Source organism: Sander lucioperca, chromosome 16 (assembly GCF_008315115.2).
Source record: "Sander lucioperca isolate FBNREF2018 chromosome 16, SLUC_FBN_1.2, whole genome shotgun sequence".
Lineage (NCBI taxonomy): Eukaryota > Metazoa > Chordata > Actinopteri > Perciformes > Percidae > Sander > Sander lucioperca.
The window spans coordinates 26,708,132-26,852,310 of record NC_050188.1 but is presented as its reverse complement, the minus strand read 5'-3'; the positions used below and the strand labels follow the sequence as shown (position 1 = coordinate 26,852,310).

General features: G+C 40.7%; 1 protein-coding gene across 1 annotated transcript; it reads right to left on the bottom strand.

Annotated features, from left to right (window-relative positions):
- Positions 1 to 55,723: 55,723 nt before the first annotated feature.
- nxph1 (neurexophilin 1) lies at positions 55,724 to 119,411 on the bottom strand. Its single transcript, XM_031278526.2, has 2 exons — positions 118,777 to 119,411; positions 55,724 to 57,724 (listed from the first exon to the last, which is right to left on the bottom strand). The coding sequence occupies exons 1-2, from the start codon at positions 118,828 to 118,830 to the stop codon at positions 56,969 to 56,971; spliced, it is 810 nt and encodes a 269-aa protein (XP_031134386.1). The 5' UTR covers positions 118,831 to 119,411; the 3' UTR covers positions 55,724 to 56,968.
- Positions 119,412 to 144,179: the final 24,768 nt, after the last annotated feature.

Sequence of the window (144,179 nt, the reverse complement as noted above, 5' to 3'; positions counted from 1 at the left end):
CCCGTACCGTCATAACCCCAACCGTCAGACACCGCCCACCAAGAGTCTGGGTCTGCCGAGGTTTCTTCCTAAAAGGGAGTTTTTCCTCGCCACTGTCGCAATAGCCACTGCTAATGCTTGCTCTTGGGGGAACTATTGGAATTGTTGGGGCTTTATAGAGTGTGGTCTAGACCTACTCTATCTGTAAAGTGTCTCGAGATAACTCTTGTTATGATTTGATACTATAAATAAAATTGAATTGAATTGAATTGAATTGAATTTAACATTAGGCTGTTAGCTAGCTAGCTGTGTTGCTGTCTTTTATGCCATTTGTGTTCGTAAAGTTTAATGTCCGGTGGCATTTTCATCTCTTTTTGTAAGCCGTTACTGTATATGCGTAATGTTAGCAGAGATTTAGAAATTGGTTTGTTTATCAGTTGTAGCTGCAGGATTGGAGGTAAAGCTGCACCTTGTTATCTTCACTAGCAACGTTAAATGAAAGCTAAAATGTATGAGTAGTTTCCCATGTAACAAGTATAACATTCCGTTATAGCATTTATAATGGTAAAGATCTTTTTCTTGTGTTTGCTGTCTTTTAACAGGGACTAAGGAACAAATGGAGGCTGCACTACAACGCTGAAGTTGGCATCCGATTCGCATCTTCCGATTCGGCAGTTAAGGGGAAATTTAAGGGGAACTTAAAACTGTCCGATTCAGCAGGGAAACATAATTTACATTGCTAAGTGACTGATCCTCCGTTTTTTGAACCTCTTACTGTATTGAATGAGTGTTAGTCATTAAGGTAAATTATTAATTATGTCTAAAACACACTTTTAGATTTGTGAAAGCTTTATTGTCTTTATGAGAACACAATAAAGGGAGATTTCACCGTTTTTCTAAACTTGTCAAATCAGGACTAAATTATCCCAGAGAGTCTAAGGAGTCTTAAAAACACAGTTTGAGATTTGTGAAAGCTTTATTCTATTTGTGAAAATGCAATCAGGTCCAGATCCAAAACCACAATACTTAAGACTTGTCAAATCAGGACTAAATTATCCCAGAGAGGCTAAATAAACTGTTTTATTTTATTGCCACAGCATGGCCTTTGCTAATTGACATTCAACGTACAAGTCCACGTCTCTCCATGTCATTTCTTATATCCACGAGCAGGTCTCCCTTCTCACTTCAAAAGAAAAGTAGAGAAAGTTATTTTTACCTTTTGGAAATCAATCCAAATATCGTCATAGATTTGCCAGTGGTTTAATTTACTCTTCAAATCCTTCTCCTTCAACATAAGTGTTGTTTTCTCACCTTTCCTCAGAAAAAGAGGCAAGACTGAGTATTTATTAAGATTTTTTTTAATTCATACTTCATAGGCCATTGTCTCAGGTGAGGAGCAACCCCACTTCTGGGGAACGCTGGGTCCCGATCTTCTTTGATGATGAAACCCAGCTGGACAGGATTGTGAAATACCTGTCAAACTTCCTCGACAGCTGTGACACACTCTCTGATAAAGTGTGCACCATGGTGTCTTCTGACAGGATCAAATACATCCTAAATGTGTTGCTGTCAGAGATAGGTCCACAGCAGTTCCACATTATATTCATGAAGACATTTTTTTCTATGACTTAAAGTGGCTATATGTAACTTTCAGTTTGTGTTAATTCTAGCGGCCACTTTGGACAAAAGTGGTAGTATTTTCACCACACCTGCTGTCGTAAAGGTCTTTACGGTGCTGTATTGCCCACTGTAGATTACCAAGTTTGCGTTACCGTGTTTACACAAGTACAGGGGAAGACCTGCTCATGGATATAATAAATGACATGGAGAGAGTGAGTTAATTCTTGTCCAGTTTTGACAAGTTTAGGTATTGTGGTTTTGGATGTGGACTTGGTCCAATGTGGTCTACATATGCAAAAAACAGTAAAATCTCCCTTTATGGCATTTTCACAAATAGAATAAAGCTTTCACAAATCCCAAACTGTGTTTTTAAGACTCCTTAGCCTCTCTGGGATAATGTAGTCCAGATTTGACAAGTCTAGGTGGATCTAGACCTAGTCTAATGTGGTTTATATGTGAAAAAAAACTTATTGTGTTCTCATAAAGACAATAAAGCTTTCACAAATCTAAAAGTGTGTTTTAGACATAATTATAAATTTACCTTAATGACTAACACTCATTCAATACAGTAAGAGGTTAAAAAAAACGTTTTAAGTTCCCCTTAACTGCCAAATCAGAAGCTGCGAATCGGATGCCAACTTCAGCGTCGTGGCTGCACTAGCGTCACCAGAAGGGAGAGATGAGGAGGAGAGGGAAAGCAAAAGACAAGCAGGGAGACAGAGGCCAAAAAGAGATGTTGAATAGATTATTTGCTATATTAGAGATTGCCATTCAAAAAATAAATGCATTAAATTAACTAGTTTGTCTGTGTCTTTTAAGTTTTTGGGTGTGTATATAATATAAACTGTTTTTCAATGTTTATTTTTCCATCAAATTATGACCTGGACACAGGAAACTTCTAACTGAGTAATTATATTCAGATGCTACCTGTTTTAATAACTAGTTAGGTATACAAGCTCTAAAAAGACATTAATGAAACGTGTATCTTTATTATAACATTTATTCAAACATTACTATATACTGTACACAAGTATATTCAACATGAAGCGGCGATCAGACTCAGCTCCCGATGATGGTGTTGCTTCCGGACTGCAAACAGAAGGAGAAAGATTAGGTTAGTCCAGTAGTTATCCAACCTGTCCTGGTAAGATTAGGTTAGTCTAGTAGTTATCCAACCTTTCCTGGTAAGATTAGGTTAGTCCAGTAGTTATCCAACCTGTCCTGGTAAGATTAGGTTAGTCCAGTAGTTATCCAACCTGTCCTGGTAAGATTAGATTAGTCCAGTAGTTATCCAACCTTTCCTGGTAAGATTAGGTTAGTCCAGTAGTTATCCAACCTGTCCTGGTAAGATTAGGTTAGTCCAGTAGTTATCCAACCTGTCCTGGTAAGATTAGGTTAGTCCAGTAGTTATCCAACCTGTCCTGGTAAGATTAGGTTAGTCTAGTAGTTATCCAACCTGTCCTGGTAAGATTAGGTTAGTCTAGTAGTTATCCAACCTGTCCTGGTAAGATTAGGTTAGTCCAGTAGTTATCCAACCTGTCCTGGTAAGATTAGGTTAGTCTAGTAGTTATCCAACCTGTCCTGGTAAGATTAGATTAGTCCAGTAGTTATCCAACCTGTCCTGGTAAGATTAGGTTAGTCCAGTAGTTATCCAACCTGTCCTGGTAAGATTAGATTAGTCCAGTAGTTATCCAACCTGTCCTGGTAAGATTAGATTAGTCCAGTAGTTATCCAACCTGTCCTGGTAAGATTAGATTAGTCCAGTAGTTATCCAACCTGTCCTGGTAAGATTAGATTAGTCCAGTAGTTATCCAACCTGTCCTGGTAAGATTAGAATTGTATCACAAGTATAATTAAGCATACTGAAACATGAAGGTACTTCATGTAACTGTGTAGTGGTGTAGTTTCTTCATCATGGTCTTAACTGACAACTGTTGACCATTTAACACACTTACACCTACCTTTACTGTGTTAGTGGGTGTTTATCAATGGAGGTATTATGACTTTTCATATGTTGGTTGTAGCCTTGTAGCTTGTGTGTTTACAGTACTATTTACCCTTTCTCACTTGCAGTTTAATGCATATCATACTGCCTGTGGTAGCTCATTAGCTGGTAGCGTTTACCTTGTAGTTGCTGATCATATTTTGCACCGCATTTGTCTGAAAGCTAGAAGCTACTGGACAATGAGCTAATGTTGCATACATGCAGTAAACTACAAGCTAATGTAAACGGTTAGCTACTGCAATTCTCCTTACCGGTAAGTGTTATGACAACTACAAACATAAACTCCCACGAGTTTTTAATTTATTGACATGGGATAAATAAGACAAAACGACTATTGCTTACATTAAAGCCTATCGGTGTCGGTAACGTTACCTACCTTTGCACGTTGCGAGCAAAGTTCCTGACAGAATATTCTCCTCCTGCAAGCAGACTGACGCCGATTCACCAACAGCACAGTTCATAGTTCCACATCCATTTCGTCCAGTGTTTTGAAATGAGAAACAGCTAGTCCGTCTGTTAAAAGCATAGACAGTGAGGCACTTTTATTTTTTCACCTCTCCTTCCTGTCAAAAGACAGACAGTGCGTCTGTCCAATCAGGAGGGTCCGTCCTCTACTAGATAGGCCCTACCTTTTCCAGTAGAAGTTAATGCCGTTGTGTTTTGTGATTTGTTGAAGTGTTTTCATATTTGCTGTCGTGTTTTCCTATTTGCTTTCGTGTTTTCATATTTGCTGTCGTGTTTTCATATTTGCCATTGTGTTTTCCTATTTGCCGTCGTGTTTTCATATTTGCCGTCGTGTTTTCATATTTGCCTTCGTGTTTTCATATTTGCCGTCGTGTTTTCCTATTTGCTGTCGTGTTTTCATATTTGCTGTCGTGTTTTCCTATTTGCTGTCGTGTTTTCATATTTGCTGTCGTGTTTTCATATTTGCTGTCGTGTTTTCCTATTTGCTGTCGTGTTTTCATATTTGCTGTCGTGTTTTCCTATTTGCTGTCGTGTTTTCTTATTTGCCGTTTTGTTTTCATATTTGCTGTCGTGTTTTCATTTTTTCTGTTGTGTTTTCCTATTTGCCGTTGTGTTTTATGACTTGTTGTTGCGTTTCTCTAATTACTGTGGTGATTTGCACTTCAGGGCCACCGTAGAAAGCCCCTCATGACTCCTACACCCCATTCATATAGCGCTGTGTGAACGCGTTCATGTGATTGGCTTATAAGTAAACAATCCCCACGTGGGGTGCGTTCTTGTGATTGGCTAAAACAAGGGAGATATCTGATTGGTTGCAGATCATTCCCTGTTTAAAAAAAGGCATTTGTGTGTCGAGCCAAGTCAGGGCAGTCTCAAAATTTCATTTTGTTTTTGTTTTCAAAGTTCATAGACCGCAAGCAGTTTGTAAATCAAGATATATTTGTGTGTGCATCATAAATACATTTCTGAATCTTGTCCTGTGCATTTCTGAATCTTGTGTGCATTTGTAAATGTTGTTTGCATTTCTGAATTTTGTGTGCATTTCTGAATTTTGTATGCATTTGTGAATCTTCTGTCCTTTTTAAATTTTGTGTGTGTATTTGTGAATTTTGTGCGCATTTGTGTATCCTGTGTGTGTATTTATGAATCCTGTGTGTGCATATGTGAATGTAGTGTGTGCATTTATCTTTATTAAGACTCTTTTAGCTCCATAGCTGAACGGTTGAAATAATTAGCTCAAAGTATTGCATAAGCGACTGAAATGGTTAGCTAAAATAAGGTCTACTGACTAAACAGTTTAAAGTGATCATATGATGCTCATTTTCAGGTTCATAATTGTATTTAGAGGTTATATCAGAATAGGTTTACATGGTTTAATTTTCAAAAAACACCATATTGTTGTTGTACTACACATTGCTGCAGCTCCTCTTTTCACCCTGTGTTGAGCTCTCTGTTTTAGCTACAGAGTGAGACATCTCACTTCTCTTCCATTTTTGTTGGGAGTCGCACATGCTCAGTAGTTAGGTATGTTGTTGTTTTCCTGCCTCGGGACTACAGGTGAAAATTAGCATTTATGCTATAACCTGGCTCATTTACAGTCTGTACAAAAATGTTAGATTGTTCATTAATGTGCACTGTCCCGAATAAATAAATAAAAAATCAATAAATAAAAGGACTACTAGCCAGTCAGAAGCAGAGTATGAGGGCGTGCCCTAACAGTACCTAGGTAAGGACTACTAGCCAGTCAGAAGCAGAGTATGAGGGCGTGCCCTGACAGTACCTAGGTAAGGACTACTAGCCAGTCAGAAGCAGAGTATGAGGGCGTGCCCTGACAGTACCTAGGTAAGGACTACTAGCCAGTCAGAAGCAGAGTATGAGGGCGTGCTACGCTAGCAGCTAGGCGAGCATTATAACGTGTGTTACAAAGTAAAGGCTGGACTACAATAGAGCTGTTTGGAGCAGTTTGTGAACAGTTTTTTCTGTTGGAGATGGTAAGTCCCTTTAGGGTGGACTTTGGGCTTTTTCATTTTGTTGACAGAGGACAGCCAATTACTTCATGTTGTATGGTCCTGTGATAAGATCCAGGAATTTTGGACCGGGATACTTGATAACCTATGTCAGATGGCAGGGACCCTGGTTCTACTCAACCCAAGATTATTTGTTCTCAGACAAGGGTCAATCCTAAATGGGTAATAAGCACATAAGAAGCTGGATCCAGACTGGTTTAATGATAGCCAGATTCTTTTAAGAGGATGGAAGAATGAAGGGGTGCCGTCAATCCAGGAGTGGGCTTGTGAGATGGCTAGGGTGGCAGCGTTTGAAAAAATGTCATACAAACGGTTTGCTAATAATAATAATAATAAGATTGGATGTCTACACTAGAAGTAACTTTCTGCAAGCTTGTGCTGGGGAGAGAAGTATGTGATGGACTAATGGTGTTGTCATTATACATATGTTTATTTAGTTCATGGTTTGACTATTTTGTTACTATTTTGTTGAATGATCTGGAATATTGTAATTACTGTCATATTTTCTTGATTTTTGTCTGGGTGGGTGGTGATGATGCAAGGGGGAGGGGGGATTTCTTCATGTTGCCAGTTGTTTTGTAGTTTGTTAAAAAATGAAAAATTGTTAATCACAAATAAGTAGCTAAAGGTAATGGATAAAGGGTTAAAAAATATAGCACTCTAAACATTGACAATCGAACAAGTATGAAAAAAATACCAATATCCACTATTATATAATGAACAGTGTTATACATTTGGAACAAACATTGGGAAATGAAGGGGTATGTGAGTTCATCTGACAGGGCTGTAGGGGTTGGGAACCACTGCCCTAAGCATCATCTTACCCAACCCAAATCCCCACTTATGGCTTCTAATACCCCTGAATGAAAATGAGTGACTATTATCAATAAAGCACAATATGGAAACAATAAATACCTATATTTAGAAGAACATTTTAAGAAAGTTAAATTGCACAATTATTAGCAGAGAACAAAGATTTGAAATGGTCCTCTGGATACAATTCCCATCCTGTCAGCATCTGTGTTATCATGCGAAGAAAGAAGTTTTCAGATATTTTACTTAGGTAAAAGTAATAATACCACAGTGTAAAAATACTCAAGTAAAAGTCCTGCATTGAAAATGTTACTTAAGTAAATGTATGTAAGTGTTATGTCCCTATCGTGTCAAAGGCAACACACTGGGCAATATCAAACATTAAGACTCATTGTATCAGACAATGAAAAATGCAGTCACAATTTTTTAAAGAGCTCATATGCTCATTTTCAGGATCATAATTGTAAAGCAGGTTCGTTTTGGATCACACTAGCTTGCTTGTCAGGCCCTGCCCTACTCTGCTTCTGATTGGCTAGTAAGGCAAGGCAAGGCAAGGCAAGGCAAGGCAAGGCAACTTTATTTATATAGCACATTTCAGCACAGAGCAACTCAAAGTGCTTTACATAAAACATTAAACATTAAAAAGCAAAGAGCAAGATAGGAAATAAAAAATATAGTGAAATATTGACGAATACAAATATAATACAAGATAAAATACAAGAATACAATTCACAGTTCAATATAAAAATTATGAATAGGCAACATCAAAAAGAAAGGTCTTCAGCCTTAAAAGAGTCGCCTGCATTTTCAAGCTTTTTGGTCTAAACGTCATACCCAAATTAAAAGTGGTACAGCTCCCATATACTTTGACACTCTGGGATGTGCCTGGTATCATTGGAAAGGAAACACTCTCAAGTTTTTGGTACAAGTGTCAGGGTGATTCTAGGCCTTACTGACACAGAGTTACAGAGGATAGAATGGAGGGTTTTTATTTCCGTCCAAGTCATACATCTGTAATATGATTAAAATACACTGCTGTGAACACATATTCCAGCTGACAGACAATCCAGGACATTAGCCACATGTCTCAGCTTACTACAGAAAAAATCCAGAAGCCAAAAGACTCAAAAATTGATTTTATATGAATTCTTTTCTACATATATGTCTGTGCGTTTTTCTGATTTCCATTTGAAAAGTGCAAAGAAAAAAGCCAATAAAGTACAAAGTAAAACACTTCTCAAATACACAAACACACCCACATCAATCATACACATACTTGAAATAACTATATACATAAATATATAGAAATAAGTCATTATAAACTGCACAGGGTGTGATATGCTTATAGGAGGCCCTGTTTTTGCTTTGACACAGCTCCAGCCATTACAGGGTTAAAATTTCACTGGCACATTTGGTATCTATCGACTTGTCTGCTCATTGGCTACAAATGTAGGCGGGTCTTATAGCATTTAAATCTAACTGGTCCGAGCAAATGTCGCTCGAGTACACGTGGGCCAAAACGCGTCAGAGGAGACTTCAGCTTTCTTATTGGTGTATCACAGGCACACCTGCACCGATTGGCTTATACCAGGTATCCATGGAAACCTTAGAAGTCAGAGAATAGAGTGACACCCACATCAAGTTGCTAGGACCCTCAGGAGAGACAAGCAGCGTTAGAAGTGCGGAAATGAAAAACAGTGTAGAGATTTCCCGTTGTGATTCGGCCAGAAACGTCAAGATTGTGAGGCGAACAGCTCGTTTTGGATATAATGGCTTGGATATTCCATTTCCTTGGACTCTTGGGGATTTAAGAAAAAGCTTTGGGCAAAAAATCCTCGCAGTGGCTAAAGGGACAAGGAAACAGGTAAGGATGCACTACACACGGGCTGCGCTGTTTACGCTGTATTGTTTTATTTATTATAACTTTGTAGCAGTTGTGTAATTGCTGTAAATCATCTTATGCTTTGTGTGTGGGCTTAATGGAATCATGAGAGTCTAAGCTTTCAATTGGTGTGTCGCATGGCTGTATATTTTGAAGATTTAATGCTTTAAAGTTATAAAAACGTTTATAAATGGAGATTACAGCGACACCACAGCCACAAGCTGTGCCGTAGACGGTACAGTGAACCTTAAGAGGTTGCTAATTGCAAATTTTGTCTGACTGTGTGTCACAGTTCAGCAGGAGCTCAGCAGGCTATGTGACAGCGGCCGGTGCTGCCTCGCCGCCGAGTACAAGTATGAAGTAGCAGCAGGGGCGATTCTAGGATCAGTCCTTTAGGGGGGCTCAGCCCCATGCAAAAGTGTTAATCTGCACAACCACGTCATACAGAATCTAAGCGGATTTTGTCTCAGAAATCTGGTCACCTTACCTAAAGTCCGACACATCTTACCAAATTTGCAATTAGCCATCAATTTTCGTAAAACGGCCCATATTTGAGCTTTATATAGTAGATTTCTCGCATAAAAACGTATCAGAAGTGAATTTAATAACGAAATAGCCCAACAAACAACGTATAACTTTGCAGTGTCTGAAATATGAGACCTGCTGTCTCGTCTCCAATGTGTTTCTATGGGGTTCGCTCAAACCAATCAACGCGCAGCTCATCTAAATATTCATGAGCATACCATATTTGCAAGAAAAGCTCTTGTTCCAAATAGAGCCATATTCACAGGGTAGGTAAGGACCCATAAAATAGCATTTGAGCAATATTCAGCCCAACCAATGTTACATACCCTATTAGGAAACCTTAAGGAACAGTGTGAAATACCTTATATAATCATTCTCCTTTAATTTAAAAGAGCTGAGTGTTGCGGCTGACCTGCAGCTTTCTGGAAGTTTGTTCCAAATATATGGAGCGTAAAAACTAAACGCTGCTTCCCCTGTTTAGTTCTGACTCTGGGGACAACAAGCAGACCTGTCCCAGACCACCTGAGAGGTCTAGGTGGTTCATATTGCAATAACAGGTAGTAGTCCTTACCTAGGTACTGAGCATTTGTGACTCCCAACAAAGATGGAACAGAAGTGCGATGCCTCACTCTGTAGCTAAAACAGAGAGCTCAACACACAGGGTGAAAAGAGGAGCTGCAGCAATGTGCAGCAACAAAAAAACTACTTTCCCTTGCTATGGTCAAATTGCATCCACATAAGATAAAAGTTGTACTGACCTTGGTGACTTTTATTTTTGCTATGTGTTATTTAATAATATGACAGATGATGTGTAGTCTTACGAATTGTATTTGATGTACGTGAAGCTGTTGTCACGAATCCGCTAGTGGGGAAGTGACAAGCTGGACTTCCCTGGAGTTTTTTCTCTCTCTTTTCCTCTCCCTCTCCTCTGCTTGCTCTTTCTCCTCTCTCAGTGCAGTAGGTGTGACTGGCCACTCCCGGGATGACTCGCAGCTGCAGGCAATCGATAATCAACCACCTGTTTTCCGTGGCTCATCAGCGCAGCTTCTTAAGCTGTGGCTGCTCTCTGCTCAGCGCCGGATAGTTAAGTCTAGTCACGTAGGTGAACGTCCAGTTTTGTATCGGTCGCGGTACTTTTTGTTACCTGTAGTTTTGCCTGTAACCTGTATGCTGTTCTTTGTGTTTCGAAGGAGAACCACTCTGCTCTTCAGTCTCTCAACCTGCCTGCTGACGCCACTCTCCACCTGCCGTCACCAGTCCTGCATGCTTCGTCTCCCTGCCCGAGTCCACTTACTGCTCTGTCGCCTGAGAGGTTTATTCCACCAGTCCATTCTGTTACTTTGCCTAAATCATCAATAAACTGTGTAAAACTTCAAACTGTCTGCAGTCTGCATCTGGGTTCTATCACATAGTGTGACAGCTGTAGAAATATCCCTTATTCTCCAAGATCCTTATCTGCCCATATTGACCCTCACCTTGGACATAACAAATGATTCAGATAGCTCACAGTGATGGCACCGACACAGCTGATGCCATGTGAAGCCTGTCACAGGTCACTTCCTGAAGGATCTTTCTTATTTTCTTTTCCATATGAGGAGCACATGGATCTGTAGCTGAAGAACAGTGGAAGAAACCAAATGAAGCATGAAATGCATGCTTTTGTTCCCTGGCAATGGCTTTATACTGTAAACATGAGTGATCATCCACAGCTATTGCTAAATAAACGGTAGCCATAGCTTTATATGGTAGAGAATTATGTATTACATTTCACAATTTACATTTTTACTCAATAACATGGCAGGATATACTTCTATATATTTGCTATTCATTCAAATAGGCAAATCATGTTGCGACAAATACAATGAAAAAAACATGCGTTATTAGCAATTTATATATATATATATATATATATATATATATATATATATATATATTATTTTTTTTAAGATAATATTTTGGCCATTTTAGGCCTTTATTTGATAGGACAGCTGAAGACATGAAAGGGGGGAGAGAGAGAGGGGATGACATGCAGCAAAGGGCTGCAGGTCGGAGTCAAACCTGCGGCCGCTGCATCAAGGAGTGAAAACCTCTATATATGGACGTGCCCTCTACCAGGTGAGCTACCCAGGTGCCCCAGCAATTATTATTAACACATTTTGATCTGATGATGGCATCAAATGTGTAATGATGTTTAGGCAGTGATGCAGTTTTAGTAGTTTTTTTTAAGTTTTCAAGGTTAAAGCTATAGTTCGTTGTTTCCGTCTCCCCCATGAGGAATTCTAATTAATGACAACAAAACTGTCGGTGCGTCCACATGATACAAGCCTTCTGTGACCACGCAACACCCCCTCCCCCCCTCCACACAGTTGCTAGTAACCAAGGAGGACACGGAGGATTAAAAAAACATGATGGACTCTTCAGAAGAGGACATTACCTTCACTCGAGCCTCTGCGCGCGTAAGTCTACACTACACGACTACACCATTTTGTAAACATAGCCATACTGAGAAATACAGAGTTTTGTGGAGCTGATAGTCTTAATTAGCTTTGTATCAACTCATTTGGCAATGGCTTGACTGTAACGTACATTCATTATTATAAAAAGGTACGCACTAAAGCTTTAAAGAAGCTGTATTTGGTTTGTACAGGTAGGTGTTAATCCTGCTCGGCTCTAGACTTGCTCCACCTCTGCTGGTCCTGTTCTGTTAGCTGCAGGGCAATCAGGCGGGGACCACTGCTATCAGATGTTTTACCCCTTATCCCAGGAACTTCTCCTGGTGAAAAGGGCAGTGAACAGCGAAGTCTCACTGACAACCCCTGCAGCGTACCTACCTTAGGAGTTGGTAGCTGCCCATGTCTTATCCCAGCTTCTCAGCCAGAGCCAAAAGCTTGCCTTCTTAGCCTCTTCGGGTACCTGCCTTGTGGCTTTCTGCAGTCCTCTTCCCCGTAGCCCCAGGTCTTTGAGTAGGCATGTTGTTGAGCCTCCCATGAAGCCTCTGGCGCCAACCTCTTTTGATTTGTAAAACACAGTGGAAACACAAGGAAGACCATAGAACCAAGACTTTACGGGATCTTACAAGTTTAGGTTATGGAAAGCTCTAGGTTCAGGTTTGAGTGGAAAAAACCTAATAGTTACCAATAGTAACTGAAAAACTCCTGTCAGAGAGAGAAATGGGGATATAATTATTTGTTTAATGCAACACAGTAATAAAGGAAGAAAAAAATCTGGACAACCTGGAAGTGTGCAGGAACAACAATAATACCAAAAGCTTACTACTGCAGGAATATGTAACTTAAGTCTGTTAGGCCTATTGCCAGACCTATACTACTACTACTATTTCCACAGCTCTGTGGAGTAAAGTCTGGCTACACGACAAATACATTCTGGGATAGGAGAAAAATGCTCTGGGTTGTTTGCATTTCTTTAAACCAATCACAGTGGTCTTGGGCGGCGCTAAGCTTCGGGCGCAGCGACGGTGGCTCTGCTAAATAGTCTCAGGAAGGAATATATTGGTTATTTAAAGTCATGATATTACACACTCTGGTACAGTAGGTGGCAGCATGCACCTTAACGTTGGTTTGTAGCCCGCCAATACACTAAAGAAGAAGAAGAAGAAGAAGAAGAAGAAGAAGAAGAAGAAGAAGAAGAAGTCAGAGGCCAAGGCGGACAGTAAAGAGACTTTAAAGGACTTCAAGGATTTAAGAACCTCTTTTCTGGACAAGCAGCCAACGAGGTATTTTATCTTACATTTAAAGCTTTGTTTATATTCACGTTAAGCGCAATTTGTATTTGTATTTGCTTCGGTACTGTATTATTTATTTGACATGCTTACTATGTTCATTCACATATAGTTATCACGGCGTGACGTGGATGCATCAAAGAGAGACGTTCAAAGCAATAAACAGGACCACAGTGTCAGTCATCACACAACTCACCTTATGACTCAAAATACTGTGTGAGAGCACTTTCTAACCCCCAGTCAGAAGACATCTAATTGCTAATCTATAATCCTTTTAATACGCTTTTGCCTTTTTCTGATTGATCCTTTTCCAACCGGAACAGCAGCACCGGGGGCTACATTAATCCTGTTATTGAAAGCCTGGAGTGTGGCTCTAGAAATCCGAATAGCTCTTTTACCCTAGTCACCCAGGCTCCCCACCCATCGGGTCCCCTGTTATTGTTTGTAATTGATTACCACATCAAAATGAAACAAAAGGACCATAAGACAACAAGGGCTATGTTTAGAAGAGAGGATTTTTTCTCTGCATTGTATCTGTTGCCAAATCTTTCCTCTTCAAAGAGCAATATGTATTGCAGTATATACTCTAAGTCAAAAGACACCACCATTCATGTCATTTAAGCACATGTAAGGTGACTCTTAAATGTGGTAAAGGACTGTACAAAAATGATTTAAGTGATAATGGGGGGGTACAAAACTCCTGCAAATATTTAAAAAAATAGATAACATGCTACAACGGTTTCAACTTGTGTTACCGTCAATAACTAAAATAGAAAAAGCATCAAGTATTTGAGATGGTAGGTGGTGTACAAATATATATATATATATACACATACATATTTGTATATATACAAAGAATATGTTTACAGCGGCTGGGTAGCTCACCTGGTAGAGCGCGCGGGGTTGGACTCCGACCTGCGGCCCTTTGCTGCATGTCATTCCCCCTCTCTCTCCCCTTCATGTCTTCAGCTGTCCTATACAAATAAAGGCCTAAAATGCCCCCCCAAAAAAAGGAATGTGTTTACAGCATTTCCTCTCTAACTGGGAGGTTTTGGGACCGATTGGTGGGATTGCTGTGGACGACGTACACACAGCGATACACTGGTAAGAGCCAATGAGGTTTAACCATGTATCCAGCTAATCTAAAAAGCTCACGTTACTGTATTGTGTCAACAGTTAACTTCATTTAATACTGGATGTGGCGTTTTCTTTTGCAGGGTTCAAATGTTCCACCAAAACAAGTTCCTTCCCGAGACTACTCTGCAGAGCCACCGTCGCTGCGTCTGGAGCTTAGCGCCGCCCAAGACCACTGTGATTGGTTTAAAGAAATGCAAACAACCCAGAGCATTTGTTTCTCCTACTCCCGAGAATGTATGTGTCGTGTAGCCAGACTTTACTCTACAGTGGTGTGGAGATGGGTCTGGCAATGCGAGACTAATAGGGCCTACATGAGGCAGGTAGATGGTATGTAGTTGTATAGTGTACAGTGATAATTATATTCATATTGATAGTGATGATATTAACATGTTAAAGAACGATGAGTATTTAAACTATGAAATAAATAATTTAATGGTAAAGTTATTGCTTGGTGTTACAGGGGTATTGGACTAATTAAATGTCCATCATAGTAATGTCCTGAGGGAAGAAACTTTTTGTCTGGTGGTTTCGGCGAACAGTGTTCTGTCGACCAGAGGGGAGAAGCTGAAAAAGAGTTGTGTCCAGGGTGTGAGAATCTATAGTGAATTTATTAATTCATTCATTTTTTTTTCTATGTCATGCCATACATTTGGCCCATCCCCCACAATGGTCACCTAGTTTTCTTTCTTTTTTTCCCAAACCTTTATTGTGCATTCGCTGAGTTTTATATATTGTGTTTTTAAATTGCACCAAATTCGATACTGCACATTATTGGGTACCCTGCAATACACATACTAAAGTAGACTGGATGAACTCTGTTGACGATTTAGCTTCTGGGGTTATATTAAACTGGGCCTAAAATAACATGTAGGGGCGGCCTAAAGCCTTTATACATACCTTTTTAGTGCATAGAATACTAACCTATTAAAAAATTAATTGTTGGCATGATTTTATAAATCATGTTTTGTGCAAAACATTCATGTGGCACAGTGAATCCTTAGGATTACCTGTATCTGTTTATCTCAGTGATCTATGGGCCAGTCAGTCTATCATCAGTGAGAGGGTTTCTCAAATTGTGAAGCTGATTTATATTTGCTAATAATGTTGCAAATAATAAGTTGGATTCATATTAAGATATTTAAATTTTCTGGGAGTAACTCTGAAAATGTTCTGCAGTAACTCTGAGGACCCCCTACTCAAGCATTTCCATTTCAAGTTAGTGTTGTATTTCCTTATTTAAATTTCACTTTTGCTTCTGTTATGTCTGCAGGCAGAGTATGTTGTAGTGAGTGAGTGCAGCATCATTTATCTTTGTATGGGCTTAGCGGATAATAAACTTAGTTTTAACTTAATGTTATTTCACTCAAAGTATGGAAAAATTGCTTTTTTTCCTAAGTATCTCCATAGCACATGCATATAATCCCCCTATTACCGAACACTTAAGCCTGACCCCTGAGGTCATATTGATGTGTGGAGAGTAACCTGCCCTGCATTCGACTCTATTAACCCCCTGTCAATAGAGCTCAAAGCTTCTGCTAGTGCTGAGTTGATCAGCCAGAAAGTTTATAAAGAGGAGCAGTTTACAGTAGTTATGGCAGGAAGTGTGCTTAAATAAAGGAGAAGAGGGAGAGAAAGGAAAAGGTCAAAAAGATAAGGGCTGGAAGGGATGTGGCAAAGATGGGTGTGTACTTCAGCAGGTAATTAATTCTTCTAGATTAAAATGCTACATGTTTCATTAGACATTTTCCAAGGCCCTGAGGCAGTGCTCTTTCAGACACAATCAGTATAAATTAAATTGTTTTCCATAGTGGTATTGAACTTTTAATAAGGATAACAAACACCCATTGAGAGGCCCTTATAGCTGTCTTGAAAGCTCTCTTGTGTCCCTTGGGAAATGTATATCATTGAATATGAGGATAACCTTTTCTCTGTGTCATTTTAGACTCACTCATGTAGGTCTAATGGAATTTGGGAATGGGAGTGGGAAGGGGTATAAGTTTGATAAAGTTTGTCAAGATGCATAAATTCAAGTCATTCATACTGATGTGTCTATATTATATGGCCATCATATGGTATGTTAAATAGTGGTTATGACAAAACATAATAGGTACTTTAAGGTGTTCAACACTCGGGATGTAAGTGATAATTCTCTTTTCTCTTGCATAATGGTATTCCACTGTACAAAGATCCCAAAATTTCAGGCTGAGATTTGGAGAAAAGTGTATAACATGTTACACAACGGTAGTAATAAAAGAATTTTTGATTAACTACCATGTATACCTAAGTATATGTTATGGGTTTTGACAGTTTTCCAGAGGTTGGAACAGATGTTCATGGAATGTTGTAAACCCAAAGCATATCAAGTTTTACTTGTGCATGAAAAATAAAGCAAATAGATATGAAGTGTTGTGAAACTGTTGTGTTCCGATCAGGATTGTTTTGTGGTTGGAATCCTATCATCTACTTGCTAAAATGGATGACTTTCTTCAAATTTCTCACAAAACGGAATGCAACATTATTCACAACATAAAGCCATTTTGATACGTGAAAGGTTTCATGTTTAGCTAATACATTGTTGTTTAAGCCCACCAACCACCAAACTCCACTCTTATCACTGTTGTTTCCAGCAGCTTTCAGTGAAAAAGCTGATAAACTAATTTTACAGTGCACTACCACCCCAGCACCAAACAGCGGACAGACAAAGTTAAAGACTAGCTGGCAAACATAGTAGAGCATTTAGCAGCTAAAGAGCCAGATGTTTCTCAGGAGTTGTTGTGAGCTAAAACAAGGGGCTGTGGACGATCCTATGTAAGTTGAGTCTGAGACAAGTTCAAGTCAGAACAGTTTCATGACTGAGTTAAGACTGAGTTGAAATGAGGGTCAAGTCATGGACAAGACATATTGTGCAACTCTAAAGTTGTACTAATGGCTTATAACTTATCTATGAAGCATTTGCAAACGATTCATTAACATTAACACCATTTGTACCCTTTATTAGAAATTGGTACCAAACCTAATAGCTAAAAGCAAAGCTAAGCATTTGCAATTTATCACTTGCCACTAATGGTGTGTTCACACAAAAGTCAAAGCGAATATTTGTGTGCGGGAAGGGGACCTCTTTGGCAGGCACGAGTCCGCTGACTCAATCCCCCGAAGACGGTTCCCTTGCCGGCTCTCCCTCCTCCCCGTTGGGAGGACTGGAGCTCGTAACGGCGGAGGACTATGGAGCCCCGCTACGGCGACTGTCTCCGTTCCAGGAGAGGAGCACCACACCGGCGGCTTTCTCCTCTTTTTTCCCCTTTGCAGCGGGCAAGCTCCCTGCCCACCGCGAAGGTTCTTGTTCTCGACCTGTGTGAAGGCCGAGTAGCATTCCCCTAACCCGGGAGATGGACGGCGGTCCCGCCACGGCAGCAGAGCTTGGCCTCCATCCCGCTTCCGATGGCCTCTTTTTCGGCCGACGGAAGCCCACACCGCCATCTCCCGGAAACCAGGTCCATGCTCGCTTCACTGGCCGCGCGTAACCAGTGTACCACCTAGGTGGCCGCAGTGCTGAACAATACCATTTTGCTAGCATGAGCGCTGCTAGCTACACTCTTAAGAAAGATGTGTTGTTTTTGTGACACAATAAATGTGTAAATCATAAAATAACACATTTTGCGTTGGTTTCTGCAAATAATGTGTTGCAAGTGGCACCCTCTTCAACACACCAGAATGTGTTACATTATTGGCCAATCACGTTGCGTATATCTGCCCTCGTTCATTTGATTTATCTCTCCTGCTTGCTAATCCTGCTATGGCCACGCCAAGACCCACCCTACGAAGCAGCTCGATTTGTTGGGGTTAGGCATTTCACCTTGAGTATGGACGCCTGGCCAATAGTAGTGATTGAAGGGCGGGTCTTGGCGTGGCCATAGTAGTACCCGCTTGTGCTGAGACAAACTCTTTTTTTCTGGGATTAACCGAAAGGTTCAGGGGCAGCAGAACTGATGAACAGGTAAAAAGTATGTTATGTTGCTTTTAACGTGATCATTCATAGCAGTATGATGTTTGGAAGTGAATTTTCAATATTAAAATGTCGACTTGGCCCCAAAGCATAAGGTTAATGGCTGTAGTGAATGCTATGTTACCATTAACATACGAAGCTTAAGCTAACAGTTAACGTTAGCTAGCTCTGACTCATTTAGCTACATGCAGGCGGGGAGAGTTTTAGTATTTAACGTTAGGTTGATATTTCTCTTGACGGACATGCTAACTTAACACAGCTGTCTTAAGTTATTTTACGTTAGCAAAGTCAATTTGGGCCAACAGAAAGCCATATCCGCTACAGTGCTTCATATTAATGTGCTGGAAATGATACCAAAAAATGTTAGCTTTGATAGCTAACGTAGCTAATATTAGTGAATATGGCTAGCTAGTTAAGGAGGTTATGTCTGTGCTCCAGCAACTAGCAAAACCTTTGAAAAGTCGTCATGAAGATTAAATCCTTTTGATATAAAGTTGACTTGTATTTTAATCTGTTACGTTTATCCGTGTGCAGTAAACTTCACATTTTACTTTGTTGGGGCAGTTGATATTGAAATTGAAAATCGCGCCATGTCTTTCTTGTTTAGCTGGCTTGCTCGTTAGACCATTATGTACATCAGTGTTATGGCACTTTTTTTATACCGTGCTAGAATAATTTTGCTTGCTATTTGATGAGATTATTAGTGCCGTAAAAAAAAAAAAATAAATAAATAAATATATATATATATATATATATATATATATATATATATATATATATATATATATATATATAATAGGCCAGATGTAATATTTAACCTCTTGAAAATGGATTAGGGGGAAATATGCCAGACGTGCTTCTGACCATGTGCCATCATACAATAAATTTCAGCTAGTGTAGTGTGTCTTTGCCACCGCCATCTTGTAAATGTGCTATGAGTTGTCAGAATTCTAGAAAATAACAGAATAATAATGCATTGTTGCCAGACTTGTCAGTAAGTAACAAATCACTGGTTATTTTATAATATAGAACTGTCACAAACTTGTTGAATTTGATATATCACAATATTATAAGTTAAATTTGATTCAAGTCAAGTTTATTACTTATGCAAGATTAAGTAAAAAATAATCATTTTTATTCAACCAACGTTAATATAATAGTAAAATTCTAAATGATATACAAGTCATCATTCAATCATTTGATACATAAGAAAGTGAAGCTACATTTGTTTTTCATCTCATAATTCAGACCTCCTGTCTTCTAGTTTTAAAGGGACTTGTTGCTATGAAGTTCTTCCTGTAAACTATGTATTGATGCTTTTTTTCCTTTTTTTGTCTTTGCAGTGGCCCAAATGGAGTCATCTGAAAAGGACACTTGTCCACCACCAGACCCTGGACCACTGGCAAAGAATGCTTGTAGCCATTTATAAAGATGGCACTGAAACATGCAAGAAACTTTTTACTGTTGCAGATGCCTCACAGCTTTTGCAGGCCTGTCACTCAGAGTTTTCACATTCAGTGCAATTAGAAAGGTTTCTCAAGTACAACGACTTCCAAGACTATGTTGACTGTGACACAAGTACATATGTTAAGGACTACGACAAGTTCCAAGTAAGGGTCGCCACAGTGGTCCAGCTGGAGTTTATGGAGTTTGAAACTCCACATGTGGAAAACGAAAAGGTGACCATTTTCAGTGACTTCCATACTTTGTCTTTTTTTTTTACACTAGCAAACTTTAGCTGACATAATCCACTTGTTTGTTCTTGTGTTTTGTAGAATGACCTGGCTGCACAGCTAAAATCTCTTCTGGAAACAAAGGCTCCAGACGTACTGGCTGAACATCAACATACAGACTCTCCACCAACAGCAGAAAGAAGCTTGTCAAATTAAGTGTATGTGATCTTGTAGAGAAACATGGATTGTAAGTTGGAAAGACTAATATACTTTTTATTTAATTTCTAAGTCAATGTATCTACTTTGTAAGCTTTCAGGTCTGAGCACAAGTGGATAAAAAAACTATAGGATGTTCTCTATTCCCCTATTATTATACAACACTGTGTTGCATAATATGCAATATGAACAGATATACATTACAAAAAGTATAAAGCAATATATACAGTGAATATTTAGGCATTAAATCGGTCAAGGGCATGACATTTTATTTGTTTTGCTCTCCAGTTACCCCTCTACAGCAGAGAAACTACATTTGGCTAAATCGTTAACCACGCTCTTCCCATCACTGAATGTGATGGTGTCTGGAGAGGGTAAAGGATTTGTAAGTATTTATACATTATTAAATATGCTGAGTAAAAATAGTACCTATAAAGGTACTACATATTGCTTAATTAAACCAGTGAACTACATTTTTTGCTTTGTAGTTAGTAATTTTATATATTACACAAGGTTTTTAAATGCTACTAGGAGAAATTATCAAAAAGTTTTTAAATGTAGTTATTTTGTTACGCTTTTTTTTTTTTTTTGTAGGAACATTTCTATGATCCTGTATCACATAAGGGCTTCATAGAAATGAAGTTAGGAAATATCAGATGGAATCTGGAGGAGAGCCAGCGGCGCTACCAAAAGAGAAGGATGCCTTGTGGGGCAGCAACAGCAGCTCAGCCTTCAGAGGATGAAGACCCAAGCGAGTGGTTGACGGTCATTAAAAGAATGAAGCCATCACCCGAGAATATGGGCCCGATTAAGACAGCAATGGAAAAGACTTTCAGCCACCGCAGAAATTGGATCAGCACCCAGTCACCTACGGTTGCAGACATAGTCCAACAGTACCCCCGTTTCAGAGACATCCCAAGCCTGGTAAGACTGAACTTTTCCTAAGTGTTCAAAGATATGAGCTTTGAAATGGACCTTGAAAGTGGTCAACAATCTAACATTAAAGTAAAAAAAATATATACTTGTGGTTGTTGTTTCGTATGCCAGCTAGATGTGTAGTTTGGAAGATTGTTCGATGGGAAGGCAGAGATGTTCATAAGGAGGTGGGAGTCGTCCATTATCCCAAAACTGAAGCAGAGTGTCCTCCTGGTTGGATCAAACTGGAAACCAGAATGATGGTAAGTAGTACATTTTATTACTTCCTTGCTGTTCTAGTTTGTCGTACTTATATTAATTATCAACTAAATGTAATCATCCTAAATATACTAACCCTTTTCCATGTGCTGTTTTTAAAAAGATGAGCTTTGCTACAGTATGCTGCAAGTTCTCACACACCTGCTTCCACCAGCGGCTTCAGGAAGAGGTCCAGCAGCCTCAAGCCGATGTAGTGTGAAATCAGCTGTCATACCTACTGAACTTTGTGCAGGTATGTATACTTACACAAAGTTTTGGTAATCTCTCCTAAAATCATACATTACAATTAGCTTATTTTGAAAGATCATAGCTGGACTACTAGAACTGAAACAATTTGACAAATATGTAGGATATGTCTACTTTTGCAGATTTACAATCTGTCAACATCAGTAGAATTTTTTTTCTCCAACTGTCCTAGGATCGCTTAACCTTAATTAAATGCATATGTTGCATTGTTTAACACTGTCATCGTATGTTAGCTCCTTGATGTTTTTCAGTCTTGAAATGTGTTTGTTTACTTTTTTTAAACACGGGACCAGCATCCCCTCCCTTTGTGATGTTGATGATGGATCCTTGAGGCCCCCTCAGCAGAGCCATCAGCCACAGTTAATGTGCATCGGTCATCTGTCCAGCCAAGCACGTTGCCATTCCACTGCATGATGACAGCCTAACCTGTGCCCTGGATAAGCTGTTCAAGTTTTTTTGGGTATGCAATGTTGCTTATCCTACTCAGCTTACTTCAGTTTTCATCTTTCTCGAGCATATCTATGACTTGCCAGTGTCTAAGACAGCGAGACGATCCAAAGTGATGGAACTCATTGGCAAGCTTCAGTTTTTGGCCTAAATCACCACGCATGTATCGTTGCCCCGTATGTAAACAGCCAGTTTCTAGTGAGATCAGGAAACTTCGCTGGCATCTACGTGTAGTGCACTCTTTATCTGACGGTCAGGACTATACCATTATTTGCAGTCAAAATGGCTGCCAGAGGACTTACCATAATCTAAATTCCTACTCAAGGCATCTTTCAAGGGAGCATTTAACTGGCGACACAGTTTGTCTAACCAGACTTTAGACAATACAACCATCCATGAAACAGATGTGACACCAGACACTGCAATATCAGATGAGGACATTGATGTAGAGACAGACTTGTCTTCATCTAAATCCAAAGGTCCAGAACTAAGTAGCTATGCAGCTACTTTTGTCGCACAAATGTACTCTGCTTCAAATGCAACTTTAAGTGATGTCCAAAGGAGTGTTACTTGCACCAAAGAACTATTGGACAGGACAGTAGATAGCCTTCAAGCATCTACCACTTCATTGCTAAGGACTTACTCAATACCACAAGACAATGAGGATGTTGTTTTATTAATGAAAGACTTTGAAAGTGCCTGAAATGTATTTAACAATTTGGACAACCCCTATAAAATGACAAAATATTTTGAAGATAAGTATTCTCTTGTGAAGCCAACAGAAATCTTCCTAGGCCATAGAGCTGACACCACACAAACACATGGATTAGTCAAACAATCACTAACAGCTAATACCTTTCAGTATATTTCCATACTTAAGACACTTAAATTTCTATTTTGCAATGAGAAAATGCAGACCTTGTATTTGCAATCTCACAAGAGTACAGATGGAAAGATGCGTGATTACTGTGACGGTGCTCACTTTGCCAGTCATGACTTGTACAAAAGACATCCAAATGCACTACAGATTCAACTTTACTTTGATGATGTGGAAACCACAAATCCTCTGGGGTCAAAAACAAAGATTCATAAAATGGGGGCTGTGTATTTCTCCTTAAGAAACCTGCCACCTCAGTACAACTCAAGCTTAGCAAATATCCATCTCTGCCTTCTGTTCAATTCCATTGACCGAGAAACATATGGTTTTGGAAAGATACTTGAACCACTCCTGGATGACATTAGATTTCTGGATGTCATGGTACACTGAAAAAAGTCTAACATTGCTGTTGTTCGTTTAATGTGTATTTTCTTGTTGAAATAGCTGAAAATTATTAGTTTTTTCATTTAAAGTAAACATTCTAGTTTATGTTTATGGTTGAATCCATTTTCTTTATATGGATACAATATAAATTGGCAGCGGGACATTAAACTTAATTTATTCATTTGATCTTAGCATTTTTATTAGATCTGTTGAAATTCTCGAGAAGCCAAACCCACGACATGCGTTCGTCCAATCAGCTGTCAGTCAGGGGCGTGGCGCATCAACCATGGATGTATGACGTCGCAACACCACGCTTCAGTCGTGTCGGACATAGGGATCTCTACCGTAAGGCTCACACCTGAATTATAAAATGTATGTCCCGGTAAATTCACCATGGGTACTGCATGATGTCTCAGGAGTTGTGCTACTATTCACAGCTCCATGATTTGTGTTCTGATGACATCAGTAGTCTCGTTTCGGGTGTTCAGCTGAAGCAGACTCTCTTCATACTTTGGAAACAGACATTCAATTTTATCAATTTATTAAACAATAAATATAAATGTGTTCTAAAGGAAAGTGTTCTGAGTAGTCATTGATCAAAATTGTATTAAAATCAGTTTTTTCGAATTTGATTTACTATACGTTTGAAATAATGACAACTGTTAGTTTTTTATTTGAGACAACCTAAAATAATTAATTTACTCGGATGTATAAATAATTAGTTTGACCCAACCTTTAAAAAGTGGTTGCTGGGAGTTAAACTTTTCAGGTTAAACTAAATTAAATTATTTACTTTGAGTCAATGTCAACTATTTCGTGTGATTGATTACTTCAATTTTTTTAAGTTGATCCAAGTTTTTTTTTTTTTTCAGTGTATAGAGATTGAGATAAAAGGAGAATTGCACTTATTGTTTGGAACAGTATGTCTGTTAACAGGTGACAATTTAGCAATTCATTCATTATGTGGTTATTTGGAAAGCTTTTCTGCCAACAAGTTCTGCCATATTTGCATTGTTAATAAGAATATCACTCAAATGGTATTTGATGAAAACAACTTTGAAAGACGAAACAGAGACAATTACCAGCACCATGTTGCTTTAAATGATGGAACTGTGAAAGGAATCAAAGAAGATTCATGCTTGAATACTCTACAGTACTTCATGTAACAGAAAATGTGGGTGTTGACATAATGCACGATGTCCTCGAAGGAGTTGCACCTTTAGAGGTCAAACTACTACTTCGATAATACATTTATGAGGAAAAACCTTTGAGCCTGGAACTCAAAATGAAATAGTCAGCTTTGATTATGGGTATTCAAATGAAAAAAACAAACCCATTGTCATCCTCAATTTGAGGACATCTGAGACTGCAATTAGACAGATCGCAAATGTGGTGTCTCATACAAGTCTTACCTTTCCTACTTGGAGACTTGGTGAATCCAGAGAGCCTACACTGGCAATTATTTGTATTGCTTCGTGAAATATGCAGCATAATTTTTACACCTATTGTAACAACTGGACTTGCTGTGTATTTAAAGCAGCTTATTATAGACCATCATAAAATGTTCAAAGAAATCTATCCAGACAGAAAACTGATCCCTAAACACCATTTTATGACACATTATCCTAGCATGATGGTTTTATTTGGACCACTATCCAAACTATGGTGTATGCGGTTTGAAGCGAAGCACAACCCTCTGAAAAGACAAGCATATGTTGTCTGCAATTTTAAGAATATATCAAAGACACTGGCCTACAAAAACCAGGTTCAGCACATGCATTGCTGGTGATTCGGACAACCACTGGGTAACAAAATGTGCGTCACAAATGCTTTTCCAGTTATTCTCAGATCCCTAGACAATGGTGAACAGTTGATTGATCATCTCAGGTCAACACTTAATGAGGACTTTTCAGAAATGATGTGCGTTTCTCATATGGTGACATTGTATGGACAGACATACAGAACAGGGACAGTTGTTGTAATGTCAGCAGACACTGATGAACCAGCCTTAGGAGAAATAGTTCTCCCGCAGGTAGACAAAAGCACTGCTCTAGCTTTTGTACGGGTTGTAAATGTGAACTTTTTTGATGACCACATGTATGCTTATGCTGTTGAAAGAGTTGATGAGTTCAAACTTGTAAGGATTCCTTGTGATTTGTCTGATTTTAGACCGCTTGATTTATATACAGGTTTTAGGGGAAATGAGATTTATATCAACCCAAGATATGTACTTTTGTGCTGATGTTTTGTGTTTTATGAAATGTTGACTAAATGTCAATGCTTGTTTTGTAGGGAATGACATTTCTGATTACTGTAACTTTTCACAATACATGAATGTGCTAATAATTGCACAATATTTCACGTTAACACATAACTGTGTTAGTATTTACACGTCTATACACATCTATGTGTTAATCTATCTTGCACAGAAAGTGTGTTAATATCCTTGACACACTTAATGTGTCAAAATTAACATAACAAGTGTTGTCCCAAATACAACTCATTGATGTGTAGGAAATTAACACAGCTTGTGTTAATTCTGACACATCCTTTTTAAGAGTGTACCGATGCGGTAACACACCTCCTAGAGAGCGTCACTTCGGCCACAACGGCGGCACCGAGGTGTCAGCTCAAGGAGAAGGCGCACCGTGGGCTGCGGTCTGCGCCTCTCCAAGTCCCGGCTCCAGCTCCACCTACGGTGCTGCGGCCATGAGGCCCGGCAGGCAGCACCCACCTGGCCCATCCCACTCGTCAAGCCGCGGCAGTGACAGTGACGGGGCACCGGGAATGCGTGTCTCACTCCAGCTAGTTTGAAACATAACAGCGTTTTTAAGGGCCACACAGTTCCCTTAAAAAGCAGTTTTTCCCGCAGTTTTTCTCTCAGTCAGTCAGTCCGCCTTGTCCCTCCTGAGCATCTTGCGGCCGCTGGACCTCATGTTTCACCTCACACACACGCAGACAGGCTCGCCACCACGCCCACGTGCAGTATGCGGTCGGAGCCAGACACACTGTGTCAGAATTGACAGGCTCACTCACTCACTCACTCAGAGTGCGTGTTTATAGCCTACTCAGTTTTTTCTCCACCTCCCAGCTGATTACGCGGAACTCGTTTGAAAGCCTTGTTCTCAATCTTCAACATCCAACATGGAAATCATTACAACCAATTATATTCGTTGTTATTTACCGAATTCTGAATTTTTATCTGAATTCTCAGAGTTTTTATCGTGTATTACTTAAATCAGACAAAGTACTTATTGTAGGTGATTTTAATATCCATGTGGACGTTGACAGCCATAGCCTTAGTACTGCTTTCAACTCACTACTAGATTCAATTGGTTTCAGTCAGAGTGTGCATGAGGCCACGCACTGTTTTAACCACACCCTCGACCTTGTGCTGGCATATGGCATTGATATTGAGGATTTAATAATATATCCGCAGAATCCTGTATTATAAGATCATTTCTTAATAACTTTCGAATTCTTACTACCCGACTATACAAAATTAGATAAAAGCTTTTACACTAGATGCCTATCTGACAGTGTGATAGCTAAATTTAAGGAAGATATTCCAACAGCATTTAACTCAATGTCGCGCTTTAATATAACTGAGGACCTTTGTGTTAATTTTAGTCCCCCCCAAATTGATAAATTTGTAGACGGTGTTACGGCCTGCCTACTGACTACTTTAGACTCTGTTGCTCCCCTTAAAAAGAAGACGATGAAGCAAAGGAAACTAGCACCTTGGTATAACTCCCAAACTCGCAAATTAAAACAAATCTTACGAAAACTTGAAAGTAAATGACGTTCCACCAAACTGCAAGAATCTCGTTTAGACTGGCAAGACAGTCTGAAAACCTATAGGAAGGCCCTCAGAAATGCCAGATCAGACTATTACTCATCATTAATAGAATAAAATTATAACAATTAGGGATGGAATTCATCACCTTTTGCCCTCAACTCCTAATGTTTCACCTTTGAATGCAGGAGTACTAGAAAGAACGACAGGACCTGACATATACTTAGACTGTTTTTTTCCTATAGACCTTCAACAATTAATTCAATTCAATTTCAATTCAATTCAATTCAATTCAATTTTATTTATAGTATCAAATCATAACAAGAGTTATCTCGAGACACTTTACAGATAGAGTAGGTCTAGACCACACTCTATAAAGCCCCAACAATTCCAATAGTTCCCCCAAGAGCAAGCATTAGCAGTGGCTATTGCGACAGTGGCGAGGAAAAACTCCCTTTTAGGAAGAAACCTCGGCAGACCCAGACTCTTGGTGGGCGGTGTCTGACGGTTGGGGTTATGACGGTACAGGATGTAGCGTGGCACAGCAGAGCATGGGTGGACGCGGTGGACGCAGCAGGACGTAGTCGGGCATTGCAGGGAATCGCAGAGCGTAGCAGGGTGTAGCAGGTCCATAGCCACAGCTGCACCCAAGACCCAGGTCTTGGTGTCGCCCTAATCCGAGGCGATGTTCTGGGTGAAGAAGAAACATAAGGACTCTGGGGAGTAAACTCCCCAGAGCTAGGTGAGTAACAAGCACTTCTGAGACATGATGTGCATAAAAGGAAACAAAAGAAAAGAGCGTGTCATAAGAAGGAACTTCCTCGGCAGTCTAGAATTATAACAGCATAACTAGGAGAGGCACTATATTATTGATTATACGATAGGTAAATCTGATGACTGTAAAGAGAAGCAGAGAAAAGCAGGGGTGCTGTGTCTGCAGCTATATACCCTGCCCCGCCGGTCTAGGCGTTCACTGCAACTCCTCACTCCCTAACTATAAGCTTTATCAAAGAGGAGAGTTTTCAATTTAGTCTTAAATGTAGCGACGGTGTCTGCCCCCCGAACCCAGATTGGGAGCTGGTTCCACAGGAGAGGAGCCTGATAGCTGAAGGCTCTGCCTCCCATTCTACTTTTAGAGACTCTAGGAACCACAAGTAACTCTGCATTCTGGGAGCATAGTGCTCTAGTGGGACAATAAGGTACTAAGAGGTCCTCAAGATATGAAGGAGCTTGACCATTTAGAGCTTTATAGGTCAGAAGAAGGATTTTAAATTCAATCCTGGATTTTACAGGAAGCCAATGGAGAGAAGCTAATACAGGAGAAATATGATCTCTTTTCTTAGTTCTTGTCAGAACACGCGCTGCAGCATTCTGGATCAGCTGGAGAGTCCTAACGGACTTATTTGAGCATCCTGATAATAAGGAATTACAGTAGTCCAGCCTGGAAGTAACGAATGCATGGACTAGTTTTTCTGCATCGTTTTGAGACAGGATGTTCCTAATTTTAGCAATGTTACGAAGGTGAAAAAAGGCTGTTCTAGAGGTGTGTTTTAGATGGGCGTTAAAGGATAGATCCTGATCAAAAATAACTCCTAGATTTCTGACAGTAGTACTTGAGGCCAGGGCAATGCCATCCAGAGTAATTATATCTTCGGCTAATGAGGTTCGTAGGGGTTTGGAGCCCATGACAATAACTTTGGTTTTGTTTGAGTTTAACATCAGGAAATTGTAGGCCATCCATGATTTTATATCTTTAATGCAAGCTTGAAGTTTAGCTAGCTGGCTGGTTTCGTCTGGCTTGATTGACAGATATAATTGGGTGTCATCCGCATAACAGTGAAAGTTAATTGAGTGTTTCCTAATAATATTGCCTAGAGGAAGCATATATAAGGAGAATAGAATTGGTCCAAGCACTGAGCCTTGAGGAACGCCATGGTTAATTTTAGCGTAATTGGAGGGTTTATTGTTAACATTAACAAATTGCGATCGATCAGAGAAGTAGGACTTAAACCAGTTTAGTGCGATTCCTTTAATGCCAACTAAATGTTCCAATCTCTGTAAGAGGATGGTATGGTCAATAGTATCGAATGTAGCACTAAGATCTAATAAGACAAGTACGGAGACAAGTCCTTTGTCTGATGCAGTTAGAAGATCGTTAGTGATTTTCACCAGTGCCGTCTCTGTGCTATGATGCTTTCTAAATCCTGACTGAAAGTCCTCAAATAAGCTATTGCTATGTAGAAAATCACATAACTGGTTAGCGACTACTTTCTCAAGGATCTTGGAGAGAAAGGGAAGGTTAGATATAGGTCTATAGTTGGCTAAGACCTCAGGATCGAGGGTGGGTTTTTTCAGTAGAGGTTTTATCACAGCTACTTTAAATGACTGCGGTACATAACCTGTCAATAAAGACATTTATCATATCTAGCAATGAAGTGTTAACCACGGGTAACGCTTCTTTAAGTAGCTTCGTTGGGATGGGGTCCAAGAGACAGGTAGATGGCTTAGCTGAAGAGACCTTTAGCATTAATTGTTGAGGGTTTATAGGATAAAAGCAATCTAAGTATATGTCAGGTCTAGTCGTTCTTTCTAGCAGTCTGTCAGTTAAAGGTGACCCATTAGAGGTTGGGGGAAAGAGGTGATGAATAGTATCTCTAATTGTTATAATTTTATCGTTAAAGAAACTCATGAAGTCATCACTACTCAGAGCTATAGGAATAGATGGCTCAGTAGAGCTGTGGCTATCTGTCAGCCTGGCTACAGTGCTGAAAAGAAACCTTGGGTTGTTCTTATTTTCTTCTATTAGTGATGAATAGTAGTCTGATCTGGCCTTTCTTAGGGTCTTCCTATAGGTTTTCAGACTGTCTTGCCAGTCTAAACGAGATTCTTCCAGTTTGGTGGAACGCCATTTACTTTCAAGTTTGCGCGAGATTTGCTTTAATTTACGAGTTTGGGAGTTATACCAAGGTGCTAGTTTCCTTTGCTTCATCGTCTTCTTTTTAAGGGGAGCAACAGAGTCTAAAGTCGTCCGTAGGCAGGCCGTAGCACCGTCTACGAAATGATCAATTTGAGAGGGACTAAAGTTTACATAAAGATCCTCTGTTATATTACGGCACGTTAATGAGTTTAGTGCTGTTGGAATATCTTCCTTAAATTTAGCTATAGCACTGTCAGATAGGCTTCTAGTGTAGAAGCTTTTATCTAATTTCGTATAATCGGGTAGTAAGAATTCGAAAGTTATTAAGAAGTGGTCTGATAATAAAGGATTTTGCGGGAATACTATTACGTCTTCAATTTTGATGCCATATGCCAGCACAAGGTCGAGGGTGTGGTTAAAACAGTGCGTGGCCTCGTGCACACTCTGACTGAAACCAATTGAATCTAGTAGTGAGTTGAAAGCAGTACTAAGGCTATTGCTGTCAACGTCCACATGGATATTAAAATCACCTACAATAAGTACTTTGTCTGATTTTAGGACTACACATGATAAAAACTCTGAGAATTCCGATAAAAATTCACAATATGGACCTGGTGCTCGGTAGACAACAACAAATATAATTGGCTGTACTGTTTTCCATGTTGGATGCTGAAGGTTAAGAACGAGATTTTCAAAAGAGTTATAATTTAGTTTAGGTTTAGGATTAATTAACAGGTTAGAGTCAAATATGGCTGCAACTCCCCCTCCTCGGCCTGAGCCTCTGGGAATTTGAGTATTAATATGAGTGGGAGGAGTGGCTTCATTTAGACTGACATAATCTTCATGGCCCAGCCAGGTTTCAGTTAGACAGAATAGATCAATTTGATTATCGGATATCAATTCGTTTACTAGTATTGCTTTAGAAGACAGAGATCTGATATTTAGTAGACCGCATCTAATTTTCCTATCCTGTTCTATCATTGCAGTGGTAGTTGTAATTCCAATTAGGTTGTTAAGTATTGCCCCTTTTTTGGTTACCTGTGGCTGACGTGAACTGGATGCTAAATTGACTATGTTTGCAGTCAACTCCTTATTACTTAGGGGATTCAACACTTTGTATGGTCTATTGTTGATTATAACTGGAATAGTACTAGTATTACATTTTACCCTGCAGAAAACATTTTCAGATTCATTCACTTGTAAAGTGCCATTAGGATCAATACCTGGGGGGCATGAATCTGTGATATTTTCAACAGAATGTCAATACTTAACTTTCAGTGTGGTCGTTATGTTGTCAGATAGCAGCCTGGCTCCATGTCGGTTTGGGTGGAGACCATCATGTTTCAGCAGGCTGGGCCTCTCCCAGAACAAGTTGAAGTTGTCGACATAGGGAATGCCCAGGGAAGCGCAGTGGGGTTTCAGCCAGGTGTGGAGCCCGAACAGTCTGGACCATCTTTCAGCACCCTTTCTGTAGGTAGGTAGAGGCCCAGAAATGACGATCCGTTTTCCTGTGCCCATCAGGGTGGTGATGAGAGTGGTGAAGTCTTTTCGAAGTGCTGTCGACCGTCTCTCTCTGATGTCGTTTGTGCCCACATGCACGATGATGTTGTCGACCTTAGCGTGGCAGGCGAGGATGCTGGGAAGTTTGTGCTGGATGTCACGGACCTTGGCACCAGGGAAGCAGTAGACCTTGGACGGACCGCTAGGTGTAGGGGGAATGTAGAGGTCCCTGACCATGGAGCTTCCGATGACCAGCGTGGAAGTTGTTGGGTCTGAAGGGGGGCGCGCCGACTGTGTGGATGGGCCAGGATGAGCGCCGTGGGGACGTGGCAGAGAAGGGTTTCCGCAGAGCAGAGGGAACTCCTCATCGTTCATCAGAATGGTGTAGCGATTTTCTAGTCGTATAGGTTGGGCTGGGCCTGAGCGTTGTCCTGACCGCCTGCTGTGGTGCTTGCTTATACGCCATAGCTCAGGCTGGTGTGGAGTGGAGCTGGTCAGCAGAGCTGACTTGGTTCTCGGCAGAAGCCGAGGAGAGACGACAGGGACAGAAGTTGTATTAGTGCGTGGTGGGGTGAGAGTAGTGCAGGGCAGAGTGGAATCAAGACATCCGACATTAGTGTGTGTGTGAGGGGAACTTCCAATGATAATGGTGTCAAGGAACTGTTCATTCACCTTGATCTGGTGGAGAGTCGCTATTCTGGCTTCAAGTTCCACTATCTTCTGGCTGAACAGGAGGCACGAGTCGCAGCCAGGTGTACAGCTGAGGGGGGGCATCGTGTAGCTTGCTAGTTTAGCTAGTAGCAACGTTGACGGAGGCCCTCTCCAAAACCGAACCTTAATGCTAAAGGTCTCTTCAGCTAAGCCATCTACCTGTCTCTTAGATCCCATCCCAACGAGGCTACTTAAAGAAGCGTTACCCGTGGTTAACACTTCATTACTAGATATGATCAATATGTCTTCATTAACAGGTTATGTACCGTAGTCATTTAAAGTAGCTGTGATAAAACCTCTTCTGAAAAAACCCACTCTCGATCCTGAGGTCTTAGCCAACTATAGACCTATATCTAACTTTCCCTTTCTCTCGAAGATCCTTGAGAAAGTAGTCGCTAATCATCTTTGTGACTTTTTACATAGGAATAGTTTATTCGAGGACTTTCAGTCAGGATTTAGAAAACATTATAGCACAGAGACGGCACTGGTGAAAATTACTAACGACCTTCTAATTGCTGCTGACAAAGGACTTGTCTCCGTACTTGTCTTATTAGATCTTAGTGCTGCTTTCGACACTATTGACCATACCATCATGTTACAGAGCCTGGAACATTTAGTTGGCCTTAAAGGAATCGCACTAAGCTGGTTTAAGTCCTATTTCTCTGATCGATCTCAATTTGTTAATATCAACGATAAATCCTCCAAGTACGCTAAAGTTAGCCATGGCGTTCCTCAAGGCTCAGTGCTTGGACCAATTCTATTCTCCTTATATATGCTTCCTCTAGGCAATATTATTAGGAAACATTCAATTAACTTTCACTGCTATGCAGATGACACGCACTTATACTTGTCAATCAAGCCAGACGAAACCAATCAGTTAGCTAAACTTCAAGTGTGCATTAAAGATATAACAACTTGGATGTCGTACAATTTCCTGATGTTAAACTCAAACAAAACTGAAGTGATTGTGTTGGGCTCCAAACACCTCCAAACTTCATTATCTAAAGATATAGCTATTCTGGATGGTTTTGCCCTGGCCTCCAACACTACTGTTAGAAATCTAGGAGTTATTTTTGATCAGGATTTATCCTTCAACGCCCATCTAAAACAAACCTCAAGAACAGCCTTTTTTCATCTTTGTAATATTGCCAAAATTAGGAATATCCTGTCGCAAAACGATGCGGAAAAACTAGTCCATGCATTTGTTACTTCCAGGCTGGACTATTGCTAGGATCGGTGGGCATACACTGTCACCACATTTAAGAATAAACTGAAAACACTCCTCTTTGATAAAGCATATAGTTAGGGAGTGAGGAGATCCAGAAATGTTACTAACCTAGCTCTGGGGAGTTTACTAAGTCCTTATGTTCCTTTTCCCAGCGTTTTTCGTTGAATCTGGATGGCACCTAGACCTTGGTTTCAGCTGTTGCCGTGGTCCTGCTTCACTTCACCCTGCTACGCTCCACGGTGCCCTGCTGCGTCCTGCTGAACCTGCTACATAAAGCATATGTAACATAAATTACCACAGCGATTTAACCCGGTATAACAAGTGATCCACCGTCGTGATACACAAAACTCCGGTTCACTAAGTGTGGAGGGAGAGGCTACAGACGGAGGAAAATAGTATTATTATTGAGAAAAACGTTGTACTATTTGCTTAGTTTTTGTTTATTTTAACCCCCTGGTAGCCTTTAGTCTCTAGAAAAAGCCAGCACCTACGCAAATCCACGTACCTGAGCGTGGAGGACTACACCTTTTCTACGAGTAGCTAGTAAACATTAGCTTCAGGCTAACGCCAGCTCCATGGCTACATCTACACCTGGTGAGTCCCCACCTCCCCACAATATTTCCTCGTTGCTTGAAAAAGCAAACAAAGAAATTGCTGACCTTAGGGAGGAAGTTCGTCGGCTCTCCAAAGCAAAGATGCCTTGCTAACCGGCTACCTGGACGTCGCTCAAAGTCAGTCGCTCCAAATCACAACCCTCTCGGCGGCACTCCAAGATACTGTGCTTTGGGACCCATCTACCTGCCCACACCCATCTTCCAGTTCCGTGGTTCGCACCCGAAAGAGAGCCTCGGGTAGGGCTCCATCGCCTCCTGCCCTCAGCCTCTCCAGTCGCTTCGATGCCCTGTCGAAGCCGAATGTTCCCCCGGTAACGGCCGACGTGGTTACCCAGGCTTGCCCCGCTTCAAAGCCGGCTGACCTGCTGTCATCACAGAGGAGCACCGCTGCCTCGTGGCGAAAACTTCCGAGGGATGCGGTAGCCAGACGGTCCGGTGGCCCCCCCTGCCTGAACCGGCCAAACAACAACGCTCCGCAAATACAATCTCCCCCACCGAACAGTAAGCAATATTCCTCTTCTTTTCCATGTCCATCTCAAACCGACAGTGGCTGTGCTGTTCCTGCCACCGGCCATTCATGCCCGCCCACTCCTCGCCCGCTTTTCGCCCCAACCACATTGATTATTGGTGACTCCATCACCCGGGATATAAGGTTTTTTAATGCTGTCACACACTGCTTTCCTGGAGCAAAAGTTGCAGACATCCTGGCTAAAGCTGTGGACCTGATACCCTCACTCCCGACCTCTATTAAACGCATTGTGGTCCATTGTGGACATAACGACATGTCCTATCAGCAGAGCGAACGCACAAAGAAAGACTTCAGCACTCTCATTGAAGCTTTAAAAAGCACTGGGAAAAAGATTTTTACTTCGGGCCCACTTCCATCTCTACGTCGCGGAGCATGCCTTTTTAGTAGACTATTCGACCTTAATGCCTGGCTCCAGCTTACATGCAACAAGCACAAGATAGGTTTTATTAACAATTTTAATCTGTTCTAGAAACGTGGCTCCCTGTTTAGCAGAGATGGGATTCACCCCAGTAGACGCGGCAGCCAGATGCTATGCGAGAATCTGCGGCTCGCCGTGCAGACGCAAACCTTCAAATGACTGTTTGTACCCCGTAAACACATGCACAAGCGCACTTCCCAGTCAAATTCTCCCATTAGCTCGCACTCCTTTACAAATAACCCTGCTAACCCAGAGACCAGCTATATCATTCCAGTAAGAACCAACAATATCAGTAATCAGAGACACAGCGCTACATGCTCCTCTGCACTTCATTTTGAGCAACCATCCACTTATAACCCTATAGTCACGGTGTCTGTCCCCCGGCTGAGACCGATTAAATCAAACGCTAACAAAAGAGGTGCTGTACTCAACAACCTAATCGGAATTAAAACAACCACTGCAAGGATAGAACAGAATAGAAAAATCAAATGTGGACTATTAAATATTAGATCTCTCTCGTCTAAAGCAATATTGGTAAATGAATTGATATCAGATAACCAAATTGATTTACTCTGCCTCACCGAAACATGGCTGGGCCATGAAGAATATGTTAGTTTAAATGAAGCCACCCCTCCCAGTCACAATAATACTCAAATTCCGCGAGGCTCAGGCCGAGGAGGGGGAGTTGCAGCCATATTTGACTCAAGCCTGTTAATTAATCCTAAACCTAAACTAAATTATAACTCGTTCGAAAGCCTTGTTCTTAATCTTCAACATCCAACATGGAAAACAGTACAGCCAATTATATTTGTTGTTGTTTACCGAGCCCCAGGTCCGTATTCTGAGTTTTTATCATGTGTAGTCCTTAAATCAGACAAAGTACTTATTTTAGGTGATTTTAATATCCATGTGGACGTTGACAGCAATAGCCTTAGTACTGCTTTCAATTCACTGCTAGATTCAATTGGCTTTAGTCAGAGTGTGCATAAGACTTCTTATCTATGGATGGAAATACTTGTGCTGTAGCCTGAACTATTTTGCACTTCAGAATTTTAACCATGCACACACAGGTGGAATAGTTTCTTCTACATATTTTTGCATTCATGTCACTAGGAAGCATACCAGTAGAAATATATATTCATATTTGTAAGTGGGATATGTATAAGTAAGTGTGATTGTCTGGAATCTGGCAATATAATAACCATTATGATGGGATACACTGGCTAAGCAATTTACAAAAATGTCTGTGCTGCAGTCTTGTATAAAGTACTCGAAAGCAATACTTGAGTAAAAGTACAAGTATCTTACCAGAAAATGACTTTGGTAGAAGTTAAAGTCTCCTTTTAGAATATTACTTGAGTAAAAGTCTTAAAGTATCTGATATTAACAGTACTTAAGTATCCATAGCAAATTTCTGATATTAAATGTACTTAAGTATTAGAAGTAAAAGTAAAAGTTAAAAAAACTTTAATTATGAACTTTATGGCCAAAGGTGTGTAACGTTATCGTCATCACCACTGTCGTCGGGGTGGTCATCGTCTGTTACCATGGCGGCAGAGCCTGTACCAGGTGCTTCCATAACACTATCAGTTATTATGCTTCCTCCTCTTCTTCTTTAGTTTTTGCCTATGTTTTTTTTTTTTGCCGCTTGGCCACAAACAGGCATCACATCACAAACTGGAATAGAGTGAGCATTATCTTGGCAATTTAGGAGCAATGATTCGCCAAACTTCCTTTTTTTCAGTGTAATAAATTTCTTCTGATTTTATTTTGTAGTAACGAGTAACTAAGATGCTTAGGGGAAATGTAGTGGAGTAAAAGTATACATTTTATTTAGGAAATGTAGTGGAGTAAAAGTAAAAGTTTCCGGAAATATAAATAATGAAGTAAAGTACAGATACGTAAAAATTCTACTTAAGTAGAGTAGTGAAGTATTTGTACTTTGTTACATTACAACACTGCTTTGCTGACATAAATAGTTTACATGAGAATACATCATAATTTGTGCCTATAGTTGGAGACCATGTAGAAATTTTGTTGCAATTTCAAAACCGGATTACCTGGGAACCGCTTGTTGTACCGATACATGTGTTGACTGAATAGTTTGTGAGATATTTCACAGAGAGTAATGGGTGTGCAGAGATGTATGCAGAATGCAAATATGATAACATTTCATGTAAGTTCAATGTTAATTTTCTCGCAAACCATTTGTCACAGCAACTGGCGCTAATATCATTGGAAAGCTTATATTCTGTATGACGTGGTTGTGCCAGTCTGTCAGAGGGAGAGCAGGAGTGCGGTTGTGAAGAAGTTGGTAATTTCATGTTGCAGATTAACACTTTTGCATGCACTATATCCGTGTCACATTCTCATTAGGGGCTGAGCCCCCCTAAAGGTCTGATCCTAGAATCGCCCCTGCTGCTACTTCATACTTGTACTCCACTACACCTCAGAGGGAAATGTTGTCATGTTAACTGCACTACATTTATCTGACAGCTTTTGCTTTATTGCTTCAGGCTGGGCTTGTTTCTGCAACAGCTCATTGAGTATCGGATACAATTAAAACTATTGAGGAAATATTTTCCTTTGACATTGGTCCAGTATTAAACGAGATTGCTGCAACAATGTAAGTTAATAGGACAATTGTCCAGCTTGTATTTACGTTCATAAAAGTGCTCGTTTTGCCACTGATAGGCTCAAATTAATATTTTTGTGTCCGACTACATTATGGAAAGGATTTCTAAGGAGGTCAACCTTTCTGTTAAAGAGTAAGATCCTTTTTTTTTAAACATAAAAAGTTCACGAAATTGCGTTCGCTAAACCCAGCAGACTCCATGTAAATAAACAGTAATTTTAGCATCATAAAATATGGGCACATGTACGTTTAGGGTGCGCGTTTGGTCAATGTTTTCTTTCTTTTATTCCAATTTCGGGTCTGTCAGTCACAGTGAAAACCGGGGACATTTCCAGGGACAGCTCCAGCTGGGGACAGGTCACCGAAACCGGGGACTGTCCCCGGAAACCGGGGACGTCTGGTCACCCTAGTGTTGAACGATGTTGTAACCCTATGATATATCCACCAAGCATTAGCTAGCATTAATGTTAGCTACTTGTCAACCAGCATATACATTGTAGTAACATTAAGCTGGATTAATATTGATATGTATCAATAAATAAGGTTTCTGCTGTATTACTGTGTTGCAAAGTGGCATGTAATTAATCACAAAATGATGCATTTTGGCAAAAAAAGCAGTGTTACCAGTAATTTTTTCTGTGACATTGTATGATTTACAATTACTCTCAAATGTACCATCTGGGTGCCCGTGTTTTGTTTTTAGACATTTTAATGCAGAAAAGTTACATATTGTACCTTTTAATGCATGCATTTTGTTGGGATATCTTAAGAAATCAGAATCAGATTCAGCTTTATTTGCCAGGGGAATTTTAGTTTGGATTATACATTGCTCACAATGTGCTTACTCATACAAAACAAACAATAAAACAAACAATATATACACACTATAAGCAGAAACAATATAGACAGGTTGAGACAGTAGTGCAATGAAGAGTGTAAAGTGTACAGGAGTTTTTTTTTTTTGATTATTATTTTAATTATGGAGCATAGTGCAAAGGATGCTGGAATAAATAAGTATTATGTTATTATATAAGTATTATATTACAATATGAACAGTATGAACAGCTCTGAAATAGAGAATGATGAATAAATAATATGTGGAACCAGTAAACAGGTGCTGATTAGAGACAGTGTTGCTGGGTTATTGCTCAGGAATTTAACCTGACACTGAGTCAAAAGTCAGCTGTTCATCAGACTGATGGCTTGTGGAAAGAAACTGTTCCTGAGTCTGTTGGTATCATAGACTGTATATAAGAATGGACCAACAGATCCCGTTGCTCTGGGCGGAGACCAGTGAAGGCCAATAGAAGCACGTTTCTGGTGATGGCTAGGGTTACTGGGCAGCCTCCAACTGAGAGAGACGACGTAAATGTGCTGTGAGCAACCTGTCTGAAAGTTGGAAGTCTTCTGGTAGCTGTGCCAAGAGAAATCTCAATCATTCCCAATCTAGCAGAGACAGAGAGTGTAGGTATATGTAAGGAGATAACATAGGCACAGGCTAATTATTGATCACTAAAATGCTAGTTAACATTAGTAATTACACTTAAACAGCTAATGTGAGACAAAACTGCCTGCGCGCTTTTCCTGTACTATACGGTAATTCCTCTACTATGAGACAGTAAGTCTCGTGGTTATGACACAATCGTTAGCCTATTTTTACAAAAACGTCTGCTACGGAGCCATAACGTGAGGTACAAGGTAATGGAGCCTTTTATACATTGTCGCGTTTCTTTAGAAATAAACAATGGACAAATAGAGTCTTTAAACGCTTCAGATGTAAAGTTATTCTCTGTCAAAGTGACGTCAAAATGAATGGCAGTCAATGGAATGCTAACGGGAGGTGATGGCTTTGTAGCATTAAAATGGCGCCATAGGAGGTTCGTGGTCCGAGGAGAGGCTTACCCCCTTGGTTGGTATTGGCGTACAGTGCTCTCAAGTGCCTACCAGAGGGGAGAAGCTGGAACAGGTTGTGTCCGGGGTGAGATGGGTCTGCAGTGATGTTTCCTGCCCGTTTCCTGACTCTGGAAGTGTATAAGTCATGAACGGAGGGCAGATTGGCACCGATGATCTTTAAAAAAATGTTATAACACCAATATGTAGGCCTAGATTACACACATTTTTTTCAACAGTTTGTAAATCCAAATACAATAAACATTTTCTAAGGGCTCTTACCGTAAAAATGTGGCTATGTGGAAACATTAATTGGTCATGTGACGAGGGAAGATCCCCTCCTGGGAAGATCCCCACCCCCTTTCCAAGATGGCAGCCTGTTCTTTGTTCTGTTTAGTGTTTGTCTGTTTTAACATGTTTTTAAGGGATTTTAACATCCTCTCTAACAAATTGTTTGCCTCTCAACAAAGTTTGGTGTAAGCCATTTGAGAAATTGTGGTTTACTCCTCAACTTATGAACTATTTTCATCTGATTTGGAGACCTACTCCATGTGCTGTGCCTAATCAGTTTGGCCCTTCTGCTACAAACCATCTGCTGCTGTGCGGTTTGTCTTTAGCCTGAAACAGCAGCACAGGTCTACTGTTTTTTGGACTGGGAATGTGGAGTTTGCCTGGATCTTTGTGTCCATCTACTTTCGGGGTAAACCTGCATCACTCTGCCTGCACCAGCTACAGCCTGGGTCTCCACCAACTACAGCCTTGCCCCCTCTTTCAGCTACAGCCTGGGTCTCTACCAGCTACAGCCTGGCTCTCCAACTACAGCCTGGCCTCCTGCTCCAGCCTGGGTTCCACTTACTGCCTGGCCTACACTCCACCAGCTACCAGCCACAGCCTGGGCCTTTATTAGCGACCAGCTATAGCCTGGGTTTCTACCAGCTACAGCCTGGGTTCCATCTACTGCCTGGCCTACACTCCACTAGCTACCAGCTATAGCCTGGGTTTCCACCAGTTACAGCCTGGGTTCCTCCACTCCACCATTAGCCATTGTGCCACTCCAGTTACCCTGCTCTGTGGTGTGCAAATTCCATCATGGCGAGTATGATTCTTGCCTTTCTGTCTTTGCTCTGTCTGCTTAAAATCTCAGAGTATGAAGTGCACCGGGAGGTCCTAGTGAGTGACTATAATGTTTCCTTAGATGCACTTTACATGTCACCACGATCAAAGGTTACTGACTGTGCACAGGACTTGGTTGGCAGTCAGGGGGGCTGGATGTATGGCATGAGCCTGGGTTCTCAACATGCACATTTTAAACATCTTTTAAGCCTGCTACTCTTAAGTGACTGTTTTATTCCATCAAAAAACTCTTGGCCCAAAATCACAATGAGTGGTAACTCTAAAAATTGTATAAAGCCCTGTCTTAATACACGCATGTTGAAATGTATAATTACACTCATGTTGCTGATGTCAGGAAATGTGCAACCTAACCCAGGTCCCCAGGTGATATCGCTGCAACTCCTACTGATTTTCTAAATAGGTCTGGTATTGGTTTTGTACACATAAATATGAGAAATCCACTGCCAAAAAATTCATATGGTCAGAATTTGGGCCAAATCGACAAATGTTAATATTATGGTGTTATCTGAGACATGGCTGGGTAGATCCACTCCTGATAGTTACATTCATATGGAGGGGTATAATATATTTCATACTGATCGCCGTGCTAAAGGTGGAGGAGTGGCGATCTATGTAAAAAATAGTTTGCAGGCAACAGTACAATTATCCAAGTCTGTGCCTAATGAATTATCGCAGAATTGTGTTTTAACAGTTGCGGGATGTTATAGACCTCCTTCTGCACGAAAGGATACATTGTCCTCATTGTCTGACTGTCTGACCAAATTGGTTACTTAAATTGGGACCGGTTAACTCCGGCATCTGATTTAATTAAAAGTTTTTGTGACCCAAATTATAGACTCGCCTACTAGGCCAAACCCTAAACATCCTGAAAAGTCTACGCTCCTTGATTTGTTTTTAACCAATATGCCGCAGAAATACAATGCTACTGCTGTTTTTGCAAATGATTTGACTGATCACTGCGTCATTGCGGGTGTGTGAAAGATACCGGGATATCTAAATGTAAACCGTGTATTATAATTAAGAGGAATCTTAAGTCGTTCTGTGAACAAGCTTTTTTAATTGATTTTAATCTTTGTGACTGGACCAGGGTAAATTTGATCCCAGAACCCAAGATAGCATTGCAATACTTTAAATCACTTTTTTTGGACATTATAAACAAGCATACTCCTCTTATGAAATATAAGATTAAAGGGCGTGATAATCTGTGGTTTTCAGAGCAATTGTCTGATCTAATTCATGAGCGTGAGCTTGCTTGAGCAGCGGTAAAGAAATCCAAAAATAGCTTAGACTGGCAACATTTTAGGCACCTGAGAAACAAATGTGTCTCTCAAATATGCAAAGCTAAATCAGATTTGTATGTAAATGAATTATGTGAAAGTTCAGCTAACTCCTCTAAATTTTGGAAAGTTATAAAATCACTGTCTTCAGACTCTAGGGATACTGTCCTGCCAAATGCATTGAAGTTGAATGATAAAATTATTACAGACAACAAAAATATGCTAGATTCCCTAATCCAGCACTTTATATCTTATGGGTTGTTGTTTGAGCATGCAACACAACAACAGATGAGACAAGAGGATTACTCTTTGTCTGGGGAAAATGTACCTTTTGATTTTGATCTTGCTCCTATTGCAATGCAGGAGGTATATTATGCTGTTATAAGGTTAAACGCTAAGAAATCCTCTGGTCCTGATGGGTTGGATCCATACTTTTAAAATATTGCTGATGAACATATTGCAGAACCTTTGACACACATTTTCAACCTGACTATTGAAACTGGATTCATACCTAGTGTATGGAAGTCAGCATATGTCACTCCTTTATTAAATGGTGGTGACCGATCAAATCCAAATAATTATAGACCAATATCTAAGCTATCTGTTTTAGCCAAGGTTTTAGAAGGGCTTATAAGTGACCAGTTGAAAGATTATTTAGCAACAAAAAACATTTTAAATAATTTGCAGTCGGGTTTTCGTAAAAAAACACAGCACTGTCACTGCCACTATTAAAGTGTTAAATGATTTAATAAGTGCTATTGATTCTAAAGAATATTGTGCTGCGCTGTCAAAGGCAAAGGCGTTTGACAGTGGAACACTCTGTCCTGTCTCAGAGATTGGTGGATATTGGAATGTCATCCAAAGCTGTCAAATGGTTTGGCAACTACTTGGTGACCGAACACAAAGTGTTCAGGTTGATGGTGTGTCCTCAAACTCATTACTTATATAAAATGGTGTCGCCCAGGGGTCCATTTTGGGTCCCATTTTATTTACTATATATAAATCACTTGTGTCAGAATATAACAATAGCAAAGTGTCATTTTTATGCAGATGACACCATTTTATATTGTTCTGCCTCATCCTTAACAGGGGCCTCAGAAGACCTGCAATCTGCTTTTAATATTATGCAGAAGAATCTCCATAAATTGAGACTTGTACTAAACTCTGACAAAACTAAAATGATATGCTTCTCTAAATCAAGGAACACAGACGATGCTTGTCAGATTGTTACACTAGATGAGAAAGTAATTGAACGCGTATCAGTCTACAAATTAGGGCTGTCAATCAATTAAAAAATGTAATCGAATTAATTACATACTCTGTGATTAATTAATCTAAATTAATTGCGTACATAATTAACGGTGCCTGAACCGATACTTTTTAATAAAGTTAAAAAAAAAGAAAGGTACTAAACAACAGTTGGCGACATTAAAGAATTTGTTTATTGCTAAGGCCATATGGTCAAAATTAAATGATTTAATAATAATGTAATAACTATAACAATAACTTATTTCACTAATAAATTGCTATATAATAATAACTTTGAATGCACCATGAGGCTGTAAATTACCAGTTTCATTGAATGCACCGTCTGTGTTTTTCCGACATCGGCAGCTGCAGATTGTTACATCCCGGTGTTGAATCCTCTACAGTGAAATACAGACCAACTTTACACCGTTTAGCGTTAGCTGTCAGCATTTTAACCGTTTTTAATCCAGCTACTAGCTAGCGGTAGGCTAACGTTAGCTGCTGTTGAGTATAGTGTTAACTAGCTAGAGGTAGGCTAACGTTAGCTGCTGTTGAGTATAGTGTTAACTAGCTAGTGGTAGGCTAACGTTAGCTGCTGTCGAGTATAGTGTCAACTAGCTAGTGGTAGGCTAACGTTAGCTGCTGTTGAGTATAGTGTTAACTAGCTAGCGGTAGGCTAACGTTAGCTGCTGTTGAGTGTAGTGTTAACTAGCTAGCGGTAGGCTAACATTAGCTGCTGTTGAGTATAGTGTTAACTAGCGTCACGTGCAGCGATGTTTGTGTTGTCTGTATCGTCTGTTTCAGAGTATCAGAGAGAAGAGCAGACATATTATATTTGTATAAGTAAATGTTCCAATCAATGAGCACATTCTCGTCTCCCTCCTTCATTTTACAGTCCAATGGTGGCTAGAACGGCTCCGGGTCAAACCTCAATATGGAATGGATTAATATGCGCTATTTAACGCGTTATTTTTTCTCCGATTAATTAATCGAAATGAACGCATTATTTTGACAGCCCTGCTACAAATATCTTGGTTTCTTCTTAGAAGAAAGTGTGTCCTTAAAGCAGCATATAGAGTGTCTAACAAAACAACTCAGAGTAAAGTTTGGTTTCTATTATAGAAACAAAGACTGTTTCTCCTTTAGTGCGAGAAAAACACTTATACAAGCAACATTTCTGTCAATGCTGGATTATGGTGATATTTTATACATGCATGCAAATCAATCTTCTCTGAAAATGCTGGACTCAGTATACCATGCAGCACTAAGATTTGTAACTAATTCTAATTTCCGTACTCATCACTGTAACTAGTATGAGAGTCTTGGTTAGCCTTCTTTGCACAATCATAGGTTGGAGCATTGGTATATTTTTCTTTTTAAGGCCATACTGTGTAAACTGCCTCCTTACTTATGTTCTCTCCTGACTCCTAAAGTCACTACTAGGAAATGTAATCTTCGATCATATGGGCAAATCATGTATGACATTCCCTGACGCGAACTGTCTTTGGTGAAAGTGCTTTTAAAGTTTTGCACCCTCATCCTGGTATAAATTGCAAAATCATCTTAAATTAGACTACGTACCAACAATGACACAGTTTAAAATTAGGATAAAGGACTATTTGAGTACCAAATGCATATGTGCTGTTACTGGGCGCTGCTGGTGATTATGTAGAGATGATGTTAAATTACCAACTGTCTTTTTCTGTTTCATGTTGTCTGTTTTTTACTGTATATTTTAAATATGGAACTATTATACTGCTGTCTTGGCCAGGACTCCCTTGAAAAAGAGATTTTGAATCTCAATGGGATTATTTCCCGGTAAAATAAAGGTTAATAAAAATAAATAAAAATAAATTTAAAAAAAATCACAGAACCGTATGAAAATAATCAAATCTTGTGAAATCAGTCTGACTAAAATGACAACAAATTTAGACGAGATTTACTAATGTACAATATAATATATTGATTTGGGGGGCCTAGGCAAACAGCATCTTGCTTTTCTTTTTACCCTTTCCCTAACTGGGAATGTGTGTATTGGCAGTGGTAGAAGAAGTACTCAAAAGGGTTTTTTCTAGAGTAAAATGCACAGTACACGCCCTGCATTCACATGTTGTGAAAGAGACCTTATCAGCGCAATGTTCTTGAATTGACTTAACTCCTGTTCAATGTGGAGCTTTCAACTCTAATACACTGAACAAAATTATAAACACAACACTTTTGCAACTGTTTTTGCCCCCATTTTACATGAGCTGAACTCAAAGATCTAATACTTTTTCTATGTACACAAAAGGCTTATTTCCCTCAAATATTGTTCACAAATCTGTCTAAATCTGTGTTAGTGAGCACTTCTCCTTTGCCAAGATAATCCATTCACCTCACAAGTGTGGCATATCAAGATGCTTGCCATCATTATTATTGCACTGGTGTGACTTAGGCTGGCCACAATAAAAGGCCACTCTAAAATGTGCAGTTTTACTTTATTGAGGGGGTGGGCCCGAAAACTAGTCAGTATCTGGTGTTAAAGGCAATAAAAGCCACAAAGAAAACACAAAAATAAATAAATGCTGAAACCAGAGATTTCACTTAAACAGGAAAAGCATGCAGTTTGGTGGTTTGATGTAACTGTACCTTTACAGTGATCACATAGTGCTCAGGGTGGACATAGGAACTAGGCCCAAGCTTAAAGAACCCATAGATGGTGCTAGTTATCACCAGTGTTTTTCTATACAGTATTTGAAAGCCCCATGAGATAATTTGTGGAAGCTGAAACAGTTTCAATTATCCCAAAATTCACCTGTCACTGCCATTTTAAAAGTTAACTGCAGCTTCCAGACTTATTTTATCAAATTATTTGTTGGTACTTAAAAGTTCCTTTTCCTTTGATTCACAAAATGCCAAATGCAGCAATAAAAAGCACACCTTCAGTTTGCTTTTGCCCTTTGAAAATGTCATGCAAATTCTCATGCGTCATGTTCCTGCATAGTCACAGGTAATAGACTAATGTGTTCGGCTAAAGAAAGAAGGTGGACAAGCTCCTGCTGAGAACAAATGTGACGTGTGCAGAGGGGAACACAGATGTACAGATAGTTTGTCTCTCTGTAGAGAGGGCCTGAGAGCTAAAAGACATCTGAATTACTATTCCAGTGGAACTTTTTCATTGTTGAAGAGACCTTCAGGGCCCCTATCAAACAACTTCCAAGAACCCTTTCACCTACCAATCCAACATGGCCAGCCAAGGATGGGAAAAGGAAATTGGAAATTTGATTATTGTATTAATATTTCTGTAATTATATTGGGTTTAGTTTAGCACTGGTGAATGTTAATGCCCCTCTTAGAGTGCCCTGGAATTAATGTTACCTTTTGGGTATTTCTGTTTCCAAATTCTCAGTAAACATCCTGTCTGACCCAGGATGAACCTTTCTTTGCAAGAATTCGTCTGAAATGCTGAAGGAATGAGGTGGCAACAAAGCTGAGAAGCAAATTGCATTAGTAAGTTGACGAGAACTGTATTAAAATGCAAATGTACAGCTGTTAATAGTTCTTCAAAAACCAATAATCCCCCACAGTCAGTCATGTGTCAAAATGGTTAATGGAAAAATATCCCAGAGGCATGCAGGGTCCTTTTTCTATTCCACTTTTGATTAAAGCAGAAATTCCGTTAGGGCAAAAGTGTGGTTTAGGTCAGGATTGGGTTAGCAAAGATGTCTTAATGTGGGCATGATTCCCAAACACATTGTTCTGATGCCCTGATTTCACAGATATGCCTTCTCATGGGAAGTACCCTTATCATGACCACCAGGACGCCAGCCTGCATATCAGATCTGCAGTTATTACAGGCATTAATCATACAGCTGAGTGGGACACAACCTGTGCAGGGAAATATGGACATGAAATTATGTTATGTGCTTCTGAATAGAGAAGAAGGGGGGATGGAATGTTCGCCGCCGCCGGATCTTCCTCCAGATGTCCCTCGCCTTGTAAAACTCAGTGGATTTTGAGAAACCTCAAAAAACTTCAAGCTAGCAAGCTATTCGCTGAAAATGGCAAGTTTTGAAGAAAGTTTGGATCATGCACCAAGTCAGGTCTGCTTGGTTCTTTCAGGGAATGACTTTAAAGATTTACAAAGAATATGTTTAGGTCATTTCCTCTCTAACTGGGAGGTTTTGGGACTGATTGGTGGGCTTGCTGTGGGCGAAGTACACATGGAGATACACTGGTAAGAGCTACACTGTTGCTGTGAACAGAGCTTAGCGCCTTCAAGACATTGTGATTGGTTTAAAGAAATGCAAACAACCCAGAGCATTTTTCCCCTATCCAGGAGTGTGTGTGGAGGGACCAGACCTTACTTACAGTGGAGATAGGTCTGGCAAGCGAGACTATAAATTCACATCTGAAGCCCCACTAGAAGCACCTAGTGGCTGCAAATGACATTACACATCTCTGGAAAAGTTGGCCGAATAGCTAGGCACGTGAAGAGAGAGGCTGCAGACGAAGTTCAGCAGTCCAAGTTAATTTTTCTTGCAGGAGCAGAGTCCCAAAATGAAGTTTAAATAAACTAACAAAAAGAAAAAGTTTTGAGAGAAAAATAACTACTTTTGCCGCTAAAAATGTGCCCGAGGCAGAAGCTGAAGTCTGTAGCTGTGTCTCTTTCTGTGTTCGTCCAATGGCCGCACTGTGCGGCCCATAGAGCAGGTGCACTAGAGACCTCCGCTGACCGAGCCGGTTACTTGTGGTTTAATGCTCTTAAACTTTTGTATAACTTAAATGGAGATTAAATCATTTAATCCTGTGGCTCTTCTAGATTTTCCAAATGTTATTGGACTGAATGGATCAAACTCTGATTGTAAAAAGAAGTCATTTAATTGGGGTTGTGACGCTTAAAAAAAGTTATCCACTAGTTTTCAGACCTTTCTTTCGCCATGTAAGTCTATGGGAAAAAGTCTCTTTGGGCCAGAGGACATAATGTAACAGTTGCAATTCCACTATGTTCAATTAGCTTCAAAGCCCGGCACATTTTTCTAGGGGCCTGGTTTGTCCAGTTATCTTCATCAGGTGCTTCAGCCCTATCCTTCATATACAGGCGACTCCACCTAGTCAAGAGAACATTAGTAATTAGCTTGCAGAAACTTTTCACACGGACATCAATATTCAAATACATTACTAGAAATCTGATCTGATCTAAACATGAATACATTTAGGTTCCATGGAAAAGATGTTTCTTTAAAAGAACACTTTAAATAACCTAATTAACCAAAACAAAATAAAACCTTCCCACTCTGCATGTTGTCTCTTCCCCTGAGAACCCCCTTCTTATTCCATTAAAAAGAAATTGGAATGGGCCCTCCTGGTTGGGTTTGGCTGTTCCAAGTCTGTGGTAGAAGAAGAGACAACTGTAGCCAAGAGGAGAGGTTACAAACAATTTAAATTCAATAAATACAATGTTTAAAACACAACCACTGTCTTGTTTTTTTTTTACCCGTGTGAAATGTTTTAACTGTGTGTTTGTACACGATTGATAAACAAAGATAAATGCTAATACAATTCTACTGTCAGATAAAATATCTAACCAAACCAGCACTGTGCCTGTGTGTGTGCACCTTACTTTAGAGGATGGGGTTTCCCTGTGACCATGGGTGCTGGAAGTAGCACTTTACGGTCCCGTCCCACTTTCTTTTTAATTCTCGAATCCCTGATTCACCCAAATGCCCCTTTATTAGCTAGCTTAGTGCTAGTTTGTAATGTGTCTGTTCAGAACATGGTTTATGTTGGTAATTGTCATTTTTGTGCTGGTTTATAGTTTAAACCATTAGTGAAGTCGCTATTACATTTCTTCAGACCAGCTGCATTTTCACAGACGGATTGCGTCTCAAGTGAATCTGGCGCCCTTGTCTGACACCCTTAATATTAACGTACTGAACAGAACAAACGCCATATTCATGATTTTGTTGATGTTTGTCATGCTGGCAGTATGTGTCTGGGGATAGCAATGTTGGTACCAGTCAATTGGTCTACCACCAGAGTGAAATACCTCCGCAGCTTTTAGATGAATTGCCCTAAAACTTTGTAGTTTTGCTAAATTAACACGGTGAACATGGTAAACATTACATGCTAAAAAATCATGCAAGTTAACGATAACATTGTGAGCATGCTGACTTCCTGGGGTCCACATTTAAAAATAGATATTTAACATTACAGTCAACATAACTCCATACATACATACATACATACATACATACATACATACATGAATACATACATGAAACATTACTCAACATCTAAAACATACAAGTCAACATCACTCAACACATTTAAAACATACATTAAATATTAAAATCAACATCACTCAACACATTTAAAGCATGCATTAGTCTATATGAAAAGATAAACAAAGATTCCCGAAATGCCTGGCAGTCTACAAATATGATGCTCCAAGATTTCATCTTTAAATATTGATCTCTTTGATAATTTAGTCAAAAACAATAGTAAAGAATTCCACGTTTTCATCGATCTGTACATCACGGTACATTATAATAAATTAGTATTTGCCCTGGGGAGTAAAAACCGGCCTTCTGTTGCCTGTCTGGTGGCATATGTATATGACTCCAAATTGTGTTTTTAATTGACTATACTGAATTACTAATATGATGAAATGTTTTTTGATTGTAAAACTTTCCATGTTGAAAATAGAAGGGCAGCGATGAATCTGTCTTCAACTTTTAGCCAGCTAAGATGAGAATGCATACCATTGATGTTAGCGCTGTACGGACACTGGAGAGCAAGGCATGCCGCTTTATTCTGTACTAGCTACAGTTTCTTTAAATCGTTTTTCAGGGCATTCACCCATATTATCTAGTAGTAATCGAGCTGGGAAAGAATAAGAGTATAAGTACAAGTTTGGTTAAATCATTTGTAAAGTATTTTCTACATCGCATTAGTAACGCTAATGCATTGCCCATTTTATTGACAATACTGTTGATATGTTTTGACCAGGACAATTTGTTGTCTAGGGTAATGCTTAGTTTCCATTACTTGCTGGATTTGTGTTTTATTTACGTAGAAAGAGTTTGAGCTCCGGCTCTCGCATTAAAGAATGATTTGAACCAAATACTTTGCTTTATGTTTTGGCTGCATTAAGCATCAATTTGTTTTCACGGATCCATTTCCCAATAATAGCTAGTTCCCTGTTCAAGATGGCAGTCAGATCTTCAGGTGTTGTTGCTGATGTATATACTGTAGTATCATCTGCATACATTGTTAATTTAGCATTTTTTACTATGAGAGGCAAATCATTGGTAAAAATGGACTACAAAAGTGGACCTAGGCAGCTCCCTTGAGGAACTCCACATTCCACACCTTGTCTGAGTAGCTTCTATTAAAGAAGACTCTTTGTGATCTATTTTACCAGATAGCTTTCCATCCACCTAACTACAGATGGTCTAAATCCTTAACACTCAAGCTTTTCAAGAAGAAGCTGATGGGCTTTAACGTCAAATGCTGCTGTAAAATCTAAAAGGACTGCTCCACAGATCATTTTGTTGTCCACATCTTTGTACCAGTCATCTGTCATTTGCACCAGAAATGTACATGTAGAGTGTTCCTTTCTGTATGCATGTTGGAAATTTGTAAGTAGATTATTTACTGAGAGGTATTCTTGCATTTGATCAAATATTGCCTTTTCAAAGACCTTACTTAGTGTTGGTAACAAGCTTATGGGACGACTATAAGGGGCACTAAAAGACTTTTTCCTATCTTTGGGCAGTGGAATAACTTGTTTCTTTCCATGCCTGAGAAAACGTTGATAGTTTAATGCTGGTATTCAGTATGTGACAAATTGGGGATGCAATATGATCTATGACCATTCGAATCAGTTTATCATCTACATTATCAGTCCCTGGTTGTTTGTTAACTTTATAGCCACTGTTACCACTTTTAATTTACTGAGTTCAAAATTACAGTATTTATCCCTCATATAATCTTTAATATTAGAAATAGATAAACCATTGTCTATCCCATATGATAATTCTTTCCTTAAGTTATGTACCTTGCTTCTGAAATAATCATTCAAGTAATTTGCTATTGTCAGGATTCAGCAGGAGGACCCAAATGCAAGACTCTTCCAGGCAGAAGTTCAGACAAACAAGTTTTATTCTGACTCTTCAACTTACAAACTTACAAACTTACAGAATCTACAAACCTACAAATGAACAGGACTGGACAAACGGAGAGACGAACTGACAAAGGACACAGCAGGAGTAGAAATACACAAACCAATTAACAGGAAGACAGGGGACTGGACAAGACTAACACAACCATAATTGGGAACAGGTGAGAGCAGAAATTGAGGGAAACTAACAAGACAGGAAGTGCAGACCATATAAGGGGATGGGCGGAGACAAAGACACATGACAGACAGGTAACCACAGAGCATTATAATATTATAATACATCCATAGGTTTACCGCTCCAGCGGAGAGAATGGCTCGTTCAGCCAGCAGTTAAACTTATAAGAATTTGTCCAAATTTCAAGATTCCCAGCAAACTAAGATAAACAGTTAGACTACAAACAGACAGCTTTTGTTTTAGCTTGTTTGTAAAAATTCTCTATTTGCAGAGTAGAGCTGTGTTCGTGTAAAACAGTGCGGTGGACAAGAGTGGACTGAGCAGACAGAGCAGATTGAAATATGGCTTTCTACATGTTTATGCCTGTCTATACAGGTGAGTGCATTGATAAGTATTGACTTTTTACTCACAAAGGTTTTATTGTAGCCTACTCACAGTAACCAGACTAGCGTGAGTTCCCAGCGGCCATTGATTATCTTCTTTGTATCGTTCCCAGTCAGGTACTGCGTGTTTTAACGCACACACATCTCGGCTCAGCTGTGTGTGTGGAGCGCAGGCATCGCTGTACAGAATCCCGGCATGTGAATAGAGATGCACATACAGGGGCCGGGTTTGTGCTCTACCTGTGTAATGTTACCTGCTGTAAATGCTTGAAATGCTAAATAACAGAACGCATTTTTTCCTCTTCACATTTTCTGAATTCATGATTATTCTGCGGGCCAGACTAAACGCTTTGGCGGGCCGGATGTGGCCCTCGGGCCGCCAGTTGACGTTTGCCGCCATAGACTCTATGGCACAGAGTCGATGACGTTGCTGTATGGTTTAAAAAAAAGAAAACAAATTGGCTTCATGTTCATTAAAATTAGAATTTAGAATTAACAGGGATTGTTTAGTTATGTGTTTGCTTCTACACTGATGGTATTTACCCATATACAATAAAATCCCTACTGGCTTGATAAAAGTGAGCATTGAGGGCAAACTTTTGGAGGCATCTCCTTAATGAGGACAGCTATAAAAGCACCCTGCGGACCGCCAATGAACACACAAACCTGGCATCCACTTTAATTACTGATAAGTTGTGAGCCAGCTAAAGGCAGCGGATTTCCCTCCCCCAGAGTCCCTAATCTGTTTAAAGCCGACTGCTGATCCTAAGTGCCGAGTCGGAGGATTCGATGGCAGGTGCCACTGTGAAGTCCCAGAACAGACGCTATCAGTCTTGCATCCCAATCTCCACATCTCCCAGGGACTGAAATACAAGTTCACCTCTATGTGTCCAACTTTCTGGCACACTCGATTATTAGGAAATCTGCTCGATCACACATGGTGCGAAATCAGAAGAAGCTCTAAGAAGTAATTATAGTCAAGCACAGAGCTTATGTGTTCTGGGTCGCTTTTACTGTGGAGGCAATGTGACACTTTCCACAGATTGTTTACATGCACTCTACACTATACACATGAGAAATATGGAGGCTGATTTATTTGTCATAACACATAAGTACTTAATTGGAAATTTCTTCAGCCTCTAGAAAAACACACTTTAATATAGTGGTGAAATAAATGATACCAGTGAATATAACCAGCTTTAACCAGTTAATTGCACAATTAATTAAAACACATTTGAAACGCATTGTCATAAAATGCATCATGAAGAAGTGCAAAGATTATCTAAATAATGTGACAGCCTATTTAACTCAACTAAATAGCCAGCCCTACATTTGAGTACTGACCAAATTGTGTCTGAATTGTCACTGAGTTATTGTGCATGCTGCAGGATGGTAGATCCAGAATGGTTTCCTTGATTTCCTTGTTGTCTTTGTCCAAACCTTTTTATCACTTAACACTTTTTGATTTGATACTGACTGATTCCAAAACTGTCATAAAGATTGGAACTGTCGGTATACGTTATTATAAAATAAAATTTTGGAATTATGTTTACAGAGCTTCAAAGGAAACTGTGGTTTAGTACAACTTGGGTTTTATTTTCGTAGCTCGGGCCATTAGTAATATCCATTATGACAACAATGTATCCTAGGGCTGTCAAAATTAACAGTATATTAACGCAAATTCCTTTTAATGGCACTAATTTCTTTGACGCAAGATCAACACACATGCGTTCTGTGATTTGGGCCTCGGGCCGCTCTGTAGTTTAGTAAGGTTGTGGATGGCTAGCAGAAACAAACCTTAAGCCGAAATGGATATAGAAAAGTGTCTTATGAATGGCAAAAGATTGAAAGCCCTTCCAGATGGTTCTCTTGACAAGACTAAAGTTGTTTGCATGAATATGAATTGAGTTACCAACGGAGTGCGTCGAGTCTCAAATAGGCCTACCACTTGCTGTCCGAGCACACGGCTGATGCAGTGAACCCTGCTCCCTCTCACCAAAGGCAGGCCACGCTGGACAGTATGTCATGTGGTCAAATATGCCCATCTGTTGTTACTTGATGGGCCTGATTATGCCATATTATGCTTTCAGTATATTTTTTGAACATACATTACCTTGATGTTATTCTGGAGAATATCCTAGACAGTATTGGTTATTGTTTTGTTGCAATATTAATAAACATTTGCATAAAGTAAGCATATTTGTCCGCTCCCATGTTGATAGAGCATTAAAAACTTGAAAGATATCCCTTTTAACAGATTAAAAAATGTGCCATTAATTTATGATAATTCATGAGTTAGCTTTGGACAATCATGCGATTAATTGAAATTAAATATTTTAATCGATTGACGGCCCTAATCATGACCAATAGAAAGGATGGTTCAAGCTACAAAATAGCATGGTAATAAGTTCTGATAAACTACAGTTTTTCTTTATCTGCAAGTGTATGGTGTTAAGGATTTTACCAACCCATTAATAGGGTTGGGTACCAAAACCCGGTGCTAATATGGGACCGGTTCCTAAACCACCGGTATCTACCCGACCGAATAACCACGCAGATTTTGATGCCTCATTTCGATGCCACTTAAATGCCTGCACTGCTTTCTGGTGGCAACAGAAGCATCACTGCCCGTGACGCTAGTTAACAGACAGAAGGTAACGTGAGCCTGTTAGCTGACAATAGGCAATATGCAAAATAAGTTTAACAGTGGTCTTGAGTGCTGGTTCTTCTAGCAAATAGTTAGGAGTCACAATGACAGTAGTCTATATCAACGATGTTTCATTTACAGGATTGTGGGAGCTGGGGTTGTGTAGGTGCCGCCGGAAATTACGCCGGATGTCCCTAATTTTCGGCCAGATGTCCGTCATCTTCTGCTTTCTTAACTGCTCCTCAGATCTCTGCAGGGTAAATCCAGACAGCTAGCTAGACTATCTGTCCAATCTGAGTTTTCTGTTGCACAACTAAAACAACCTTTGAACCTTTGCATGTTTCACTAAAACAAGCTCCTTCCCAAGGCTATTTTGCAGAGGCACTGTGTCTTCGTCCAGCACTTAGCACCGTCCAAGACGATTGTGATTGATTTAAATAAATGGCAATAAACCAGAGCACGTTTTTCTCCATTCCCAGAATGCTGTGTGGACTAGACTGTCATTGTAGTCTCACATTGCCAGACCTTCCTCCACCGTGGTGCTGCCGAGGAAGGTCTGGCAATGTGAGACTACAATGACAGTAACCTGCGGCCTTCTGTGAGTATGTAAAGCAGCATTATGTAATTATTTTTGTGACTTTTGCACTAGGTGGGGCTACGGCTTTGTAGGTTTGTGTATTTTGGCCGTCTCCGTTATGCTAACATTTGCAGCTGCGACCCAGGACGCCGCAGACAGACACTCAGATATTATTTTTTCACTGTATATGTACATGTAAATATAAACGTAGGAATTTTGAAGTACAAACATCATATGTAAGTAAATGTACATTTACATTAACTCCTGCACTCCTGCAATAAAGTCTATACACAAAAATAGACTGTATCAGCTGTACGTAAGGTTGTGCATTGGTTTGGAAAGGTGTGAGTGTGTCTGCCATCGAGTTAATCTGAGCAGGAATAAGCACAAGGGAACATGTAAATAACATTGTAACCATCCACTACATAGTACAGTAAGTTCCATTTTTGTGCTGCCTGATTCTTCTGTCAAGCCTCTTGGTAACTGGAAACAACATTGTTGTAATTCAGTGTATTACTACACATTGGAGCCTGAGGTTGTAGCAGCTTTAAACTGCTGAGAGGTGGAGTGACGTGTCACCAGACTTCCACAAATTGTAACTGACTCATTATTACAGCAAGACTCAGAAAGAACTCACGCATACCAACATTCAATTGATAAAATTGACTGTATTCTTTAATTCATATGTACATCTCCAACCCCCAATAAACCCCTCGATAAAGAAAATTGCAATTAATACTTTTAATATATTTAGTCAGTTTTACAGCCTCTGTACAGGATTGCTGATTTCAAGAAATTCACATCTAGGGCAGCAACATCATTTTCTTTGTTAGAAGAAACAAGAACGAGCATAAATGGAGTGAACAAGAGGACTTAGCAGGAAGGGGGTAAACACACAGTTCATGGGGGGGCATGTACAGAAGCAGCGCAATGAGGATAAATTATGTACAATACAAACCATTCATACAAATTAGGCTCTAAGATATAGAATTCAATACATTACATTTGATATATTAAGTGATAATGAGCAAGCCCCATCCCCCACGAACGACCCACTGATCAATCAATCAGGTAATCAGACATTCAATCAGTTGAGAATGAACCAATCACCCAACAGACTCAACATCTAGCTGTACGAGCAGGAACACTCTGACAACAGCTGAAGATTCCATTATCTGAGCTCCAAACCCAAACTCGCCTGAGAGGAAAAGCCTGCTCAGATCCAGCTCACCCTTACACAGGGTAAGGCCCCCCTCACATTGCTAAAAGCATCAAACTCACATTTGAATCTTCACTGTCCTCTTCAACTGCCTTGCAGGTTTTTACTATTTTTAAATGAGGAGTTAATTTTGTTTTCCAGTTATGCAGGATAAACTGCAGAGCGTAAATATCACAGCAGGGGCAAACAGTCCATATATTGTTGTCCAGAGAGCTAATGCATTATATGAAATATGCTAAAAGAGGAAAACAAAGTTATTAACATCTAGTTTGATAAGAACTGTGAACTAAACATGAAGCAAACAACAAAGGGCAGAGTTTAAACGCGATAACAATCCCAAAAGGACCAATAAGTCCTGCTATCTACACATGGTTCAAAAGGGACAAAACCCAATTCAAGAACAAAATTTTATCTGTTAATAATCATACTAATCGCAGAGATGTTAAGGTCATTTTTAAACACATTACAGTCCTATATACCACTTGGTAACTGCTAAGCAAAGGCTCTCTGCAACATTCAGAACATTAAATTGGGAAATCATTTGAGATGGCTGACTCTCTGGTAGGAACATGTTTAGAGATGGTAGGGCTTACATACAGATTTCTCTGGGATGGGTAGAAGCCCCAGTTTGTGCTCCACTCGTACACTTTTCTGTATGTGAGTGTAAGGGAACATCAGCCGGAAGGGAAGTAGGGAGTGTCACTGTGGTAGTTATAGTCAGGACACACTTTCTGCACCAGTTTGTAGTCGGTGCTGTAGAAGGAAATGAAGATGCAGATGACTTTGAACGGTTTGGAGCAGAGCCAGGAGACGTGACTCTGGGTCTGCTCCTGGTAGCAGGTCTTGGACGGGTCGAAGTTGCAGAGTGTGTTCTTGGCACCCTTCTCCACCTTCTCATACTCTATGCGGCAGTTAAAAGACTTTGAGTCCTTGGCGTCGATGACGGACTGTTGCGCCGCCACGTCGAACTCCACTATCTTGGTTGGAGGGACCAAGCTGACGGACACATTGCCCTGGCCTGTGGAGTTGTGGCGGAAATAGACACTGAAGGTGCCGTTGCCGTGATCCACGATCTTACCGGTGATCAGCAGGTTGAGTTTGACCGTCTTGATGTTAGAGTGGAAGTCCCCCCAGCCGAACATCTTCTTGAACTTCCCCGTCTTAACCATTGGCCGCCTTTTAGCCCGCGGTCGCGAGTCCTGCAAGTCTGTGGTGTTCCTCAGCCAGTCCCACAGGTCCTGCTCAGAGTAGGGCTCTGGAGTGTCATAGCGAAGGTCCAAGGCTGTGCTGTTTTCTTTGCCATGTAGAGTCTGTGACAGCAGCCTACTGATGGACATATCCTTACTACTTTCTGTCCATATATGCTTTAGTGTGGATTTGGGGCTTCCCGACTTGACAATGTCCGACTTTGAGGCATGGGCACTCGTAACCTAAGGAAGAGAAAAAAAAAAAAAACATCTGGTTGGCATATCTCCATGACTCGTTTGAAACTTGTTTAACCTATTTTCTGGAAATGTAATTTGGTACTAATCATAGGTGTAATAAAGATATTGTTCAGTTCCAGTTAATTAACTTCGGTACATTGCTAGTGTAACCTAGTCTTGCCACAGAACAGAACGCAGCAGAACATGAAAAATGGGAAATTTGTGAACAGTAAAACTGTTCAAAACCATTTAATAATGAATACATGTTTTCTCAGGCTTATGTTTAGCTGTTCTATTTTCCCTATAATTAGTACCAAATTACATAGTTCTTTCAAGGAAACTTCCAAGGAAATTATAAAGGAAATAATTAGGGAATTACGTCCTCATAAAAACAGCATAAAATCGCAGGAGTGTGTATTATTTGCATTCATGTGGGGGTGTTAGTAGACATACAAACAAGAAGAAGATCGGCTCATTAAAACATTTCGTCACAGTGCCACTGGCGGCCCAACATGGGTCAAAAGTGACCCAAGTGAATGATTTTGTTTCATATATTTGCATGTTATGCATTTTATTACACAATATTTACTGAATTCCTCAACTAACATCACAAACACTTATTTTAATTTTATTTTACTTTTACATTAAACACATTTTTGCATCCCTACCCTTTAAATGCACAACATGGGTCAAAAATTACCCATTTGTATTCTCAATGGAATTTCAGAAGAACCTTTGATTTTCTTTTACATATTTGCAATAAGGAACATATTTTATTGTGGACCACTCCCCTCAAAGTCACTATTTCACCTTTCTACAAGACGGCCTTATCACAACTGTGGGGACACATTGTGCGTTTTTTTTTACTTTTCACCACAGAAACATCATGTGCACATACATCATTATATAAAGATGCGGGTTTTATGGTTAATAAGATGTAAGAATAGAATAGTTATATGTAAAAAAAAGCTGTTAAGCTGTTGTAGACATATGGTGTTATGAATGAGAGTGAGCGAGTATAAGGCCACATTGAGTGGCAGGAGATTTGAGGACACCCAAGTTTTTTTGCGGTTTGATGACAAGTGGACCAGGGCTATTGGACAGAACAGAGTTTTTGTCAATATAGTTCTCTGAACAATGTTCAAAAAGTCAGCAGTTGGTGCTCTCTGTGCAACAGACCCATGTGCCAGGACCATAGCGACAAACACACCGTAGTTCATTGTTATCTAGCATTGGGGCATCAAAAAGAGCACTTCTGCAGTGTTTTTCTTTTTTGTTGTACAAACTTTGAATTTAAACAGTTTCTTCACAATGTCTGAGTTGAAAACGCATCTTCTTGTCACGTAAAGCCCCTGTTCATTTTGCACAGAAATTTTTATTGCATTTTGTGTCTGTTAAGAGGCACAAAGGCACTCTTTAGAACAGTGGTTCCCAACCTGGGGTCCGGGGACCCCTAACGGGGGCGGCAAAGATCACAGGGGGGGGCGCAAGTCTTTATCTGGTTTGAGGGTGAGGTAAAAAAAAAAATATTTGCACATGTTAAACAAATTATGATAATACACTAGAATATATAATGTATACAAAAGTCTGTATAAAAACTATATATTTTTGTTCCCGCTTAAACTTGTAGGCAGGCTACTTAGTAGGCCAAACCTCCGGGACCTCTTAACCTGGGACCCTTCCTGTCATCAGGTCAGCTGCTAGCTGCTATCTGCTAGCTGCTAGCTGCTATCATCCTCGTTTTTCCTGCCGCCACGGCATCACTATTTTATGAACGAAACATGGCGGAGAAACGTAAGTGCTGATAACTCCTCTGTATCAAAAAAGAAAGTAAGGGAAAGTTACCTCAACTTCGGTTTCGGAGGGGGGGCTCAGCTTTTCTTAGACATAAGTAGGGGGGGCGCCAAGGAAAAAAGGTTGGGAACCACTGCTTTAGAACATGCCCCCACAACTGGCATTTTAGCTAACTGGGAGCTCTGGCCATTAGCTGCAGCAACTCCAGTTTGCTAGCACCGATTTTTTTTTCCTATCGACAGTACTCTCTGACATCTAGTGATTAAGATCCAGGTAAAAATCGGCCGGATTTCTCCTTTAAGTAATTCACAGTCCCAGTGCCACTAGTTTCACTTTCAAGTATTTTTTATATAATGTTGAATAATTCTGTAACATTCAAAGTAGGTGGGTGGGAAGGAGGTCTCAGTTTAAGGCCCTAGACAGGTTTAAGCCGGCCCTGCTAAGTTCAAAAACGTACTTCTGCATTGGGTGAATTGATGCGTCATGAGATATTACTTATCTATATCATCGATATCTGTCAGGAAGTATTGACTTTCATATTCAAACATGCCGTTTTCCACAAAATTGACCAATCAAATGTATTCCGTGAGGGGTAAGACAGCTAAATCTTTGCTGCGAGCATCAATTTCAAATTATGGTAGTAGACAGCTGCAAATTGGGAATTATAGTGAAGCAAGCTGAGCGAGAAAGAGAATACAACAATCAAAGTAAAACATATTGCTCCTATCTCCTCCCTCTGCCAAATAGAGTGCGTATCCGCTGGTTCACAGAGATAAACGCAGTGGCCGTTCAGAGGGTAAAGAGCGGACTATTAACTACCGAGTGCTCCTTGAACTGATGATTGATGAACCCAAGGGTTTTCACTATTTAGCGCAGATGAGGGGATTTAGGCCCATTCAGGCCCCCGGTGGAGGTATGTGACACTGATTGCCTGATTTCTACTGTAAGACGTGACAGCAGATCCGTCTTGCTGAGGTTTTTGCATTTTGCGGATTGCCCCTAGGATCAATACTTGGAAAATAAGGTTTCACTACTAATCAATTCGAATTGAATTGCCTCAAAGTGTGTCTCTCAACACCATGGAGACATACAGAAAGGAGAATATACCTGTACTGTAAGTATGTTACAGACAGGGCAACAGAAAATAAATCAAGATGTGATTCTGGGGGAACTCTTGAGTTTCAGATTAAAGCAGAAAAAAGCCCTATTTGCAGGAGATCAGTATTACCAGGGGACCTCATGTGATTTAGAAATTACCCTCACGCCTGTGTTTCGTGCAGCACATTCGCATGGGATAAGCAAAGTCTGTAATTACTCAAACTTACTGACTTCATGTGTTTTCTGAAATGTCATTTTTTGGACCCTCAGGGCTACCATACTTATCTGCTTACCTCTTGATAGAGCAATCAAAAATGCACAACATTTCACTGGTGAAAACTAAACTAAAACATCTTTAGTTTATGTTGACAAAAAAAACAAAAACAAACAAGCATGACTCAATTTCACTAACTGATAAAAATCTGCATTAAAATACGAAAACAAGACCAAAATCAATTTCCAAAAATAGCACTTATTGACACAGCCGGTCACTAAAAAGCCCACACTATAATCTGCATAGTCTAGCGTGAGGAATTCACAACACTCATTAGCAACCAAGCTTTGGATTTCACAGGTACAAATCAATGAATAAAGAGTTAAAGGGTAACTACCAATTTTTTCAACCTGGAACCTATTTTCCTATGTTTTTTTGTTTAAGTGACTGATGGGAACAACTATCTTTGACATTGGTCCAATATTAAGCGAGATCGCTGCAGTCTTCATCGACGAAACAAGCTACAATGTAAGTTAATAGGACAATTGTCCAGCTTGTATTTACCTTCACAAAAGTGCTTGTTTTGCCACTGACAGCTCAGATTAATATTCTAATTGTCTGACAACATTATGGAAAGGATCCCTACAGAGATAGACCTTTAAAACCTCTTTGAGACCTTTCTGTTTAATCAGAAACAGCTCTGAAGTTGCTAGTGCTAAACCCACCAGACTCCATTTAAAAAAGCAATACTTTCAGTATAGAGTATAGAGCCAAAATATGTTGACATGTAAATCAGTAAACTATGTGTTGATTTCAACCAAAACTAGAGTTGTGATGGTTGGAAAAGTGGAAAGACGACCCCAAACGGCTTTTCATAGTTTTATTTTGTGTCTGTCGACTTTGAATGAAGTGTATTTTACGATGCTAAAATTACTGTTTATTTACATGGAGTCTGGTGGGTTTAGCGAACGAAATTTCGCGGACGTTTTTATGTTTAAAAAAAGGATCTTACTCTTTAACAGAAAGGTCGACCTCCTTAGAAATCCTTTGCATAATGTTGTCACACTTAGAATATTAATCTGAGCAAAACGAGCACTTTTGTGAAGGTAAATACAAGCTGGACAATTGTCCTATTAACTTACATTGTAGCTTGTTTAACTGACTCTCTTAATACTGGACCAATGTCAAAGATAGTTGTTCCCATCAGTCACTTAGACACAAGAACATAGGACAATAGGGCCCAGGTTGAAAAAAACGGTAGTTACATTTTAATCTGAAAAACTACAGTATTACATTCAGACCTAATTGTTCACTAAGTAGACTGTTCAATATAAACCAATCACCCACTGGATATGTCTTCTACATTGTATGTGGAAATCCAAACGGAAGACTAAAGTTAACAGCCCACTCAGTGGAGCTGAACAGGGTCTCATGGGATATATCTTTAGCATCAAGGGTTAAACTCATGGAGCACTTGGCTGCTTAAGGCAGATACACTCAGCAATCATTTCCTATTCAAACAGGTGAGGTGGCCTTCTCATACTGAGAGAATATCCCAGGATGGTGGAGGGTGAGGATTACGCTGGAATGAATGTATGATAATGTGCCTACTTATGAAGAGGATCTGGTAAAGTCCCTTTTATCACAGTGCATTCAATAGAATTGATTAAAAAAATGAACATAAAAACAGAGCGCATGAGATGCAGTTGCTTTGATGAGAATTATCATTTTTTCCCATCCTCACAGAAATGCAATCCTTGCAAATGTAGTCAGCTGTGGAAAACAACATCAAACTATGATAAAAGCCAGCAGTACAGCAGCGTCAGACCTTATTTTCTTTCATCTTAAGCCCAGTTCAGACCCAAGATTCGTGCTTTCGGGCTTTGGTCTATCGCTGCTTTCTCTCTTCAGTCACTCTTTAGCTCGCTCGACCATACACCATGTTCGTTGAGCCTCCGTCTAAAACTCTGCCATTACGAGCAGTTGACAGTTTCTAACTTAGAAATAAAATGGATTATGGATAATTTTATTTCTATTGTCTGTAGCTGACTTTACAAGCAGACTTCTCTATTGGCTGTTGAAACAGGTGACGTCCCTTATGTTCTAAAACCAGCCTCTGGAGACTCAACCAGCTGATGGTGGCGCAGCGACTCAGCTGACTACATTTGCAAGTCCAGCTAAGACGGGCCGGTTCAGACCGCTGAAACTTTTCTCTGGGACGTTCTGAAACGGTCTTGTCTCATCGCAAATCTTTGGTCTGAACTGGGCTTTAACCAGCAGTGGAAGACAATTCCAGATCCTTTACTTTAATCTTCTAGTGAGCAGGTAAGAAAGGAAGTGGAATAGAAGTTTAACATGAATTTAGAATACTCTTGGGCAAATTCACAAAAAAATGGATTGCTGCTGCTGCCTTTGCAATGGTTTGCAATGAGAATTACACAGTTTCTTTTTGTCTTATTTTTGCAGATTTTGCAGCCACAAAAGCAACACAATCCTTTTGTGAATTTGCCTGTCTAAGTACAAGTAGTTAGGTACAACAGGAGCAGATTAACTCACTAGGGAGTGAATGGACTCTGTGCCCCCAGGTACCATTGAGTGCTTAATATATTGGGTAAGAATGCATAGGCTGCTTTTAAGGCCGTACCATTTCAGTTTTTAATTGGGCTTTATTGGTGCGTATTACCAAACAAGTTTGTAATTAATCAGATTATCACAAAGTAATTGCCGCAATCTTAATGGACCCTGAGATACTTGATTCCTTGGCAGTTGCTTTCTTCCTACAACAGCTGGGCACTGTAGTTTTAGCAAACGTTACTCAAACAAAAGTATATAGTGCATTTGTACAGGAATATTTTAAATGATGTCTGATAATCAAACTGAATCGCCTGTCAGTAGTGAGAGACATATAACCTTCCAGCCACCATCATTTTCTGTAATGGAGGATGCAGTAATGGTTGCTAGGAGTCAATTTAACATTTTTCCCAAAGATTGAAGAGACAGACCATTATTTGTTATATCTGTAAGTTGACTTCCAACAACCTGTACAGTGGCGTCAATCTTATCCACACGTCAACATTTTTGTGCCCTTTCTTCTTATAATGGATGTAGCTGGCTAGCCCGCTACGTGGGCGCTTGCTGCCCATGTTCTAAATCCTGCCCACAAAACTCTGATTGGTTAATTCATTCTTTCATTCATTCATTCTTATCACCAGAAAGCATGGAGAAACACAACAACAGACATGTCTGTAACAATGTACACTACAGTGTTACTGTGTGTGTGTGTGTGTGTGTGTGTGTGTGTGTGTGTGTGTGTGTGTATGTGTGCGTGTGTGTTAATAGTAACAAAGGAACATGTCACCACGTCCAAAAGTGTGGCTCATTGACGGGTTTTTAATAGTTTTTGGACAACAATGGAGCTCAATGGCACAGAGGAATTGAATATGTCAGGCTTTGACACACACACACACACACACACACACACACACACACACACACACACACACACACACACAATACTTCTTATTGGATACATTTATTCTTGATTGCACAATTAGACAATAAGAAAAACAGAATATTGCCTGCCTTACCCGACACGTGATGTTTTAAAGCCAATACATCTAGCTATTAACATGTTGGTCATCCACAATAAACTATCTCAGATTTTATTCCATTTCAAAGAGGCAGCTTTAGCTTTTCAAAGTCCATTCAGCAACTGAAACATTCAATCAATTACTATACTAGAATACCTATATTGTTTTTTGCATAATAGTCTATGTGAATTAAATCAAAGTTGTTCTGGCAATTACCACCGCTCTGTCTCTGAAGATACTGATATTGATATATTAATGTTGAACAGTGTTACACCATTTAAGAATTAGAGTGTCTTTATCCCAACTAATTGCAGTAATGCCATACGATAGCCAGTGCAGAGCATAAAGTGTGAAGTCTATGGCTGTTTATCTGTACTCATTGTTTGCCTTGTCCAGTGGGTGGGCTCTATGTGGTGCATACAGACATGTTTATCTGTGCAGTTCTCAGGCTCAGGCATCATCCAAAACGTTTTTGGGCCGAGGGCCAGTGGGTTTGCTGGACTCCGGTGCTGCCAGCTGTAGTGCGCTCACCTGAGGGAACGGTGCATCTGGTAAACATGGCTGTCACTGCTGCCAGCACAGGCCTCGCAGATACCTGACTACTGGCCAGACAGCCAGTTGGTTGCCCCCAGGCAAGGAAGACTGCTGGGCAAGGCAAGCAGCACAGTGTTTGTACTATTCAGTCAAGACATGAATGAAAGTCACAGAAATAAGCCAAAGTTTGCATCAAAATGAATAAACCTTTGTAGTACATGGCATATCCGTTGACAAATACTTGAATACATACAGCTGAAAAGATGGAAACTGAAAATACCTAATTACGCGCACCATTGGCTTCTTTGTTTGAGTCAAGGAATTGAGTGTACGTTCAAAAGTTGTTTTAGTCGTTTAACAGAAAACTCAGATTGGACAGATAGTCTAGCTAGCTCTCTGAGATCTGAGGAGCAGTTAACCATAGTCCTCATGAATCGACTGGAGTTTAGTTAGCCAACATAAAGAAAGTGGAAAATGCGGGACATCCGGCGGAACCTCCAATATAGACTAGTCTGCTTGTTATACAGAGTACTAATCAGCCAGTGAAAACCGTGGTCTAATGTCTTCGGTGGCACTAGAGGGTCTTTGTCAAGTCTGGGAAAATAACCCTGATTACAACAAACTCATTTTTATTGGAGGACCTGCGTTAAAAACAGGTTGGGAAGTTTCAAAGACGTGGGCATTGAAGACAAGGGATGTTTTATCAGGCAGGAGGGTTTAATGAAAATATGCTGCTGAGAGTTAAAGCATCAAGCTCAACCCATACTACGGACTTAAGGTCTTATGAAATAAAGAAAATATATTAGTGAAGTGGCAGTTTAAATTACTATTTAAGGATTAGGAACATGTCTTTAAAAACCTGGTTTGTTAATTGTAATTGAATTGAGCTTTATTTTCAGAATTTTGCCTCTCTTCAGATGTTTTTATTTGTGATCATTAGTACAAACGTTTTAAATATAGAAGCACAACCTGGTGCTATTCTATAGTGTTTCTTTAGTGGTGACTGCAGTGCTTAAAGCTGACCAGTATTCACTTGAGTACAGGAATTTACTCATGCACTTACTCATGAGTCTTGATATACGCATAGTATGCAGCTACGAACCAATTGGTCCACCAAACATGCCCAGAGAGAAGGAGAAATGTGCTGCTGTTCTGCTGATGTAACATGTGACTGAGTCCTGCCAGGCAGCTTCTGGGGAAAACTGGCCTCCTGCTCTCACCGCTGTAATCCTGAACTGGTTGATGGTCTGCTATTCTGAAGCTAAGGCAGCAGGTAGGGTCAGTCTAAGGCTAACCACCCCTCAGGTGTCTTAGAGGCTCTAGGTTTACCGTGTGACCATTTGGGGTAATTTGAATAATTGCTAAATTGTTTGGTAGTACAGTTTGAACCACTAGATCACAGTATTATCACCGCAAAGATGCGGATTTTTGTGCGCCCCCAAATTATGTTATGAACCCAGACACAACGCAATTGTCTTTTTCAATTTATCTTGGACTTCCACAACAGGTACAAGGCAGCAATAATGGTTATTTCGCTCATTCATGTGCTCATGGAATGACAGCTAGGTTGTGCTGGGAGCTTGGTAGTCTATATCCTCGACCTTCCACTTCCGGGATTGCCTCGTTTGTGCCGGATGTGTTTTTATTTTCATTGTTTCATGCCTGTTGGTGGGTCACTCATTAACCAGACATAAAAGCCCATAAAATCTGCATGCTGGGCAGCTGCTGGCTTACAGTACTAACAGCCAGCACTGCAGGAGTGAATCTTGTTTTACGAAATGTCTTTTGCTCTCAGGTTTCTCTTTCAATATTTCTATCTCAATGAAGCGTAAAACTAGGGCTCAACAATTAATCGTTTGTGAAAATCGAATGTGAAATATTTAGTTGAATGTTTGGTGTAACATTTGATTTAAAAAATGTATTCCTCTTTTCATTATTATAGTTAGTTTTTTCATAAGATTTTTAATAACATAAATGCTGGAATAATGTTACATATCACAGATTTTAAATACCTTGGCACATATATTGACGGCAAACTTACTTTTAAGGAAAACACTGATTTTATTTTTAAGAAATGTTCTCAACGGCTTTACCTTCTACGAAAGCTGAACAACTTGAACTAAACTTTGTAAAGTCACTTTTTATGAAATGTATTGTGCGTCTGCCATCTTGGCTATGTATTGTTTGTAATGATCTGTCTCTCGTGTATTCTTGTATTTTTGGTGATACCGAAGAAGAATTTTCACATCTGTGGACAATAAAGTTTTTCGTATTCGTATTCATATTGTTTACAGAAATGTCCTATTTTCAGTGGATTTTTCATTTATTTTTTATTACTTTATTTAACATGATCGTAGAGGCGGCAATTTGTAGCTAAAAAAAAGATTTTTCCCCCCCCAATCGATCAGCCCTATTTAAAACTAAGGTCTCTGTTTCAACACAAACTACTCTTATTTGTTCTCTGCTTCAGCTCTTATTTGTTGTTTTCTATTGTAACTTCACTACACACTCCTCCTTCCCTCTTTGTCACCTATTCATATATAATGAAATGCGATAATGCGATATTCATATCGCATTACCTTTTGACCTCAGCTTTATACAAGCTGGTATGAAGCAGTTTAAAGTTGTCCAATAGATACTTGCCACAGGATGTGTCACAGTGAGTGCCATGTGTGTGTACTAGTGTTAGGGGTGTCACGATTCTCCAAATCCATGATTTGAATTGACTTTAAATTTTAACAATTTGACTCAAATTTCTATTTAAACTTTTTTTTTTTTTCAACAGTGATGGCAATACTACAATCAGAGCCACTAGACGGCAAAAGGGTAATTTACAACAACAGTTTAAGTTTCTCAAAATCAATGAAGTGCAGTTGAATGGACCATTGGTTTAACCAGGTGCACACCATGTGTCCCGTTGGAGCCCACATGCTTTACCTTTGATGTTTGTTTCGCTAACTTACTCATGGGAATGGCAAAATGTTGCCACACAGTGACTTCAGGGGGATTTTTCAGATTTGTTGTTTCTCCATCAACTTTGACTGCCGCAGTGGCCATGGTATCTGGAAAAGTCAAGCTGCAGGCTACCGGTAAGCTAGCGTTAACCCTGTGTCTTTAGCTGCATGCTACCAGCTGGTAAGCTGTGCTGTGTGTTGTTGTTTTCTTCTTTGGACATGTTCAAGTAGACGGGAGTGGAGAGAAAAACAAATACTCTGGGAATCGCCGATCCTGCTCTAAAAGCCGATAAATAAAATAGCTGAGCGATAGCTCATCTCGATAGATTTTCAATTTAAAATCCAAATCGTGACACCCCTCATTTGTGTGATGTAAGCTGTAGCATATGTAACTCTCAAATGTGCTCTCTGAGTATCTAGCTGTCACCACTCATATTGTAAGTTGCAGAGAGAAACAGTGATTTAAAAAGAACTAGAAGCTGGATATAACATGACTGTAAATAAAAAATTATTCAGCCTCTACTTTGAGACTTTTGAAAATATAATTTCAGTCTCTAAAGCACTTTGTAACCTAGGTTTTTGAAAGGTGCTATAGAAATAAAATTTTACTTACTTACTTACATTTCAGCAGTCCCTGCTCATAAAGAGTATTATACATGTACAATGCATTTGGCATAACAGGGTGTCAATGTGTATCGTTTCAAAGACTTGTTGAGTTGTGTGAAGATGAATGTACTTTATGTGTGCGTTGGAGAGTTTTTATTAGGAAAGAGCAGCTAGACAGGTGTTCAGTACAGCATTGTGTAAATGCTTTCATAGATGGGCTACAGGCATTTAATCAGTCACTCATAGAGATGAACATGTTTAAATAAGCAACATTAACACGAATGTTTATGAATGTTAAGATTCATTATCCCCAAAAAAAGAAAGCTGCCCTTTAATCTGAGTTCCCAGCATCATGCAGTCAGCAGTGAAGACATATTCCTGTTGTTTTTTTCTTTTTAAGATCATTTTAAAGTGCCCATATTATGAAAAAATCACTTTTTTCTGGGATTTGGGGTGTTATTTTGTGTCTCTGGTGCTTCCACACACATACAAACTTTAAAAAAAATCCATCCATGCTGTTTAGAGTGAGATACGGTTTCTGAATGTGTCCTGCCTTCAGTCTCTGGGTGAGCTGTTCAAAATCGGCACGGCTTGTGACGTCACAAGCCGAAACGAGCAGGCTAACCGCAACCATTAGCTCATAGCATTAGCATGCTAACGCTAATGCTAACGCTAGCATGCTAACGCTAGCATGCTACCTCGTTCTCAATAGCAAAGCACTGCTACAACACACACAAGTTCACCATAATCTACAAAAGAACTACTTCCATGTGCGCCCTCATTTAGAAGTCTCCCAGCTAATCCTGCCTTGTAACTGACCAAAGTTGTAGAAACAGCCTTTCTTTTACTGTCTATGGAGCTAGCTAGCTGACATGATCTACATCTGAGCTACTGGGCATGTGCAGTGCAATCAAAGATAGTACAGAAGAAGAAGAAGAAAAGAGGTCTCACTCTGTAGCTAAAACAGAGACCAGCTGAAAAGAGGATCTGCAGCAGTGAGAGACAGCGGTGCAGTACAACACAAATATGGTGTTTTTTGAAAATGAAACCATGTAAACCTATTCTGGTACAACCTTAAAATACAATTATGAACCTGAAAATGAGCATAATATGGTTGCTTTAATGGACAGGACAGGTGAGAAAGGGGAGAGAGGGGGAAGACATTAGAGATGTTCCGATATCGATACCAGTATCAGTATCGTCTCCGATACTGCCTAAAATGCTGGCATCGGTATCGGGAAGTACTGGAGTTTATGCACCAATCTGATACCACGTAATAAAGCCCTAAAGAAAATCTATGTTAAAGTAGTTCATTTATGTTCTCTTTCCATTATAACTGACTGTCAAACTGGATAATAAAAGAAAGTTCTGTGGCATTCATTGTTCATGTTTCACAAAGAGTGTAACCTGAGCCAGACTGACAACAAAGATAGAAATCATATCACATCCATACAGGGATAGTAGTATGCAGTTGTTAAAGCATAATAAAATATATGACACACTGGTATCGGATCAGTACTCGGCATCGGCTGATACGCAAGTTCAGGTATCAGAATCGGTATCGGGAAGCAAAAAATGCTATTGGACCATCTCTAGAAGACATGCAGGAAATCGACACAGGTCAGAGTCGAACCCTGGACCTCTGCATCTAGGCATAAACTTCTGAATGTGCGCCTGTTCTACCCACTGAACCAACCTGGCCACAGATTTAGGATCTAAGTTTAACCCTTGTGCATCCCTTTAAAAATGTTCCTCTGATGTCCTAGGGTGTCATACAATTATATTCAGATTTGTATACACTTTCATAAATCTTTTAACCAACTTCAGCCCTGAACATCACTGCCAAATATTGATTCATTGTATACATAATGCCACTGTAACAACACAAAAATTTAATTATTTTCTGTATACTAAATGCTAACAAAAATGTTTTCCAACAGTCAGGGATATGTCAATGATTAGCAAAAACATTGATTTTGATGCAGTACATCTAATCTATATCCATAATGTTCCACTTCTGGGAGTGCTCTGTTGCCGCCGGAAATTCTGCCAGATGACACTCTTTTCGGCCGGATGTCCGTCTCCTTCCTCTGTCTCTGTGTTGGTGTTCTAACCTCTGGTGGATTTGTGAGGACTATGTTTAACTGCTCCTCAGATCTCTGCAGGGTAAATCCAGACAGCTAGCTAGACTATCTGTCCAATCCGAGTTTTCTGTTGCATGACTAAAACTACTTTTGAACGTACACATGTTCCACTAAAACAAGTTCCTTCCGAGGCTGTTTAGCAGAGGCACCGTGGCTCAGTCTGGGCCTATCACTGCCTATGACAATTGTGATTGTTGTATAGAAATGGCAATAAACCAGAGCACGTTTTTCTCCCATGCTGTGTGGACTAGCCAGACCCGCGCTCCGCAGCGCTGTGGAGGAGGGTCTGGCAAAGAGAGACTACATTGCATCAAATACTGCGGTGCTTCATAATACAGCAGCAAGGCCCTTAGTGGAAACTAGGAAAATAGCATGTATATGTATTTGCCCCATAGGGCAAGCATGAGAAAATGTATCCATCAAAGAAATTGTTAAAATTACAATTATACAGCCAGAGCTCTAGATTGAAAACGTGATACAGTAGAATGCATGAATGTATGCTGTAATGGCCATGGGAGCAAAAATTGTGGTTTAAATGGGGACATGTTTGTCCTTAAGGGTCTAAGTGTCTGTATTTTGGCTACACAGTTTATTATAAACTTATTACTCGTATACGAGCTGAGACTGAACTAAAAAAAAAAAAAAGTCACACTCTTGTCAAAATGTATGCCATATGCATTAACACAGCCAAAATGATCAAATTAAAAAGCTAGAAATGTCCCTGTTCCACTTTCTTTCACTTGTGTGCCGTGGCAGAAAGCAGGCAGGACAGGATACAGCATAGGGTAACAGCCTTTCACAAATTGTGAATGATACTGCTTCTTAATATAGGTTTTTATCAAACATTTTGCTAACCAGATGATATATCTGGGTCTGCTGCATCAGTTTTGATCCTTTTTGTAAATATGGCATTTTTCGATACTCGATACTAAGGAGGCAATTCGGTCAGTGCCTTAAAAATATTGATTGTACCCAGCCCTACATAACCTCCTCTCTATCATGGCGGCACAGACGAAGCTTCATGACGCCGTGTCTCTCCAGATTCTGCAAATTAGTAGTAATATGCTTGTTTATCTCAAGTATCTTCGGTAAAAACAGTCTAGCGTACATATCGTACACCCGGCAGGAACTTTTGGACATCGGCTCCTGCAATTCTGACATCGTTATTAGCATATTTCCAGAGATTGCTACACCGACTGGAGGGCTCTTCAGACAGACGTGCAAACGCCACCGCAGAGGGTCTCGTGGTTGAATTCGGCAGAGGCTAAAGCTAACTCCACATCGACTCGCTCTTCCAAGCCTTTTCCTCTCCAATGTTCGCTCACTGGGATGGATGAAAATGGATGAACTGCGACTGCAGATCACCACACACAATGATTATGGACTGCAACATCATGATTTTCACAGAAACTTGGCTTAACAGCGGAATATCCAACAGCGCTATCGAGCTAGCTGGACGCTGCCTCCTCCATGCGGACAGAACAGCTGTTGGCTCCGGCAAAACCAGAGGTGGGGGTTTGTGCATTTATGTTAACAAAACGTGGTGCACGGACAATACCATCACCGAGAATCACTGCTCAACTAACCTTGAGTATCTCATGGTTAAGTGTAGACCTTTCTATTTACCCCGAGAGTTTACATCAACTGTAATAACAGCAGTTTACATACCTCCTGATGCTAACGCTAAGATTGCCATGAAATAACTGCATTCTGCTATTAGTAAACAAACTTTGCACCCTGAGGCAGCCTACATTGTCGCGGGTGACTTCAACCACTCAAATTTAAAGACTGTACTGCCTAAATTCCATAAAAATGTATCATGCCCCACAAGAGGAGAAAATATTTTAGACCAAGTTTTCACTCATGTAGCTGATGCATACAAAGCTGCTCCCCTTCCCCATCTAGGCCACTCAGACTACCTCTCTCTGTTTCTACTGCCCAAGTACATAGCACTCATCAAATGTGTGAAACCAACAGTAAGGACGGTCAAAGTGTGGCCAGAGGGAGCTGACTTCAGCAGCGTCTTGGTAACAATGACTGGAGAGTGTTCGTAACTCAGTCCACCCAGGACCCCCACATGGACATTGACTCATATGCCTCCTGTAGGACTGTATCAACTCTAATATCAACAGTGTCACCACCCTCAAACGGATTACCACTTTCCCTAATCAGAAGCCACGGATGAACAGTGAGGTCAGACTCCTGCTGAAGGCACGTGACATTGCATTCAGATCAGATGATGCTCAAGCCTATAATTCATCCAGGGCTAACCTGAATAGGGGCATCAAAAAAGTCAAGCACAACCACAAGTTCAGGCACTGAATGCACGCAAGGCTGCTGGTCCTGATGGTATCCCCGGACACGTACTCAGGGCCTGTGCTGTGCAGCTGACTGAGGTTTGGACTGACATATTTAATCTGTCACTAGCCCAGGCAGCTGCTGTCCCCGCGTGCTTTAAAACCACCTCCATCGTGCCGGTGCCAAAACACTCCACTGCAACAAGCCTTAACGACTTCCGTCCAGTTGCACTCACCCCCATCATAATGAAGTGCTTCGAGAGGCTGGTCCTGGTATATCTCAAGACCTGCTTATCACCTTCACTGGACCCCTTCCAATTCGCTTACCGTCAGAAGAGGAGCACAGAGGATGCCATCTCTACGGCACTTCACTCTGCCCTGTCCCACCTTGACAATAGCAACCCCTATGTGAGAATGCTGTTCATTGACTTCAGTTCAGCATTCAACACCATCATCCCCTCCAAACTGATCACCAAACTCAGCATCCCGGTGACAATTTAACCAACTAAGCCCCCCCCTCCCCGGACAATTAGCACTACCCTACCCCACCCATACTGTTCTATTTATTTATTTACAAATGTACATACTGTAATTACACCTATACATAGCCATATTATACTGCTCTTCATACTATTCATCCTGCACATACACTTATTCTTACTACTCTTATAATGTTACCACACTGCACATAGCTGTACATACTGCACATATCTGTCTATATGGTTGATTCAGTATATCCATATTAATTTAATACACTGTATATATCTATATCTATATTATTCTTACTACTAGTATAATGCCACTGCTACTACATTGCACATATCTGTACATGTTGTTCATACATTGTTCATATTACATAGCCATATTTATTCTGCTCTTATAATACTGCAATATATTTATTGTCCTACCTATGCACCACCTGTCCATACTTGTGTATCACATTGCACTTTTCTGCTTTTTTTGCACTTCTGGTTGGACGCAAACTGCATTTTGCTGTCTTTGTACTTGTACACTGCACAATGACAATAAAGCTGAATCTAATCTAATCTAATCTAATCTAATCTAATAACATCATGTCATTAGACAGAACATAGCAAAGGGGCATAAAAGTAAAAAAAATGTAAATGAATTGTGAACTGAACAACTAATCACAGGCTGGAGTCACCCTTCAGAGGCTGACAAAGCACACTGCAAGCTTAACTTCCAACAGAGCAGGAAACATACAAATACAACATCAGTGACACAGTATTTGTCATCTTTGTTGCAATTTTACCCAGTGGGGAGGTGGTGCAATAAAAAAAGAAATTAAACTTAAAAAGTCCATGCGGAGAATAGCCCCAAATACCAACATTATAAAAAATACATTTGTAAAACTGTTGACAGGACACTTCCAACTGCAAAAAAAGTCAAATATTGCTCTTTTATTATGAATGTTTTAAATCATGAACATTTAACATTTGTAAAAACTTCCCCAGATGTGTGATGTCATCTCAATGTAAGTTCTATAGGACAAGGGGGCCGGCTCAGGGAAACAGCAAGGGGGCAACACAAAGCAATACCACCTACCAATATCAAACTGCAGTAAAACGTTTTCTGTGACACAGCACTACATTGAAACCAATAACAACTCAAACATACCGTTAAATCCAGCTCAAGTCCTATCTTCAAGAACTCGTCACGCCTTCTTTGGATCCAAGAAAAATCATGCACACAGATTTACCCTGTGGTGCCTTAAACTGTGCTCTTTTTTTGGAAGAAATCCTGGAAGTTCTTTCATTTGTTCTTGTAATTAACTTGTCGCTTTTTGCTGAACACACGGGTATTATTGATGTGGCTGTGTTATTGCCAACAGCTGAAGACTGGGACAATAAATCAAACCCCAACACTTGCAATGTGATCCATGTAGTATTGTGATAAGGTAATATGCACCTCAGTGACTGGAGAGGGAAATGGCCTGAGAGCAGATTGTATTAATTCATACTGTACACACTGTAGTGGCTAGCAACAACAGATAACCCAGGAACCTACAACCAGTAACCATATGGTATATAACCATATACACATTCCAGGGTGAGGTTTCCAGAGAATGAGGGCTAGCACTGGAGAATGAGGAGGGCTGGCACCTATGCATGCTATTTGTTTTTTTAAGTTTATTTTTGGGCATTTCTGCCTTTAATGGACAGGACAGCTGAGATATCGAAGGGGAGGGGAGACATGCAGAAACCGTGACAGGTCGGACTTGAACCCTGGACCTTCTGCGTTGAGGAATAAACCTCTACATGTATGCGCTCGCTCTACCAACTGAGCAAACCCAGCCACCGGTATGAGATTGTGACAGTATAACCTTCAGCATCAATATCATGGTTTCACGGTATTGCAATTACAGCTTTAAATGTTTTATTTTTTAAATGTCTCGGTAAAAAAAAAAAACTGGCAGGGAGAGGGATTTCTAAAGTGCATTTCTGTCCTAGACAACTCATAAAAAACAGCTCATACCTTAGGAACAGTATGACAGAAAATGTTAGTGGTTTTGAACTTTTTCAAACCGCGGTATACCTTGAAACCGGTAACCAGCCCATGCCTAGCTGACACTATCTCATTTGATTTTTTTTTACTGCCCAATAAGACAGAAGACAAAAAGATCTGAGATGAGATGAGCTCAAGATTCTCCGTCTCCTTTGAAAATGTCCAATCATCGTGCTTATGCCGAGGGAGCTGCAAAGCAGGGCCTGGATAAAATGCTGGGCGAAGAATGAAGGCCTGAGCACAATGTGGTATGTGAAAGAAGCCCTATGAAAGCTCCAGAGAATGAGAAACAGAAAGGGAGAAAGAGAAAGGGAGGGAAATTTGAGGATGTTAGCTTCACAATAGAGGAAGAGCAGGACTGAGGAGGATTGACCCTGAACATACGGACAATTAACCTTCGGTTCAGCAGAGTGTAAGAGAAAACTCAAAGGCTGTGCACTGATAAGTGAACCTACTAGAAAGGCCTCTAAGGATGTTCATTTTACAGGGTGAGCCATGGATGTGTTTTCTAAGGTATCACAATTTCCTACTTTGGAATTGAACAGTAGTCATTGACTCTGCAACTGTTTTTGTTGTTTTGTCGACATTTCAGCTGGTGGTTAATAAATGCCAAAGTCAAACACCCTTTAATTTAATAATCAAAATCCACACAATTTATTTCAAGAGCAAGTGATAACATGTTTTATCTCAAAGCCAGATGCTGTGTTTAAATTCAAATACTTTTGTGAATACACTTACATGTAGTACATGTGTACACTATGTACTCTCTTGTGCAGTACATACAGGGTAGTGTTGTCTCAAACCAGGTACGGCCTCTTCTTTTTAACAGTGAATAGCAATCGGGCGGAGCATTACCGCCACATTTTGTTGCCCACCAAAATACAAACGAATATACCAGCTTGCAGTATAGTGGTACTTATAAAAAACATGTACACATTTGTATAGTTCAGTGTTTGCCATTTCAATCGAAACTGCTACATCTTCCTCGCTCGCCATTTTCACAAGTTTGAAAATACGTTGGTGGTGCCCTAGCTTCCGCTCCGTAGCAAAGATGGCTGACTATGAGTAGTGTCCAGCCTTCCTAACTCAATGTTTTGACCTTTTTGAGAACAGCATCCGGGTACTCGCAGTGCACTGCATTTGGCCATACTTTGTCAGTGTGAACGCAATAGCAATTGTAAGTACAGAAGTGCGCGATTTGAGATACAGCAAGACTCTTTGTCTATCTATTTGCCCAGCATGGTCTTTACAGGGGATTTGGCTTGGTATGATTCACATAGCTTGTACAGTGCACATAGTACAAGACACCTATCTGTATTCATGTTTATATGAGATACAAATACATTTATTTTGACTTTTCTAAGATTATTTTTTGGGACTTGTATGGCCTTTAATTGACAGGACAGCTTGAAGACAGGAAAGGGGAGAGAGAGAGAGAGAGAGAGAGAGAGAAAGAGAGAGAGAGAGAGAGAGAGAGAGAGAGAGAGAGAGAGAGAGAGAGAGAGAGAGAGGGGTCTCTAATACTTATTTACACTGGCCACCAATGGCTCACATTTCCCTCACACAACCTACCACATTTTTGTGTTACTGTCTGACATTGAAAGCAGTGACAGGAACTACTGTCCTAAAGCTTAGCAAGGCTTCAGCGAATGCAGCAGAGGCAATGGAGACTGACAGTATAACGGATGTCGAGTACCAGTCAACATCATGGATTTTTTTCCTTTCTTTTTATCTGAAGGAAAACATTATTTGATTTTACAATGAACAATATACAGCAGACTGGGACCAGAATCAATTTATACTATAACCAAGTGACTGCACACATACAGTAGTGTGTTCACTCAAAGAAGTGAATTTAGTGTTACGTTACTTATTAAACTTTTACCAAGGTTTGTGGTGCCACCACCATTATAGAATACGGTTGCATATTTTGCTCACTGCAGATGCGAATGTCAAGATGTCAGGCAACTTGTGGACACTTTTTTCAGGGTGGAAATTATTTCAGTAAATCGCTTAAAGTGCAGTACAGTAGGTATGATTAGAGAATTGGGGGGGGGGGGGGGGACACACTGACAGAGACAGGCACACAGAGAAAAACAAACAGAGTTGCTGGGAATAATTGTCTTTTCTGTCAAATTTGACACCAAATTTGGTTCATATCTGTGGTTGTGTATCCATGTAACCGTCTAAATCTTGTCTTGGTTTTACAGTGCTTTAATTAAATGTCCCATATTGTGAAAAGTAAGATATCCATGTCTTTTGTATTATATTGCAGGTTGAGGTGCTATATAAATACTGTGAAAGTATCAAAACACTCATTCCACAGAGAAAGGCACACAGCCAGTAGTCAGAAACTGTGCCTTTAAATGAGCCTTCAGGACTTCTGTAAGATTGTGATGTCACAACTACACTATGTATAGGTAGAAAGTGTCGCTACTGTGCCGTTACAGTCATTCACCGACTGCAATGACGGTGCAGAGACTCACAGAGCACAGTTGGAAAAGACCCGGAAACGCTGACCAATCAGAGCAGACTGGGCTTTTTCAGGAGTGGGGCTTAAAGAGAGAGGAGCTAAAACGGAGCGTTTTAGACAGAGGGAGAATAAAGGTATATTAAGACAGAGGATGAGAAAAATAAAAAAAAATGTTAACATTAAAGCATGTAAATATGTTCTGGTAGAAACCCAAAATACATGTATGAACATAAAAGCATGATATGGGACCTGTTTACACCCTAGTCTATTGTGTATGGTGCTAGTTAGTACTGCTCAATAAAGAAGTGCGACTGCACACTATAAAGTAAATTGAATAAAAGTGCCAATCAAGTAATTTCCAAGTGTCCAGAGTATGATTGTGTAGTGTTCACATTCCATAGAAGTGTTGCTACAGCACTGAGCGTTGAAGGAAGCAGCAAAATAGGACTGTGCATAATACAGAAATATTTTTGGGTGGGCTGCCCAAATAAGACATTTCAGTCTTGTATGCTTTGGCATCTATTTCTTATTTTTTAAGCAGGTGCAGTAATTTAGTTCATATGCATATTAACTCCCAAATTAAATCAATGATGATTTCTACTAAAATAAGGCTAATATATTCAGAGCCCCCATGCACTAATCCTGAGGACAGGGGTCCTCAGGATTAGTGCATGGGGGCTACCAAATATATATATATATATATTTCTTTTTTTTTTTTTTTTGAAAGTTTCTCATTTCAAAGATTAAAATAAGTCTGAAAATATAGATTAATATGAATGCAAAATTTTAATAGGAAAGGCAAATTGGTCTATTTGTGAAAAAATGTTATTTACACATTGAATATACAACACATTCTCACTCCCATCGCGTAACATACAGACCCGTATTTTACAAGTTGGGAGTGAGAACAGGTTGGAATATAAGTTTACAATAGGTAACTATGGTAGCCATACAGTTAAGCTTACTTGCACCCCTAGATGACAGTGTTGATGTCATTTCACCTTAATTGTGCTGGACTAAACAAACAAGCATACAACTGACTGACTATTCTAAGAGCCTTGCAAATAATGGGATAAAATAAGTCAAGTTTTTCCTGTGGGGAAACAGGAACGCCTGGGGTGAATTGCCATGTGGTTACAAGATATGCAATGCTGTGTGCAAAAGGTGATGCTAGAGAAAAGGTTATGGAGATTTCGAAATAAAAAGGGTTCATTCTGTGGGTAGCATTGATGTGTTTAATACATTCATCAAAATCCCTCCATTAAATTAAAAATATTGTGTTCAGTCAGAATTTTGGTCTGATAATAGTGTAAGAGGAAATGTAAGGAGGTCATAATGATTATTAGGAATCGTTTACTTTCTGTATATTATAGACCTTTTGTGCAACTATGACTGAGTCAGGTGGATTGTGGAAATGATAGATCCATATATACATGGATCTGGTTCATAAAAATACTCCAATCATCTACAATACGTACGCTATGTGGAGATTTGACATCATCTTATTTATAACTTTTACATTCTATGTGATAACGTGTAGTATGGGGTTTTATGAAAGGAATTGTATAAAATAAGTTGGGCTTTTTTTGTGTTTCACACCCGGAACTGATCAACCCAACACAGACAGATACTGTAGAAGAATGGGACAATGTTTATTCCTACCTTTCCTATTCCTTGTTTATTCTAATATGACCCATAGGAGTGTTTCATAAATTAGTGTCCCTAGTGGTGCCCAGAAATGAGGCCCACAGTAGTGTTTTCTGTCCTCATATCTAAACCAGAGAACGTGACGGTCGCTGTTTCAAACTCGTCATTAACGTTGTGAAACGGTCGCAGCTTCATCAAACGACTTATGGGGCCATTTTTTAATGGAAGGACAGTCTAATAAATCTAATGAAGCTTAGCATAAGTTCAGCCAGGAAGACTATCTTATGTTATTCACTCATTTTCAAACACCTCCCTATCCCTCTCCCTCTCCTCCCACTTCACATTATCAGCTGATTAGGGGGTGTTTACTCTTTTACTTAAACCAACCAGGTTAACCACAATCTCTATCAGCCAATCACATTCTTGCTGTCAATATTTAAATGTTTTCCTCTCCGTAGTTTGCAGTGCCAGACCTTCCTCCACAGCGCTGCAAAGGAGGGTCTGGCTAGTCCATACAGCATTCCGGGATGGGAGAAAAACGTGCTCTGGTTTATTGGCATTTCTTTAAACCAATCACAATCGTCTTGGGTGGCGCCTAAGCACCAGACGGAGCAACGGTGCCTCTGCTAAATAGCCTCAGGAAGGAACTTGTTTTGGTGGAACATATGTACGTTCAAAAGTAGTTTTAGTCGCGTAACAGAAAACTCAGATTGGACAGATAGTCTAGCTAGCTGTCTGGATTTACCCTGCAGAGATCTGAGGAGCAGTTAACCATAGTCCTCACAAATCCACCAGAGGTTAGAACGCCAACACAAAAAAAGAGGAAGGTGATGGACATCCAGCGGAATTTCTGGTAGCACCTGAACAATCCCGGAAATAAAACGCCAGTTTTGAATATGAATATCCCCCCCAGTAAATTATGCCTATGAATGTAACTCTTTACTACCCCCCTCTGCCTACATGTCCACAATGAACCAGGGAAAGAACAATCTAATGAGAATATGAGAATAATAAAAAAAAAAATCATTCTTGGTCCACATCAAATCTATAAATTCTAGTAGAACTTAAAAATGTTCTTACTCTCATTGTCTTTGAGTTATCATGGAGAGTTGGAATTATTGCTGGTGATAATTCAGAAGCTAATATGTCCCGAGGTACCATAAATCACAGCCGGCTTTATTTTGTCAGCACGCAGATGGCCCAAATACACAACTCACCTCAATTAAGACCTGAGGAGGGGAGCTAAAATGGAAAAGTGTTTGGAGAGGAAAAAGGGCACCTGTTCGCCTGTCATATCCACAGCTCTTCTGATCAGCGGCTCGGAGCTTCCCCCTGAGCTGTTTCAATGCTGAATTAATGATGGCAAACAAAGCCAAAGCCTCCTCACAGCCCCTTAGTGAGTTCATTCTCTTTCCACTTTGGTCCCTCTCAACTAATCTTCAGTGTCACACTTAATGAGATTTTCAGTTTGTAAAGTAAGTGGAGCAATAACTCCCCCAGCACACGCCGCCAGCCCCATTCCCACCATTGCCTCCGATGCTTTTAAGCAACCACTTCTGCAACTTCTGTCAGTTCCTCCTCTCAGTAAAAAGATGCATTATAAAGGATTATTACTTATACAAATCGCATTGAATTATTCACACTGCAAACTCGCAGCTGAAAGTACAGTATGCGTGTAATGTGTGGCGTTATTTGCTTCATTATTCATAATGAGCAGTTTCTGCAGCTTCTTCAGTCCCGAGGATAAAACAAACAATGACTCATGAAACATCATGGAAATGAGATAAATATGCACATTAACATTAGTTGAATGAAACACAAATGAATTGTTAATTATGTTGCCATCTGCAAAGGCTGTTTTATTTTGTGTAATTAGTGTTTGATTAGTGTGATGTTAAGTAGAATCTCTCAGGCTACTCAGAGGCTCTAATAGAGAGCAACACATTAGCATTTTGACTTCTATGCATAGAGATGTTAACGCTTACTAGCTCGCTGTCATTAAATTGTGTTTTCTGTCTGATTGTTAACCTCAGACAGTCAGCCTTTTTTGCTGTTAACTCAGACTTAGTCTGGCGTTGCCTAGTCTATATCCTTGACGTTCCACTTCCGGGAGTGCTCCGTTGCCAATGGAAATCCTATCGGATTTCACTCATTTAGGCCGGATATCCGTCCCCTTCCTCTTATTTATGATAACTATGGTTAACTGCTCCTCAGATCTCTGCAGGGTAAATCCAGACAGCTAGCTAGACTATCTGTCCAATCTGAGTTTTCTGTTGCACGGCTATTTTGAAGCGGCTCTGTGTGGAGCTTAGCACCGCCGATGATGATTGGTTTAAAGAAATGTCATTAAACCAGAGCACGTTTTTCTCCCATCCCCGAATGCTATGAGGAGTAGCCAGACCCTCCTTCACGGCACTTTGGAGGAGGGTCCGGCAAATCGAGACTACTCTGTGATACAAGCATCTTAAAGAGTTTATCTCTGATCCCCCAGAGTGTGAAAGGTGAGGATAATACAGCTTTGAGCACAGTTTAAACTAATATTTGTTCCTTATGAACTTTTCAAGGAGTTAGTGTGTTTATAGTATTCCCCTAAAGTCTGAGCTGAATTCAGAGATAAAGGATGTTCTGTTCCCCAGGTAGTCTGCTGCTGTATACACACACACACACACACACACACACACACACACACACACAGACACACACACACACACACAAACACACACAAACGGCCCGATTAGTGTAATTATTTTGATTACTAATTTAGCATTAGTCTAATTCACAAGTTGGTTCAGTACATCAGGGATGTTGTGTTTCCTCCTCACTCAACACATGCTCATCACTAAATAAGACACATCCACTTCCACATAAGTAAGATTCTTCAGATACACCCCCCCAACTGCAGAGACTTAATATATGTAACTCATTTTTACATGTACATGGAATATACAAATTCACAAAATTCATGTCATCATTCCATAACATTTCAGTACAGCAAAAATAAGAAATGTATGCCATCTCTAACATTTACATTTTCTTGAGCTTCTTGACTTCTTCTCAGACCCTGAGACATGCAAAATATATATATTCAGTAATATGATCTGCTGCTTTATTTGATTTGCTCTTAAACACATAATTAAGTTTGTTGCTATCTGAAGAGCAGAGATGCTGAGAGCTGAGTTGAGAGTGGGCCGGAGCTGACCTGGGGCCTGTGTGGGGAGGTAAAGAAAGAGAGCCACAGGAGAACAGCCACAGCTCCACATCTCATTACTATGCAGAGTTGTTGCCTGAAATCAAATTAAATTCAGAATCCAATAAACCACCATTTTTGCTTCCACTGAAGCCAGGACCTCATCTCACACCTATAGCCAGCTGTAATCAATATGATGTAAGAGGTGAAGGCATAAATAACCCAGCTGAGACAAAAAAGATGTAGTTACAGATTGACTCCAGCTCTTTGTATTGGATGCCTGTAATTGCATTTCAGAAATGTTTTTCAGTTTGCTGCTGTCTATCATTGATTGTCAGGTCAAGAGGGGGCATTAAAGAGGAAGAGGAGGGGGTGTGGGGCGGGATTCAGTTCCCATGCACTGATGCACATTCACTGAATCAGCAATTCTAAATGAAGCCCTATCTGAATGTGAACAGTCAGGGTTTTAAATTGACACCCGCCAACCCTCCAAATGTGGGTGAAAATTAACTTTGTAACATTGTAAAGTTATTAGCCAATTTGGCTAATAAAATGTTGCCAGATTTGGGCAGTTTTGTGTGTGTTTGGCTTGCAAATGTAATCTTCATCTGGCAACACTGTTGTACTTATCCTACATTTCCCATGAACACTTATGTCATGACATACAACCGTCAGATACGTGCCCAGCGTGCGGTATCGATTACGGGCTATGCTGAAACGGAGAAGATGAACCATGAAGTAAGTAAGTTAGGAAAAAACAAACAAACATGGCTAATGGAAAGTCTGATTGGCTGGTAACTTTATAAATCTGCTAGCCATGTTGGCTAGTGAACAAATAAGTTAATTTAAAGCCCTGGTTGCAGTGGTGCTCCGAAGATAAAAACAGGAAACTGAAATGAGTAAATGAGGGTTGCAACTGTTGATTGTTTCATAATCAAGTGTTATTTTTATTACTGTATTATGATTAAATGAGCATGGTCTGATTAACCTGTTAGTAGATCCCATGGCAAAACAAAGTGTTTGGGCCCCTTTTGAGACATATTGTCAACATATCGGTAAGCTATGATATTACCACTCATGTTCTGTGGTCTCTGTTGGCACTTTTAAAAAGCAGCTGAAGACTCACCTAATTTTGTTTGTTCTTTTAACTGTTTTTGGGAGTTGTTTTAATTATTAAAATATTTTATTTTTTTGTGAAGCACTTTGTGATTTTGTTCTGTAAAAGGTGCTATTCATTAATGTTAAATATAATATATACATATTGTATAACTGTTGTATATTAATAGTATAAATATTAAATAACTTTATTACCATAGCATATCCCAGCTCTCACCAACCTTATTAGGAGCTGCAGCAGCACCAGCTGTTTTCAGTGACAATACTCTGACAAACCAATGCTTTTCTCTGCTCACTTTGCCCTCAATTTTTAACTTGAGGCAGTGATTATTGAGCCTACATTTGTCTATACACTTCAATGATGAAATGAAACAGCTGGCAGAGAACGCAACATCATTTTGACTTGATATAGCAAGAAAAGCAATGACGTAGGCAGTTCTAGACCATTTCAAATGGAGGGGCCACATGTGATTTTAGGGGTACCAAATTTAATAAGCACAAGTGTTACATACCACCAACCCTCCATAGGTTTCACTAACAATACACATATAATAATAAACACAAGAATACTCATTCACTGTTTCTACATTTTATTTATCACTGCACATGAATAATATCCCCTCTTTGGGGATAAAAGGTGGGGTTCAAACAGTATGAAAATATATGGCACAGTTAGGGGGCAATGCCGGGGCATGACTTACTCTGTGAACAGAGCTACCATTAATGTTATTAGTTACACCTGGGCTTTCCTGCTATGAAGTCAAAGTGGCTGTTGTAAAAAAAAAAAAAAAATGCGCCAGTGTTAGCCAGTCGGTTAATTTTCAACTGTAGTCCTAATTACCTAGCATGCATGTCTTTATGGTGGGAAGAAACCGGAGCACCTGGAGGAAACCCACGCAAACACGGGGAGAACATGCAAACTCCACACAGAAAGGACCTTCTTGCTGTGAGGCAGAAGTGCTAACCACTGAGCCACCGTGCTGCTTGAATCAGTTGTGACACGAGCATAAGTGAGCAACGCAAGGCACTGTGGTATTTTAGGACACGGTAGCTACGGTAGAAACTGTAGAGACCGAGTAGGTAGTAGAGAGGGAGTGCTGGGCCTGGCAATCAAAAGAAGGATGGGAAATAGCCTAGTGTTTTAATAAAAATTGAATTCCACCGAGTCAAAATGCTTATGTTATCATTAATTAGCTCGTTCTTGTTTCCTAACTGCATCGCAAGTGATACAAGCTTGGCTGGGAGCTTCATGGAGACAGCTAGCTAGCCTTTTGGCTGTCATAGAATCAGCATAGGCTTCATATAGAAACTTCTAATAGCTGTATTCTCATTTACCTGACAATGTGCAAGAAACTGTTTGCTAATAAGCTGTTAAACAAAAGTCACGACAATTCCACTTGGCGTAGTAAGCAATGCTTACCTTAGCCAAGCTAGCGCGATGTGCTTGTTTATAGGATGTGTGTAAGATAGCGACGGTGGATGAGAGACTGAGGACAGAGCAGACTTTTTTTTTTTTTTTACATGTTTTCATGTCTATGCTTGTTATGGTGTATTAATATGGTATTGACTTTTTACTCACAAAAGTTTTATTGTAGGCCCCTACTACTTAGTCTGGTGCAAAGGAAGTACATTTCTGGGATAAAGCCTGACATCCAGCGCAATGTCAGGCATTGCCCCGACCCTTCTGCTATCTGTGTGTTGTCGTTCTCAAAATCCCTTCGCTATGGGAAACACCAACCTCTAAGCTAGCAAGCTAAACTGAAAATGGCAAGTCTTGACCATAGACAGTATATAATGGACCAACAGATCCCGTTGCTCTGGACTGAGACCAGTGAAGGATATTAGAAGCACTTTTCCGGTGAGCGCTGAGCGTTACTGAGCAGTCTCCAACTGAGAGAGATGACGTAAATGTGATGTGAGCAACCTGTCTGAAAGTTGGAAGTCTTCTGGTAGCTGTGCCAAGAGAAATCTCAATCATTCCGAGACGGAGAGCGTAGGTATATGTAAGGAGATAACATAGACACAGGCTAATTATTGCTCACTAAAATGCTAGTTAACATTAATAACTAAACTTAAACAGCTAATGTAAGTCCAAACTGCCTGCGAGCTTCTCCTGTACTATACGGTAATTCCTCTACTATGCGACAGTAAGTTGCGTGGTTATGACACAATCGTTAGCCTATTTTTATAAAAATGTCTGCTAAGGAGCCATAACGTGAGGTACAAGGTAATGGAGCCTTTTATACATTGTCGTGTTTCTTTAGAAATAAACAATGGACAAATAGAGTCAGATGTAAAGTTATTCTCTGTCAAAGTGACGTCAAAATGAATGGCAGTCAATGGGATGCTAACGTGGGTTGAGTGCTTGTTAGCATCAAAATGGCGACATAGGAGCTACGCGTTGTGAGGAGAAGCTTACCCCCTTGATCTTGACGAAAATTTGGATTGTGCATTAAGGCAAGCCTGCTTGGTTCTTTCATTAAATGATTGTAAAGATTTACAAAGAATATTTTTACGGTATTTACTATCTAACTGGAACGTGCTAGCATATAGCATTCAGGACATTAATACGGCAGCAAACAACTGATTGCTATGTAAATATATAGCGGATATATGGCGTCCTGAGCAGAGAAAGTGTCACACATCCTTTGTATGTTTTGTAATCCAAACTTTCTTCTTTTTTTTGACCATGCATGTGTGTTTGTGCATGTGCCCGGAAAATTATAGGAAAAGGTTGGCTATTTCACAATCCCAGGCTGCTGTTTATTGAAGTACTTTGAGTACAACCCCTTTTAACCAATTCACACTTCCGACATCCCTCAGAGATGATTAATCCAAGACCAGCAGAATATTCCCTCCTTAGATTGTGATAGATTCGGAATGAACGGCAGTCAATATAAGGCTGGAAACACCCCTCATGACTTAGTATAGGACTGCCAGCGCCAATTTATTTCCAAAAAGCACCGGCCAATGGGGAAACAACTACACTCATGTCAACACTCACTGTGGCCAATGGTGGTATTTCCTCACTCCCTCAGAAACTCAGTGAAAGACTTTCGCGTTTTAAGGGCTGGGTTGGTTGGTCTGGTGGACCGATTGTTACACAGACGGAAATATTTCTACAGTTACTGTTGGATGGAGTCCAATGAAATTCTGTCGTTCATCGTTTTCAGAGGATGATTCCTACTGACTTTGGTGACCTTCTGACTTTTCTCAGGTGCCACCATGAGGTCAACATTTGTGGAGTGTAATAGATGGATTGCCATGACATTTGGAACAGGAATTCACCAAACTCTACATCTAGTGCCATCATCAGGTCGACATTTGTTCCATACTTTGCCAACACAACTAATGACATTCCCATCAGCCTCAGCAGCACTATTTGTTTAGTGCTCATTGGCAAATGTTAGCATGCTAACATGCTAAACCAAGATGGTTAACATGTTAAGAGTATACCTTGAAAATATCATGGCATGTTAGCATTGTCATTGTGGTGCCTCAGTACAGCCTAACAGAGCCACTACTAAGGCTGTAGACTCTCTGTCTTGGTTTCACAATAACTAGAAATGTAATGTGTTAATCCATGAGGAGAACATCATGAATATTTAGGAGAACATAAATATTCTAATAAAGATGAAGTAGTATGTTGTTCACTGCTGTCATCATGTGCAATGTAGAAATTATTGCAAGAAGACTGGTATAAATACAAGAAATGAGGCAAAATGATTTAATAATAATGAAAACTCTGGAGATAAACACTTTCAAATCACTTCTCAGAAGTCATAAATTGAAAGTATTCCCACAGCCTTTTATTATTAATTGAATCAAAGTGACGGCCAATAGAATGCTTTTAGCCAGCCTTATCATTCTATTCCAATTAAATTCACACCAGCTGCTTCCTATTCAAAGCATGTTGCCTAGCTGCACTTAATCACACTACTGTGGGTAGTTCATTTTCATTCCAATGACTCCAACCAAGTACTCACCTGCATCTCAGAGCGACAGAAGCATCTGAGAGGCCAGGAGGAGGGGATATGAATCCCACCACACAACATTAATGTGGATTATGAGTAAGTTCAGCTGTAAATGAACAGCAGCTAGCCTGAGATTAGCCCTTATCAGGCTGACTGAAGCCCCAGTGTGAGGGGAGGTGGGGGAGGGGATGCGGGTTAGGTTAAAGCTATCTTTACTGCTCATTTTTGAACATCATAAGCCAGGTAGGTTTAGGCAGTGGTTCCTCTATTCCGGCTGCTAATGGGAAAATCAAAGGCCTGTGTCGCCTCTGAAGCCAGAGGGTGGAGGCTGCTAAGTGAACGGCATGCTGCGGATTTCATGCCATGTCTGTCTTTCTCTCTCCGTGTCATCAAAGCAGAGCAGCGGAGAAACGTGAGCTGTTATCCATTACCTGAGGGACTAATTGGCCCTTTATTTCCATATCAGATCTGTGCTCACTTCAGCGGCTCTGTACCGACTGAGTGGCCACGCAATGTCATTGTATCAAAGCACTCTGTCGAGGTATGGCATGTAGCAAACCTGTTAAAAAGTCACCCATCCATTTCAGATGGGTTTTGGGCTGCCGGCAGGTATGTCTGGGGGCAGTGGAGTATGCACTGGTAACATCACTGAAGACTGTCACTGTGACAAGATGTCAAAGAAAGAGCACCAAAATGACCTACAAATGAGGCAAACCATATATGTAAGGGAGAAATGGGAAACCAAATGCACACTCAGCTGTCCAGTGAGGTGTTAAATGAATAGGAGGGCAAACGTCTTATGATTATTGGTTCAAATCACCAATATGACCACAAGTAAAAAGCAGTCATTTATGTTTATATCCCTGTAACAACCTCTCACCTAAGGAACAGATACTTCTTACATGGTATGAATGTAACTTAATAAGACCAACTTTTCTTTCATACCTCAGTGTGCTTCAAATAAAGTGCTTGTTGGCTCGTGTAGCATCGTCTCAAACCCCCTTTGTGACCACGAAAGCAGGGAGAGCTGCATCCAACAATAAATGCAACTTTCTTAAAACACTGTAATCTGACAACCACGGCCACTTTACCTGCGATTGACAAGGTCTGCGTAGGTGTGAAAATAGGCAGGGTTTCTATCTTTTCTCTCTAGTCCATAGTGTAACACCAAAAATCCATCCATCTTCTTCCGCTTATCCGGTACCGGGTCGCGGGGGTAGCAGCTCCAGCAGGGGACCCCAAACTTCCCTTTCCCGAGCCACATTAACCAGCTCTGACTGGGGGATCCCGAGGCGTTCCCAGGCCAGGTTGGAGATATAATCCCTCCACCTAGTCCTGGGTCTTCCCCGAGGCCTCCTCCCAGCTGGACGTGCCTGGAACACCTCCCTAGGGAGGCGCCCAGGGGGCATCCTTACCAGATGCCCGAACCACCTCAACTGGCTCCTTTCGACGCGAAGGAGCAGCGGCTCTACTCCGAGCTCCTCACGGATGACTGAGCTTCTCACCCTATCTCTAAGGGAGACGCCAGCCACCCTCCTGAGGAAACCCATTTCGGCCGCTTGTACCCTGGATCTCGTTCTTTCGGTCATGACCCAGCCTTCATGACCATAGGTGAGGGTAGGAACGAAAACTGACCGGTAGATTGAGAGCTTTGCCTTCTGGCTCAGCTCTCTTTTCGTCACAACGGTGCGATAGATTGAGTGTAATACCGCACCCGCTGCGCCGATTCTCCGACCAATCTCCCGCTCCATTGTCCCCTCACTCGCGAACAATACCCCAAGGTACTTGAACTCCTTCACTTGGGGTAAAGACTCATTCCCTACCTGGAGAAGGCACTCCATCGGTTTCCTGCTGAAAACCATGGCCTCAGATTTAGAGGTGCTGATCCTCATCCCAGCTGCTTTACACTCGGCTGCGAACCGATCCAGTGAGTGCTGAAGGTCACAGGCCGACGATGCCATCAGGACCACATCATCCGCAAAAAGCAGCGATGAGATCCCCAGCTCACCAAACTGCAACCCCTCTCCACCCCGACTACGCCTCGATATCCTGTCCATAAATACTACAAACAGGATTGGTGACAAAGCGCAGCCCTGGCGGAGGCCAACTCTCACCTGAAACGAGTCCGACTTACTGCCGAGAACCCGGACACAGCTCTCGCTTTGGTCGTACAGAGATTGGATGGCCCTGAGAAGGGACCCCCTCACCCCATACTCCCGCAGCACCTCCCACAGTATCTCCCGGGGGACCCGGTCATACGCCTTCTCCAGATCCACAAAGCACATGTAGACCGGTTGGGCATACTCCCAGGCTCCCTCCAGGATCCTTGCGAGAGTAAAGATCTGGTCCGTGTGATACCCCTGTAATTGGCACACACCCTCTGGTCCCCCTTTTTGAAAAGGGGAACCACCACCCCGGTCTGCCACTCCTTAGGCACCGTCCCCGACTTCCACGCAATGTTGAAGAGGCGTGTCAACCAAGACAACCCCTCCACACCCAGAGCTTTAAGCATTTCTGGACGGATCTCATCAATCCCTGGGGCTTTGCCACTGTGGAGTTGTTTAACTACCTCAGCAACTTCCACCAGGGAAATTGACGACAATCCCCCATCATCCTCCAGCTCTGCCTCTACCATAGAGGGCGTATTAGTCGGATTTAGGAGTTCCTCAAAGTGCTCCTTCCACTGCCCTATTACCTCCTCAGTTGAGGTCAACAGCGTCCCATCCTTACTGTACACAGCTTGGATGGTTCCCCGCTTCCCCCTCCTGAGGTGGCGAACGGTTTTCCAGAAGCACCTTGGTGCCGACCGAAAGTCCTTCTCCATGTCTTCTCCGAACTTTTCCCACACCCGCTGCTTTGCCTCTTTCACGGCAGAGGCTGCAGCCCTTCGGGCCCTTCAGTACCTTGCAACTGCCTCCGGAGTCCTCTGAGATAACATATCCCGGAAAGACTCCTTCTTCAGTCGGACGGCTTCCCTGACCACCGGTGTCCACCACGGTGTTCGTGGGTTACCGCCCCTTGAGGCACCTAAGACCCTAAGACCACAGCTCCCCGCCGCAGCTTCAGCAATGGAAACTTTGAACATTGTCCACTCAGGTTCAATGCCCCCAGCCTCCACAGGGATGCACGAAAAGCTCCGCCGGAGGTGTGAGTTGAAAGTCTGTCGGACAGGGGCCTCCTCCAGACGTTCCCAATTTACCCGCACTACCCGTTTGGGCTTACCAGGTCCACCAAAAACACCAAAAATGCTTTTGAGAATCAGTCTGAATGTGTGTGCCATTATCCCCATTTGTATAATTCATTGTTTTGAGACTACAAAAACAGGTAAAGAAAGAATTCTTGCAGAGAAGCAGTAGAATGTCCGGAGAACAGCAGGCTTTTCACCCCATATTCAGGTGTGGCCATTTGGGACAGGTACACACAAGTCTGCCTTAAGAGATGGTCAGAAAACATGTTGTTCGACCGTGTTTGGAGCCTTTTGAACCCATTAACCTAGTATCCCCATTCTATCTGAAGTTTTCTCGAGAAATGGTGCAATCAGAGAGTATAGTTATTTAACTCTGGAAATTTAGAGATGTAACTAAATCAACTTCTGCCTATATGCCACTGGACATGTTGAGTAAGTCAGCATATTTGGTTCTCAAAGTTGAAATTAATCGAGCTTGGGTCACAAAATGTGGTGGAAAAACAAACCCCCATTAAAAATGAGGGCATTGCCATGCGCAATGTAACACTTTTCCAGTTAGTGTAAAAGCAGGGTAAAGCCTTTGTAGTGCCCTCTCGAAGCGTCAGTGCTTATTACACCCCACAAAAGTATTGGATGAATCAAACACAAATCAAACAGTTGATGATTTTTCTATTCTTTGAGCCTCATCAATAGTGGGCATTATAAGTTAAGTTTGTCGTTGTAATACAAGGTTTTTTTCATCTTGGGTGCATGAACGTGCAGAGCAAATTCCATGGCAACCTTCCAATTAGCTTACAAGTTATCCTGTGTGCTAAGTTGACTGTCCTGATGGTGCAGACTGACGAAAGGTCACAGAGTGTCCAAAATCTAAAAGGGGTTATCCTGTAGGAGACATGAATGTGCTCAGCAAATTCCATGGTAATCTACCCATTAGATTTAGATTGCAGAAGTTGATATTATGCCCTGAGGAAGGCTCAAGGTCCACCAAATTCAAAACTATGACTCATTCTCTGTGGAACATGGATATCCACTTAAATTGCTACTGTATAAATGCAGATATTGCTTTTGCAGATACCCTGTCATGGACCAAATTGTTGGTCAAAGATAAATTCTGACCTGATATCGGTGAAAAGGAAAGGAACGGTCATGGGGTCCCAAAAATGTTCCCATTCTTCGGGAACCATGAATATCCACAGTGAAGAGAACTTTGTTGAGCTATCTTGCTTTGAACCAAAGTTGGACAGATGGATGGACAACACAATGCTGTATCAACTAACCATCCTTATGCTCTACTGCCAGCTGAGCAACAAATAAAAGAAAGTCTGTGTAGATGGCATTATTTCGTGCTACATCCCTTCTGCTGCCTTGGCATGAGTGCAGAAGTGTGTCATCTCCTCTGTAACCTTATATATTTGAAAAGAAATCCAAGTCCCCTTCATATTGTAGGTCACCATTGCTCAAACTTGCATGCATAACGAGGATCAGAATAAAACCAATTTGCAACATTGTCCATGTTTCTAAACTTCCCATTTGTAGAGCCCTCGCTCCAAAAACAGACACTGATATTTGAACAAAAGGTGCACAGGTTGACTTTGACTGTGTCAAGACCTTGCCTATTGTCCTGCAGCACGATGGGGCTTTTGTAGGAATAATGTCCATTTAAAATGCTCATTGTCCTCACAGTGTGCCTTTCAGCTTGACGCTGTGTAACATTAATCACAGTGGACGGCAGCTGGCTGACATCCTCCGACTGATGGGAAATACAAGGTTTAATTGCACAGGCCAGAGAGGAAGAGGGTTGGACTGTGTATATGCATGGTGGTGGTGGGGTGTGTGTGTGTGTGTGTGTGTGTGTGTGTGTGTGGGTGTGTATGTGTGTGTGTGTGAGAGAGAGAGAGGGTGAAAGGGGGTCACTTCATGTATATAGCAAACAGCAAACACTAAAGCCTGATATATCTTATTCCTCTGTGCCATAGAGCACCATTGTTGTCCAAAAACTTATAAAAACACGTCAATGAGCCACACCGTTGCACTGGGTGACACTTTCCTTCATTACCATGACACACACTGTAGTTTACTTACATCGTCTTGCTGCCACAAATACTCACTAGAGCACCAAATGTGAATTAATCCGCCGCTGAAAATAATCCCCAATACATGCACTATTTCTTCCTGTTTGAGTAGCATTTGTTAAAAACTACAGTGACCAGCTGTTATATTAAATTACTGAGCCATTTTAAAGAATGAAATAACTAGACGTTTTTAAAGATGTATGTCTTCAGTAGGAATCAGTGGGCTTGGGGCTGAACACAAAGTATTAAGAGACGGTCTAACACATTGAGGGTTTGGGTCTTTTCGTATAATTTGTTAACAAAACAATATTTAGAATAAAGGCTTGTCTTTTATATATATCTTGACTGTCACTTTGATTTTCTAGCGTTAAAGAATTTTTTAAATAAAAACTATACAATAGTCCTGTTTTAATTTTCTCTGGACCTCTGAATTCTGAACCCCCCCCCCGCCATCAGAAGCAGCACCAGTCACTTTATAATAAAGACACTCAGGAACTCCTTTTTATATTTTATATTTTATTTTATTTTTATATTTCAATATCTTTCTCTGTAGTTTACTGTACTGTTTGATTTTGCCCCTACATTTACACTATTTAGAATGTATTACTGTATTGTACATATTACTTATCTTTTTAGTTGTACATATAACTTATGTTTCTTTATCTTTATTTGTATATATTTCTTATCTTTTTTATATTATACTTGTTGTGCGTGTCCTTATTGCACCGTGGGTCAGAGAAAAACTCATTTTCAATTGCTCTATATGTCTGGCACATATTGCAGAATTGACAATAAAGTTGACTTGACCAATTTTCATCCCTACCAGTATGTTTAAAACCCATCTGATTGTTGGATCTTAGCAATCAACTTGATAAATAAAACATTGTCGTAACAGATAGATAAGATGGACAAAACTACAAAAAGGCTGCAGGTTAAACTCTGATACTGTATTGTGTGAACAGTTAACTCACTTAATATTGTATTAAATGTTCCACCAAAACAAGTTCCCGAGATTATGTAGCAAGAGCCAACGTTGCTGTGTCCAGTGCTTAGCGCCGCCCAAGATGATTGTGATTGGTTTAAAGTTTTTTTTCTCCTATCCAGGAATGTATCTGTAGTGTAGCCAACTGGAGTCTGGGAGTGCGAGACTATGAATATGTGTCGAGGAACTTGAAGTGGATGACCAGGACAAACCAGCATCACTAATAGGTGTCGTTGGCTGTGCTCAGAAATACGCAATAAACGTTGCAGCTGAAACCACAGCCAACAGTGATGTCACGGTGGACTGACACACCCTGCAGCAAGGTGAGAGGCTGAACCCCCAGAGGGCAGCACAAACAGTTACTCTTCAATGTCAGTTGAGGGATCACATGCTCGTCTATGATTTGGAACCATTAGACAGGTATTGATCTAAAAAAAAAACTCCCATCATTTCAGTAATTAAAAAGATGTTGATGTACAGTACATAATGGTGAAGCTAATCTCAAGGCTGCTTCTCACAGTTTGGGTCAGTTCGGTATAAACAAAGGCTGGTCCTTATATATAAATCTAATATATAAATAAATTACCTGCACACTGATAGCTTACCTTTACCCACATAGTTATTATATACACATTAATGATGATTATTTATCAAAAATCTCATTGTGTAAATATTTCTTTGTAATCACCAATTGTCAACCCTACAATATCGCCGCAATATCAGTATTGAGGTATTTGGTCAACAATATCGTGATATTAGATTTTTTCCATATCGCCCAGCACTACTGTTAAGCCACCGTCAATAACATTAAACACTACCTGTTAGATGTTCCACATAAAAAGCTTACCAGGAATTATGCCCTTAGAGCTGTAAGGATTTTATTGTAAGACATCTTTGCAGGAAGTGTTTAGTGGCAGCAATAAAAAAAAAGAGAACTGATTAGTCAAGACAAAAACGTAAACATGGAGAAGGTGTTAATTTTGCATTAATAGCGAATTAAAACAGGAGCAGATCTAAAAGCTGCACTAAAGCTTTAAAAATGATAAGAGGCCTGCTTCTCTCAGCATTTGCAGAAATTAAAGTTTCCTGCCACTATTTCAGATTTTGTTTCACAACTTGATTTACAGTATGAACCGACTCTTTAATAGAAAAAGAAATCCCACATAGTATGCACATTACATGCTTGTTTCTGCTATAAAAAGCTGTATCCTCAACCAATAAGTCAATGATTTCAAGTGAGACACATTACTAATCCATACAGAAACAGCTGTCTTTATTTGGCAACATCAGTCATTTCCCTGGGTTGAACTAAGCCGTGGCGCATCTCGCCTGCCTGATCCACAACTCCTTATGCTTAACGACACACATACAGAAACACACACACACACACACACACACACACTGCACAGTCGGAATTACGCCTATATTTGAATGTGGCACAAAACTGTCTGATGTGACGCTGCAGAGTTAAACTGCTGGATTTGACAAAGTATTTCACAGTCATTTGAGCAGCTCTAGTATTAGCTGTACATAGTATTTCTCCTGCTGACTGAGAGCTGCTCATAGCCATTGAGGATTGAGTCCAACTTTTTAAAAAGGGGTGGATTAGAGAGCCAATTCCATTCGCGCATTCCCCACTACGGGCCATTGATGGAGCTCAGCTGGAGTGTGTGTGTGTGTGTGTGTGTGTGTTTGTGAGCGTGTGTGTGTGTGTGTGTGTGTGTGTGTGTGTGTGTGTGTGTGACCTGCTTCGTTGTTGGTCGTTAGAAGCTAAATAAACAACGAGAGAGGGGAAAACGTGCAATTCTTAAAGTGCAATAACTGAGCAGCGGCTGTATTTCAATGCATGATTCATTAGACACAATCCTCTAGGCTAATGATTAAAAATATTTCCTTGTGTGAAATAGTCAGTCAAATACATAAACGTTCCTTCAGGGCGAGGAATACATTAGTAAAGGAGCTCGTGCTAATGTCTTACTAATAATAGTACATGATTGATGATCGACAGGGGCTTTTTATGTCGGTGAGAAACAGCAGGCGGGCGAGCACAACAGGGCCTGTATGGAAAGATGCTCAAGTGTTAAACATTTGGAGCAAGTTACTGCTTTCCTCTGACATGCCAGCAAGTTGTTAAAGACGCTTTGGGTGTGTCAATCATTGCTCGGTGTGTAGGTGCTCTGGAGTGGGGACACACTATCAGTACAGTATTTCCTGTCCCATCCTCTCCTCCTACTCTGCTGCAGCCTAAACTCTGCATTTATGCTGACTGTTAGAAATCTGCAAGAGCAAACACATCCAATTAACTGCAATGCATTTTTTTATGGAATGGCTTTACTGCCTGAGCCATTAACTTGAAACTTAGAGCCAAATAGTTTTTTAAATTTCAGCTGAGTCGAAGATATAAACTGGGGTTTTATTGGGGAATGTGCAACTACGTACAGGAGACATTCTGCAATGGCAATACTGCATCCAGCTGTATTTAATGCTAGACTCATTACTCAAAAAGTAATTTTACTAGGTATTACCATCTAGGAGCAGTAACTCATGACAATCCTGCTTTACTGTTACACGACTGAAAGTGGTGGGCGCATCAGTTCACATTATCAGAGATCAGGTTCAATTAGTTTCTACTTATGAGAAGAAGAATTGCAGCCGCAGCATCTCTGTCGCTTACGTCTCAGTTATGAGACCAAATGCTTGTTTTTCAGTCTAACATTTTGTCTGCCATTCATTAACTTCCTGTAACACATGTTGTAACAGTGCTAAGAAAAAGCTAACCAAAGCGTGATTCAAAGTCTTGTTCTATATTTCTTTATTTCTAATCATTTGCACAGCCAGGTCTTATGTAAGAACTGAAGAAGGCAAAGGCACAACATGTGTCCATTTTACTTCCCTGTGCTTGACATAGAAATTAAAGGAGCATTCTGATTGATTTGGGTGTGCAAACTCTTGTTATATTTTGTAAACTTCGACACTGTTTTCATGCACACCCACACATCTATTTTTTACCTGTGGTTAATGTTTGTCTTTTCTCTCTACCTTCTTATGTGGGGAAACAAGTGTATAGTTTTTTGCGACAGCAGCTTGACTGCCATTTTTTTTATTGAAACAGTCAGAGACACATCTATCTTCATGTTTGAGAGCAGTGAGAGCAAAATTCGAGATTGTGTTTAATTGATGACAGTAAAATAATAATTTCCACTTTATTTGATAGACAGACAGATTCATCTATGCATGCATATGTATGGTGCATGTTTATAGGGACGTACCACACAAGTATGTATGTTAGAAAATAAGCCATATGAATATACAGGCTGTTCTCATGAACCGTTCGTACATATAGCAACGATAAGTAATGCACTATAATTTGTATGTATTCCACGTATTTATTACCGTATGCACCATAATGACTGCCGCTGTTTAAGGGCGCAATGATCCACATAGGGAGGAGGTCGGGATGGATGGGTGGGTCCTAAAACACAGGGCTTTCAAGCAGGGGAGAGGAGTTTGTGTCCCGGAAAAAGTTAAGGGGAAAACACAAGACTTCCACCCAGGAAGCGGGTGTCAGAAGTGCTACTTAAAGGTGCTCTAAGCGATGTCACGCGTTTTTTAGGCTACACATTTTTTTGTCACATACAGCAAACATCTCCTCACTATCCGCTAGCTGCCTGTCCCCTGAACACACTGTAAAAAAAACAAAACAAAAAAAAAACGATCTCTGCCACAGTCCAGGCTCCAAAAACTGCACCACCAAACATAACAGTGTTCCAGCCAATAACCGACAAGAAGGATTTGGGGGTGGGGGTTGGGGGGTTAGTGCACGGAAGCAAGGAAGGGAGGGGGAGAGGACGGGATGAGGAGGAGGGAGGGGAGAGCTAGCCTCGTTTTGTTTGAAAATACTTTGAACGTCAACAAGAAGTGACATCACCCAACATCGCTTAAAGCACCTTTAAGGGGGCCAGTGTTTTAACCCAAACCACAATCTTTTTTCTAATGTTAACTAGTCATTTTGATGCCTAAACTTAGGACCGGACAGTCACTTTTTCTCGGCTAAACTTAACTGTAAAGTAGAGCCGATATCATCGGCCGATATTAGGCATTTTCCAAACTATCTGTATCGGCATTTATAACGGCCGATAAATGAATATTTAAAAAATAAAATTAAAACGGACGAAACACCCTTCAACCATGTTCTGAGTGCTGGCATTGCATTGTTTGTCCACCAGAGGGTGCTCTACAATGTCCCTGTTGGCAACACTCTTTGATTATTTATTTTTTGGTTATTGTGTTTTTGTTTAAAGGACTTTAAGTTTCATATCTTAAGTTTGTATTTTTATACATTTTATCTATCAGAACTTTAATATATTTTGATGTTCCTCTGTTCTGTTGTGACAATAAAACAAACAAGTTTATTTTTAAACTGCATTATCATATTATTTTAGTGAGGACTCATAAATAACTACAAATAACTAATGTTAGGGAAATCTGTTTATGTTTTGTTACGTGTTTCTGGATTTTTTTTTTTTAAATATATATCGGCCGATCTATCAGAATATCGGATTTTTAAATCACCAAATAGTTGTATCGATATCAGCCTTACAAATCCTTTATCGGTGGGGCTCTAGTGCAAAGACCATTAAACGTTATCTGTCATGTGACATCACATAATCGGCCGGCCCCTGGGCACTGTAATTTTGTAGGATTTCATACGAATTGTTGTGCATAAGCTTTGCGTTGAAATATATGCAAGGTAGGGCTGGGCAATATATCGATATTATATTGATATCGTGATATGAGACTGGATATCGTCTTAGATTTTGGATATTGTAATATTGTGATATGACAGAAGTGTTATCTGTCCCTGGTTTTAATGGCTGGATTACAGTAAAGTGATGTCATTTTTTGAACTTACCAGACTGTTCTAGCTTTTCTATTATTTGCCTTTACCCACTTAGTTATTATATACACATCAATGATGATTATGTATCAAAAATCTCATTGTGTAAATATTTCTTTGTAAGCACCAATTGTCAACCCTACAATATCGCCGCAATATCGATATTGAGGTATTTGGTCAACAATAACGTGATATTTGATTTTTTCCATATCGCCCAGCTCTAATGCAAGGTATGGAATATACAGTTCTATATAGTATGTATGTATGTATTATATGTATGTAAGTATATAAATAAATATGCCATACACAGGTAGGTATGTGACTTTATAAATATAGTATGTCAAGTATGTCATATTAAGGTAATGTGTAGAGTTACAGGTGATATAGTTATGTTTCTGAAAGAAAGTGTTCAGAAAACATTACTGGATGTGCAGATGCACAGAAGACACATTAAGTAATATAATCAATGTAATAACATATTCTTGATGGATATCATAGTATTGCTATTTCAACCATATAGTATTTGCAAAAATAATTCAAACAATTTATAAATGAAGGCATATGCCAGGATAGAAGAACTTTGAGTGAGAGAGAAAAAAAAAACCTAAATAATTGTAATAAAATAAGACAATATATAATAATGCCAAAAGCACTCAAGTCAAAAACTAGGTTAAAAAGTAAAGTTTTAAACTGATGCTTTAAAGATGTAAGACTGAGATCCTCTGGGAGGTTGTTCTAACAACTGCAAGATTAGAAACTCAAACATTTGCACTTTGCACTTGGGAACAGTGTGAGACCTGAAGGCCCTTTCATGGTTCATACATATATTCCCACTGCATCACAGCTAATCAGAGAAACTTCTCCTGCACTGGCTGATCCGAGGGTTTCTCTCTCTGACTGTCCGTCTCTGTCCGCCCCCAAAACCTACAGCCGCGGTCACAGAAATCTCTTGTCCATCAATATGGCCGAGCTGCACGTCTGCGTCCTCCTGAGCAGCTAATGTTTTAAGTAACGGCTTGTGAGGCCTGATAGATGGTCTGCCCCCCCCCCCCCCTCCCGAGCTGCAGGCCCGACGCTCAGAGAGCAAAGCCAATCCATCAAAGCGACAGGATGAATTAGTGCTGAGACACCTCACTACCTGTTAGGAGGAACTCCCATCAGCAGTAATTGATTTGATAAATGCCGGAGCGTACACAGAGTGAGAGGCGTTGGGGAGAAAGACAGGGAGATAATTCTGGACTCTGCAACACACCTGTTTCCAGGGGCTAACAGCAACTTTTGGTTCACCTCTGACAACTTCACTACCAGGACAATAGCTCCCATAGTCATGACCTATCAGCTTGACTTGTAGGCCTATATATTGTTGGGTAGTTTAATTCATTATAAAATGTGTTTTGTGTGCAATAAATCTTAATGTGTAAAGTAACTAATAACTAAAGCTGTCAGATGAATGTAGTGGAGTAAAAAGTACAATATTTCTCTCCGAAATGTAGCGGAGTAGAAGTAGAAAGTGGGATGAAAAGAAATTACTCAAGTAGTGGCTGGGTTGGCTCAGTGGGTAGAGCAGGCGCACATATACTTGGAGGTTTATGCCTCGACGCAAAGGTCCAGGGTTTGAATCGGACTTATGACGATTTCCTGCATGTCTTCCCCCTCTCTCTCACCTAGCTGTCCTGTCAAATAAAGGCGGAAAAGCCCAACAAATAATCTTAAAAATAAAAATAAAAAAAAGACTCAAGTTAAGTACAAGTACCTCAACATTTGTAGTTAAAGTGCTCATATTATGCTTTTTGGCTTTTTCCCTTTCCTGTATAGTGTTATATATCTTTTTTGTGCATGTTATACGTTTACAAAGTGAAAAAGCCCAAAGTCCACCCCAAAGGGACTTACATCTCCAACAGAAAACACTGTTCACAAACTGATCCAAACAGCTCTATTGTAGTCCAGCCTTGTAAGAAAAAAGAATAATGTTACGGACCCAGGAGATAAAAACCTCAGTGGACATGGCTCTGTGCGTTCGCCGGCTTCTTTGAAAACAAATGCACATGACCAGAGGGAGAAGATGGGATGGGGGAGAGTCGCCAACGACTTTTTACGACAAAATATATATATGCCAAATATCTATTCCAAAGCTGTAGGTGGAGCTCTATAGAGAAACCTGAGAGCAAAAAAGAAATTGCCAAAATTGCATAGCGCCCCTTTAATGGTTGCCGATTATACTGATCAATGAATTCTTCAAGGAGACCAAGATGTCGCAATATACGATCTTTATTCAATCAAAAGACCTGAGGTAGTCTGCTGAAAAACTGAAGACATTCTCTAGCATGCAAGTACATTATACAGTCGGGAGGATGGACTCCATAGCACAGTACATGTCTGTAATTCTAGCAGGACAGTAGTGGGCTATCTGGTAAAGTCAGTTAAACAGGTGAAGAGCACATTGTCGGTAGCCTACCGGTGAACGACACTGCACGGTAATGTACTGCAGATCCGGTGTTTTTAGCTGAACTTGACAGAGAATATTCGGTTAAAACAGATCGGTGATGCTGTTCAAGATGCCCACCTGTCAGGAGGAACAGGTACAAGTACTCCAATATATGGAATATAGGTCAGGGGAGGAGTCATCTTTGAGCTCTTTGAGGGCAGCACGGTGGCTCAGTGGTTAGCACTTCTACCTCACGGCAAGAAGGTTCTGGGTTTGAATCCAGGTCGTTCCGGGCCTTTCTGTGTGGAGTTTGCATGTTCTCCCTGTGTTTGTGTGTGTTTTCTCCGGTTTCTTCCCACCATAAAGACATGCATGCTAGGTAATTAGGACTACAGTTGAAAATTAGCCGACTGGCTAACACTGGCGCATTTACAGAAATGTTGATTAATGTGCATTCTCCTAATCAAATAAACTTAATACTTAACTTGTGGCTGCTTTCGTTATTTCTTGGTTGGTTATATATTTTAGTCTGTTGACTGTGTGAGGACAACAGAGACCTTGACAAAAGGGGTTGGTGATGTAATGTAATGGATGTTGTTGTTGATTATAATTGTGTAATTTTTGTAAGGCTGATATGCAATTGTTCCTACCCCAGTGTAGGCTTCCTTGACACTGCTACCCATGCACCTTGTACTTGTATTTATTTGTTCTAATACTAAAGGTTGTGCTCCAGTTTTTTTTTCTTTTGTTCAGGCTTACTCTAGTCCCCCCCACCCAACCCGCTCATGTCTGTATGTATAACTTGTATGTATTTATGTGTCTTTTATGTGTTTATACTTGCTGCCAGTGATGTAATGTACTAAGTACATTTACTCCAGTACTGTACTTAAGTACAAATTTGAGGTACTTGTACTTTATTTGAGTATTTTCTTTTAATGCCACTTTTGTCACGTCTAGTCCCTGTGTCAAGTTTCTTTGTTTAGTTGGTTCATGTTTTCTGTTGGTTTTCCCATTTCCTGTTTTATTTTGAAGTCTGTCTTTTCTCCCTAGTCTCGTCTGGTTTTACTTCCTGTCTTTTGGTTTTCCCGCCCTTGTGATTGTCTGACATGTTTCACCTGTTCCCCAGCCCTAGTGTCTCCTGTCCCTCGTTTCCTCATTACCCTGTGTATTTAGTCTCTGTGTTCCCTTTGTGTCTTGTGGGATCATTACGGTTTGTTCCGTGTGTTGCTGTTCTGTGGTGTCAGGTATTGCTCTGAGTTTTTTGTGTTTTTCGAGTGGTGTACTGTGTGTGCCTGCTCATTGCTGGCTTCCTCGCTTCCTGACCTGCATGCTTTTGGGACTTCTTGTTTGTAAGTTTTTTTGCCCTGCTAGCCCCTTCGTTTTTTGGATTTTCTCTTCTTTAATAAACTTCAATCTCTGCATCGCAAGCCTCATCTATCCGTGACAATAGATGAGCATTGAGTACTTTTACTTTTAATACTTAAGTACATTTACCTGTTGATACTTCATTTACATACTTTTACTTAAGTCACATTTTCAATGCAGGACTTTTACTTGTAACAGAGTATTTTTACAGTGTAGTATTAGTACTTTTACTGAAGTAAAGGATCTGAATACTTCTTCCACCACTGCTTGCTGCACACCCAATCGCCCTTTGGGAACACAAATAAAGTTGAAGTTCTGGCCTCACTGTTCACTGTGAAGTTAGCTAGAGTGAATGTAGCCCCGGTGTGTTTCATGTGGAGTGACTGCATCGGAAGCTCTTTATGGTTGAACTTTGTTTAAAAATTAGCCCTTTAATGCCTGTGAGCAACCAGTCATATAAGATAAGCCATGGGCATTCGAGAGAAACAAATGGCGACACATCGCGCATAAACACATACAAAACAACATACATACAGTTAACCTACAAAGAAACATAATTATACATTATCTCATCCAATGCTTCCAATGCACCTTTCCTCACAATCACAGAAGAACAGAAGAGAACCCACAACACATCCTCCCCCTCGTATTGCACTTCATTTTGATAATGGTTGGTTAATGAGGTCCCGTTAACTCATGCTGTGGTCAATAACTTCTGTATTGCCCAATTGCATAATACCATATCAAATATAACATATATATATAAATAAACATATTGCACCAGTACCCTATCAGGCATTGCACATCCTATAACCATAATGGTAAGTACCACAAATATTATTTAGTAGTATTAGTCACACATACATCATGCAGCCAATACACACACACACACACACACACACACACACACACATTTTAGCTCTTATTATTCATTAATTTGATTGAAAGTGGCACAAATGAGAATGTATACCTGTTAAGCTTGCAGATTAGTAACCTGAAGGCATCAGCTCATCCTCACTATACAGGACGTGATTTGGGTCGTGGGTGATGTTGAGACCGTGTTTCCTCACCGCCTCCTCGAAGAGCTTCTGAAGAGGAGTTGGTGGCATTTGGCCAATTATTTTTCCAGCCCTTTTTATCAAGTTTTGGAGCTGTGATTTTCATTTAATGGACAGGTTACCGAATCAAGCCATATTGCCATTAACGAACAATAGATTAAATGGCTGCCTTCTAAAACAGTAGCATGATATCTTTGTCCACTCCTTGATCTCTACGTCATATTAAAAGATATAGACGCTGACTTATCTTTGAGCAAACACACTCCACTTGATGGGACCACTGCAACTGACAGTCTAATTGTATACCTAAATACCTATATGTTGTTACCTGCTCAACAAGTACACCTTCAATTTGGAGTGTGCATTGATCTCCTATAGACCTGGGGTCAAAAATCATTTCTTTGGTTTTATTTACATTAAGCGGCAGGTTATGCCTGTTGCACCACTTCACTACCTCCTCTATCTCCTGTTTATAGATAGCAATGTCTGAATCTTTTGTAAGTAGACTAAGTATGGCCGTATCATCTGAAAATGTAATAATGTGGTTATTTCTATAGCTGTTTCTGCAATCATTTGTGTATATTATGAAGAGTAAGGGAGAGCTTACACAGCCTTGAGGGGCACCTGTACTTATGTTCAGAGTATCAGAAAGAGTAGAGTTGCCATTATTATAGGCAAATTGGTAAGGGTCCAAGAGATGCTGTACCTCGCTCCTTAAATTACCAACCATTATACGTTCTAATGATTTCATCACTATTGATGTCAGCGCTACTGGTCTATAATCATTATTATGCTGTGGGCAGGCTTTTTTAGGAACAGGAATGACAACAGGTGTCTTCAACATAGTAGGGATGGTACATGTATCGACAGAGAGTTGGAATAGAGGGCTCCAAGCCAGAGTCAGCTCATCTGAAAATGTTTTCAGAATAAAAGGTGAAATACCATCAGGCCCACTGGCCTTATTTCTGTTCAGCTTTTTAAAAAACGGTGGTGAGAGCATTAGGGTTCATTATTATTCTGTCCTGTATTGGGTCACATGGTAATGACATAGACAGGTCTCTGCAGCAGGTCACAGTCAAGTCAAAACGTTTGAGATCATTAGCCTTGTCCAAATCATTCCACACATTCATTTCCTTCTTTCCATGGCCTTGTGTGCTCTGGTTAATTTGGCACGCGGTTAACATACCACTCATAATTTAGTTTAAATGAAAACTCAACTCCTGGCTTTTTTGGAGGAAGGAAATAACGAAAGTAAGAGGTGAACTAGCTTTAAGAGTGAGTTTTCGTTAAGTGCTGTAGATAGAGACATTAAAGTAGTAAGACACTTCATTCATTTAAGTGTTTAATTTGTGCATTAAGAATAGATCAAATGTGTGATTAATTTGTGATTAATCGCTTGGTAACTATGCACAATCATGCAATTAATCGCAATTAAACATTTTAATCGATTGTGGCAAGGTGGCTCAGTGGGTAGAGCAGGCACATATATACTGAGAGGTTTATGCCTCAACGCAGAGGTCCAGGGGTCAAATCTGACCTGTGACGATTTTCTGCATGTCTTCGTCCTCTCTCTCCCCTTTCTCACCTAGCTGTCCTGTCAAAAATGAGAGGCGGAAAAGCCCCAAAAATAATCTCAAAAAACAAACATTTTAATCGATTGACAGCCATAGTTATCATACTTCCCTAACCATCCCTGAAAGCAGTTGAAATCTCTGAAAAGAGCTAGTGAGTGGGCCTTGAGTTAGGATTATTTTGTTGAAACCACAGTAAATATCCTGATCTCTGTTCAACTCAGAGCAAAAATTCAACCCCCTTTAAAGCAAATGAATGCAAAACAGCTGCTGATAATTCAACTGCCTGTGATGGAGCTGTGATGCACGCACAAGCAGAACAGTTGATGGAATTTGGCCTGCACATGAGCTGCATTTCTGTCCTGTCCTGCAGCATACAACTGCTACACTGACAAAACACTGATAGAGAAACCAAACAGGCTTTATATTAGCAGACAAACAGGCACATGACAGCAGTGTGTGCCGTACACAAGGTGATGCTTTCTGAACATTGGCTGACTAAGGAAAAGTAACGTCTCCCAGCATACTGGCAATCTGGCAGTTCTGGCGAATGCCAGAAGGGCCAATGCACTCTTGGGCCGATTTTGGCTGCTGGAAAAAAGATTAAAAAAATGGGGCAAACCTGGCGTTTTACACTAGTTTGACAACAATATGCAAAACTGGACGGCTGTAGCCTGGAGCCTCTCGTCTGGTGCCATCGGGCTTCTACTTCAAAATAAAAGCTTGCGTCTGGTACTTTGTTGTTTTGGGTGTTTAAGTATGTAATAACATGTTTTAAATATGCAAGCATTTCCATTATATTCTAAGATAGTTTATTTGAAGGTTTTATGAATTGTGTGTATTATTTCATTATGAAAGCCTGTAAATGCACCTCATGCTGCTGGTGCCACAATCTAATGTGACCTGGTTTTTGTTGTAATTCTAAAGCAAATAATGTCCCCTGTCTGAAATTGGGCTGGTAAGGGATGGAATGGCTAAGGCTGAATTTTTGTCTCAGTCCGCCGCTGTCTTCCAGTCTGCTGCAGTGTCTCCATCCCCTGCCATAGTCACACAGCTTCTTTTTTTCATTCCTCTACAGCACAGATCTGAATTCACTCTGCTTTAACTTAGAGGGCTGACAGTAAACATGGAAATGCATGGGAGCATGTTTACACGGCATGTTTGAACAAGACCCTGCATGGAATTCATTTTCTCCGCCCGAGGTAGAAAAGCACCAATTGATGGCGTCGGAATGATAAGAGGGGAAGGAGAAAATCTAGAAAATGGCAAACAATAAGGAGGAGTGCATCTGATCCCCAGGAAGGAAAGGGAGCGTTTGAAGTCGAGGGGTCAGCGTGATAGGAAGAGTTATTTATGTGAGTCTGAGGAGAGAGTGTGGAGAATAGGAAATCAGAGAGAGCGTGATAACTGGACAAGGAGACAAGAGAGGAGCGGTAAATGAGAAAGAGAGATAAGGGAGGAGTGCAAGGTTTTCCTCCTCGCCCTTTTGCCGCTGCAACGCCTCTCTAAAGCAGGACTCTCATCCCGCTGACACGTGAGTGACAGCTGCCAGCCACAGACGCACACTCCTCTGGGCTGTTTTCTCTGCCCTCCGCGGGGACTGGAAACCATCCACAGGCAACAACAAAAAAAATAGAAATGTAATTCTGGAACTCGATATGACCACAGTCTCCAGGGCTGCTGTAAGTAATGAAGCCCTGTCGTTTGCAGCAATGGGGAGCTGATAAGGACTGTGATTGGTCTATTCCATCATCACCACGGCCCCTCACTCCAAATAGAAAAAAAGGAGACGTGGTTCTGTGCTGTGAGGTATTGATCAGTGAACCAGGATAAGCTACATTCAAGTGTGTGTTGCAGTGAAATTAATTCAAGATATCATGAAAGTTACAATCCATAATTTTTGTTGAAGTGCCCAACAGCGCCACCTGGGGCGTGTGTCCTGAAAAAGTAAGCCCATAACAGCAATTTAAAACAGCAACTCATATGTAATCAATAATAGCAATTATTTCCTCCTTTTCTGACCGAAATGTAATTTTCTGATTGGTAAATGACTGGTCACTGTACTCTCTGCTGTGCTTTCCAAGGGCAGGGTTATTTTCATAGGCATAAATAACAGGGGGAACCCACCCAAATATCTAATAATAATTGCCTTTAGATAATAAAGACATAAATTGATGCAGAAAAGGCACAAATTGTTGCAGAAAAATTTTCCAGAAATTAAGTGAAATGAAATTTCAATTTTGCTTAAAAGTGGAGATCTCAACCCCCGTTTTCATATCTGGATTATTTATTTTTGGGTAGAATAAATTACACAACAATAAATTATACAATGCAATAGCAAATACACAAATATCGAAAAAGATGTATTTAATAAAATGAGTGCAGTGGGTTACCAGGACACAGGGAAACAAGCTTTTAAAATATAAACTGTATACAATATCAATTATTGGCACCTATATACACAGTTAATCTAAATAAGTAAAGTAGGTAAAGTATCATGAAGGGATAGTGTTACTAAAGATATTGTTATGATGACGTGTGCATAACGATCCTATCTTACATGGATATAATGTAAGTAATGAAAAGAGAGCTATCTGCAAGCAAAGGAGATTCTAAAGAAAGATTTTAATACACCAACAAACTAAATGATAAAAGTAGCTTGTTTTTCATTGCTTTCCAAAAGTGACCATGGAGCGTTTTCTGACCTGGTACTCCATCCTGCAGGCATATGATTGCTACGAACATTATTCATATAATAATTTCCTGATGTGCCATCGCTATGGTTAGAGTTTAGGCAGAAAAAAACATTTGGTAAAGAGGGAGGGAATGATGGTTTCCATTGTTAGGTTCACAGCGTGTATACACAGGAGGAGTGGTGCAGCGAGCAGCACGTTAGCAGACCAGTTCTTCGTCTACACAAGATAGGTTCAGGCGCAGTATGGAGTGTAGGTCATCTGCATTTTGGTAGCACTTAACAGCCCAATACACAATCACAAATTATAAATAGAAAAAAGATAAAATGGACTTGAGTGTACCCTAGGCATAGGGTTGCGCTTAAGCAGGTATAGCGTGACTAAAACATAAGCTGTCACACTGGATTGATTGATAGTTTCCGTCAGATGTGCGTAAAAAGGACACAGCTGAAACGCTTCCTGTGTTGGCACAAAGGGCGTAACTTTGGGTTCAACACTGGGGGGATAGAGATCTCCCAGTTATCTGGGGAGGTACTGGGACATGCATGCATGTATTTAAACAGACAACAACGTCGCAAAGAATTGTCAAAAAAAACTCTGAAAAAAAACTTGAAAAAAGAAACAAAAATGACTAAAGGCGACGAATGTCGGGAAAAGCACCAAAAACGTCAAAGTGTCCCAAAAAACCTTGGAAAAGCAACAAACACAGCGAAAAAATTGTCCAAAAAAACCTTGAAAAAAGGCGACAAAAACTCTGAAAAAAGCATCAAAAACGTTGAAAACGAAGAAGATGAATGGAACCGAGCCAAAGAAAACCAAAGGAGCAGAAATTAAAGTAAAGTTAGTTAGTAACATGGCTGGTGGAAAATCTGATTGGCTAGTAACTTTAAAAATCTAGAGGAGGGTCTGGCTAGTCCACACAGCATTCTGGGATGAGAGAGAAACGTGCTCTGGTTTATTAGCATTTCTTTAAACCAATCACAATCGTCTTGGGTGGTGCTAAGCGCCGGACGGAGCCACGGTGCCTCTGCAAAATAGCCTCAGGAAGGAACTTGTTTTGGTGAAACGTGTACGTTCAAAAGTAGTTTTAGTCGTGCAACAGAAAACTCAGATTGGACAGATAGTCTAGCTAGCTGTCTGGATTTACCCTGCAGAGATCTGAGGAGCCAACACAAAGGAAGCCCAAGGCAACGGACATCCGGCCTAAATGAGGGACATCAGGCGGAATTTCTGGCAGCACCGGAGCAATCTCACAAGTGGAATGTATTACGTTGTTTATAAAGACTATTGTACCTTTTACTTATATTGAATGTCAGCAACTACCTATCCCAGTGCAATCCTGTCCCATAAACGTTAAATTTCCTTCAAAACATTTTAGCTGCTTCAATTAGTAGTATATGAATGTTATTTCTAGGAGATGGGGTTGTGCTCATGAGTATTGTCAGTTGGTCTGCTTTTACATTCCATAATGTAATTTCATTTGTTCCTCTTCAAAAAACATTGTGTTGACAATTTGCAGTCTGCTTCTCCCCGGCTGCATTATATATCAGCTTGTTTGCTCGGAGTGACAGCGGCAGCACAAACAGACCGGCCTGACAGACATGTGGCTGTTGGCAACAAATTGGAGTACTGTAGTTGTGAAGCAGGCCGAGCATAAAAGTCACTCACACTCACCTCCCTCCGCTTTCCTCTTTCCTTTCCCTGTTCTGTTCCACATGTCCCATTTCTCTCACTTCCTCTGACTTTGCACTACAAAGTCAGAAAGTGGACCACAGGTGTCGGAGACAGTTGCTGCTATGAAGATTTAATGCCAGGATTTTGCTGTGCTCTGATATGAAGATTGGAGTACAGATTTAGCACATGTAGTACTGCAGGATTTGACAAACACCCCCATTTGAGTGTAATCAACTACAGCAGCTTCTGGACTGGATTTCCAGGAGCTACTCTGTGAAAAACTGTTGAAATATGTAACTTTTTATGTGGTATGTTACAAGACATTGTGGTGCAACATAATATCTGTTTTTATATGTTTTAGATCAGTGTTGGTAGGTTAATGTGAGTGCTTGGTTAGCATCACCAGTTGCTAGTCTGAGCAGATAACTTGCCAGAATGATAATAATCTTCAGTCGAGTTTCTGCACGCGAAAATCGCAATGACAACAGAGCTCAGTTTGAAATTGAGATATCTTCGTGAGACCAATTAAGCCCAAAGTTAGCTCTGTATAACAGGCCCCAGTTTCTCTGAAGAGACTATAGGAGGATTGGACAAAATTGTAATTATAATGTTTCACAAATACAGTAATGGTGGTTGAATTTCGTCGCTGTCGGGCGAAAACCTTGTATGTCAAAAAACGTTGTTTTTCAGGAAATGAAAAAAGGCTAATTTGAAAAAATTTGACTGAGCTATTTATCTCAGATGAAGTCAGACCAAATTGCCTCACCGCGGTTTAAATATTTATAAAACCCACAGACAGACGTTATGTCGTGTAGTGTTATTTTTTTTATTTATAATGACGAAATACGGACATACGAGGTTTGTAAATTATTCACAGTGTTATTATGTAATATATGATTAATGGATTGCTAATTCCTGGATAGACAGAGATAGTTTCACTAACACAGGTTTGTTATAAGTATGCAGTGGTTCGCTTATTGGGATTTTAGAAATGTTAGGGTGGATCGCCTACTGAAACAGCACTTAGAGCATTTGTTACTAAAACTCTCAAGTGAAACTCAGACTAATAGAATTCTTTAACAGATCTTTAGACAGGGCAAAGCTTGGTTCATTGCAGGTTTTACACCCTTATGTAAAATCCTTCCACATTCCACTGCAATGCTTTCCCTCCTACAGAAATAGTCAACCAATATATGGGTCTAAACCTTGGATGGGAGTGCTCACATGAATGTTCATCAGTCATTGATTCTTTTCTAAAGTCATCCATTCATGTCTCTGGAGTGGGGCAACAGCGCCCGCATGGCCAGTCATTGTAACCTAACTGGATGGAAAGATCTAAAGCAGAAGATAACGGACATGGCTGGTAATTCCCATCAGCGGGTGGCGTGACTGTCGGACTGTGCTGCAGACGGCAGCTCCAATGGCAGATCCATCACTGCCGAAGCAGTGGAGGGAGGCTTCCTCCTCCTCCTCCTCCTCCTCTCCATTTCCACTATTTCAGAGTGCAACATCTCCGCCTGCTCTGTTTCACTGGTCAACCAAGCCTATCATCAGGTTAGAAAGCAAGGCAATCCATCACTATACAACTCCAGATCCACCGACCGGCTGCATTGTCTCCATTCAGTAGCAGAGCACCGACAGTGTAATACAGAATGTTTTCACCACAGTTAATGACTAACTTCAGCCTGAGCAACTGGAACTGAAACACTTATCTCCTCAATATATGGACATTATGCGCCTTGGTCATGCACTATTAAAAAGCTCAAGTCATTAGTCTCAATTTCATCCTTTAAGACACATTTCTGTTAAAATAGAAAAAGTCCATATAACAGGAGTTTCTCTAATTTCAGGGATTTTCTAATATCTTATCCTATCTATAACAAAATATTAGAAATGCCTGTTCTAGCTAAGACTTTTAAAAAAAACTAAAAATCAATGAGGGAAAGAAAAACTCATTTTGTAGTTTTGAGCAGGATATAATAAAATATCACACTAAAAGGGATATTTCTCACTGTCTAGAGGCGCAAAATGACCACAGATTGATCTGCAAGAATTGCACTTTTTTAAATAAAGTCATTCCAATCAATTTGTTAAGCTTGCAGGCTACTTGACATTTGACAACGCTTTTTTAATTATCTGAACATCACTGTAAATATAATTCGAAAATGACTTTAATATTTCATAAATTCTTAAAATCATCTTTTTATTAAAATTTGGGGGGGGGGGCATGATGTCACCTAATAGGAGATGATTTTCCTGTGTTCTGTTATCTAGTTGTGTGCTTGGAACGCTACCACACAGTGTACTCTGTCAGATCCTACTTTCCAGTTACTGTACTTCAGTGAAAAAGTAGCATGTGACATCTTTGCTGGCTGCATTCTCTATACCAGGGGTCTCCAATGTTCAAGCCAAGGACCCCTTAATGGGTAACTACCGTTTTTTTCAACCTGGACCCTATTGTCCTATGTTCTTGTGTCTAAGTGACTGATGGGAACAACAATCTTTGACATTGGTCCAGTATTAAGAGAGATCACTGCAGTCGGCAGAGGCGAAACAAGCTACAATTTAAGTTAATAGGGGAATTGTCCAGCTTGTATTTACCTTCACAAAAGTGCTTGTTTTGCCGCTGACAGGCTCAGATTAATATTCTAAGTGTAGGCCACCCTACACATAATTGTAGTCTTTGAGTGTTTAAGTCTGAAATTAAACTCAGAACTCAAATACATTTTTTCACATGTGGCCGTAATTCTCTTCTGTAAAAATGACCCATTTCCCATTACACATCTCATTTTATGTATTGTTTATATAAAAAATATTGATAAGTGCGGCTTTGAACAATCGTGTGAAAACAGTGCAACTACATTTTTAAACACCTGTCTACTACTTTTGATGATTTCACATGTTAAATGTTCATAAAACAGGATAAATCGTGAAAAAGAATGCAGGAACCTTAAAAAATGTTAAATCTTCAAATGTGAATGCAGATATCAGTAGAGTGTTGGAGAGGTCTGCTATCACTTGAGCTGTGCCGAGGCGAGCGCTCTGCAGACTCTGGAGGAGTACCTGGAGATGTAAAGCAGGTTGGACGGGGGTTATCTAGTCGCCTCAGAGACACTTCTCTCCACCGCTCGCTCTCTGCTTCAAAGTGCTGCTATCAAGGTGCCACACTCTTGGTCATAAACGGATTGCTCTATGTGGAGAGGGAAGCGAGGTGGCGAGCTTCCCTCAGGATCAAACCGGGGTCGTGAGCCCGGGCTGTTTTTTCTTTTTGAGAACAACTCTCTTCAACGATCAGCTCCAGCTTTGACCTCTGAACTGTGAACGCGATTGAAAATCTGGAGCAGCGCGTAGAGGAGAGAATAGAGAGGCTGTGGTCATTAATCACAGACGCCTGCCGCCTCAAACATGGGCTCACACACACACACACACACACACACACACACTGATGACATTCAGGCTACAAAGTCAGACTGGGTGGTTGTTCTGGGAAAATTTGAGATTCCTCTCTCTTCCTCACACACACACTCACTCGCACGCACGCACGCACACACACACACACACACACACACACACACTTGCACACTCGCACACATACACTCACACACACATATGCACACACGCGCATGCACACACACACACACACACACACACACACACACACACACACACACACACACTGATGACATTCAGGCTACAAAGTCAGACTGGGTGATTGTTCTGGGAATATTTGAGATTCCTCTCCAATTAAACACTGAAAGATCCAAATCCGAGGCACATTCCTCCCCCCCCCCCCTAGATCTGAATAGTCATCCCTGCCATGATGCATACAGAGAAGAAAAATAACCAAGAGCCCCAAAGTGCCGATTCCAGACACTGCAGTAGGTGCTATTATCATTGACTTTATGGCCAAACACCAAGGGCAAGTGTTGTTTTGGCTGTTTGTGGGAGCGAGCGGGCGCCCTGGGGGGGCTGGGCTCTCATCTCAGCCCAGGACTCACAGGCAGGATCACACAGGTTACAGTTCATCCAGCAGGAAGCGCTACAATAAGACAGAGTCACCTTGACATGGCAATTCCAAAGTTGTGCACCATCAATCTTCCCGCTTAGACTCACAGCAGCACTCTGATGGGAGGTCAAAGGTCGGCTTCACGCCAAAAATCTCAGTTTCAATTATATTTCGATTTTTGGCATAATTCCATATTCTTTGAAATTCTTATTTTTTGGTGACTTCATTATATTAAATCCACATTTCAGTTCTAGAATTCTGCTCTTTGTAAATAATAGAGTGTGGTCTAGATCTACTCTATCTGTCTTGAGATAACTTATGATATGATACTATGAATAAAATTGAAATTGAAATCGAAATTTAACATAACACAACAGGCAAATAAACAGAGGGAAACACAACGAAAAATGTCAAAACTGAGACAGGTAACAGGTTACAGAAAATCAGCAGATTCATGAATTTTTCAATCAACAGAAAATTAAAAAAGTATTTTTAACAGTTGATGAATCTTCACTGGAATCTTTGGGTTTTGGACTGTTGGTCGGAAATAACATTTCATTTGAAGACATCACGCTTGACTAAGAAAATTACTTTTTTGACAGGACGATTAATCAGTTAATTAAAAGAAATCAAATGTTTAATCATTAAAAAAGGATCATTAGTTGCAGTCCTAATTACTAAAAATTAAAACTCAACTGGATGTTTAAAGCTGATGACAATCGACATTTGAGATTCAAACCAAATCTGAGAATGATTTGAACAAAACACATGAAATTAAGAAGTATTTTTGGTAAGAATAGGTTATTATTATTGCCATTTCTCTACTGACATTCCTTATAAATATATACTTACTAATACATATAATAGGCATATGCACTGAATGTTAAATCTGTGAAAATGTCTAGTTTTACTATTTAGTTTCATCTGAAATGAGTAAACACCTCATTGAGAAGAATGGCCCATCGTTGACGTCCCCTGGAGTCCCTCATGCATCCCTGGATCTCCTCTTTGAGAACCCCCTAAGGTGTATGAAAGCATTTTCTCCTGCTGGGGACCACTTGTCAGGCAGCGGCGACTGGGCTGAGCTGAGGCCACTGAGACAGCAGCGGCAGTGGCGGCGGTGGGGAAATTGCAGTGTTGCTCTCCGAGACTGAACTCTCAGCCCTTTTGTACTTGGCTCTCTCCAGCAGCCGGGCTTGAATAGCTCTAAAGTGACGCCTCCATGCTGCTTTAAAAGCTAAGTAGCACAAAGGTTGGAACAAACAAGGAACTGTTCCAAAGAAATGTTCACTTAGTCGACATCTGGGCTGGAAAAACACAACACTCCACAACTTCCACTTGACAATGCACTAGTCTGAGTGTGTGTAGCCTATATATGTCTGTCTGTGTGTGTGTGTGTGTGTGTGTGTGTGTGTGTGTGTGTGTGTGTGTGTGTGTGTGTGTGTGTGTGGCGCTGCATGTGGGTATTTGCACGAATGCCTTTCCTGGGCTATATAGTAATTTAATACTAGCCCGCTCTTGATTTCAACTTCAAAGAGCCCAATGAAAACATGTTGCATGTTTTATTATTATGAGCTAATTTAGAGGCCTGTGGACTGAAGAGGGGGCGTGTGGTGTGAGACAGGGGTCGGGGGTGTTCACACTGTATGAGCTGTGCTGTAGAGATCTCAGCGGGACTTTCTTCGGTCCCCAGCGTGCAGAGCGCTTGACACTGCAGGCCCCATTTGCACCGTTTGATAATCACACTTTAATGTGACTGCTGCGACTGTCTACGACCGTTGCCAGTGGTCCACCGCATCTGTTACTCCCAGGGGAGAGAGGCGGGAGAGGGGGAGTGACTTCAAGACACAATGCTGCACCAAGGCCCAAACAGAACCACATCTGCCTATTTTTGTATTCTTATTTTTTTTAAACCATTGTCAGCAGTGTCAAAATGGCTCAAAACCTAAAATCCACTGTGTCGTCTGAGTTCATATATGTGACTACAGGAAGAAACTGATGAGATGAAATCCAATGATCCCCTCTACAGAAAAGAGTCACTACAGCAGCAAATAATACAACAAGGATAAAAGAGTGTCCAAATAATATTAGAGTAAATAAGGAAGAGCAACATAATGTGGCAAATTCACCAATGGTAGGCTGTTGTATGTGTCAAATATGTAAAAATAAAAATAAATCCAAACCAAACAGAAATTAAAGCAAAAGAGAGATTAAGCATATAAAATATCAGTAAACATTTAAATGACAGCAGTATTTATAAGAATGAAAGCAAAAAGGCCAAATCAAACAACGGTAAATTCCCGAATATCTGCTTTCACAAATTCCTCCCATCCTCTTTCTTAACAAACAGGAGATATGTGGTAACCTAACCACACAACACATACTATCTCATTAATATACATATCTGACAACTTGTACATTTTTGTCGAAAGAGGAAAAATCATGTAAAACAACAATATGGTATTCAAATTCTATTGAATATGAAACGATGCTCTACAGTTTGATTATGAATTACAGCATTATGACGATGTGAAAAGTGTAAAGCAATAAGCCGAATTGAACATAACACCTTAAACCTTTTATCCGTGTAAACTGCTCAGAATTAAATGTATACACGTTCCATTACAAGAAAGTATGAACACAAATCATGATAAGCCGAGATGGATTTCTGCTGTCCACGAATATTAGTGGCGTGTTAATTAAATAGTGACCCATAGGTGATAGACCCGCGCTGTGGTATATACTGTACTGCCTGTCTACCTGGGCTGGGCTGTGTGTTATCGGGGTCAAGGCGCGGCTCTCAGACAAGAGGCTTAACCAGAGACAAGAGCCTTTAACACGAAATAAAAGCATCAAAGTTGGGCTCTAATCCCCGCTGCTGTGGATAAGGCTGAGAGTTAACGGGCTGCACAATAAACTCGGTTTACTCGGCGGGATGGCTGCTTTGTGTGTGCGCGCGTGTGTGTGTGTGTGTGTGTGTGTGTGTGTGTGTGTGTGTGTGTGTGTGTGTGTGAGAGAGTGTGTGTGTGTGTGTGTGTGTGTGTGTGTGTGTGTCTTCATTCCAGCTACACAGACAACACGGTGAAAAGGATTTATTGGAGAAGCCGAGTGGATTTCATCGCCAGTGCGCTGTATTTATAAAAAAAACACACACCTTTCCCTCGACTGTAGGATTTATTTTATTTTTTTTACAATGAATGAATGCTTGTCTTTGATTTCTATAAATTACCAGGCTTGAGAATTGAATTCAGAACGAGAGCACAGAGGGTGTCAGGAGAAATATTTCAAGAGGAGTGGCCGGAATTTGGACTCTGCATGCGAAAATGTGACAAACATAGAATGGTGTCAAAAAGATGTCAAACAATACAACTTCGGCTTGAAACATTTGTTTTCAATTTCAAAAGTCCATTTAAAATGTATGTTTTCAATTAAAATATCGGCCATAATATTATTGTAAGGCCTGGTGTGATTCTTTTTGTAAGCTATATTTAAAGGAAAAGTGGGTTTAAATACGTTCAGCACCTTGGACAGCTCCACGTCCTCCAGCTGTGTGTTTTACTTCGTGTGTTAGTTCTTAGATAAATGGAGTTCACACACATTTACATATGAACCCACCCCAGATACAGGCTGCAATACATCCTGCCCAAAAAAGGAGAAGCTTTAAACACGTTTATAATGTGCGGCATTACATTCCATTAGGAAAAGCATTTGATATAATTCTTACCGGCGTTTGTAACGCAAAATAATTCAGTTTTTTAAGTGATTACACCTGTTGGCAGTGGGCTGAAATCCATAAGGTGTGATTTTATCAATTAGATATAGAATGTTAGAAAATGTAATCTATGGATACTAAAAACGTAATTAAATTAAATTTAATATAGCACGTTTGAATCTCGAAGGTGTGGGCCTATATGTCTAGAGATTTAGACTGTTGTGTTTTCAGGCCTGATATTCCAAATAATTTGGCAATCTAAAGTAGATTAAGCATTTAAAAGGTTGAAGAGAAACAAGCTCTTCTTTTCTTTTCTTTCCTTTTCTTCTATCTGTTTGTGTCGGAAAGGAAAGAGAGCGCGGGTAGTGATATTGTCTTTTTCTGTTGTGTCATATGAATAGAAGTGGTAGTAAAATGACCCACAGTAAAGCCTCACTCGGCGTGTTTATTCAAACACCATACTTATAGGTAACTACTTAAAGTAAACTGTGTATGTATCAGGATATTTCTTTTATGTTTATTACCAAGAATGAACTAGGTCCACCCTGGAATGAAGGGTTAATGGGATGGCAGGTTGTTGCTGAAGTTGTTTTAAACATTTAGGGGAGCTGAACTACACCATCAAAACATTAACAATAAGGTATGTTTTCTATTACACTTGCCTGGTAAAATAACCAGTCAAACGGGGCTCGAGCTTGAGTCATTGAGTCCCTGTCTAACCCGCTGTGGAGTGTGTGGACTGCTTTGGTTTGCTATGGCGCCCCCGTGAGACGATTTTACTGCCAGTGCCGTTTAGGGATCGCTGTTTTAAAGCACCAGATTTCATGTAGTATTCAAAAAGGAAACCCTGACATAGTATAAAAAGCTTTTATTCTCATATTTTTTTCCCTGCGTGAAAGCCCGAGATCCCGAGTAATATAGAGTGACTGCATTGTACGCACAGCGGTTGGTATTGCGCACAGGAAGGACCCACCTGGTGCAAGTTTCACTGTCAAACAATTAAAATAAAAAAAGTGTTCAGATAAAGTTTGAATCACACTTAACATGTTAAGCACTGTGCCACACAGTGAAACAACCGAACAGCCTTGTCTCATGCCGCGGTGCACATGCGTTTGGAAACGCGCACATTTGAACCGAAGTAAGGTGATCTTATAGTGAAAAAATAATAACAATTACGGCTTTTCAGACTATCTGTCCGAACAGCGCGAAGTGCAGAAAGTTGAGATAGAAGTACAGGCTTAGTATGGGAGAATGGAACTCACCAGGCAAAGTGCAGGCGTCAGGAGGAACACAGCGCACCAACACGTCACCTGCATCCTCCCGGAGCTCAAAGTTCCACTAATTTCCCTCGGCTGGTAGTTGCGGCTTTGCGGACCATAAATCCACCTGGTATCCGCCTCACAGCACGGTCAAGCCCCTCAGCAGCCCAGGCAAAAAGGAAACAACGCGCCCCATGGTCGCAGAACAAAAGGTGAGAGTTGGAGGCTGGGGAGCGGGACGGAGGAGCCGGGGAGGAGGCTGCTGCTTTTTGCTGCTGCCGCTGATGCGGGTGCTGTTGGTGGCAGAGTGGGGTGGGCGACAGACAGCAGTTACTGGAGAATAAATCCAGGTAGAGAGAGCGGCAGGGTCATAGCTGTGAGCAGGTTCAGGTCCTGGCTGTCTGTGTGATAGCCGGCGCGCGCAGCGGTCGGAGCGCTCTGATGTGATGAAGAGAACGGCGGGGCTTTCCGCTTTATAACACGCAACCCACAACACAACCGGGGAGACTCTCACTCTAGGGGGGGAGGGACGAGATGGGGGGGGGGGAGGAAAAAGGCAGCAAAAGACGAATAAAACGAGAGGATTTGTTTAGTCCAAGACGCAGCGAGGATGGTGACAGCGAAGTTTTTTTTTTTTTTTCTCTCTCTCTCTCTTTTTCATAAACAGACGCTCGTGAGGAAAAAGCGTTTCACCTTGGCTGCTGGTTTGTGGCTTGATGTAGATGAATGAGCTGACATTCAGAACTGCGCTGCCAATAACTCCAGACAGCCCCCCCCTTCCATCTAGCCCCGAACAAGAGAGTCTCAAACCTGACCAAATACAGAACAGCAGCTGTTGTTCATGATGTCATTCCAATATATTAATACTCATCATCGCTGCCACAACCTACTGTATTATTGCTTACAGTAATGCTAGTAAGAACATCCCCAACATTCAGCAATGTGTTACGCATGTGTGCATCTTTGCAGAGGCAAACTTCAGCTGCAAACATCTCCATCTTATCAAGTCATGTACTCCTAAAAACTTCACAGATCTGCATGTACAGTAAGAATATCTTTCCAAAAGACACTGGGTTTTCTAGAAATGAGATTCAGTTTATCCAAACGAAAAAGAATATGATGAATACAGAAACAATTACACTCGATTTTTAGAGGGAAAAGGGCAAAGTTGATTTGCACTGGAACAGGTTGAAAGTCTTAAAGCTGCAATATTTAGGATTTTCATTATATCAGACTAAATGTTTGATAAAAGTAATAGCTGGCATTTCTGCTATAGCCATGTATTTAAAAACATAATATACTTTGCATTTTGTAGTTTGCAGTGTCAGTGGCGGAGTCCACCATTCTTGCACGTGGCAAATGGTGATTAATAAATGTGTTATCGAACAGAACTCTGGGACTTATACTATTAGGATGTTCTTAGCATTGCCACCAGTAATCACAGATCTCATCCATTCAAACAGAACTGAAATGTTAAGGATTATCCATTAAAGATTTTTTCGTTAGTTTTGAGAGAATAAGACTTTATGGAACCAAGTTATAGAGCAAAGACGTGATGAAAACAGGGCTGGATTAACCTTTTTAGGGCAGGCATGAGCCTGTGCCGAGCCCTCCCCATACACACACAGTCCCAGAAAGCAACCAATATATCTACACTGGATAACTTCCCTGCCCAAAGTTTGCTCCATGTTAATAAGTAAGTGATATTTTAAATAAATACATGTTTGTTTACAGGAATATGTGCCATGTGAGCATACTATCAACAACATATTAAACACGTCTAAACCTGCTTAAGATAACCTATAGATTCCTATCCCATTGCCACTAAATGGGTAGGCCTGTTTTTTTTTTCAGGTATGTCATGCTTGATGTCACGAACGCGCCAGAAAACAGGTGTTGTTAACTTTTCCTGCTACAGCTTTCCGATACAGAGCAAAAAAAAAGCAAACTCTGCTCTACATTCAATTGATATTTTCTCTAATAAAGTTAAACCGCTTGCTCTGCATTCACTGTGACTCTCTCATAGCCCCCCCTCCACACACACACACACACACACACACACACACACACACACACACACACACACACACACACACTACGTATTGGCTCTGCTATTCTCCAAAAGAGATGCCCTACTCTTACAACACAGGGTTAGAAAGCAGCATGGAGGCCAGTCAAAATTTTATGGTGGTTACTTCTTTTTTTTATATCTGTTACTTGTGTACTCTCTCTTTCAAACTCAGTGCCGACTAATTTGATGTTCCAGCGCTGCATGGCCCGAGACAGATGGAATTTGTCGCAGAGATGGCCAGAGTTACTGACGGAGGCGAAGCATGTCACAGCATCACAGGACGGAAATTAGCTTATCTACTGGGTGTCCTGTTTCCATCCCCGCCGAGCGGAGGTGGAGCCGAGAAATACCCATACCTACTGCATAGTCATTTGTCCCGGGATGAATGCCAGTTGTAACCTTTCCCAATGCAGACAAAAGGAAGATGACAGTGGGTGTAAGTGAGTCTTTTAGCAAGTGGGAAAGGGGTAAAAAACAGGGCCTCATGATTGGCTCAAAATCCATTAGCCACTTTACGGTCTTCATCATTTCAGATTTGTATTGTGCTTTAGTGGTACACTTTACCAAACACATCTATAATTAATATATACATTAATATACTGCACAGCAATCGCCACACAGGCCACCTAGGGCTTTTGGAGGCCCCTGGGAGTTTGGGGCCCATGGGCTGTTGTCAGCTTTGCCTTGTTGGTAATCCAGCCTTTGATGAGAAGGAGATTTTTGCAATGTAGGAAATGTCATATTTATTAGCTTATATGATGACACCTGAGCCAATTTCACTGATGAAGACCATGAGATCTCCATAGAAATCTCTGAGACTATTTTGTTACTCAGATAATGAAGCTGTATTGTCTAAGAGTAATATTGCACATTCAAATTTGTATAAAACATGAGGGCCAAATAGACTCATGTGTGATTGTTTGTTTATATACGTGACTGGAAGCCTATGTGTGTGTGTGTGTGTGTGTGTGTGTTTGCTCTCTATGCCAGCAGAGGCAGGACAAGGTGACTGAAGCCATCCTCAGATGCTGAGTGTGTGTTTCTGGGTTGGGGATAGATAGATAGGATCCTTTTTGTCGGGGAACAGAAGGGGCGGGGAGGTGAGAAGAAAAGAAAAGACAGGAGAGGCTGTGTTTAATAAATCCCCAGCAGTCTCAATGCTACAACATTGCAGTGGTCAAGCATTGTCGCCATAACTCAGCCAGCAGGGCTGATGGGATCCTGCTCTGAATGGCCCAGATAGCCTTCAAAGGCCCAGCGTGGCATGCAGTGGTAGAGCAGGCAGAGATAAATCACCAGAGGCTGGCTGACTTCCATTGTGGCTGTAATGGAAGCACAATCTCGTCTACGGTAAACTAAAGGGCCCATAATTCAGGATTAACGCAACATTCCCACCTTGTTGATCAAAGATGTCTTATCTAGATTTCCCTTAAAATTAAAAAGTAATTGAGATTTCAGTAAGGCCTGTTGGAAGAATTTGAACTAGGAGCCTGAGTGCTGCTGATTTGCCTCAAATGCCAGAGTCATCCTGGCAGTGTCCAATGGGTCAGGACATGGATGAACCTAGTCTAGCATTCCAGGATTACATTTATGTTGGACAATTACTATTTCAACTATTTCTAGTCATAGTTCCATTATCTTTATTGTGACTATTATTGCCACTGTTCATCACACCCCCTACCGGCACCGTCAGACACCGCCTACCAAGAGTCTGGGTCTGTCCCAGGTTTCTCCCTAAAAGGAAGATTTTCCTCACCACTGTCGCACTAAATGCTTGCTCTTGGGGGAAATGTTGGAATTGTTGAGTCTTTGTAAATATTAGAGTGTGGTCTAGACCTACTCTATTTGTAAAGTGTCTTGAGATAACTCTGGTTATTATTTGATACTATAAATTAAATTGAATTGAATTTAACTGTATTGAACAATTCTCTACCTTATGACGTCAATGCAGGAGATAGTAAGCACTTGATTTAGAGAGGCAGAAATTAAGGTTGTGGAGATTTGGGTGGTGGATAAGCATGTAGCACATTCAAACAAGCCTGTGTTGTGTCACAGAACTGCAATCAATGGTCCATTCCTTGTTTTATTATTTCCATTTTTTTTCTAAGATTATTTGTTGGGCATTTTAGGCCTTTATTAGACAGGACAGCTGAAGAGATGAAAAGGGGAGAGAGAGGGGGAACAAACCCATGGCCACCACTGTAAGGACTGAGCCTTTGTTTATGGGGCGCACGCTCAACCACATGAGGTACCCAGGCACCACAACCACAATCTTTCTTAAACCCTAACCATACTGTATTTGACATGCACAGATTTGGGAGAGGTATTATTTCGTTTAGTTTTGCAGGGGGTCAGGTGGTAGAGCGGTTGCCTACCAACTGGAAGGTTGATGGTTCGATCCCTGGCCCTGCAGTCCTATGTCGAAGTGTCCTTGGGCAAGACACTGAACCCCGAATTGGAGTTTAAATGAGTGTGAGTGTTTATCTGATGAGCAGGTGGCACCTTGTACTGCAGCCTCGGCCACAGTGTATGAATGTATGTGTATGGTGAATGGTCCCTGTACTATGTAAAAGCGCTTTGAGTAGTCATTAAGACTAGAAAAGCGCTACATCAATACAGTCCATTTACATTCAACAAATCAGTAGCGAGTGACGTATCCATCTCGCCACAGAAGCTGCTGGTACAGTCGCAGCAGTTAATGGTTTTCACAGCAAACAAAGAAATATGTTAATTCAAGAGTTGTTATATCTGTAAAGTGGGGATTTTCAATCACAAAATTCAAATAATGTCTTCAAGTGTAGAATTTGAAAATATAATAACCCTTTACCTAATTTTCTACCAAACAAAAGCTTAGTTAGAGTAATAGGAAAATTACATAATGGCACAAAATTCCTACACACTGTGGCTTTATTTTCTGATGGCATTACATTTACAATGTAATGTCCATCCATCCATCTTCATCCGGTGTTGGGTTGCGGGGGCAGCAGCTCCAGCAGGGGACTCCAAACTTCCCTTTCCCGAGCCACATTAGCCAGCTCTGACTGGGAGATCACGAGGCGTTCCCAGGCCAGGGTGGAGATATAATCTCTCCACCTAGTCCTGGCTCTTCCCCGATTCCCTTACGATTTAATCTGACAAACAAAACGGATAGATTGAATGATTGATTGATTGGTTTAAAGAATGTTCAGTGGATTGGTCCTTCCTGTACTCACGTACTTCTGAGTATATGTAGACAGCCTGTCCAAGTGATTAAAACAATACTATTGCCAGACAACAACATTGTTACTGGAAAATTCTGAAAAACCCCAGATCACTTTCAATGAACTTTTTATACATTCAGTTCTAATGTTTTTGAAATTCCTTCTTTTTACAATATCTACACATGGCAACTATGGTATGGTTAAAGTCGGGGGAGAATCGTGAAAATGGCAGATAGACTATGGTTAAGTAATTATTAGGGTTAGGCAAATAAAACACTTATGGTTCGGGAATTGTTAGGGGAACATAAACTGTCGGATTGTGTTGTTCACACAACTTCCTAAATTGTCACTGGACGTAAATCGTGAGGTGCGGAATCATCCAATAGGAGTGTGATTCCAAGGGTAACTGGGCTGGTATAAACTGGTTTCATGCAGCACTCATGAGGTTAGTGGAATGGTCTAAATACTTAAATTCATAATAGACTTCCCCTTAATGATTATACATATAGACATATACTTAATGAAAATCTAACACTGGCCTCTGCAGACACTGAGTACAGAGACAGCTCTCATCTGAGGGCAGTTTGGCCTTGCTAGTGTCAGAATGTATGTAATAAAAGGTGGAATAAAAATGCAGAAGCTATTGACTTGTGCTTTGACTAATGCTTTGGAATGGGACAGGAAATATGAGTCTGACTGCATTTCAAGGACACTATAGAGCATCAGTGGGGCACAGAGTTAGAACTGAGCCACTGAGTTGTGTCAGTGTCACAGAATGAGAACCATTCACAAGAGTGATGTGTCGCCTTCCAACCACTACCACAAAGGGAAGAAAGACAACATTTCTTACTTTTCAATCAAACACCTGCTCTCCTTTCTCTTTTCAGTACCAGATCATCTCTCATTGATAGTATATAATCAGGAGGTCAAGTTGCTAATTTTCCAAGCACACCTTTTGGTGCCCATTCATTGCTGGGAGAGAAAATTACAGTATAGCCGTTTCCTAATAGCTTCCCATTGGGCCGTAAAAAGGAGGAGCAAGATATAAAGACAAGAGAGAGAGGAAGAGGATGATTGCCCAGCTGAGTGACGCTGGCGTGCGGTGGCATGAATATGTTTGGCTGGCTCTGCTCCATCGCCAATTGTGAGGGCAGATGTTGCTGCGGGCCCTCAGGCGTGGCCGTGACGCGGTGGCAGCAGGTTTGCCGTGGCTGCTGCCCAACCAGCTGCCACTTGAAGTGTCACTCTATGCAAGGGATAGGAGTCAAACTGGGCTTGACCAGAAGGGCCGAGGGCATGCTTCACGCCATGTGTGGCGACAAAAGTCTGCAGTCACAGTCGAGGCTGCCAGTGCTTTTCAGGAGGATGTGGAGGGTGGGCGGGCTGAGGGGGAGCTGACAGAGACAAATGGCTGAGCGGAGCGTTGGTCACAGGATGCAGCTGCTGCACATCAATTGCTTCCTCATCACAATTAGAATGACTGCCGGTTTCGAGGAGCGGGGACGGAAACTCAAGCTTCCATTTGGCTTATTGAAGGGTGTAAATACAAGTCTTCAAGTGAAAGACAGCCACAGATCTGAGACTTATTTTTGGTGAAAACTTTCAGAACTTAACTTGGGTAGAGTAGAATATAGAGATATGGCTATAAGTCCACTCAATCCTATTGTTAATCAGTGCACTTATGTGGAATTTGCCTCGGTAAAGGTGCATACATAAACAAACAAACATATTAAACATGAATATGAAACAAACAATAAATACAGAAAAACAAATGTATACATACAAAATAACTGTTAAAATAACTGAAAAACGAGGCTGAATGGGTTGAGTGCAAAATTGCAAAGAATATATAGCAATAGGCAATATCAATTTGTTTTCCCACACACAGCAGAATTATTTTGTCCTGCATCTATTTTCTTTAAATATTTCCATTTAGGAGATTTGCGTATCAGCTTTTGCTCCTCATAGACCGTATTGCTGAGATTTGGGAATGTGTATAAGGGATTCAATTTGTATTGAATGATTGTGCACCTCATGATTTACGTCAAATACCAATGTAGGACAGAGTGTGAAGTCCTGGAATGTAAATACATTTACTCAAGTACTGTACTTAAGTACAATTTAAGGTACTTTAATTACTCATTTCTAAGTTGAAATGTATTACTATAACCCCCTATCCCCTGCCCCCTTAACGCGTAATTGAATGGAGACAGGAGAAGCTTTGGCTGTCTGAGAGATATCCGCCAAATCGTCGGTAATAAAAATTGGCTACCTAAACCATAGGGAGTTTATATGCAAAACAACATCCAAAAAAAAAACACAGCAGTCTGCAATGTAACGCTGACTGAGACAGCTGGGACCACCTCATATTTGTATCGCCACTTAGAAAGGTAAGTTTAAGCAACGATAGCAAAGCTAGCTAGCTAACGTTATCAATATGCCTCTCCAGCAAAACTCTTCCGAAATCTCTTCACCCCTGTTAAACTGTAAAACAAGCTGTGTGTGAGATTACTATCACATTACCTCACTCATTACAATATTGCACTATTATGCTACTTGCACACTGGTTACTTCATATTTAATATTATACATATTTTATTTTGTATGTAAATTTAATTCTATACTTGTATATACATGTACATTGTTTCATCCCTCTAAGTATATATATATATATATATATATATATATATATATATATATATATATATATATATATAAAAATAATTATTATTTTTTCAGTAGTTCTGGCATTTTTATCTTTGCTATCTTATTTTATTTTATGTTATTTAATATTTCTAGTATATTTCTTGTATTTTCTATGTGTGTGAGTAAGTATGTGTGTATGTCCTTGTAACTTGCTGATTGTAGCAAAGTAATTTCCCAATTTGGGATTAATAAAGTCTATCTATCTATCTAATATTAGCTATACACATTAGCTAGTTGTGTATATACAGTATGTTTCAGGGATCTAGTTTCAGCTGTTTGTCAGTTGTTGTGGTCTGGTCTTGGTCTTGAGTCAGTCTCGCCCTGCCTTTTGTCTTGACTTGGTCTCAACCCCTCAAAGTCTTGGTCTTGTTTCTGTCTGGCCCCGCCTTGGTCTTGGTCTTGACTCGGTCTTAACTCCTCAAAGTCTTGGCTCTTCTAATTTTTGGTATTTCTTTCTCTGTTGAACTTGTTTGTTAGGGATTTCACAGTGTTTCAAGGTCTCAGCACTTGTTACGTGTTACTTCTTACTTTCTGCAATGATGGACACTGACAAGTAAAACCCAGGTTGTAGCTAACCAGAATTATGCTTTGAAGGTGATAGAATGCTTGAAAAAAAAGGTGGACAGTATAGAAGTGACAGGAAGTGAGGGAAGAGAGTGAATGGCATGCTTGAAGGATGTAGTCATAGTATATGGTATACATCTTAGGCCACTGTGAAGCCTCAGACAGCTAGAGTTCTTTGTACAAATCTAGCATCAAAATTAATCTGATCATGCACAAACAAGGGGTTTGCATCCCACCTGCTGTGCATTCCCTCTGTTGTCCATAATGAAAATCTGTTTCAGGGAAGGATCCTTTTTCCAGCCACATGGAGAACAAATCTGAGAATTTGAAAGGGAAATAAAGACTCTATAGTTAAGATCTGGACTAAACAACATCACATCTTTTGCTTCTCTTGTTCCTCCGGTTTCTTTTGCTATAAATCATCAAAGACCAGCTTGCTGGTAAACAGTGTGCTGTGTGTGGTTTGCTGATGTTAAATGATAGGGTTTCTGAGGACTCCAGTTCATGGAACGGATGGTTCTCACCACCAGCTGGGGCAGTGAAAAAGACTGTTTGTCATTGGCTATGGCTGATTTAAAAAACAGAAAACATATGATGAATGAATGATATTTAATCAGAGATGTGTGTTCTCTCTCGCACACCAAAGCATTTGCAGCCTTTTGTGAGCCTTTTTTTAAGGCAGACCACCACTTTCCTTGATTGAGGCAGTGCTTTATTTTATCAGAAGGAGATTATCAGTTAAAGGAGACATCTTTTATCTTTGGGCTCGGGGGAACAGAACTTAGAAACAAAAAATGCTGCATAGAGGATCTTTAGTGTTTGACCTAGTATCCTTAATCACATTTTTCGGCAGATCGTGATGTCTCTGAGGACGCAGCAAAGTCACCCGTTTGAAGTGCGTTTTACAACATGACTTAATTGATTAGGGCAGCCTTTTCTTGGCAGAGGGAATTTAATTGGAAGACAGAGACATGATTACGTGAAGTGCTGATTAAATGAGAGGACCAAAACCATGTAGCCTGTCTCTGTTTTACTTTCCAACATCCGATCATAATCAGGGGCTCTGGTGATAAAGGCAATTACATTACTTCAACAAGCAGAGGACAACAATTTAACAAATGGAGGAAAAGAATAATTAGACCTGTTTGTCTCTCTACATGACAGCATTAGGACAGAATCAGTGCCTTCAGGGTCCATCCGTTGCCAAAAACATTGTTGTAAAAAAAGAAGTACAGAATGCTTGACCTCACATTTCTGTTTTCATTCCTAATGACAGTGGTTCATTTGCACTGATCAATCCCTTTCCCGCTCAGAGCTCCTCTTTTGTCTCTGAAAGAACTGGACATTTTAGGTTTATGTTCAGTTCTACGCAAAATGGAGTACTGAGAATATTGTCCCACCTGTGTAAAAAGGCTACAAATGAGACAAAATGACCTGAATGTTGTTTTGTAAGGTTTTACAACATTGCATGTGTGAAGGCATTATAGTATCACCAGACCAAAATCCTGCCTGCATCAAGCTGAGCAGAATGCACATCTTTTGCTGTCTTCTAATGACCTCTGGTGGTGATATTACAGCACAGTTAAACTAGAGTTGGCTTCTACTTCCTGCCAAGAGCAACTGACATGGGGGGGGGGGGGGGGACAATAAACATTGAAGGGGACACAAACAATACAGCCAAAATGGTACTTGTATAGGATATGTGTAGTTGTGAAACTCCAGTAAGTAGGTTGGCAATCCTAATTTATTCACTGTAAATATTCTTTTTTCTAAGAGGCTAGAGGTGATGCTGAGAACTGAGGACTGAGCCCCCTAGTAAGCAAGCTAACTATCCAGCCAGGCGGCCACTAAATCACTAAAACTTAATGTTTCATTCACACACTTTGTTTGGCTCATTTTCTGTAACCAGTGTGTAGCATAAAAGCACAGTGGATGAAATTAGAAAGCTAGCTAACTAACTATACAACAAGCTTTTAAACAAGCTACCAAATAAGCTAGGCAACATTATAAATGTTACATCGGTTATCATCAATTGTTTTTGTCATGACTAATTTATTAATGACTCCGCAACATGAAATGAATCACTTCATCCAATGTTTAAAGTGAATGAAATAGCTTTGTCAGCCTACTTACTGGAGTTCCACAACTACTGAAGTGATTCCAACTCTGTTCTCTCCCACCGGACTTGTATGTGTCAGTGACGTACTAAGGGAGGGGGGGGGGTTAAAGTATGAGCCAACCTCCCTACACGGAATTTCAGGCTTTAATACTACTCGCTACTGTTGTCGCTCTTAATACTACGTCATCTTCAAGCGCTGCGTAGCTGCTGCTCTGCCCGGTGCATTCTACACACACGTTGAATGGGGGCTTTTTGCGTTGTACCTGACACTGACAGCCACTGCCCAAGAGACTGTATTTCACGAGTTTGGAGTGAGAACAGGTTGATGTTTTAGCTGTCTCTTTAGTAGTTGTTATACCAAACTGGTTGAACAGGTTTTTGGCTTGGCCAACAACCATTCTCTTCTGCCCTGGTTAGAGGCCTTTTTTTGGGATAGCAATACTCTCTAATAACACAAAACAATGCTCGGTGTATTAGTGGGGGCACTAGTTTTAGTTTTTACGGTGTTTTTTTCAACTGAATGTGTGCTGTATGGTCTCTATGGTATTGTTTTCATGTGGCAAAAGATTATTGTAAAGAAAATGTTTCCTGTACTTCTGCAACACCCACCATGCACTTGAAGCAGAGCGGTGTTTGTGATCAGAGCAAAGGAGAAATGAACAGTTAAGTTGTCAAGTGGTTAAACATTTACAGTGTAGGTTTCAGTAGTGTAGGTTTCAGTTTGTCCATGAACAAAAAGCAAGACAAGAACATTGCAACAGTGAATACTTGTCCTGTTTCTTTGTTGTCCCAGGCTAAATATTCTCTGTATGAATTGAAATGTTTGAGATTTTATTTTTTGCATGTACAGTAGGTGGACATTCATGTATGCGCATGCATGTGTACAGTACCCTCCCATTCCAAAACAAATAGCCCTGCCTAAAAGCCACGGTGTAATTCAAACACGTTTACTTAATACAGTAAATTAAATACACCTGTTCTATGAAGCTGTCCCAGAGGCCAGGTTTAACTCAGGGGCTATTGCTGTACTGCTCCTCTGCTTTGGAAGTGGCATTCCACCTAGTATTAGGTTGACTGGCGCTAGTTATGCTTTCATTTCTCTGCATTTCTTTCCCTTGTGGCATATTTAGATTCTACGAATCTCGGATGGATACCTGTGCCTGATGGATGACGATACTTTAGTCAGAGAGGACCTTAAACTGCCAGATTCCGTCATTGACTGAAGTTTTTAACAATGGCGGAAAAATCTGAATGCCCTCTGTCATTTTGAACATGAAGGCCATCTACCGTAACTAAAGTGACTGGACTGGGTTATTCACACGCCGTCTGCTCCGTACAGCAGCAGAGCCGCAGTGCAGAGTAGCAGGAGTCAGGAGAGTTCACCGACTAGAACAGTGGTCTTCAACATTTTATTTAAGCCAAGGACCACTCAACTGAAAGGGAGACGGAGCAGAGACCCCCTACTACGCATATTGTATAAAATTAAGTTACATATTAAACTGGGCCTACAATAACATGTAGGGCAGCCTAAAGCCTTTATACATACCTTTTGTTTTGCATAGAATACTAAGCTATTAAAATAGCCATTAGTACTTTAATAACTACACATAATTCATAATTTATTAAGCATTAGTTACCTATTAGTTAATGGTTTGTTCATCATTATTCATTTTTTGTTCATACATAATTCATCATCAGTAAAGCATTTGCTCACACAGTTATGAATGGTTTGTTCATAGTAAACAAGCCTATTAGTTAATGATTTGTTCATCATAATTAATTTATTGTTCATACATAATTCATCATCAGTGAAGCATTTATTCACACAGTTATAAATGGTTTGTTCATAGTAAATAAGCCTATCTAGAAAAATACTTTTGTAAGTACATGATTTATACATAATAGATAATGAAACAACCATTTATAAATGAAATCATTTTCCCATTATAAACCAGTTGCAAACTATTACTAAATGCTTTGGTCATCATTTGTAAAGCATTGCTCCTATGTTAATTCTCATAAAAACATTGTAAACATTTGTATACACATTCATTAATGTTTGTTCATAGTAAATAAGGCACTGGGAAATTATGTTTATAAATAGAAGTTTGACACTAAATAATTATTGCTAAAACTATTTGTAAATTAAATAATTTTCCCTTTATAAACTATTTACAAACTATTAGTAAATTTATTTATTTATCATTTGTAAAGCATAATTCCTACATTCATTCTAATCAGTAAAGCGTTTGTAAATACAGTTAATAAATGGTTTGTCCATAGTAAGTAAGCCCATGTAAAACGTTTGAGTTGATGTTTTTAATAATTCATAAATGATGCATTAACCATTTGTAAATGAAGTCATTTTACCATTATTAACTAGGTATTCAGGAACGTATAAGGTCTGTTAAAACTAGGAAGTTAATGATTAATAGACTATCTAGACCTACATTTGTTCATGCCTTAAATAAAATGCTGTGATTTAAAAATAGGCCTAAACTAATAGCTGGGGAATTAATACATCTGTTACAAATACTTACCAATATTGTAATCCATGACTAATTCAGGAGTTACTGCTGGTTAGTTAAGACAAAAAGGAATCTAAAGAACAAAGGGATCCAAAGAAAAGGCACCATGCTGAAAAAACACACAACTGACAGGACCAGAACACAAACAGACACAAAACAATCTGACAAGAGACAAGGGAAACAAAAGGGCTAAATACACTGGGTAATGAGGTAACGAGGGGCAGGTGACACAGCAGGTGAAACACATTAGGAGAGACAGGGTAATCAACAAAGGCAGGAAAACACAGGAATTAAAACTGGACAAGACAAGACAGAAAACCAGACTATCAAAATAAAACAGGAAACAGAAATATACAGAGAGAACAGAATACACAAAACAGGATAAATTCACACAACAGAACAGAAATATACAGAATAAATATACAAGACAGCAAACAGCAACAGAAATATACAAACAGGCAACCAAAATGTCCATAACCGCAACAATTTATAATTAACAGGCAACTTTTATACAAAAAAATTCATTTCTAATTCAAGTTTTATGGAACCTTCCGTAGTAACATTAACACTATCCTAAAAAAATGCATAAATTGCATGTAAAAATCTCTCAAATTGTATGTTTCCCATAACTTAAGCTACAGTGTTGTAATTTAGAGGCATTAAGACATGCGTGCTTATTTATCCCTCCCTGTACTGGTAACAGTAGAAAGAATGCACTAAAAATTAGCCTCTTTAAGTTAGCTACTTCACCATAAACTCCAGTTAAACAATTAAACTCACAATTTGTACTAAGATTCATTCAACAAAATACCCACAGCTAGCAATAGTGTTGAAAAGCAACATTACTTTCCATAACCAATAGATAGAATCATTACCCTTTTCACAGGCAATATGCAGTAGTCCGCTAGCCTTTTGTGGCTAATTACCCTATTAGCATATGAATACAGCACTTAGCTAATCCGTTAGCTTTGCACTATTAGCACCTGTGCCTAGTGCATAGAAATGACTCACCTAACGGAATTCACTGCCTTTAACTCCGTGACGACAGTGGATTCAGGCACAGCTCTCTTTTGCTCTATACATTGTACAACAAGGCATAGCCAGTATTAGATCATATTTAGTATGTAGAATTGATTTAATTCACTAAATGTCGTTCTTTTTCTCTAACCAAGTGAATAACGACAGCCTCTTACGTACCGATGCAGGCGCCAAAAGGGACGTTTGTCATGAAGTGATGTGTTGGTAAGTGCTTGTTAAAGATGCATTAACACACTGACTATCCGTAGGCATATTTCTGAAAGCATGTCCAAATAGAACAATACATGTGTGTGTCCAGGTTCTGTTAGCCTTTGCAACTAATTTATAAATGCTTTGTAAAGCATAGAAAGTGCTCACTTTAGATGGGCTCACACAATATACTTAACTAACCAGCAGTAACTCCTGAATTAGTCATGGATTACAATATTGGTAAGTATTTGTAACAGATGTATTAATACCCCAGCTATTAGTTTAGGCCTATTTTTAAATCATAACATTTTATTTAAGGCATGAACAAATGTAGGTGTAGATAGTCTATTAATCATTAACTTCCTAGTTTTATCTGAGTACCTAGTTAATAATGGTAAAATGACTTCATTAACAAACATTAATGAGTGTGTACATAGGAGCAATGCTTTACAAATGATGACCAAAGCATTTAGTAATAGTTTGCAACTGGTTTATAATGGGAAAATGATTTCATTTATAAATGGTTGTTTCATTATCTATTAAGTATAAATCATGTACTTACAAAAGTATTTTTTTAGATAGGCTTATTTACTATGAACAAACCATTTATAACTGTGTGAATAAATGCTTCACTGATGATGACTTATGTATGAACAATAAATTAATTCTGATGAACAAATCATTAACTAATAGGCTTGTTTACTATGAACAAACCATTCATAACTGTGTGAGCAAATGCTTTACTGATGATGAATTATGTATGAACAAAAAATGAATAATGATGAACAAACCATTAGGTAACTAATGCTTAATAAGTGATGAATTATGTGTAGTTATTATAAAGTGCTAGCCTACTAATTGTTGGCATGATTTTATGAATAATGTTTTAATGTTCAAAATACAAGTGGCACACTGAATCCTTCATTAATCTCAAAGATTGTCAGTGCCATGGCTCAATAGGGGACCGTTCGGTATTTATGAATGGACCACCGGAGGAAAATAGGGGAGGGTCATGTCGTTTTATTCTTTGTTGAGGGGAGGGTCATCCAATTTCTTTTAGTCTAGGGGGGAGGGTCCCCCAACTGTTGTATTCATGAGAACAGCAACATTTCAAAGTGGCTTGTTTGGTGCATATTTATCCATGTAGCTCCATGTAGCTCTCTCAGTCTCAGCCCCTATCGCTAGCAGATGGGTCCCTCCCTGTTTAGTCAGCCAGACAATTTTAACTGTAGCTTTAGAGACTGTGGGACTTCCCAAACTGAATAAATCCCACTCGCACATATAAACACAAAACTGCTTTGCTAGCTCCATCGTGTTGTAACTAAGATATCTGATGAAAAAATAATTTTATTCATTAGCATGATTGCCATACTGTTAAGTTCAAAAACATCCAAAACACCGTACGAAAACATAACGGACCAGATGCAAGCTTTTTGAAAAGTCAAAGCTTGCAGACTGCACCAAGCTGGGAGGGCATGAGACGGGAGGTCTCCAGGCTGCAGCCATACCCGACTCAAATATCCTTTTGGTCCAGGTGATATTATATATATAGATAAACGACAGCCTTTTCAAGACATTTGAGAAGGAAGGCGTGGTAGCATGCAAGCTCCCAAATTGATGCTCATCGGAGAAATGAAGTTTTGGATAATGTTCAGCTTTACCTATATGGTAAAATATACAATGACTGAGGAAGCCTAGTGACGTGTCCATAGCAACCATTTTTGCATTTGTTATTACCCAGTGTGCTTTTCTGAATGGTCTCAATGTTTTATTGTTTTATTTTATGTGAATACTAGTATACTAGATGAGTAACTTAGTATTTGAAGTAATGCAGTAATGCAGGAAGTGTGCATTTAGTTTCCATGCGTATTGTGTTTCTACAACAATTACAACAAGTTAGTGAGTAAATCTACTGAAATGGCCACCACACAATAACAGAGGAGTGTGATGCGTAAGATGAGAATGAAGAGGTTTAGTCACATATGTCATGGCTGTAGAAAAACAATGGCTATCTGTAAGTCTTTGCCAAGCACAAACCAGTACAGAAGGCATCAATAAATTGTTGGGGAGGGTCATCCCTTTTTTCCATATCATTTTGGAGGGTCATCTAAAATGTGAAGGGAGGGTCAGGTCTATTTTGACTAAAGATACCAAAACTCCTCCGGTGGCCCCTGAAATAAATAACGAACATTCCCTAGGCTATTTAAATGATTTTGACAATGTGGATGAGGTCATTATAATTGGATGGCCCGTATTTATTTGAGCCAAAGTAGGGTATAGTCTATGGATGAAGTAAACAAATGAAGAGCGGACGAGGGAAGAAAGAGAAGAGCTGCAGCTGCACGCAATGTTTCGTGCGGTCAGTAGGCTGTAATACATCCATGGTTTCGTGTTATCTAAAAGATAGTTCGTATTTGCCATTGATGCCCAGCATGTCCATATCTACCCTGGAGTTATGGAGAAAACCTAGCTCCAACCAAATCAAGATTTTGACAATTCTATTGCTAAAGTGCCGGAATTTGCACCTGCCCCAAATGGCCAAAAAAAGCTGATTCACATACTACAGCTCCTCCCCTTCCCATTGATTCCCAGCATGTCCATATCTACTCTGGAGTTATGGAGAAAACACAGCCCTGTCGATTAGAGGAGGGAGATCCTCTGATGTGGTGACACAACGTTGTGTTTGAGGTCTATCACTGGACACATCCAGACCACAGATATCTGGCAGCAACAGGTCCCACTCCTGACAACGTATTCTTTGGGCATAGCTATAGGGGCACAGCACCCACGGGAGCACTATCAATATTCCGAGCCTCTCAGCCGTTCAGCCGCTGCTTCACCCTCCTCCGCCTGCTGCCTCTCTCTCTCTCTCTCTCTCTCTCTCTCTCTCTCTCTCTCTCTCTCCTTTTGTACTCTGGCTCAAATACATGCAGGTTGTCATCAAACTATAAGAACCCCATCCACATTATCGAAATCATTTAAATATTGAGTCATGGCACTGACAAACTTTTAGATAACAGGAGCCTATAATTTCTGTAGCCTACTCTGAAAAACAGGCATCCTGAATGCCTTTTTCTCAAGGCGCGTTCCACTCTCCACACCGCTGTCTTCGGACAAAAAATCACGTCGTGAGATCGATAATGTTGTCAGACACTTTTAGTAACAATCTGAGCCTGTCAGTGGACAATAAGCAAGGCTCCACAATTGCCCTATTAGGTTACATTGAAGCTCGGTTTGCACCGGCTGGTCATTGCGATCTCTCTCAATACTGGACCAAATTCAAAGAGTTTTGGTCACATCAGTCTATTAGACACAAATGCATGGGGAAATGGGGTCCAGGTTGAAAAAAACTGTAGTTACCCTTTAAAAATGCATAGGCTAATCTATAGAATAAGCTTGTTCTCCATTATTAAATGACAAGTCATAATAAATAATGACGTAATTTTTACGACCATTTTTTGTATACATTTAAATAAGATTTAATAATGCTTTTCAGATGGAAACCTGTTGGCCAAGTTCATTTAACAAGTTGTGCTAGGCTAACACAACAAGTTAGCTATTGATTCAGGCAGAATTAAGGGATCATTTTTGCTTTTCAGAAAAAAAAATGTGATGTGGTCCCAGATCTTAATTTCCTCCTCATTTTTCAGGTCACTGTGCTGAAAGCTTTAGGTGAAGAAATTGTTGTGGGAAAATGAATTAATATGTCCAGGACTACACTGGAGACCTCACACTCTACTCTCCAGTATGGCGTTGAAGCCTCACCAAAGCTACTGGCCTTCACCCCACATCTCCACTAGTTTCCCTGCCGGTCAACTGAAACCTGGAAACTGGACCAGGTTAGCTTCTTCAACTTTATAGTCAGGGCTGACTGGCATTCTCTTCAATCAATGAAGGTATCCACTGGAGCCATCAGAGCTTAACGTAGACTCACTGGCCCTCATTTATCAAAAGTGCGTACACCAAATTTCCAGCGTACACCTGGCGTACACCCAAAACCACGGTGACTTTGAGATTTAGCAATATGGACGTTGGCGTACGGCACGCTCAAATCCTATGCCAGCTCAGGAGGTGGTGTACATGTACGCACGTTTTGAGTTAGTGCGGAAATGCGCAGAAAAACAATTCCTAACACCACAAAACGCACTGACAAACTAAAAGATATGATATATTATGACCCACTGTAAAAAAAACAACAACATAGTAATTATAAACTTCAGTGTTTATTTTTGTGCAACATGGACTTCAATGTTTAATTTGTGTGACTTTACCAAAGCATTTGATTTGTAGGCATATGTATTCCTTCAGTTGCGAGCCTGTGCGCTTTACCTGACGTTTCAGGGTTAGGCCCGGCAGGTGCGCACGGACTGGGTTCAGTAATGAAAGGCTTTCAATGACCAAAAAATAATTCAGACTGACAAAATAATAAAAATGACATTCTTCTTCTTTTAAATAATAATAATAATACAAATAATAATAATAACGACATTCTTCTTCTAAATAACAATAAGCGTAATTAATAATAAAAATCATAATAATAATAATACTACTCCGGGAACCATCACCTTATCGTGGTGGAGAGGTTTGTGTGTCCCTATGAACCTGAGGGCTGTGTTGCCTGGAGCTTTGTGCTCCTGGTAGGGTCTCCCAAGGCAAAGTGGTCTCAGGTGAGGGGCCAGACAAAGAATGGTTCAAAAACCCTATGAAAAAACGAGGTAGAGATGATGTGACCCTGCCCGGAGGAAGCCCGGGGCCCCCGTCTGGAGCCAGGCCCAGATGGAGGGCCCGTCAGCGAGCGCCTGGTGGCCGGGTTTGCCACGGAGCCCGGTCGGGCACAGCCCGAAAAAGCTACGTGGCACCTCTCTCTCCAACCCATGGGCCCACCACCTGTGGGAGGAACCGCTGGGGTCGGGTGCGCTGCCACATGGGTGGCAGTGAAGGTCAGGGGCCTCGACGGACCAGACCCGGGCAGCAGACGCTGGCTCTGGGGACGTGGAACGTCACCTCTCTGTGGGGGAAGGAACCGGAACTTGTGCGGGAGGTGGAGCGCTACCAGTTGGATCTGGTGGGGCTTACCTCTACGCACAGTCTCGGTTCTGGAACCATACTCCTGGATAGGGGTTGGACTCTTTTCTTCTCCGGAGTTGCCCAGGGTGTGAGGCGCCGGGCGGGTGTGGGGATACTCACAAGCCCCCGGCTGAGCGCCGCTACGTTGGAGTTTACCCCGGTGGACGAGAGGGTCGCCTCCCTACGCCTGCGGGTTGTGGGGGGGGAAAACTCTGACTATTGTTTGTGCGTATGCACCAAACAAGAGCTCGGAGTATTCGGCCTTCTTGGAGACCTTGAATGGAGTCCTGCATGGGGCTCCAGTGGGGGACTCCATAGTTCTGCTGGGGGACTTCAACGCGCACGTGGGCAATGATGGAGACACATGGAGAGGCGTGATTGGGAGGAACGGCCTCCCTGATCTAAACCAGAGTGGTTGTTTGTTGTTGGACTTCTGTGCTAGGCATGGATTGTCTATAACGAACACCATGTTCGAACATAGGGATGCTCATAAGTGTACTTGGTACCAGAGCACCCTAGGCCAAAGGTCAATGATCGATTTTATAATCGTTTCATCTGATCTGAGGCCGTATGTTTTGGACACTCGGGTGAAGAGAGGGGCAGAGCTGTCAACTGATCACCATCTGGTGGTGAGTTGGGTCAGAGGGTGGGGGAAGACTCTGGACAGACCTGGTAAACCCAAACGGGTAGTGCGGGTGAACTGGGAACGTCTGGAGGAGGCCCCTGTCCGACAGACTTTCAACTCACACCTCCGGCGGAGCTTTTCGTGCATCCCTGTGGAGGCTGGGGGCATTGAACCCGAGTGGACAATGTTCAAAGTTTCCATTGCTGAAGCTGCGGCGGGGAGCTGTGGTCTTAGGGTCTTAGGTGCCTCAAGGGGCGGCAACCCACGAACACCGTGGTGGACACCGGTGGTCAGGGAAGCCGTCCGACTGAAGAAGGAGTCTTTCTGGGATATGTTATCCCAGGGGACTCCGGAGGCAGTTGCAAGGTACCGAAGGGCCCGAAGGGCTGCAGCCTCTGCCGTGAAAGAGGCAAAGCAGCGGGTGTGGGAGAAGTTCGGAGAAGACATGGAGAAGGACTTTCGGTCGGCACCAAGGTGCTTCTGGAAAACCGTTCGCCACCTCAGGAGGGGGAAGCGGGGAAACATCCAAGCTGTGTACAGTAAGGATGGAACGCTGTTGACCTCAACTGAGGAGGTAATAGGGCGGTGGAAGGAGCACTTTGAGGAACTCCTAAATCCGACTAATACGCCCTCTATGGTAGAGGCAGAGCTGGAGGATGATGGGGGATTGTCGTCAATTTCCCTGGTGGAAGTTGCTGAGGTAGTTAAACAACTCCACAGTGGCAAAGCCCCAGGGATTGATGAGATCCGTCCAGAAATGCTTAAAGCTCTGGGTGTGGAGGGGTTGTCTTGGTTGACACGCCTCTTCAACATTGCGTGGAAGTCGGGGACGGTGCCTAAGGAGTGGCAGACCGGGGTGGTGGTTCCCCTTTTCAAAAAGGGGGACCAGAGGGTGTGTGCCAATTACAGGGGTATTACACTTCTCAGCCTCCCCGGTAAAGTCTACTCCAAGGTGCTGGAAAGGAGGGTTCGGTCGATAGTCGAACCTCAGTTTGAAGAGGAACAATGCGGATTCCGTCCTGGTCGTGGAACAACGGACCAGGTCTTTACTCTTGCAAGGATCCTGGAGGGAGCCTGGGAGTATGCCCAACCGGTCTACATGTGTTTTGTGGATCTGGAGAAGGCGTATGACCGGGTCCCCCGGGAGATACTGTGGGAGGTGCTGCGGGAGTATGGGGTGAGGGGGGTCCCTTCTCAGGGCCATCCAATCTCTGTACGACCAAAGCGAGAGCTGTGTCCGGGTTCTCGGCAGTAAGTCGGACTCGTTTCAGGTGAGGGTTGGCCTCCGCCAGGGCTGCGCTTTGTCACCAATCCTGTTTGTAGTATTTATGGACAGGATATCAAGGCGTAGTCGGGGTGGAGAGGGGTTGCAGTTCGGTGAGCTGGGGATCTCATCGCTGCTTTTTGCGGATGATGTGGTCCTGATGGCATCATCGGCCTGTGACCTTCAGCACTCACTGGATCGGTTCGCAGCCGAGTGTGAAGCGGCTGGGATGAGGATCAGCACCTCTAAATCGGAGGCCATGGTTCTCAGCAGGAAACCGATGGAGTGCTTTCTCCAGGTAGGGAATGAGTCCTTACCCCAAGTGAAGGAGTTCAAGTACCTTGGGGTCTTGTTTGCGAGTGAGGGGACAATGGAGCAGGAGATTGGTCGGAGAATCGGCGCAGCGGGTGCGGTATTACATTTAATTTATCGCACCGTTGTGACGAAAAGAGAGCTGAGCCAGAAGGCAAAGCTCTCGATCTACCGGTCAGTTTTCGTTCCTACCCTCACCTATGGTCATGAAAGCTGGGTCATGACCGAAAGAACGAGATCCAGGGTACAAGCGGCCGAAATGGGTTTCCTCAGGAGGGTGGCTGGCGTCTCCCTTAGAGATAGGGTGAGAAGCTCAGTCATCCGTGAGGAGCTCGGAGTAGAGCCGCTGCTCCTTCGCGTCGAAAGGAGCCAGTTGAGGTGGTTCGGGCATCTGGTAAGGATGCCCCCTGGGCGCCTCCCTAGGGAGGTGTTCCAGGCACGTCCAGCTGGGAGGAGGCCTCGGGGAAGACCCAGGACTAGGTGGAGGGATTATATCTCCAACCTGGCCTGGGAACGCCTCGGGATCCCCCAGTCGGAGTTGGTTAATGTGGCTCGGGAAAGGGAAGTTTGGGGTCCCCTGCTGGAGCTGCTACCCCCGCGACCCGTTACCGGATAAGCGGACGAAGATGGATGGATGGATAATAATAATAAGAACAATATTACAAATTGTCATGCAATTATTAATGTGAATGAATGGTACTCCACATCACATCATCATCACTATTGTACACCCCAATACATGTGACGTGATACGAAATTAAATGCTAATTGTTTCAAAACACGTGCTGTAAAATAATGCGTTGTGATAGGTCATTTGCTCATCCAAACAGCTATTTAAACTGGATTTCCACCGTATACCAATTCTCAATGATGGCTGACCTGGCGCTTTTAGAAGACGCATATGCGCCCTTGAGAAGGGAAAGAGTATTTCAGGATAGGCGAGATCTTCTGAATGAATCAGATGAATGGCTGATGAGCAGATTCCGTCTTCCAAGGCATCTTCTCCTGGAGCTGTGCAATAACCTGGAGCCCTACCTCCAACGTGAGACCCGGCGGTCAAGGGCCTTACCTGTTCCAGTCCAGGTTCTCTCCACACTGGGGTTCTTGGCCACTGGAACCTTTCAACGGAAGATTGCTGACAGGTCTGGCATATCCCAACCCACCATGAGCCGCATGCTGTCATCCGTGCTGGCTGCCATCAGGACTCTCATCCCACTCTACATCCAATTCCCATACGACAATGCCCAGCAAACAATGATTAAAAGGGGGTTTTATGAGATTGCTGGGATTCCAAATGTCATAGGTGCAAATGACTGTACCCACGTGCGTCTGAAACCACCATCGGTTAATGATTACGCATACATCAACCGCAAAAATTATCATTCAGTCAATGTGCAAATTATTTGTGATGCCAGACTCTGCCTATTAAATGTTGTGGCACGATGGCCTGGAGGCACCCACGATGCCTTCATTTTTGAGCACAGCAGCGTGCGCAGACGGCTGCAGGAGGGCGCATTGAGGGGTGCCAGTGGAGCAGTGGGCAGCACCACCGGCTTTAGGAGCTGTTCAGCTCAGACGGGACCTTGTTCGGCGGTTTTAAGGGTAAGTTAAAATAACACAGACTTTGTTTTCATTGTTTTATTTTTTTTTTTAAGTTTTCATTTATTTGCTTTAATGTCGTATTTATTGACACTAATGAATGGTTAATTTCGACCAGTAGTCTACAAATTTCTGTCTGTCTTTCCAGGACCTCATCCATCAGGACCCTTGGCCGTGGCGCATGGGAGGCTGGTGGACGGGCCTCGGCTTCCCCTGCTTGCACCTGCTCAGGCTCTGGGTGGGGCGCAAGGATAGGCTCAGGCTCCTGGATGGGCTGAGGGGGAGATGCCTCGAGGCCGCTGGGGCCTGCAGTGCCATCATCTGCAAAACAATAGAGCAAAATTTAAATAAAATGAGTTAACTATGGACTTATGTGTGAGTTTTTTTATTGGTCTATCAAATTTAAAAAAAAAATTTACTTAAAAAGTTTACTTACCATGAATGTCGTCGCTATCTCCCCCACCGGTGATACCTTCTAAAGACGCCCTTCCGATGAGGGCTGCCACCCGCTCCTCCTTCGGTGTCAGCTGGAGGCTTGGAACCGGTGGGCCTCCCCCAGTCTGACTCTGGCTCCTCTTCAGTGCCGAGACGCGCCTCTTTGTGGCGATCTGACCACTTTTTTTTCACCTACAATAAACAAGAAAACTCATGCTTAACTTGATCACTATTGGTCTATATTAAGCAATAAAACATTCTTACCTCTGCTGGAGTGCGTTTCTCAACCCCCACACTATTAACAGAACTCGTAATTTGGGTCCATATTTTGTTTTTGTGGGCGCCTTTAATCCCACTCTTTAAACTCCCAAATAAAACAATTTTGTTTCTTTCCACTTCCGTGGTGGTGGTCTCGATCTCCACGTCGGAGAAGTTTCTCTTCTTTGTTGCCGTCTTTCGTGTGTCCATGGCGTAAAATGAGGGCGTGGGGGAAGCAGAGACTTGAATATATAGGGGCGTGTTATTCTAATGACGATCGTTTTCAGCCGCGGCATTTATCAATGGCAGGTATTACGTACACCTGGATTTCAAAGGTACGCACAGCTTCATAAATCAGCCGGTGAGAGGAGTGTAAGCATAATCTTACGCCAACATATACGCCCGTTTCTACGCAAGAATGATAAATGAGGGCCACTGTGTCTCACACTTCCGGACACTTCCCTCCGACGCAGTAAGCACAGTAAAAGTCCCATAAAATATCAATGCTTTGAAAGATAAGCCTGATTGGTTTAACTGTCTCTGTGGGCAGGTCTTACACGCACACTAATGTTTGACTGACACATTTGGGGCAAATCATTTGGGAGAAATCTTGAAAAAACTGTCATGGTGTCCTGATTACTGCGAGGGCCCACGGTATTCCGGACGGCTGGTAATTTCACGTCAGACAAAATGCCTCTGTAAATGTAATGTTTTTTCAAGAAGTCAACAGTCAATGCAAAAAGTAACTCATAAATACTCTATGAGACCTTAAGAACGTTTCTTTCATTTTGATGGTGGGTGAACATGCTTTAAAACAGTACTTTGCGATTTTAAGTCTTTCCCATTTTCTGAATGCTCATAGGAACACTTTAGAAACTCACGTTGATTTCTCCAAATGATTGGCTCTTGAAACTGGAGGTTGATTGGAGTCGAAAGAGGATGAGAAAAGGATGACATATTGCCCATAAAATAAAGTATTTATTTATAGAATTTGCAGGAAAAAGGTCAAGTGTCCGGAATACAGTGAGCCCACGTTAACTTTGCAATGGCTACTATATTTTTTCCAGGCATTCCTAACAACATTCCAGCATCTCATAACATTATTTTTAAAGTATGGGGTTGCGTCCGAAATCGCATACTTTGCATTACATACTCAACATGTATACTATAGTTCAACATAGGCTACTTTTGTGTAAATAAACAGTAGTGTGTATCTTTTCGGACGTATTAAGCTGTAATTTCTAACATCACTTCCTGAGAGCTTCCTTGCCGCGGAAGACGCGTAACCATGGTAACCTCTGCCAACCTCCGCTCTAGCGGCATCACCAGATAACGCTTATATTACTGAAAGAGGTAAATAACTAGACCAACAGTCATTTAAATATGTAAAAATGTAAATTTGAAGCTCCTCGGTTTCTGTCCGTTTGTCTG

Excerpts from the sequence above, each read along its gene's own strand:
- nxph1 (XM_031278526.2), bottom strand. The coding sequence starts at position 118,830 with ATGCAGGTGACGTGTTGGTGCGCTGTGTTCCTCCTGACGCCTGCACTT. Across the intron at positions 57,725-118,776 it reads TGACGCCTGCACTTTGCCTG|GTTACGAGTGCCCATGCCTC; the intron begins GTGAGTTCCATT and ends TCTCTTCCTTAG.